This window comes from Lagenorhynchus albirostris, chromosome 8 (assembly GCF_949774975.1).
Source record: "Lagenorhynchus albirostris chromosome 8, mLagAlb1.1, whole genome shotgun sequence".
Lineage (NCBI taxonomy): Eukaryota > Metazoa > Chordata > Mammalia > Artiodactyla > Delphinidae > Lagenorhynchus > Lagenorhynchus albirostris.
This window is the reverse complement of record NC_083102.1, coordinates 92596929-92728286: the sequence shown is the minus strand read 5'-3', so window position 1 is coordinate 92728286 and position 131358 is coordinate 92596929. Positions and strand designations below refer to the sequence as shown.

General features: G+C 40.9%; 1 protein-coding gene across 3 annotated transcripts; it reads right to left on the bottom strand.

Annotated features, from left to right (window-relative positions):
• Positions 1–48290: 48290 nt before the first annotated feature.
• On the bottom strand, positions 48291–126577 carry RALA (RAS like proto-oncogene A). 3 transcript variants are annotated; one of them, XM_060157349.1, is made up of 6 exons: positions 126344–126577; positions 79998–80072; positions 68826–68978; positions 66174–66382; positions 62291–62465; positions 48291–50251 (listed from the first exon to the last, which is right to left on the bottom strand). In XM_060157349.1, exons 3-6 carry the CDS (start codon positions 68937–68939, stop codon positions 50129–50131), a joined length of 621 nt encoding a protein of 206 aa, XP_060013332.1. In that variant the 5' UTR covers positions 68940–68978; positions 79998–80072; positions 126344–126577; the 3' UTR covers positions 48291–50128. The 3 variants fall into 3 exon arrangements, with proteins under 3 accessions (XP_060013332.1, XP_060013333.1, XP_060013334.1); XM_060157350.1 differs by lacking the exon at positions 79998–80072; XM_060157351.1 differs by lacking the exons at positions 79998–80072; positions 126344–126577 and adding an exon at positions 68205–68694 and having other exon boundaries at positions 68826–68956.
• Positions 126578–131358: the final 4781 nt, after the last annotated feature.

Below are 131358 nucleotides of genomic sequence, written 5' to 3'. Positions count from 1 at the left end.
AAACAAATCGAGTGTGATAGAAATCGGAAGAGAGGTCACCTTTTAGGAAAGCAATGACTGGTAGAAGGCACAAGAGATGCTTCTGGTATGATGTTGCCCGTGACTATTCACTTTCTAAAAATTCAATATTAGAATTAAAAAAAAATACATCAATGAAAATGAGCTCCCACTATACTCATCAACATAAGTTCACAAAGATAACATTGAGTGAGAGAAATCAGACACAAATGAGTACACACTGGATGATAATGTTTATATGTTAAGAGAGAGTCAGAATCAATCTGTGATGTTAAACGTCAGAAGAGTTGTTATGTCTGGAAAGGTGAGAGCAGGAAAGGTTGGGGGGAGGCCTTAGAGGGGTGGAGGGGGATCATACTTTTCTATTTCTCGATCTGGGTGGTATTTACACAGGTGTGCTCCCTTTGTGATACTTGATCAAACTGTCCACTTATAACTTATGCACTTTCTCTATACATGACATACTTGAATCTAAAAGGTTGTTTTTGGAGCTCTTTCCTTTTGCCTCCTTGCATTCGAGAAAGCAGGATGGGTAGCCAGCAGCTCTTCTGGAGCCATTCGAGAAAATTCAGCCAGGGTTCTTGCTCTGGTTCTTGCTCTACCTCTGCTCAAACCAGCACAGTAGGATCCGTCAGTACACAAAGGATATTGGCTTCATTAAACTGGACCAAGTAAACTTCCTTGAATGGGTCATCCAGGACATCCTTACAGCAGAAACAATGCTAGCTGTTTGTACATAAAATTAAAAAAAAATTTTTCAGGGACATCCCTGGTGGCGCAGTGGTTAAGACTCCACACTCCCAATGCAGGGGGCCCAGGTTCAATCCCTGGTCAGGGAACTAGATCCCACATGCATGCTGCAACTAAGAGTTCACATGTCACAACTAAGGAGCCTGTCTGCTGCAACTAAGACCCGGCACAACAAAACAAACAAACAAACAAACAAATAAATATATATTTAAAAGCCTTTCAAAAACAAAATAAAATAAAACAAAAGTTTGTTTTTTAAGAAAGTTACGTGCATTCCCTTTGACTTGGCAATTTCACATTTAGGATTTTTTCCCCTAAAGAAACAAAAGCACCCAAAGATGTACAAAGATATGTATTGAACACTTTATAATAAATAAAAATTAGAAACAACGTAGATGTCTAACGATAGAGGAACCAGGTGAATAATTTAGGACATGTGTACACTGAGATACTACCCAGCCAACTGTACATGGTATAGATCTACATTTTTATTTATTTATTTAATTTATTTATTTTTGGCTGCGTTGGGTCTTCATTGCTGAGTGCGGGCTTTTCTCTAGTTGCAGCGAGCAGGGACTACTATTCGTTGAGGTGTGTGGGCTTCTCATTGCAGTGGCTTCTCTTGTTGCGGAGCACGGGCTCTAGGCACGCGGGCTTCAGTAGTTGTGGCTCGCGGGCTCTAGAGCGCAGGTTCAGCAGTTGTGGCGCATGGGCTTAGTTGCTCTGAGGCATGTGGGATCTTCCCAGACCAGGGCTCGAACCTGTATCCCTTGCACTGGCAGGCAGATTCTTAACCACGGTGACACCAGGGAAGCCCCTATATCTACATTTATTGACCTAGAAATAAAACCTCATTCTAAAGGCTCAGATGAAAAAAGCAGGTAAACATATTAACGTTTTCAAATATAACCCCAAAATGTTTTCTGCAGTAACTTGGATGGGAGATGATGAATGATAATTTTTCCATTTGCTTCTGTATATTTTCTGACTTTTCCATAAAAGCCGTATCTTTGAAAAGACATTTCATCATTTTATTCATGTTAAGGCAGCCCAGCTGTCTTAGGTAAACAGGTGAATTTCCTCCCCGAGGAGCCAGAGTCTATGGACAGATCTGGAATGGTGTTCTGGCCCCAACCCCGTATTAGATGTGCTACTTTGGAGGTGTTACCTCAATTTAAGAGCTTCCTTTTCCAGACCAATAAAAATGAAGATAATTATGTTAAGAGGATTTTAAATGATTCAACATATGTAAAGTATTTATCCTTGACTGAGACACAAAAGACACCAGTGAATGTCATTGCCCTGCTTTTGGTAGGTACCAGGAACTGGATTTCAGAATTTGGATTTCAGATACAACAAATCCTTTCAAAAGATGCTTACTTTTCCAGGGGATTAGAAAATAGTCTACAGTCTCTCTTGTTTTGATAAAGTATTTTTTTCCCTTGTGTTGATTGCTTTTGATCAAAATTGTTGACACTTCTTGGGCCTTTTTCCTTCAGCTGGCAAGAGAAATGGGATTGCCCTGTGAGGACAGAATATTCTAGTTTAATCCTGTCAGCAGGTGGAGTTGCTGTGCCTGTGCTCCATGTTTGATACCTGAATAGTCAACACCTCAAGGGAAATAGGAGGAGCTCTGGTGGTAACACAGACCTGACCAGCATAGGTCAGCATCCCTGGAGAATAGCAGGTGGGTGACTTCATCATTATATCTCTCTACTCAGGATAGATAACCTGGGCTTCCCTGGTGGCGCAGTAGTTGAGAATCCGCCTGCCGATGCCAGGGACACGGGTTCGTGCCCCGGTCCGGGAAGATCCCACATGCTGCGGAGCGGCTGGGCCCGTGAGCCATGGCCGCTGAGCCTGCGCGTCCGGAGCCTATGCTCCGCAACGGGAGAGGCCACAACAGTGAGAGGCCCGCGTACCGCAAAAAAAAAAAAAAAAAAAAGAGGATAGATAACCTAGTGACTTTGCACAGACAGGGCCTGCCACTCCCAACTGTCCTGGCCCCAAAGTTTCAGCCTCTTAAGTATCTTTTCTCCAATAAGCTAAACCAGGAGTTCAGGCCACAGATATAAGCACAGCATTTGGTTGGTAGAGAAACCTGGGGTCCCTTCCAAACCCACTCCGCGGCCCCAGCGGGTAAGAGCTGCCTTTGCCAACACAGCAAGTCCTAGTATAAACCCCAGTGTCTTGCTGATGCTGCAAAGGAGGAAATTGCAATGATCACAAGCTTGCCAGAACATGAAGCCTGTTAGTATCAATACATGAAAACTACATGACTTATGAAGCCAAAGTTCATTTACACTAAGACAGTATGAACATTACAGTTTTTTTCATTATGATAGGAACTAAAAACGATGTAAACTGTGAACACCTTCATATGAGGAGACCATACTGGTTGGGGAGGAGATGTATGTAAAAAAATCTTATTTTATCCACTGAAACACTGCCCAGTTTCCTCACCTCTCCAAGCCACAACAGCAGCTAAGACTTACATACCACTTAGTAACGCTTCATATATGTTAACTTGTTTATTCCCTATAACTACTTATGAAGAAGGTAGTATTTTTTTTCTTTTCCATTATGGTTTATTACAGGATATTAAGTATAGTTCCCTGTGCTATACAGCAGGACCTGTTGTTTATCCATTCTATGTATAATAGTTTGTATCTGCTAATCCTAAGCTCCCAATCCATCCCTCCCCACAATCCCTGCAACCACAGTCTGTACTCCGTGTCTGTGAGTCTGCTTCTGTTTTGTAGGTAAGTTCATTTGTGTCATATCTTAGATTCCACATATCAGTGATACCATATGGTATTTGTCTTTCTCTTTCTAACTTACTTTGCCTAGTATGATAATCTCTAGGTCCATCCATGTTGCTGCAAATGGCATTATTTCATTCTTTTTTATGGCTGAGTAGTATTCCATTGTATGTATGTACCACATCTTCTTTATCCATTCATCTGTCAGTGGACATTTCAGTTGCTTCCATGACTGGGCTATTGTAAATAGTGCTGCTATGAACATAGGGGTGTGAGTATCTTTTTGAATTATAGTTTTTTCTGGATATATGCCCAGGAGTGGAATTGCTGGATCATATGGCCCAATTTTTAGTTTTTTGAGGAACCTCCATACTGGAGGTTTTCCATAGTGGCTGCACCAATTTACATTCCCACCAACAGTGTAGGAGGGTTCCCTTTTCCCCACACCCTCTCCAGGGTTTATTATTTGTAGACTTTTTAGTGATTGCCATTCTGACCAGTGTGAGGTGGTACCTCATTGTAGTTTTGATTTGCATTTCTCTAATAATTAGCAATGTTGAACATCTTTTCATGTGCCTATTGGCCATCTGTATGTCTTCTTTGGAGAAATGTCTATTTAGATCTTCTGCCCATTTTTGGATTGGGTTGTTTGTTTTTCTGTTATTGAGTTGTGTAAGCTGTTTGCAACCCTTGTTGGTCACATCACTGGCAAATATTTTCTCCCAGTCCGTAGGTTGTCTTTTCATTTTGTTTATGGTTTCCTTTGCTGTGCAAAAGCTTATAAGTTTGATTAGGTCCCATTTGTTTGTTTTTGCTTTTAATTCTATTGCCTTGGGAGACTGACCTAAGTAAACATACGATTTATGTCAGAGACTGTTTTGCGTATGTTCTCTTCTAGGAGTTTTATGGTGTTATGTCTTACATTTAAGTCTTTAAGTCATTTTGAGTTTATTTTTGTGTATGGTGTGAGGGTGTGTTCTAACTTCATTGATTTGCTTGCGGCTGTCCAACTTTCCCAACAACACTTGCTGAAGAGACTGTCTTTTCTCCATTGTATATTCTTGCCTCCTTTGTCAAAGATTAATTGACCATAGGTGTGTGGGTTTACTTCTGGGCTCTCTGTTCTGTTCCATTGATCCATATGTCTATTTTTGTTCCAATACCATGCTGTTTTGATTACTATAGTTTTGTAGTATTGTCCGAAGTCTGAGAGGGTTATGAGGCAGGTAGTATTTTTATCACCATTTTATAGATGAGGAAACTGAGATTGACAACTGCACAGACCTGGGTAGCACAAGCCTCCCTACTCCACTTGGTCCTCATCCAGCTCCTTCGGCTGCTTTTGTTGTCTGGCTTAAGATCAGCCTCCCTGTCTGAGCCTCTTGGTGATGAGATCAGACCTGGCTTCCTGCCACCAGTCGAGATTGGTGATGCTGGGTTATCTGTAGTTGTCTAGAGCTGTCTTCACTGAGATTCCTGGCATCACTGCCAGTCAGATTGCCAGTCCCAGTGATGTGCCATCCAAGTGTGCCATCCATTGTCCCACCAAGGATGCTCCCACCAGTCTGCCAGGAGGGAACACTGATGATGCTCTGCTTCGATCTAACAGTGATTCTAAATTTTGGCTGCACACTGGAATCACTTGAGGAACTTTCAAGAATCTGTTGCCCAGGCCACACACTGGATCAACTGCATCCGAATTTCTGGGGCTGGGGCCCAGGCATCAGTATTTTTTAAGACTCCCAGGTGAGCTAAGATTGAGAACCACTGTTAGCTGTCTGTCACTGGAAAAGGGGAGGCCAGATCTCTATGGAAACAGTCTTCAAACTGAACTGTCAGCAAACCCAACACAAGGCTGTGATCTGGCTGCCCTTCTTTTCAATTTGTTTATTAAAAGTATAAAATTTCTAAAGGGGCTGGGTTCCATTTTCTTGTTACAGAGAACAGAAAGATAAGCATTCTGCAATAAACATTTGGTGTGCATTATTCCTTCAAACTAGGAGGGCCAGAATACAATATTACGCTGTCCGGTAGATAGTCATTACCAGAAAGAACAGTCACAGATTGACCATTTTTATATTAATGTAATTAATTAATTAATTTTATTTATTTTTGGCCATGCTTCATGGCTTTTGGGATCTTGGTTCCCCAAATCAAGGATCAAATCCGGGCCCACAGCAGTGAAAGTGCTGAGTCCGTCACTGGACATTGAAGGAATTCCCCATTTTTATCATGCTGGATACTGGGGAAGACAGACAAGCAGTTACAGTTCAGCATGACATGTATGATGGAGAAGAATTCTATGGAAACCATAGAAGGGACTCCTGTCAAAGACAGTGTGGACAAATAAGGAGACTGATTTTATTCAGTCCATTTCCTCAGGGAGAGCCCCACAGATACAAAGATCAGAGTGTCTAGGCAGGGTGGTTTTGATTCAGACTTTTATAGGGAGGAATAGATAGGTTACAGGTGTGAGGAATTTACAGTTGGGATTGTTCTGCATCAGGGGAAGTCTCAGTCAGCTTAACAGAAAATGTTTATCTCTGTGTCTAGCTAGTTTCAAGGGGATGAGAGTTCTCATCTTAGTTAATCACTCATGAGACAAAGAACAGGACATTGGCCAGAGACACAAAAGTCGAAGGGTCTGTGTCTGACCTTGTCACTTCTAGCCAAGATTTTGTGTATGTGTATATGTGCTTCTCCTCTTTTTTTTAAATGTTTTTATTTTATTTTATTTATTTTTATTTTTGGCTGTGCTGCACGGCATGTGAGATCTTAGTTCCCAGACCAGGGATCAAATCCATGCCCCCTGCAGTGGAAGTGTGGAGTCTCAACCACTGGACCACCAAGGAAGTCCCTCCTCTTCTTTTTTTTAACTGGTAAAATTTCAAGTATATGCAAAGGTAGAGAGAATAGTATAATGAATCCTCATATAACAGTTCTCCAACTTCAATAAATATAAAAATTTGGCCACCCTTGATAACCAACCTTCCTTCCTTCCTTTCTCTTTCTTTTTCTTTCTTTCTTTCTTCCTTTTTCTTTCTTTCTTTCTTTCTTTTTCTTTCTTTCATTCATTCTTTCTTTCTCTCTTCCCTCCTTCCTCCCCTCCTTCCTTTCTTCCTTCCTTCCCTTCTTTCTTTCTTCTTTCCTTCCTTCCCTCCTTCCTTCCTTCCTTTTTTCTCTCTTTCTTTCTTGTATTTTAAACAAATCCTACACATTTTGTCACTGCATTCCTATATCCTTTGATATGCACCTGTGAATAATATTCAACCAATTTTTGAGGTTCAGGAAGCCTTCCTAGAGGATGTGACGTCTAAGCTGAGGTCAGAAAGATGGGTAGCAGCAAATAGCCTGGTGAAAATTCAGGTGGCAGTGCTGGAACAAGGAGCAGGGCAAGTTCGAGGCAGGAGGAAGCTCTTGTGCAAAGACTTCAAGGTACATTTTGAGGAGAAAGGGATCCATGAGAGATGAGTGTGATGACATAAACTGTGGCCCTTTCATGAAAGGTTTTGTGAGCCTTGGGTTCCAGAAGGCCTAAATTAACTAGAGGAGTGAGAAAGGAGAAAACAGCATATGGAAAGATTTCTGTGTTCTACATGGACCACTCTTGGACCAAGCCTTCACTGCTCTGGGGTCTACTTTCAGTTCTTCCCTGGGGTGGGGAACAGAGTCTAGTGGGTCTCAATTCATCATCAGAACAAGCAAAATGGGGCTTCGCTGGTGGCGCAGTGGTTGAGAATCCGCCTGCCAATGCAGGGGACACGGACGGGTTCGAGCCCTGGTCCGGGAAGATCCCACATGCCACGGAGCAACCACGGAGCGAGCCACTACTACTGAAGCCTGTGCACCTAGAGCCCGTGCTCCGCAACAAGAGAAGCCACTGCAATGAGAAGCCCGTGCACTGCAACGAAGAGTAGCCCCCGCTCACTGCAACTAGAGAAAGCCTGCGTGCAGCAACGAAGACCCAATGCAGCCAAAAATAAATATATTAAAAAAAAGAACAAGCAAAATGTGTATTTCAGGGGACTTGGTTCTCTCACAGGGCATGGCCTCATTCCTGTTGGCAGAGGTAGGCTGGTTCCTGTCTGGTCCATCCCTCTGCAGGCTGTTAGATCAGAAGTGGGGACAGGTCTTTCACTGGCCTATTCCTCTGGAGACCTACCCAGAGAAGTGGAGAGATCCATGTTCTTGAATGAAAGAATGAGGACGTTATACAATACACAGCTGAGTCCATAGGTCAGGAGAATCTGAGCTGGCAACAGAGATTTGGGGACTATTTGCAGAGATGGCACTTGAGGTGAGAAGTGAGCTTGGGTCAGTACCCAGAGGGATGCTACTATTTAAGTACCTGGCAGAGGAGTCATGTTACATCTTGGTATCATTTCCCTGAGCTTCATAATTGCCCCTGGTTCCTTACTTTTCCTGTCCCCAACTGTGTTCCTATAGTAAAAACTACATAATCCCTAATTATAGCAAAGTTGTGTGGCCTTGCCTTTGGGCATAGTGAGGACAGGAAGAGATAGGGTTTTATTCGACTCTACAGCAGGTTGGAGTACAGATCTCAAGGAGGGGATTGTAAAGTGACCAGGATGAGAGAGAAGCAAGCTGAGTCCCTGGGAATTACAGAAATGGGGGCGGGGGTGGGGGAGGAGAAGAGCGGGAGAAGCCAGACTAGCCAAAGGGGAAAAGAGATTTAACAGAATAAATGTGGGAACGCAACAGTGAATACATATTTAAGGAGACTGCATTTTCGTTATTAAAAATTAATTAAATCCATTATAATGAGCTTTTATTAAGTACCTTGTGCTTGGCACTTACTCTACGTATTTTTCACATAATTATAGGGACACCCCAGGGAAGAGGGGTTCACAGTCCTCAGTCTACAAATGAGGAAACTGAGGCTCTGAAAGATCACTCAGTGTCTTGCTGTTTAGAAGAGCTGGAAATGACTCAGTCACTTCATAACTGTGGGACCTGGGCCAGGTGCCTTCATCTTGAACCCCTCCAAGACACCTGGCCATTGAGAGCGATCCCAGGCTTACAGCCACAGTCCTGAAAGGGCTCTAGTACCCCTCCACCCCCTCTCCCATGTTCCAAATCGCAACATTCATATTTTACAGATGAGAAAACTGAGGCCAGAGGTAAGGCCGGGTTAGGAATGCAGGCTCCTGGTTAAGAACCTCTCATTTTGACGCGGAGCTGCTCGCGGATCAGGGCGGACAGTGCCTTTTCTCCGATTCTACACAAGAAACACATGCCCAGAGGAGAGACTAATCCAAGGCCATGATGCGAAAAACAAATCTAGAGGCCACCAGACTCTAGTGCTGCTGGAGGCTGGGCGCTCGCCTCACTCGACGCGCCTCCTTTCAGCGCTGTGCTAGGGGTCCCGTCGGGAGGAGGGCGAATCCGGTTTCCGGTTTCCAGGCACAGCGGATGTAGCAGCCTCTGCCCTGGGGGAATCTCGTCCAGTAGAGCGGATTGGGGGAGGCCCACGTGGGCGCTTCGTATGGAGCCAGTTTGCAATCACCACGGAACCCCCCCCCCCACTTCCCTGACCCCCAGGGACCATGGCTCGCCCTCCTTCCCACGCACGGGCGGGGAGAGGAAATGTCGACCAATGAGATAGCGGAACCCCGTGACGTCAACGGTATCTGGGCAGGAGTGGAGGAGTTGGAGGTGAGCGGACCCGGACGCTGGGGTAGCTAGCCAGGGGTTGAGAAGAACGGTGCCGGGCGAGGAGTAAGATAGCGTCTGAGAGACGCAGCTTGCTCTCCGCCTGGGTGTCCCACAGGCACCTACTCTCGCGTGGTCCCCCAATTCACCTCTTCTTTACCCCCAGATGCTCCGCCTTCTGAATTCAGTTTTCAGTGCCGGTACCGCCGCCTGTTCCAGGAGTCGTGGCCGTGGGTGGGGCAGGATGGAGGAGAAGGCCTCGCTGAGGAATCCATCTCTGACTTGATTCTGCCTGGGAAGGCTGAGGGAGGTTCAGGCAGCGGTGGGAGGGATTTTCCTGAACGGGGAGGGCGGAGGCGGGAAATACCACCCTGGGAATCGAATGTCAGCTCCACAAACTGAGGTGTACATGGCGGGGGGTGGGGGTGGGGGAGTTGGCTAGAGCCAAGCTGTAGGGGGCCGGGATGCCAGCTGTGTCCCCTTGGTCCTGCTCCACGAGTTCATCAGATAGTGAAAAATGTGGGTCTGTAGCCACGGAGGCCAGGCTGGATATTCCTGGAGTGCAGGCATCTACTCGCTGGTATTTGCATGTGTGGGTGGGGTGAGGGATGGTATCTTTTGGACCCAAAAGGCCAGGGGGCTATTCCTCACATGGCCATAGAACCTGGTTCAGCCCAGCTTGGGGAGTGTCCCTGGAAGGAGGTCAGTCCTCCTCCTTTCCTTTGTTCAGTGTGTATTAAGGGCCATCTTTGAGCCAAGCCCTGTTCCAAGGACTGGGGATACAGTAATGAATAAGACAAGGTTCCAACCCTCCAGGAGTTTGGATTCTCAGATGCGTTAGAACCTCAGTTCTAGACTCTATACCTCAGCCTCTGCTCTGAAGGTGATCATTTGTGCTGAACTCAGTGAATGTCCAGATGTAGCCCTATACCTCAGTTTTATTGAGGTATAATTGACATAAAGTTGTAAGCTTTTTAAAAGTGTACATCATGGTGACTTGCTACATGTGAAATTATATGTTTGCATTGTGAAATGATTCCCCCCATTGGGTTAATTAAAACATCCATCACTTTAAACATTTGTCTTTTTTGGTGAGAACATTTCAGTTCTATTCTCTTAGCAAATTTCAGTTATACAATTGTGTTTTCAACTATAGTAACCAAGTTTTAAGTTAGATCCTCAGACTGTAATAGGGAAGAACCTTTGTATTCTATATATTACAAGTTAATCACTAAAAGGCTGTTGCCTATAAGCTTAAAGTATAGGCCCATCTCTGGGACCCCTGCCTCCCAGGTAATGAACATTAAGCCAAAATAGCCTTGATTAGATCGCAGTAAACATCCTGATCAGGCCCACCTGCGAATGGCGGCAGGCAGGAAGAAATTAACACAGCCCCTACTGAGGCTGACGGGAACCAGGAAGTGTTCGAAGTTACTCCCTCCCGTTTTAGTATAAGAGAAGCCTGCATTCTGTCTTGGAACGTGAGTTCACCGTCTTCTCAGTCTGCTGGCTTTCCAGGTAAGGTTACTGTTCTTTGTCCCAACAACTTGTCTCTCAATTTATTGGCCTGTTGTGCGGCAAGCAATATGAGCTTGAGGTAGGTAACAGATTTTGGGGATCCAGCCGAGAGCCTCGATGGTCGTGGCTAGCTAGCCCAGTTGGGGAATTTTCGGTTAAGGCCCTAACAGCTGCCGGGACCACTTGTCCTGAGGATCTTCCCTTCAAAATTCCCCGAAGTGGCACTTGCTGGCCCAGCGCTTGGCAGTTGGAACAAGAAACATTTGGAAGCTCGTGGGCTCCATGTAGTAGGGTAAGTCGCTTTGCTGTGTACAGCTAGGAACTTTATTTCCTCTCTGTTTGGGGCTTTTTCTCTGGAGTAAGCCAGTTTGTTTGGGGTACCCTGTTGGAGAGGGGAAATCGTTGTTGGTCTTTTATCCGATTTGGGAACCAGTTAGTTTGTTTCTTTGGATGCTAGCATTTGTGTGTGAAGTTTGTGTTTTGTTTTGAATTTCTTGAATTTGTCTTGAATTTCTGTCTTTAAAAGTGGGAAATGTTTCAACTATCCCTAAAGAAAGTCCTCTGAGGCTCAATTTGGATATGAGACCTGATTACAGCTATGAACCATGGGTGAGAGGAAGATGGTATTTTATTGTAACAATGTGTGGCCACAGTACCTGTTAGGATCTCCACAAGGGCTTTATGCAGGGTTATCTTGGGATCCTGTGCACCACGGACTGCTACCCTTAACTGTGTTAATTATGCAATTTATGGTCTCCTGTGTTGTTGGTATATGTAAAACCCCAAGACCAAACTTGAGCGTTTATTTAGGATTTTCTGTTTGTCCTTTGGGTTTTTCATTTCATTTTGTTTGGTACTGTTTGTCCATTTACAGCCAAAAGCAGTTTTGTGATTTAAAAACTTTTACTGATATCAAATGGAGGAAAGGAACAGGAAAACAGACAAACAAAAACAAAAAAAGTGTCTGTTCTTTTCTAAGAGTGGGACATTCTCAGGAAGAAAAGGTTGCACTTTGTTCCTAAAATCACCAAAAGCTACAAATAGAAGTGTCTTTTCCATAAATGTTAGTAAAAAGTGTTTAGTCATCCCGACAGGTGATCTTGATTTGTCCCATCTGCCAGAAACCCAATTTGAATCCAATCTCTTTTGTAACTAATGGGTTTTACCTTGTACCTGATTCATGGCTGAAATTTTGGAATGGGAACTGTGAGGTCCCTGTGTTTGTATTTGTACGTGTGTTATAGATGTGTGGCATTGCCGAAATTAATTTGTAGAAGAGCTCTATTTAACTGGCTGAAAGGAAATTAAGTGCTTATATAAATACTTAAATATAAAAACAACTGGCCAGAATGGATTTCGGGTTCAGGAAATATTCAGTATTGAATTAATATCTGGTATTAAAGTTAGATTAAGCTTGTTGGTTTGATTAATACTTTAAAGTCATCAACATTAAGTATAATACTTTTATTGTACCAAGGGTTACTAGAAATCAAATAAGACCTTATTATTCCTGTTAACAAAGTTTGTCAGCAAGAAAAATAACAATATGACAAAGCTTTTAATTAAAAGGCAAATGAGGTAAGAGTTTTAGGTGAACTTTATAGGAATAATTATGTTTTGGGAACAACTATCTAAAATAACCTCTAGATTTTCGTAACTTGAAGCTAAGTTAAAGGAAGAGAATTCATTAACTATCTGGGTCATTTCAAATAGGATAAGATATTAGAATATTAATTGCTGGGCAGGTCTAAGTTTACTTACCTTTGCCTTCTTAGGAGAGGAAGACTAAAGCATACGTTTGTCAATCAAAAAATGCTAGTATGGGGCTTCCCTGGTGGCTCAGTGGTTGAGAGTCAGCCTGCCGATGCACGGGACGCGGGTTCGTGCCCCAATGTGGGAGGATCCCGCGTTCCGCGGAGCGGCTTCGCCCGTGAGCCATGGCCGCTGGGCCTGTGTGTCCGGAGCCTGTGCTCCGCAACGGGAGAGACCACAGCAGTAAGAGGACTGCGTACCACAAAAAAAAAAAAAAAAAAATGCTAGTATGCCAGTGAATTACTTGCTTATTGGTTTTCACTAGAGATTAAGGTTTTAAGTTTAAAAATTATAAGTGAAAGATTTCAGTATGCAAAGATGTAAGATGTGTGTTTTCAGCAAAGAAAGTATGAGAAATGAAAATGCATTTTGTTAAAGGGAAAAAGGTGGTTTTGTCCTAGAGCTGATTGTTTCTGAATGGAAAAGATAGTGAGAGACTGATTAATATGGATACAAAAAGTTGTGGAAGGTTTGTGGAGGAGGAACGCTGAAAGAGTTTTGTGCATGGTCAGGATTGGCTAAGATAAGATGGAACTTATTTAAGAAAATGAATGTTAAAGGTAAAAGGGTACAAAACCTGAATTTGATTCTCTAAGAGGGCAAAGTTTTCTTCAAATATTGACCTGAGTTTGGTAATTGTGAGTTTCTTTGTTTAAATGATCTGTATTTGCTATTGAGATCTTTTATTATCACTGATTAAAACTTTTTGGTATGTTTGACAATTCCAAAGATCAAATACTAAATGAATTCATTTCACCTCTAGCTAACTTTGAGGTTGTCTAAAGGGTCCCTGGAACACCTCAAATTATTTCTCTCTCCATCTCAGAGGAATATTAACCTAATTAGGTTTATTTGGCATGTTAAATTACATGGGAAACATTGTCAAATAAGTGACAATAAAACTTCTTAGATTGTATCATATAAGTAAATATTACTAATATACATGTTCTAGAAATCATATGGAACTCCTAAAATTCTGGTATATTCTGGTAAATGATAACAGTCACAATTTTAATCTGAATTGTATGTCACACCAGTAACCAATTTCTTTTCAATTGCATTGTAATCCCGATCGGTTGACGCTAAAGCAAAAAGGCAACCTTAACGGTTAGAGATGATCAATTGCTATTTACGGTTTGACAGTGGCTTTTGAATGACTCTGTAGCTATTTTGTGAAGAAGGGGGAAAGACTGATGGAATCCTTTATGTGCAAGCATTTGTGTTATTACATCAGGGAAAATAAAAGGAAGGGAATCAGAATGAGGATATGTTGCTTCAAACCTTAACTCCTCCAGCTGAGCTAGCTGCCCCAGCCACTCTGGCTCTTATGCCAATATATCCACCCCTTCCACCACCTTCCTTTCCTTTCCAACCCTGATTCCTGACACTGGGGCTCAGGACTTCCCCTCCTTCTAGGGATCAATTAGAAAATCCTGTGTTAGTTTCTGGGGCACAGGGACTTGGTCTGGTATCACCATCTAAGGCCCAACAGGGCAGCCATTTTGAGTCAAGAGCCACTCCCAGGGCAGGGCAATTGCCACTGCTGTTATTGTATATAGGGGGCTAAATGCAAATGACCAGCCAGCTGGGTTTCTCAGACTTGTTTAAGTGCAACGATCGATCACAACCCTCCTTTATAGCGAGGATCCTCTACACCTGAAGCCCACTTGGCAGGACCCACAGCTGGACCAAATTGGGACCCCAGAGAGGGAGGAATGCCCTTGTTGGAGCACTACTTATTAGTGCATCTTGGCAGGGCTTTGAAAAGGGGAACCAAAGTAGCAAAAACAAAACAAAAACAAATGAAGACCTCTCTGAATTTTTGGGAAGGATTTATCAGGCCTACAGACATCATCTTTTTTTTTTTTTTTTTTTTTTGCGGTACGCGGGCCTCTCACTGTTGTGGCCTCTCCCGTTGCGGACCACAGGCTCCAGACGCGCAGGCTCAGCGGCCATGGCTAACGGGCCCAGCTGCTCCACGGCATGCAGGATCCTGCTGGACCGGGGCACAAACCTGTGTCCCCTGCATCAGCAGGCGGACTCTCAACCACTGCGCCACCAGGAAAGCCCTAGACATCATCTTAATGCAGATCTTGAGGCCCCTGAGAATATTAGAATGGTAAATTTGACCTTTTTGAGGGGGCAAAGTGCCTCAGATATCAGGAGAAAGTTGCAAAAATTAGATGGTACATTTGGAATAAACCCTTCTTGATTGGTAGATGTTGCTTTTAAAGTGTTCGACAGGGAACAACAACAGAAGAAAGAAGCTGCAAAAATGAAACGAAATGCCACTCGTTGGCAGTGGCATTGGATTCCCAGAAGGTGAACCCAAAGAGAGGTAAGCCACCATTGGGGAAGAACAGTGTGCTTATTGTAATGAGGAAGAATGTTGGAAAACAGGTGGCCGTAGGCGAGAACAGAAGAAAAACAAGATGAGAGCCTCTCCTATGGCAGAAAGAGAGGAACACTCTGATGAATGAGGAGGCCCAGGGGCTCCCTTGGACTTGAGGTGCTTAATTCCCCACAAGAGCCCCAGGTAAAATTGATAGTGGGGAATGAGCTGATTAACTTGCTGAGAGACCTCACCCTGAAGATTTTCACCAGGACAGCTTGACATCGGAGTCGCTCCAGAACATGCTTTAAGCCTACAGATGGCACCCCAGGGGAGGCCAAAAACACATGGCCAGTACGAATCCCATTAAAAAGGGATGATGGAGGGCTTCCCTGGTGGCGCAGTGGTTGAGAGTCTGCCTGCTGATGCAGGGGACATGGGTTCGTGCCCCGGTCTGGGAAGATCCCACATGCCGCGGAGCGGCTGGGCCCGCGAGCCATGGCCGCTGAGCCTGCGCGTTCATAGCCTGTGGTCCACAACGGGAGAGGCCACAACAGTGAGAGGCCCGCATACCGAAAAAAAAAAAAAAAGTGAAGAACCTAGGGGTAAGACAGGAATAAAGACACAGACCTACTGGAGAACGGACTTGAGGACATGGGGAGGGGGAAGGGGAAGCTGTGACAAAGCGAGAGAGAGGCATGGACATATATACACTACCAAACGTAAGGTAGATAGCTAGTGGGAAGCAGCCGCATAGCACAGGGAGATCAGCTCAGTGGTTTGTGACCGCCTGGAGGGGTGGGATAGGGAGGGTGGGAGGGAGGGAGACGTAAGAGGGAAGAGATATGGGAACATATGTATATGTATAACTGATTTACTTTGTTATAAAGCGGAAACTAACAAAAAAACAAAAAAAAGGGGATGATGGGACACCTTATCTAAAACAATATCCTCTGAGGCAAGAGCATCACTTCTCCCACAGATTGACCTGTCAGAATACCAGCCGGTGTATTCAGAAAAGGACAGAGTGGGGTTTCACTTGGATCACACCTAACCTGGCTGGAAATGCAGTGCACAGTTGTTTCGATCCCTGAGGTACTCTGGACCCTGTGCTGCAGCACATTCATGATAGTACCCATTACAGGAGATTTGCTACCTTACAAGGGATTCAAAAATAGATATAGGGGGGCCTAACCTACAAAAAGCCATCCAGCAAGTCACTCAGAATTGCATGATTTGTGCTAAAAGTAACCCAAAGACTGCTGTCAGACTTTCCCAGATGGGGACTCAACACAGGAACCTACCCCATCGAGGACCGGAAAATAGACTTTACTCAAATGCCTTGAGCTGCAAGAAATTTCAGATAATCTGCTAGTGTCTGGACACTTTTTCAGGATGGGTGGAAGCATATCCCACCTGCACAGAAAGTCTCAGAAATGGTTAAAGCCCTCCTTAGGGAAATGATCCCCTGATTTGGATTAAGCCATTGGAACTACATTCCTCCTAGAGACCACAATCAACAGGGTAAACCAAGAAAATGAGTCGTACATTAAAAAGAACATTGTTTATGTCAAGAGGTTAATTTAACTTGGGATAAGGCCTTGCCAGTTGCCCTGCTACTGATCGGTGGCTCCTAGAAGCAGGCTAAAATTTAGCCCCTTTGAAATATTGTATGGTACGCCATTCCAGGTGTCTGCTCAGGCAGGAGAATCTGTAAATGCTCTAAAAGACCTAGCAGTTGCCAATGATGTTAAAAGTTTGGGCTCTGTACTAACTTCTGTTCATGACTTTGCCTCCAGCAAGTCTGCCTGTGCAACTGAAGGAGATGGGAATTTCGTTGCAGCTGGAGAAGGGTCAGCCAATTTGTTTCCAAGTAAATAGCACAGGAATTGAGTATATGTATTGGGACCTGGAACCAAAACCCCAAGTTCAATTACAAATTGGACCACACAGTGCTAAGGGATTCCATCAGGTTCAAGTAGTTGCAGATAAAACAGGACTGACTAAAGGATTTAAGGACACTTGTCTGCAGAAGTAGCCAGAACGGTCTTCCTCCCTTTTCCCATAAGACTGTGGAATGGACCTTGACAGTGGGGAACTGTAATAGGGAAGAACCTTTGTATTCTATTACAAGTTAATCACTGAAGGGGTGTTGCCTGTAAGCTTAAATTACGCATAATGGCCTGTCTCTGGGAACCTTGCCTCCCAGGTAATGAGCATTAAGCTGAAATACCTTCATTTAGCTCACAGGAAAAATCCTAAGCAAGCCCACCTGTGAATGACCGCCGGCAGGAAGAAATGAACGATCCCCTCTGGGGGATGACGGGAACCAGGAAATGTCTGACTTTCCTCCCTCCCGTTTTAGTATAAGAGAAGCCCGAGTTCTAACTTGGGATGTGAATCCACCACCTTCTCTATCTGCTGGCTTTACAAATGAAGTAGCTACTCGTTGCCCCAACACCTCCTCTCTCGATTTATCGGCCTCGCATGCAGCGAGCAGTACAAGCCTGGACTGGGCAACAAGACTTTATTCACCTTACAGCTGGAAGTTTGTTCCCTTTTACCAACCCCGCCCTATTTCCCCCTCACCCCAGCCCCTAGCAACCACTTTTCCACACTGTTTCTATGAGTTTGACTTTTTTAAAGATTCCACATAAAAGTGATTCATTGATTCCATGTGGTATTAGTCTTTCTCTGTCTGGCTTATTTCACGAAGAAGGTATCCTTTGTTGATGCATCCTGAAAACAGCCCCTCGGGGCTGTGCAGGGGCTGCCTCTCCAGGCCCCTGGGTGGTATCCATCCCACACCCTCTCCTCAGGATGTTCTGTTCCCTCTGGTCTCAGACCAAAGGATTCATCCAGGAAGACTGGGTTCAAGGAGCCCTCCTAAGCTGCAGTCCCTGAAAGCAGTCAGTGGGGCGAGGCCCTGGGACACGATGATGAGATTCAAGGGACTTGGGGGCTGATCAAGGGAAAAAAATAGGACCACGAGGGAAGCAGTTGTGCTGGAACAAGTGTGCACATGTGGAGGAGTTCATTACAATATAGACCATGAGAGGCTTTTGGTGAGTGGGCCACCCTCCAGAAGTGGAGGAGAACAAGGGAAGTCCCAGGGATTTGGGACTGGGAGAGAGGGGTCGTACATGGCTCAGAGCATGGTGACGAGTGTCCGGGTCAGAGAACTCCAAAGGTCACTTGGGGGCTTATAACTACCAGGCTCTATCTTATCTATAGCTGGTGGTCGTGAAGGAGCCACGTCTCGCAGGGTATGCAAAGTAGGCAGCCTCTAAATGGCTAGAAATCTGCTGGTTTGGGATCTGTTTAAAATAACTGGACTTGTAAAAGTTTGCGTTTCTCCCTGGCAGGCTTTGGGCAGTTCTCGGTCTGCAGTGAAGAAATACACCTCGCAACCCAATACACAGGCTGTCTTTGGCCCATTTATGTAACACATGAACTGAAGGAGGAGAGAAAGGTTTTTCCTGATGGCCTTGCCTTCAGGCACAACCTTGACACAGACTCCTCTCAGATAGTAAATGAGGGCATCTCATTAGGTAATTTCCACCCTCGGAGGACTACTAAGCCTGCCGTTCAAGGTCCTTCATGGTCTGGCCTCTGCTGGCTCTTAAACGGGCTGCTGAGTGTTTAATGGCTCACTGGGTAGACAGTCCCCTTAAAATACAAATTTCCTCCTGCTGTTATCCCACTTGAAAACCTTAATGCCCCCTATTGCCCACTTTGTCCTACAAACTGGGTGGCTTAAAACAACAGAAATGTATCGTCTTACAGTTCTGGAGGCTAGAAGTCCAAATCAAGGTGTCACAAGACTGCTCTCTGTCTGCGGACCCTAAGGGAGGAATCCTTCCTTGCCTCTTCTGCCTTCTGGTTTTTGCCGACAGTCCTTGGGTTCCTTGGCTTGTGTAGGCATCACTTCAGTCTCTGCCTCTCTCACCACATGGCTGACCTCTCCCTGTGTGTGTCTGTGTCTCTTCCCTTCGTACAGGGCACCGGTCATATCAGATCAGGGTCCACCCTTACTGACTTCATCTTAACCTGATTACATCCGCAAAGGAAGTCACATTCACAGGTACGGCGGGGGTTAGGACTTCCACCTATAGTTTTGAGGAACTCAACTCAACCCATGATACCAAGTGGCTAACTTCTGGTTAAACATATGTGGTGGAAATATACAGGAGCTTCCATAGACCTTTCTTAGGAAAGAGCAGGTGGGTTCCTTTGCTCTTTCTCTGTCCCCTCCTCCATCCTGCTGCCCAGGACTTGGACTCGGATGTTGAGGCCACACAAGGCGAAGCAACAACACAGAGGGGCTTGGGTTCTTCATGGTGTGGAGCATGTTTCTGGCCCCGGACAGTCAACCCGGACTTTAAAGAGAAATCAGGGATTTCCCTGGAGGTTCAGTGGTTAGGACTCGAGCTTCCACTGCTAGGGGCCCGGGTTCGGTCCCTGGTTGGGGAACTAAGATCCCATGAGCCATGGGGCATGGCCAAAAAAAAAGAGAAATCAATGCCTCAGTCTATTGAGGGTTTCTATCCCTTGCGGCGAACATAGTTCTGATCAACACACTTGGTGCTGTCCTGGACTTGTGGCTTCTCCATGAGGTTTGGTTTTCCCTTGGAGTTACCAAGGGGAAGTGAGCACGGGTCCTTCTGCTTTTACATCTTCAAACTAACTTGGGGGTTCTATCACATCCCCCCTTTCTCAGGGACACTCACCTGCACCTGATCTCTCTCTCTCTCCTTTTTTTCTTCTTTCCTCAATCAGAGGGTCTTAATCTCTCCTACATCAGGAAAAAAGTATTCTCTTACATTCATCCAAATCTATGATTTCTGCCAGAAACTGCCTGCGCTGAGTCCCCTGGGGCTTTGACTTTTGAGATTCAAAACCCTTATTTCATTATGTTGTCTCAAAGATGTAGCTTAAAAGTCAGAAATCTAAAAGACACTTTTGTGTTGCTGTAGCCCTCAGTTTCTGGGGCTGTGAGCCCAGAATGCTGAAGCTGAGGCCCCATTAGGGGAAGGATCACAAGGGACCAGGGATGTCCAGGAATGAAGACACGTTTTCGAATTTATCAGCTATGACCCAGCCATGTGAGCATTTACCTAGATAAGGTGCCAATACTGGAAAAAGTCTTAAAAGAATCTCCCCCCAAAGAAGAGTTCTATGTTCAAAAAGTTTGAGAAACACTCAGAACTTTTTTTTCAATTGAAGTATAGTTAATTTACAATGTTGTGTTAGTTTCAAGTGTACAGCAAAGTGATTGAGCTGTGTGTGTGTATATATATTCTTATATTTTCCATTATAGGTTATTACAAGATACCGAGTATAGTTCCCTGTGCTATACAGTAGGTCCTTGTTGTTTATCTGTTTTACATATAGTAGTCTGTATATGTTAATCCCAAACTCCTAATTGTCCCTCCCCCTTTCCCCTTTGGTAACCATAAGTTTGTTATCTATGTCTGTGAGTCTGTTTCTGTTTTGTAAATAAGTTCATTTGTATTATTTTTTTAGATTCCACGTATAAGTGATGTCATATGGTATTTGCCTTTCTCTGTTTGACTTCGCTTAGGATGATAGTCTCTAGGTCCATCCATGTTGCTGCAAATATCATTTTTCATTCTTTTTTATGGCTGAGTAATATGCCACTGTGTGTATTTATATACCACGTCTTCCATCTGTTGATGGACATTTAGGTTGCTTCCATGTTTTGGCTAATGTAAATAGTGCTGCTATGAACATTGGGGTATATATATCTTTTCAAATTAGGGTTTTCATCTTTTCTGGATATGTGCCTAAGAGTGGGATTGCTGGATCATATGACAACTCTAGCTTTAGTTTTTTAAGGAACCTCCATACTGTTCTCCATAGTGGCTGTACCAATTTACATTCCTACCAACAGAGTAGGAGGGTTCCTTTTTCTCCACACCCTCTCCAGCATTTATTGTTTGTAGAGTTTTTGATGACGGCCATTCTGACCAGTGTGAGGTGATACCTCATTGTGGTTTTGATTTCCATTTCTCTAATGATTAGTGATGTTGAGCATCTTTTCATGTGCTTTTTGGCCATCTGTATGTCTTCTTTGGAGAAATGTCTATTTAGATCTTCTGCCCATTGTTTTGAGTGGGTTGTTTGTTTTCTTGATATTGAGCTGCATGAGCTGCTTGTATACTTTGGAGATTAATCCCTTGTCGGTTGCTCCGTTTGCAAATATTTTCTCCCATCCTGAGGGCTGTCTTTTCATTTTGTGTATGGTTTCCTTTGCTGTGCAAAAGCTTTGACGTTTCATTAGGTCCCATTTGTTTATTTTTGTTTTTATTTTCATTTCTCTAGGAGGTGGGTCAAAAAGGATCTTGCTGCGATTTATGCCAAAGAGTGTTCTGACTGTGTTTTCCTCTAAGAGTTTTATAGCGTCTGGCCTTACATTTAGGTCTTTAATCCATTTTGAGTTTATTTTTGTGTGTAGTGCTTTTACATGTAGCCGTCCAGTTTTCCCAGCACCGCTTACTGATGGCCGTTCTGACCAGTGTGAGGTGGTACCTCACTGTAGTTTGATTTGCGTTTCTGTAATAATTAGTGATGTTGAGCATCTTTTCATGTGCCTATCGGCCATCTGTACATCTTTGGAGAAATGTCTATTTAGGTCTTCTGCCCATTTTTTGATTGGGTTATTTGGTTTTTTGATGTTGAGCTGCATGAGCTGTTTGTATATTTTGGACAGGTCTTCTGCCCATTTTTTGATTGGGTTATTTGGTTTTTTGATGTTGAGCTGCATGAGCTGTTTGTATATTTTGGACATTAATCCCATGTCAGTTGCTTCATTTGCAGATATTTTCTCCCATTCTGAGGGTTGGCTTTTCATTTTGTTTATGGTTTTCTTTTCTGTGCAAAAGCTTTTAAGTTTGATTAAGTCCAATTTGTTTTTTTTTGTTTTTATTTCCATTACTCTAGGAGACAGATGCAAAAAAATATTGCTGTGTACACCCAGAACCTTTAATATGCACTGTGCAGTAGATAGGGTGCAGTATCTGCTAAACGAATCTTGTACCTTTCTCCCCAGAACCCTTTACAAACACATTGAAGCACACGAGGGTCTGTCTTCTAAAACGCATCTCTACATGAGTATATGCGTGTGTGTTGCCGCAGAGTGTTCAGGAGGAAACATCAGCTGATACAAATGGTGGCCTCTGGGGAGCCAGGGTGGGAATTAGACTTCCTTTTCACGGGACAGCTTTTGGTGTTCTAGGCTTATGTTTACTATGTGCATGTGTTAAGATAGATACAATAAATTGGTGGAAGCTGAGATGAGCCCAAAGCTGGATGTGCAGTTGACATCATATTTAACTGAATCTTTCTTAGGAATGACAGCTGCCACCCTCCCCTTGAGAGCCAGAGTAGGAAATAGCCCTCAGAAACTCATCATCCAGCCTGACATAAGAGTAACATTGAGGACGCTATAAAATAGAAAAGCAAAAGCAAAAACGAACACCCAAAACTGATTTAACTGCTCTAGTGTGGAACTGGATCTGCCACATTTTTAAAAGCTCTGATGTGCACCCAGAGTTGAGATCCACGGGGACTGAGTGATATTTTTATTTTTATATATTTATTTATTTTTTTACGCAGGCCTGTCACTGTTGTGGCCTCTCCCGTTGCGGAGCACAGGCTCCGGACGTGCAGGCTCAGCGGCCATGACTCACGGGCCCAGCCGCTCCTTGGCATGTGGGGTCTTCCCGGACCAGGGCACGAACCTGTGTCCCCTGCATCGGCAGGCGGACTCTCAACCACTGCGCCACCAGGGAAGCCCTGAGTGATATTTAAGACGTGCTCCTTTGCGAACCATTCCCCTGCGTTGGGCAAGGCACTTGACACGGGGAATCCAAAAGTGAGTGAGACTCTGTCTCTAACTTCAAGTGGCTCCTGGAGCTGGAAGTTGCTTTTGATCTTAGAGAAGAATTTTCCAGAAACAGCCTCCTCCCAATCCCCTTAGCTTCACTGCTTGTACTGGGTCTGGGTTTGCCCAGAGAGAGCTGAGCTGAGTGTATCAAGTCAGCATCGGAAGATAAAGAGCCTTGGGTCACCTGGAACCCTGAGGGCAGCCGGGCCTGTCCAGGCACTTCTGAGAGCCTCTGCATTCTAGATCCCATTCTCAGGCCTAAGAACTAAAGGGGGCGCCCTGGCTTGTATAACAGTCAGATCCAGATTTGGCTGTAGAAAAAAGTCTTTCCAACTGCCACCCCTCTACAGTTTTTAGCATCCCAGATGCAGATTCACCCAGTCCTTTTAAAATTAATTTAATGTAATTTAATTTTTTTATTGAAGTACAGTTGATTTACAATGTTGTGTTAGTTTCTGATGTACAGCAAAGAATCTATGTATTCTTTTTTGTATTCTTTTTCATTATGGTTTATTACAGGGTATTGAATATAGTTCCCTGTGCTATACAGTAGGACCTTGTTTTTATCTATTTTATATGTAGTGGTCTGTATCTGTGAATCCCAAATTCCTAATTTATCCCTCTCCCAGCCCCTTTCCCATTTGGTAACCGTAAGTTTCTTTTCTATGTCTATAAGTCTGTTTTTCTTTTGTAAATAACTTCATTTGTATCATATTTTAGATTCTGCATTATAAGTGGTATCACATGGTGTTTATTTTTCTCTAACTGACTTACTTCACTTAGTATGATAATCTCTAGGTCCATCCTTATTGCTGCAAATGGCATTATTTCATTCTTTTATTTTACACCTTTATTGGAGTATAATCGCCCCACAATGGTGTGTTAGTTTCCGCTCTACAACAAAGCGAATCAGCCATACACATACACATGTTTCCACATCTCCTCCCTCCCGCGTCCCCCTCCCTCCCACCCTCCCTATCCCACCCCTCCAGGTGGCCACAAAGCACCAAGCCGACCTCCCTGCGCCACGCGGCCGCCTCCCACCAACTATCCACTTCACTCCTGTTAGTATATATATATATGTCCATACCACCCTCCCACCCCGTCACAGCCTCCCCCTCCCCCTCCCCACATCCCCAAGTCCATCCTCTAGTAGGTCTGCGTCCCTATTCCTGTCTTACCCCTAGGTTCTTCATGACATTTTTTCCCCTTAAATTCAATATATATGTGTTAGCATACGGTATTTGTCTTTCTCTTTCTGACTTACTTCACTCTGTATGACGGACTCTAGGTCCATCCACCTCATTACAAATAGCTCAATTTCATTCTTTTTTAATGGCTGAGTAGTATTCCATTGTAGCAGTATACCACATCCTCTTTATCCATTCATCTGTCAATGGATAATTTAGGTTGTTTCCGTGTCTTGGCTATTGTTAATAGTGCTTCTGTGGACATTAGGGTGCATGTATCTTTTTGAATTACGGTTTTGTCCAGATATATGCCCAAGAGTAGGATTGCTAGATCATATGACAACTCTATTTTTTGTTTTTTAGGGAATCTCCATACTGTTCTCCATAATGGTTGTACCAATTCTCATACCCACTAACAGTGTAGGAGGGTTCCCTTTTTCCATACCCTCTCTAGCATATTTTAATTGTAAATTTTTAAATACTACCCAGTCTTTTTTTAAACTCTGGCAATGGAAAAATCATTTCATGGGTGAGATCATTCCAGTTTTGGACAACTCTAATTCTATCTTAAAATGTTTATCTTGCAATAATTGCAGGCTTGTAGGAAACTGCAAAACTAGTCCAAAGAGCCTCCTGTACCCTTCACCTATCTTCCCCCAGTAGTGACATCTTATATGGGTGTAGTATAGTATCAAAGCCAGGTTACCATTCTGGACTACAGGTCTTATTCAGTTTTTATCACTTAAAACACAAAACCAAACCAAACACTGCATTCATTTGTGTGTGTGTATTTTCTCTGCAGCTTGATCACCTGTAGAAACTCCCATCACCATCACCACAATTAAGATACAAAACTGTTCCATTGCTGAAAAAAACTCCCTCCTGCTGCCTTTTTGTATTCACGCCCATCCCTCCCCCTCCCCTTCCTGGAAACCACTAATCCATTCTCCATCTCTAGATGGAGAATGTTATATAAATGGAATCATACAGTATGCAATCTTTATTTTAAAGATAACACGTTTATTGACATATAATTCACATACCATGCAACTCATCCATTTACAGTGTTCAGTTCAATGGTTTTTTTTTTTTTTTTTTTTTTTTTTGCGGTATGTGGGCCTCTCTCACTGTTGTGGCCTCTCCCACCGCGGAGCGCAGGCTCCGGACGCGCAGGCTCAGCGGCCATGGCTCACGGGCCCAGCAGCTCCGCGGCATGTGGGATCCTCCCAGACTGGGGCACGAACCCGTGTCCCCTGCATCGGCAGGCGGACTCTCAACCACTGCGCCACCAGGGAAGCCCCAGTTCAATGGTTTTTAATACATTAAAAGAGTTGCACAGCCATCACCACAGGTCAATTTTAGAAACTTTTCATCACACCCAAAAGAAACCTTATACACATTAGCAGTCACTCCCTATTTTTCCCAACCCCCCAGCCCCCCCAACCACTAATCTACTTTCTGTCTCTATAGATTTGCTTATTTGGGACATTTCATATAAATGGAATCATATAATGTGTGGTCTTCTGCAACTGACTTCTTAGCATAATAGTTTCAAGGTTCATCCATGTTGTAGCAACTGCAGGACAAGCTTAAACTGGTCCCACTCTGTCAGTAACAAGATACTGAGTTGTCTTTCAGACAACAGAGCAAAACCATAAATCACGCAAAGCATGCACAGAAAAAATTCTGACCTCAACACCTGGAACCAAAGTCCTCCCCCCCCACCCCCCAGAACTAAACTGTGGGGACATGATTGGAACTTGAACACTGGAACCCCTTCGGAAATGAAGGGTTCATTGCCCAAGAAGATCCAGTGCCAAAGCCTCCCACCATATCTTCCCATAAGTGCCAAGTTCCAAAGCCCTCCAGTCGAAACCTGCCCTGCCAGCGTTTCTGCTTACCAGTCCATCCTCCCCTAACTTAGAAGAGTTTGACTGAATCCCAGATTGAGGAGATAAATTTGAACCATGGCTCCTGTCTCCTTGCAGGTTGATGTTGCAATAAAGCCTTTTCTTTCCTCAAAAGCCACTGCCACACTATTGGCCTCTATGCACATCCCACAGCAAGCCTTTGGCTCAGTAACATTGTAGCATGTACTTCATTCCTTTTTATTGCTGAATAATATTCCCTGTATGGATATAGCACTTCGTTTATCCATCACTTGATGGACATTGGGTTGTTCCCACTTTTTGGCTGTGATGAATAATGCTGCAGTGAACATTTATGTACAAGTTTTTGCATGGATATATGTTTCCAGAACTCTTGGGTATACACCTAAGAGTGAAATTGTTGGATCATATGATCACTGCATGTTTGACCTTTTCAAGAACTGCCAAACTGTCTTCCAAAGCAGCTATGCTATTTTACATTTTCACTAGCAGTGTCTGAAAATTCTAATTTTTCCACATCCTCACCAATACTTATTATCTGTCGTTTGGATTATAGCCATCCCAGTGGGTGTGAAGTAGAATCTCACTGTAGTTTTGATTTGAATTTCCCTAATGACTAAATATATTGAGCATTGTTCCTTGTTTTTTTTGGCTTTTATAAAGTCTTTAATTTTATTTCCATCAGAAGTATATGAGACTTGTAGATTTGATATAACCTTGCCAAGCCTGCATATTATATATGCATATATATGTATATGTATATATATATTTTAGTATAGTTGATTTACAGTGTTGTTAGTTTCTGGTGTACAGCAAAGTGATCCAGTTATATAATTTTATTACAGGATATTGAATATATTTCCCTGTGCTATACAATAGGACCCTGTTGTTCATCCATACTATATATATAATAGTTTGCATCTGCTAATCCCAAACTCCCAATCCATCCCTACCCCACCTGACCTCTTGGCAACCACAAGTCCGTTGTCTACGTCTGTGAGTCTGTTTCTGTTTCGTAGATGTTTATTTATTTATTTATTTATTTGCTTGCTTGCTCCTTGCTGCACTGGTGGCTTGTAGGATCTTAGTTCCCTGATCAGGGATCGAACCTCAGCCCATGGCAGTGGAAGCGTGGAGTCTTAACCACTGGACCACCAGGAAGTTTTGTATCATATTTTATTTTTTAATTTAATTTTATTTTCTAATGATTATTTTCTGATAAGTCATCCATTTTTTCATCGTTATTGGAGTATAATGGCTTTACAATGGTGTGTTAGTTTCTGCTTTATAACAAAGTGAATCAGTTGTACATATACATATGTTCCCATATCTCTTCTCTCTTGCGTTTCCCTCCCTCCCTCCCTCCCACCCTCCCTATCCCACCCCTCCAGGCGGTCACAAAGCACCGAGCTGATCTCCCTGTGCTATGCGGCTGCTTCCCACTAGCTGCCTACCTTACGTTTGGTAGTGTATATATGTCCATGCCTCTCTCTCGCTTTGTCACAGCTTCCCCTTCCCCCTCCCCATATCCTCAAGTCCGTTCTCTAGTAGGTCTGTGTCTTTATTCCTGTCTTACTCCTAGGTTCTTCATGACATTTTTTTTTCTTAAATTCCATATATATGTGTTGGCATAAGGTGTTTGTCTTTCTCTTTCTGACTTACTTCACTCTGTATGACAGACTCTAGGTCTATCCACCTCATTACAAATAGCTCCATTTCGTTTCTTTTTATGGCTGAGTAATATTCCATTGTATATATGAGCCACATCTTTATCCATTCATCCAATGATGGACACTTAGGTTGTTTCCATCTCTGGGCTATTGTAAATAGAGCTGCAATGAACATTTTGATACATGACCCATTTTTTTTTCTTGACATCTTTATTGGAGTATATTTGCTTTACAATATTGTGTTAGTTTCTGCTATATAACAAAGTGAATCAGCTATATGTATACATATATCCCATATCCCCTCCCTCTTGCATCTCCCTCCCACCCTCTTTAGCCCACCCCTCTAGGTGGTCACAAAGCACTGAACTGAGCACCTTGTGCTATGCGGCTCCTTCCCACTAGCTAGCTATTTTACATTTGGTAGTGTATATATGTCAATGACACTCTCTCACTTTGTCCCATCTTACCTATCACCCTCCCCATCTCCTCAAGTCCATTCTGTACGTCTACATCTTTATTCCTGTCTTGCCCCTAGGTTCGTCAGAACCCTTTTTTTTTTTTAGATTCCGTATATATGTGTTAGCATATGGTATTTGTTTTTCTCCTTCTGACTTACTTCACTCTGAATGACAGACTCTAGGTCCATCCACCTCACTGCAAATAACTCAATTTCATTTCTTTTTATGGCTAATATTCCATGGTATATATGTGCCACATCTTCTCTATCCATTCATCTGTCAATGGACACTTAGGTTGCTTCCATGTCCTAGCTATTGTAAATAGTGCTGCAATGAATATTGTGGTACATGACTCTTTTTGAATTATGGTTTTCTCAGGGTATATGCCCAATAGTGGGATTGCTGGGTCATATGGTAGTTCTATTTTTAGTTTTTAAAGGAACCTCCATACTGTTCTCCATAGTGGCTGTATCAGTTTACATTCCCACCAACAGTGCAACAGGGTTCTCTTTTCTCCACACCCTCTCAAGCATTTATTGTTTGTAGATTTTTTAATAAGGGCCTTTCTGACTGGTGTGAGGTGACACCTCATTGCAGTTTTGATTTGCATTTCCCTAATGATTTGTGATGCTGAGCATCCTTTCATGTTTGTGGGCAATCTGTATATGTTCTTTGGAGAAATGTCTATTTAGGTCTTCTGCCCATTTTTCGATTGGGTTTTTTGGTTTTTTGATATTGAGCTGCATGAGCTGCTTGTATATTTTGGAGATTAATCCTTTGTCAGTTGCTTCATTTGCAAATATTTTCTCCCATTCTGAGGGTTGTCTTTTCATCTTGTTTATGGTTTCCTTTGCTTTGCAAAAGCTTTTAAGTTTCATTAGGTCCCATTTGTTTATTTTTGTTTTTATTTCCATTTCTGTAAGAGGTGGGTCAAAAAGGATCTTGCTGTGATTTATGTCATAGTGTTCTGCCTATGTTTTCCTTGAAGAGTTTTATGGTGTCTGGCCTTACATTTAGGTCTTTAATCCATTTTGAGTTTATTTTTGTGTATGGTGCCAGGAAGTGTTCTAATTTTATTCTTTTACATGGAGCTGTCCAGTTTTCCCAGCACCACTTATTGAAGAGGCTGTCTTTTCTCCATTGTATATTCTCGCCCCCTTTATCAAAAATAAGGTGGCCATATGGTGCATGGGTTTATCTCTGGGCATTCTATCCTGTACCATTGATCTATATTTCTGTTTTTGTGCAAGTACCATACTCTTTTGATTACTGTAGATTTGTAATATAGTCTGAAGTCAGGGAGCCTGATTCCTCCAGCTCCATTTTACTTTCTCAAGATTGCTTTGGCTATTTGGGGTCCTTTGTGTTTCGATACAAATTGTGAAACTTTTTGTTCTAATTCTGTGAAAAATGCCATTGGTAGTTTGATAGGGATTACATTGAATTTGTAGATTGCTTTGAGTAGTATAGTGATTTTCACAATGTTGATTCTTCCAATCCAAGAACATGGTATATCTCTCCATCTGTTTGTATTGTCTTAATTTCTTCCATCAGTGTCTTATAGTTTTCTGCATACAAGTCTTTTATCTCCTTAGGTAGGTTTATTCCTAAGTATTTTATTCTTTTTGTTGCAGTGGTAAATGGGAGTGTTTCCTTAATTTCTCTTTCAGGTATTTCATCTTTAGTGTATAGGAATGCCAGAGATTTCTGTGCATTAATATTGTATCCTGCTACATTACCAAATTCATTGATTAGCTCTACAAATTTTCTGGCAGCATCTTTAGGACTCTCTATGTATAGTATCAGGTCATCTGCAAACAGTGACTGTTTTACGTCCTCTTTTCCAATTTGGATTCCTTGTTTTTCTTTTTCTTCTCTGATTTCAGTGGCTAAAAGTTCCAAAACTATGTTGAATAAGCGTGGTGAGAGTGGGCAACCTAGTCTTGTTCCAGATCTTAGAGAAATTGTTTCAGTTTTTCACCATTGAGAACGATGTTCGCTGTGGGTTTGTCATATATGGCCTTTATTATGTTGAGGTAGGTTCCCTCTATGCCTGCGTTCTGGAGGGTTTTTCTCATAAATAGGTGTTGAACTCTGTCAAAAGCTTTTTTTGCATCTATTGAGATTATCATATGGTTTTTATTCTTTAATTTGTTAATATGGTGTATCACATTGATTGATTTGCCTATATTGAAGAATCCTTGCATTCCTGGGATAAACCCCACTTGGTCATGGTGTATGATCCTTTTAATGTGCTGTTGGATTCTGTTTGCTAGTATTTTGTTGAGGATTTTTGCATCTATGTTCATCAGTGATACTGGCCTGTAGTTTTCTTTCTTTGTGACATCCTTGTCTGGTTTTGGTATCAGGGTGATGGTGGCCTCGTAGAATGAGTTTGTGAGTGTTCCTCCCTCTGCTATATTTTGGAAGAGTTTGAGAAGGATAGGTGATAGCTCTTCTCTAAATGTTTGATAGAATTGGCCTGTGAAGCCATCTGGTCCTGGGCTTTTGCTTGTTGGAAGATTTTTAATCACAGTTTCAATTTCAGTGCTTGTGATTGGTCTGTTCATATTTTCTGTTTCTTCCTGATTCAGTCTTGGCAGGTTGTGCCTTTCTAAGAATTTGTCCATTTCTTCCAGGTTGTCCATTTTATTGGCATAGAGTTGCTTGTAGTAATCTCTCATGGTCCTTTATATTTCTGCAGTGTCAGTTGTTACTTCTCCTTTTTCATTTCTAATTCTATTGATTTGAGTCTTCTCCCTTTTTTTCTTGATGAGTCTGGCTAATGGTTTATCAATTTTGTTTATCCTTTCAGAGAACCAGCTTTTATTTTATTGATCTTTGCTATCGTTTCCTTCATTTCTTTTTCATTTATTTCTGATCTGATTTTTATGATTTCTTTCCTTCTGCTAACTTTGGGTTTTTTTTGTTTTTCTTTCTCTAATTGCTTTAGGTGCAAGGTTAGGTTGTTTATTCGAGATGTCTCCTGTTTCTTAAGGAAGGATTGTATTGCTGTAAACTTCCCTCTTAGAACTGCTTTTGCTGCATCCCTTAGATTTTGGGTCGTCATGTCTCCATTGTCATTTGTTTCTAGGTATTTTTTGATTTCCTCTTTGATTTCGTCAGTGATCACTTCGTTATTAAGCAGTGTATTGTTTAGCCTCCATGTGTTTGTATTTTTTACAGATCTTTCCCTGTAATTGATATCTAGTCTCATAGCGTTGTGGTCCTAAAAGATACTTGATAAAATTTCAATTTCCTTAAATTTACCAAGGCTTGATTTGTGACCCAGGATATGATCTGTCCTGGAGAATGTTCCATGAGCACTTGAGAAAAATGTGTATTCTGTTGTTTTTGGATGGAATGTCCTATAAATATCAATTAAGTCCATCTTGCTTAATGTATCATTTAAAGCTTGTGTTTCCTTATTCATTTTCATTTTAGATGATCTGTCTATTGGTGAAAGTGGGGTGTTAAAGTCCCCTACTATGAATGTGTTACTTTCAATTTCCCCTTTTATGGCTGTTAGTATTTGCCTTATGTATTGAGGTGCTCCTATGTTGGGTGCATAAATATTTACAATTGTTATATCTTCTTCTTGGATCAATCCCTTGATCATTATGTAGTGTCCTTCTTTGTCTCTTCTAATAGTCTTTATTTTAAAGTCTATTTTGTCTGATATGAGAATTGCTACTCCAGCTTTCTTTTGATTTCCATTTGCATGGAATATCTTTTTCCATCCCCTTACTTTCAGTCTGTATGTGTCTGTAGGTCTGAAGTGGGTGTCTTGTAGACAGCATATATATGGGTCTTGTTTTTGTATCCATTCAGCCAATCTGTGTCTTTTGGTGGGAGCATTCAGTCCATTTACATTTAAAAAAATTTTTTTTACATCTTTTTTGGAGTATAATTGCTTTACAATGGTGTGTTAGTTTCTGCTTTATAACAAAGTGAATCCGTTATACATATGTTCCCATATCTCGTCCCTCTTGCGTCTCCCTCCCTCCCACCCTCCTTATCCCACCCTTCCAGGCGGTCACAAAGCACTGAGCTGATCTCCCTGTGCTATGCGGCTGCTTCCCACTAGCTATCTACCTTACGTTTTGTAGTGTATATATGTCCATGCCTCTGTCTCGCTTTGTCACAGCTTACCCTTCCCCCTCCCCATATCCTCAAGTCCATTCTTTAGTAGGTCTGTGTCTTTATTCCTGTCTTGCCCCTAGGTTCTTCATGACATTTTTTTCCCTTAATTCCATATATATGTGTTAGCATACGGTATTTTCTTTCTCTTTCTGACTTATTTCAGTCTGTATGACAGACTCTAGGTCTATCCACCTCATTACAAATAGCTCCATTTCGTTTCTTTTTATGGCTGAGTAATATTCCATTGTATATATGTGCCACATCTTCTTTATCCATTCATCCGATGATGGACACTTAGGTTGTTTCCATCTCCGGGCTACTGTAAATAGAGCTGCAATGAACATTTTGGTACATGACTCTTTTTGAATTATGGTTTTCTCAGGGTATATGCCCAGTAGTGGGATTGCTGGGTCATATGGTAGTTCTATTTGTAGTTTTTTAAGGAACCTCCATACTGTTCTCCACAGTGGCTGTACCAATTCACATTCCCACCAGCAGTGCAACAGTGTTCCCTTTTTTCGACACCCTCTCCAGCATTTATTGTTTCTGGATTTTTTGATGATGGCCATTCTGACTGGTGTGAGATGATACCTCATTGTAGCTTTTTTATTTTTTTTTACGTGCCAGACCCAGGTCCAAGTGCTTTTATTTTTTATTTATTTTTTATTGGAGTGTAATTGCTTTACAATTGTGTGTTAGTTTCTGCTTTATAGCAAAGTGAATCAGTTGTACATATACATATGTTCCCATATCTCTTCTCTCTTGCCTCTCCCTCCCTCCCTCCCTCCCACCCTCCCACCCTCCCTATCCCACCCCTCCAGGCGGTCACAAAGCACCGAGCTGATCTCCCTGTGCTATGCGGCTGCTTCCCACTAGCTGCCTACCTTACGTTTGGTAGTGTATATATGTCCATGCCTCTCTCTCGCTTTGTCACAGCTTCCCCTTCCCCCTCCCCATATCCTCAAGTCCGTCTCTAGTAGGTCTGTGTCTTTATTCCTGTCTTACTCCTAGGTTCTTCATGACATTTTTTTTTCTTAAATTCCATACATATGTGTTGGCATAAGGTGTTTGTCTTTCTCTTTCTGACTTACTTCACTCTGTATGACAGACTCTAGGTCTATCCACCTCATTACAAATAGCTCCATTTCGTTTCTTTTTATGGCTGAGTAATATTCCATTGTATATATGTGCCACATCTTCTTTATCCATTCATCCAATGATGGACACGTAAGTTGTTTCCATCTCCGGGCTATTGTAAATAGAGCTGCAATGAACATTTTGGTACATGACCCTTTTTGAATTATGGTTTTCTCAAGGTATATGCCCAGTAGTGGGATTGCTGGGTCATATGGTAGTTCTATTTGTAGTTTTTTAAGGAACCTCCATACTGTTCTCCATGGTGGCTGTATCAATTCACATTCCCATCAGCAGTGCAAGAGTGTTCCCTTTTCTCCACACCCTCTCCAGCATTTATTGTTTCTAGATTTTTTGATAATGGTCATTCTGACTGGTGTGAGATGATATCTCATTGTAGTTTTGATTTGCATTTCTCTAATTATTAATGATGTTCAGCATTCTATCATGTATTTGTTGGCAGTCTGTATATCTTCTCTGGAGAAATGTCTTTTTAGGTCTTCTGCCCATTTCTGGATTGGGTTGTTTGTTTTTTTGTTATTGAGCTGCATGAGTTGCTTATAAATTTTGGAGATTAATCCTTTGTCAGTTGCTTCATTTGCAAATATTTTCTCCCATTCTGAGGGTTGTCTTTTGGTCTTGTTTATGGTTTCTTTTGCTGTGCAGAAGCTTTTAAGTTTCATTAGGTTCCATTTGTTTATTTTTGTTTTTATTTCCATTTCTCTAGGGGGTGGGTCAAAATGGATCTTGCTGTGATTTATGTCATAGAGTGTTCTGCCTATGTTTTCCTCTAAGGGTTTGATAGTTTCTGGCCTTACATTTAGGTCTTTAACCCATTTTAAGTGTATTTTTGTGTTTGGTGTTAGGGAATGATCTAATGTCATACTTTTACATGTACCTGTCCAGTTTTCCCAGCACCACTTATTGAAGAGGCTGTCCTTTCTCCACTGTACATTCCTGCCTCCTTTATCAAATATAAGGTGACCATATGTGCGTGGGTTTATCTCTGGGCTTTCTATCCTGTTCCGTTGATCTATCTTTCTGTTTTTTTGCCAGTACCATACTGTCTTGATTACTGTAGCTTTGTAGTATAGTATGAAGACAGGGAGCCTGATTCCTCCAGTTCCGTTTTTCGTTCTCAAGCTTGCTTTGATTATTCGGAATCTTTTGTGTTTCCATACAAATTGTGAAATTTTTTGTTCTAGTTCTGTGAAAAATGCCAGTGGTAGTTTGATAGGGATTGCATTGAATCTGTAGATTGCTTTGGGTAGTAGAGTCATTTTCACAATGTTGATTCTTCCAATCCAAGAACATGGTATATCTCTCCATCTGTTTGTATCATCTTTAATTTCTTTCATCAGTGTCTTATAATTTTCTGCATACAGGTCTTTTGTCTCCTTAGGTAGGTTTATTCCTAGATATTTTATTTGCAGTGGTAAATGAGAGTGTTTTCATGATTTCACTTTCAGATTTTTCATCATTAGTGTATAGGAATGCCAGAGATTTCTGTGCATTAATTTTGTATCCTGCTACTTTACCAAATTCATTGATTAGCTCTAGTAGTTTTTTGGTAGCATCTTTAGGATTCTCTATGTGTAGTATCATGTCATCTGCAAACAGTGACAGCTTTACTTCTTTTCCGATTTGGATTCCTTTTATTTCCTTTTCTTCTCTGATTGCTGTGGGTACAACTTCAAAACTATGTTGAATGAGAGTGGTGAGAGTGGGCAACCTTGTCTTGTTCCTGATCTTAGTGGAAATGATTTCAGTTTTTCACCATTGAGGATGATGTTGGCTGTGGGTTTGTCGTATATGGCCTTTATTATGTTGAGGAAAGTTCCCTCTATGCTTACTCTCTGGAGGGTTTTTATCATAAATGGGTGTTGAATTTTGTCAAAAGCTTTCTCTGCATCTATTGAGATGATCATATGGTTTTTCTCCTTCAATTTGTTAATATGGTGTATCACATTGATTGATTTGCGTATATTGAAGAATCCTTGCATTCCTGGAATAAACCGCACTTGATCACGGTGTATGATCCTTTTAATGTGTTGTTGGATTCTGTTTGCTAGTATTTTGTTGAGGATTTTTGCATCTATATTCGTCAGTGATATTGGTCTGTAATTTTCTTTTTTTGTAGTGTCTTTGGTTTTGGTATCAGGGTGATGGTGGCCTCATAGAATGCGTTTGGGAGTGTTCTTTCCTCTGCAGTTTTTTGGAAGAGTTTGAGAAGGATGGGTGTAAGCTTTTCACCTGTGAAGCCATCTGGTCCTGGACTTCTGTTTGTTGTAAGATTTATAATCACAGTTTCAATTTCATTACTTGTGATTGGTCTGTTCATATTTTCTATTTCTTCCTGGTTCAGTCTTGGAAGGTTATACCTTTCTAAGAATTTGTCCATTTCTTCCAGGTTTTCCATTTTATTGGCATAGAGTTGCTTGTAGTAGTCTCTCAGGATGCTTTGTATTTCTGTGGTGTCTGTTGTAACTCCTCCTTTTTGTTTCTAATTTTATTGCTTTGAGTCCTCTCCCTCTTTCTCTTGATGAGTCTGGCTAATGGTTTATCAATTTTGTTTATCTTCTCAAAGATCCAGATTTTAGTTTTATTGATCTTTGCTGTTGTTTTCTTTGTTTCTATTTCTCCTGTGATCTTTATGATTTCTTTCCTTCTGCCTCCTTTGGGTTTTGTTTGTTCTTCTTTCTCTAGTTCCTTTAGGTGTATGTTTCGACTGTTTATTTGAGATTTTTCTTGTTTCTTGAGGTAGGCTTGTATAGCTATAAACTTCCCTCTTAGAACTGCTTTTGATGTATCCTATACATTTTAGATCGTCGTGTTTTCATTGTCATTTGTCTCTAGGTACTTTTTGATTTCCTCTTTGATTTCTTTAGTGATCTCTTGGTTATTTAGTAACGTATTGTGTAGCCACCATGTGTTTGTGTTTTTTACGTTTATTTCTCTGTAATTGATTTCCAATCTCATAGCATTGTGGTCAGAAAAGATGTTTGATATAATTTCAGTTTTCTTAAATTTACTGAGGCTTGATTTGTGACCCAAGATGTGATGTATTGTGGAGAATGTTCCGTGCGCACTTGAGAAGAAAGTGTAATCTGCTTTTTTTTGGATGGAATGTCCTATAAATATCAGTTAAATCTATCTGGTGTATTGTGTCATTTAAAGCTTGTGTTTCTTTATTAATTTTCTGTTTGGATGATCTGTACATTGGTTTAAGTAAGGTGTTAATGTCCCCCACTATTTTGTTCCTATCGATTTCCTCTTTTAGGTCTGTTAGCAGTTCCCTTATGTATTGAGGTGCTCCTATGTTGAGTGCATATGTATTTATAATTGTTATATCTTCTTCTTGGATTGATCCCTTTATCATTACTTAGTGTCCTTCCTTGTCTCTTGTAACATTCTTTATTTTAAAGTCTATTGTATCTAAGTATTGCTACTCCAGCTTTCTTTTGATTTCCGTTTGCATGGAATATCTTTTTCCATCCCCTTACTTTCAGTCTGTATGTGTCCCTAGGTCTGAAGTGGGTCTCTTGTAGACAGCGTATATATGGGTCTTGTCTTATATCCATTCAGCAAGCCTGTATTTTTTGGTTGGAGCATTTAATCCATTCACATTTAAGGTAATTGTTGATATGTATGTTCCTATTCCCATTTTCTTAATTGTCTTGGGTTTGTTTTTGTAGGTCCCTTTCTTCTCTTGTGTTTCATAGAGAAGTTGCTTTGTTGTAGAGCTGGTTTGGTGGTTCTGAATTCTCTTAGCTTTTGTTTGTCTGTAAAGCTTTTGATTTCTCCGTGGAATCTGAATGAGATCCTTGCTGGGTAGTGTAATCTTGGTTGTAGGTTCTTCCCTTTCATGACTTTAAGTATATCATGCCACTCCCTCTGGCTTTTGAATTTCTGCTGAGAAATCAGCTGTTAACCTTATGGGAGTTCCCTTGTATGTTGTCATTTTTCCCTTGCTGCTTTCAATACTTTTTCATTGTTTTTAATTTTTGCCAATTTGATTACTTTGTGTCTCAGCATGTTTCTCCTTGGGTTTATCCTGTATGGGACTCGCTGTGCTTCCTGGTCTCGGGTGGCTGTTTCCTTTCTCATGTTAGGGAAGTTTTTGACTATATTCTCTTCAAATATTTTCTCTCTCTTCTCCTTCTGGTACCCCTATAATGCAAATGTTGTTGCGTTTAATGTTTACCCAGAGGTCTCTTAGGCTGTCTTCATTTCTTTTAATTATTTTTTCTTTATTCTGTTCTGTGGCGGTGAATTCCTCCATTCTGTCTTCCAGGTCACTTATCCATTCTTCTGCCTCAGTTAATCTGCTATTGATTCCTTCTAGTGTATCTTTCATTTCAGTTATTGTATTGTTCATCTGTTTGTTTCTTCTTTAATTCTTCTAGGTCTTTGTTAAATATTTTTTGCATCTTCTCGATCTTTGCCTGCATTCTTTTTCCGAGGTCCTGGATCATCTTCACTATCATTATTCTGGATTCTTTTTCTGGAAGGTTGCCTATCTCCACTTCATTTAGTTGTTTTTCTGGGGATTTATCTTCTTCTTTCATCTGGTACGTAGTCCTCTGCCTTTTCATCTTGTCTGTCTTTCTGTGAATGTGTGGTTTGTTCCACAGGCTGCAGGATTGTAGTTCTTCTTGCTTCTGCTGTCTGCCGTCTGGTAGATGAGGCTATCTAAGAGGCTTGTGGAAGTTTCCTGATGGGAGGGACTGGTGGAGGGTAGAGCTGGCTGTTGCTCTGGTGGGCAGAGCTCAGTAAAACTTTAATCCAGTTGTCTGCTGATGGGTGGGGCTGGGTTCCCTCCCTGTTGGTTGTTTGGCCTGAGGCAACCCAACACTGGAGCCTACCTGGGCTCTTTGGTGGGGCTAATGGCGGACTCTGGGAGGGCTCACGCCCAGGAGTACTTCCCAGAACTTCTGCTGCCACAGAACTTCCTTGTCCCTTGGTGAGCCACAGCTTCCCCCTACCTCTGCAGGAGACCCTCCAACCCTAGCAGGTAGGTCTGGTTCAGTCTCCCCTGGGGTCACTGCTCCTTCCCCTGGTTCCTGATGAGCACACTACTTTGAGCATGCCCTCCAAGAGTGGAGTCTCTGTTTCCCCCAGTGCTGCCGAAGTCCTGCAATCAATTCCCACTAGGCTTCAAAATCTGATTTTCTAGGAATTCATCCTCCCGTTGCCGGACCCGCAGGTTGGGAAGCCTGACGTGGGGCTCAGAACCTTCACTTCAGTGGGTGGACTTCTGTGGTATAAGTGTTCTCCAGTTTGTGAGTCACCCACCCAGCAGTTATGGGATTTGATTTTATTGTGATAGCGCCCCTCCTACCGTCTTACTGCGGCTTCTCCTTTGTCTTTGCGTGTGGGGTATCTTTTTTTGGTGAGTTCCGGTGTCTTCCTGTCGATGATCAGCTGTTAGTTGTGATTCCGGTGTTCTTCAAAGAGGGAGTGAGAGAATGTCCTTCTACTCCGCTATCTTGAACCAATCTCTGTGTGTGTCATATTTGCGATTGCGCATATGAGTGATATCACATGTATTTGTCTTTCTCATTCTGACTTCACTTAGTATGATAATCTTCAGGTCCATCCATGTTGCTTCAAATGGCATTATTTCATTCTTTTTTCTGGCTGAGTAATACTCCATTGTATATACATATACCACATCTTCTTTACCATTCATCTGTCCAGGGACATTTAGGTTGTTTCCATGTCTTGGCTATTGTAAATAGCGCTGCTATGAACGTTGGGGGGCATGTATCTTTTTGAATTATAGTTTTGTCTGGAGATATGCTCAGGGGTGGGATTGCTGGATCATATGGCAACTCTATTTTTAGTTTTCTTGAGGACCCTCTGTCCTGTTTTCCACAGTGGCTGCACCGATTTACATTCCCACCAACAGTGTAGGAGGGTTCCCTTTTCTCCACACCCTCTCCAGCATTTGTTGTTTGTAGACTTTTTAATGATGGCCATTCTGACTGTTGTGAAGTGGTACCTCATTGTAGTTTTGATTTGCATTTCTCTGTTAATTTGTGATGTTGAGCATCTTTTCATGTGACTATTAGGCCATCTGTTGTCGTCTTCGGAGAAATGTCTGTTTAGGTCTTCTGCCTTTTGTTTTGTTTGTTTTTTTGATTGGGTTAGTTGTTTTTTTAGTATTGAGCTGCATGAGCTATTTGTATATTTTGGAGATTAATCCCCTGTTGGTTGCTTCATTTGCAAATATTTTCTCCCTGTCTGTAGGTTGTCTTTTCATTTTCTTTATGGTTTCCTTTGGTGTGCAAAAGCTTATAAGTTTAAGTCCCATTTGTTTATTTTTGCTTTTTTAAAAAATCTTTATTTTATATTGGAGTATAGTTGATTTATAATGTGTTAGTTTCAGATGCACAGCAAATTGATTCAGCCATACATATACATATGTATACATATACATATACACTTAGATTGAAAGAGAGGAGATGGAAAAAGGTATTTCATGCAGATGGAAATGACAAAGTGGGGGTAGCAATACTCATATCAGACAAAATAGACTTTAAAACATAGACCACTAAGAAAGATAAAGAAGGACAATGAAACAGAGAAGGAGTCCCTTATAGGCAGCATACTGTAGGCTCTTGTTTTTCATCCAATCTGCCACTCTGTCTTTTGACTGGAGCATGTAGTCCATTGACATTTAAGGTAATTATTGATAGATACGTATTTATTGCCATTTTAAACCTGTTTTCCAGTTGATTTTGTATTTCTTCTTCTTTTTCATTTTGTTTCTCCTGTTGCGGCTTGATAGTTTTCTTTTGTATTATGCTTGTGTTCTTTTTGATTTTTGTGAATCTATTGTATGTTTTTGAGTTGTGGTTACCGTGTTTCTCAAGTATGTTAATCCCTTCCTATGGCTACTTGCTTTAGACTGATTGTCATATAGGCTCAAACACATTCTAAAAAAACAAAATCTACATTTTCTTACTCTCCTCCCCAGTGTTTTATGATTTTGATGTCCTCTTTTACATCTTCATGTTTATCCTTTTGCTGTTCATTGTGGTTATCATTGCTTTCACAAAAATATTTTTATTTTTATTTTTTCAATTTGTGTATTGTCTTATTTGAGTGATTTAGTTTCCAATTGTGATTTTCTCTTTCCCATAGATTCTTCCTTCTTTTCTATTTAGAGAAGACCTTTCAATATTTCTTTTAGGGTAGGTTTAGTACTGCTGTATTTCTTTAGTTTTTGCTTGTCTGAGAAATTCTTTCTCTCTCCTATTCTAAATTATATTCTTGCTGTGTAGAGTATCCTAGGTTGCATATTTTTCCCTTTTAGGACTTTGAATATGTCTTACCACTCCCTTCTGGCCTGCGACGTTTCTGTAAAGAAATCAGCTCATGTCCTTATGAGGGTTCCCTTGTAATTAACTCTTCTTCTCTTGCTGCCTTTAGAATCCTCTCTTAAACTTTTGCCATTTTAATTACAGTGTGCCTTGGTGTAGGTCTGTTTGGGTTCATCTTGTTTGGAACCCTCTGTCCTTCCTGTGCTTGGACATCTGTTTCTTTCTTTAGGTTAGGGAAGTTTTCAGCCATAAGTTCTTCAAATACCTTTTTGATCCCCTTTTCTCTTCTCCTTCTGGGCCCCCTATTATACGTAGATTGACATGCTTTATATTATCCCATAGGACTCCTATTGCTTTCATTTTTATTCATCTTTCTTTCTGCTGTTCTGATTGGTTTATTTCCATTATTTTATCTTCCAGATCACTTATTTATTCTGCATTATTCAGTCTTCTGTTCATTGCCTTTAGCATAGCTTTTGTCTTGGCAAACGAGTTCTTTAATTTTTCTTCGCTGTTCTTTATATTTTCTAGTTCCTACAGTAATCTGCATTTCTACTGGGAACCTTTCTTAATTCAGTATTTTCATTATCTCCTTTTTGAACTCAGTATGTATTAGACTGAATAGTTCTGTTTCATTGTTCTTTCAGGAGAATTCTTGATCTTTTAGTTGGGAGTGGTTCCTCTGCTTCTTCATTTTACTTATATTTCTCTTACTCTATGAATTTAGGAGAAACAGTGATCTACTGTGGTCTTAAAGTGCTGCTTATATGTGGGAGTGTCCCTGTGTGGCCTCCGTGCATCTAATATTTTTGTTGTGAGGGCTGTTTTTAGTAGGGGTGTCTGCTGCATCTTTCCTCAGTGTGTGCTAGCCATTATCCCCTTGATAGGGGATTTGACTGGTGTTTTGATGACCACAGCCTGCACTGGCTGTTGAGCAAGGCCGCCTCTTTGCTCTGTGGTTGTCACAGCCCTGTCAGGGGCACGATCTGCTTCCCAGCTGTTGGAGTAGAAGCCTCCACATCTGTTTCTGAGCTTCGGTTTGAGGCAGGAAGGACTGGAGTGGTCCTGCTGGGACAGGAGCCCCAAGGATTCCTCCGCTGGAGATTTGCACACAGGAGTATTTTCTGTGCTGTCACCTGACACCTGTTGTGTGGACTTACACAGGACACTGTTGTTCACACTGCCCTTGGCCTCACCTCTACTGTGGGGATGCAGGCAGTTGGCCTGGGTGTCCCTCGGGTGCTGTGTTCCCAAAGCCACCAGCGCTGATCTGTAGGCGCAGATCCACTGAAGTCCGGTATCGGGACCACAGGAGTCACGCACCTGGATTTGCTGTGGGAGCTGTGGAAACAGCCCAGCCCCCAGCCCAGCCTCCAAGTGTGTGTACCCACAGAGCCCACAGCTGCTAAGGCCAGACCCGTCCCAGCCGAGGGAGCACTTGTAGTCCACTTGAATGCCCCACAGGCACTGAGCTTACAAAGCTGCTGGTGGTGGCATAAATCCATGGATGGCATGCTGTGGGGAGAGGGCTCAGATTTCAGCCCTGCTTCCTGAGTCATGCGGCCCCTCAGCTCTGATTTCAGCCCCACCTCCACGTGTGGGCCAGCCCCTGGTGCTTGAGTGATCCCAAAGCTCACAGAGGTGGCACCACGCCAGCTGAGAGCACGCTGAGACATAGGCTGCTGTGGAGGGCCCTGCCCCACCCTTCGTGTGCCCCTTAACAGCGGTGCTTCGCTTCTGCCGTGGGCCTGGTCGTCTTCCACCTAAGCCGCCAGTTGCAGCCTGTGCCATGCTCTAGCCCCTTCAGGCTGCTTTCATGCAGTCAACCCTGTCCTCTCCCTGTGTCTGTCCTCTGAAGCCAGAGTTTCGGCATCCTGCCCCTGTATGCACCAGCTGATGTGAGTCTCAGGCTGGGGAGTGCAGAGAGGTGGCACGGGCCTTCTGTGCAGGTCTCGCTCTCCTCTGCCTGCCTCAAACTGGCTGTTGCACTCTCCTCCCAGCCTCAGAAGCTCCCTTTCTGTCCTGGCTGATTTCCCTTCCAGTGAAGGGCCTTCCCAGGGTGCAGGAGCATTTCCTCTTTCACACTTCCCTCCCAAGGGTGCAGATCCTGTCCTGATTCCTTTTCTTTTCTTTTTCTTTCATTCCACCCCTTATTGTGGAGATTGCTTGCACTTTTGGGTGTCTGAGATATGTTGCCAGTGTTAAATAGCTGTTCTGTGGGAATTGTTCCACATGTAGATGTGTTGGTTTTTTTCTAATTTTTTTTTAACTTTTAAAAATATTTTTATTTATTTTTGGCTGCATTGGGTCTTCATTGCTGCACACGGTCTTTTCTGTAGTTGCAGTGAGCAGGGGCTACTCTTCGTAGCCCTTCTCATTGCAGTGGCTTCTCTGGTTGTGGAGGCACAGGCTCTAGGTGCACAGGCTTCAGTAGTTGTGGCTCGTGGGCTCTAGAGGGCAGGCTCAGTAGTTGTGGCTCATGGACTCTAGAGAGCAGGGTCAGTAGTTGTGGGGCACGGGCTTAGTTGCTTCATGGCATGTGGGGTCATCCCGGACCAGGGCTTGAACCCGTGTCCCCTGCACTGGCAGCTGGATTCTTAACCACTGCGCCATCTACAGGGAAGTCCCTGTAGATGTGTCTTTGATGTATTTGTGGGAGGAGGTGAGCTTCATGTCCTTCTAGTCCACCATCTTGATTGTGTCTCTGAGCATCTTTTCATGTGCTTATTAGCTATTTACGTTTTTTTTTTTTAGGAAAAAAATGTTTTTGGATCTTCTGTCCATTTTAAATTGGGTTATTTGCCTTTTATTGTTGAGTGTTTTAAAATATAGCCTAGATGCAAGTTCCTTATCAGATATATTATTTGCAAATATTTTCTTCCATTCTGTGGGTTGTATTTATGTTTTCTTGGTGGTATTCTTTGAAGCACAAAAGTTTTAAATTTTGATGGTTTAATTTTGTTTTTTTTGGTGTGTGTGTTATAGTGTAGAAGGCTTTGCCTAATCTAAGGTTATAAAGATTTACTTCTAAGAATTTTGTAGTTTAGTTCTCACATTTTAGGTCAGTGATCCATTTTGAGTTAATTTTTGTGTATGGTATGAAGAAGGAGTACAATTTCTTTCTCTTATTTGTGGCTGTCCTGTTGTCCCAGAACCATTTTGTTGAAAAACTATTCTTTCCATTGAATTGTCTTGGCACCCTTGTTCAAGAGGGATTGACTATAATGTGAGGATTTGTTTATGGACTCTCAATTCTATTGTTATCTATTTGTCTGTTCTTATGCCAGTACCACAGACTTGATTACTCTAGCTTTGTAGTAAGTTTTGAAATCAGGACTTTTTTTTTTTAAGACTGTTTTGGCTATTCTGAATCCCTTGAATTTATATATAAACTGTTAAATTTTTCTTTATTTTTTTGGCTGCGTCAGGTCTTTGTTGCTGTGCACAACCTTCTCTCTATTGGTGGTGTGTGGGCTCTCTCTCTAGTTGTGGTGCACAAGCTCCAGGGCATGTGGGCTCTGTAGTTGCAGCGCACAGGCTCCAGGGCACATGGGCTCTGTAGTTGCGGCGCACAGGCTCCAGGGCACGGGCTCCAGGGCACGTGGGCTCTGTAGTTGCGGCGCACGGGCTCCAGGGCACGTGGGCTCTGTAGTTGTGGTGCACGGGCTCCAGGGCACGTGGGCTCTGTAGTTGCGGCGCACGGGCTCCAGGGCATGTGGGCTCTGTAGTTGTGGCGTACGGGCTCCAGGGCACGTGGGCTCTGTAGTTTGCGGCACATGGGCTCTCTCATTGAGGCATGCGAGTTCAGTAGTTGTGGCGCGCCAGCTTAGTTACCCTGCGGCATGTGGGATCTTATTTCTCCGACCAGGGATCGAACCTGCGTCCCCTGCATTGGAAGGCGGATTCTTTACCACTGGACCACCAGAGAAAAGTCCCTGTCATCTGTTAATCTTCTTTCGTGAAGTGTCTGTTAGGGTCTTTGGCCCAGTTTTAAAATTGGCTTATTTTCTTATTGTTGAGATTGCAGAGTTCTTTGCATATTTTGGATAACAGTCCTCTAACAGGTGTGTCTTTTGCAAATATTTTCTCTTGGTGGGCGATTTGTCTTCTAACTCTCTTGATAGTGTATTTAACTTGCATTTCCCTAATGGCTAATGATGATGAACATCTTTTCATGTGTTTATTTGCCATTTAATGAAATATCTGTTTATGTCTTTTGTCCATTTTCTAATTAATGTTGAGTTTTGAGAGTTCTCTATATATTCTAGTTATATGGCCTTTTTTGGCTACATGTAATCATATATTTAAGAAAATTAATTTCAGTTATATGCATAATACATGATTGCACTCTTCATTTAAAAACGAAGATAAAGTTTAAACCCTCAAATCCTTTCCCTTTTCACCATCCTCTCATGGGTAACCATTATTACATATTTCAGGTATACCCATCTAGATTAAAAATAGCTTTCTCAAGATAAACTCAGAGCATGTACATGGTGTTGTTTGTATATGGGTTTTGCCAAAAACTTGTAATGTTTGTATCGTGGTGCAAGATGCATTTTTGACCCAAAAATATTGTAGAGATCTCTCTGTGCTGATAAATATCTCTAGTCTGTTCCTTTGAACTGCTGTATAGCATTGATTGTCTGACTATGTTAGGTTTATTTAGCCATTCCTCAGTTCCTAGACATTTAGGTAGTTCTCAGTGTTCCTTAGTAAATAATGCTACAGTGAACCACCTTGTGCATGACTCTGGGCACATGTGCAATTGTTTCCTTAGAGAGAGAGACAAAAAGGGAATTTTGTGAATATTGAGGTATGTGCTTTTTATATTTGAGTAGATCCTGCCATATTGCCCCCCCCCCAGAATGTGTTTTTCCCCCCACCTTGGCCAACAACCACATATCTTTTGACTATAAGACCCACCCACTACTTTGTATCCCAACTGTCTACCAACTGCAAAGAGGAGGGATATCTGAGGTGGGCCTTGAACAGGAGTGGGATTTAGACATGTTGCTGGTGAGAGTCACATTTATTGAGTGCCTTCTATGTCACAGGGTGTGTACCCAACACACTTTCGGTCCATCTCTACTTATTAGAAATTGTCACGGACTGGAGGGGACTAAGGAGGCATGGAGACTAAGTTCAAAGCGAATTCTAAGGTCCCCTCTAAGCCGACTTCTAGGGTCCAGGAAAACTATCTAAGTAGCTTTCCACCGAATTGGCGTCCTTCACAAAGATCAGTCCATAAACAAACAGATTTGGCATGTGACGGTGCAACACTCAGGGCGACAGCCTGCAATTCCTTGCGCTTCCTCCGTAGAGAAGCCCTCTCCCAGCAAAGGCCCAGAAGTTAGCTCTCATACCTGCTCCTTTCTCTTCTAATTCAACAAGGCTTGACTCTTACTTTTTGGCTGTTGTGAACATTTTGCCCTTAGGAGCATTTCCTAACTGCTAGGAGCTTGTGAGCACCTAAACGCTTCAGTTGTTGGCTTTCCTTGGGGCTTTTGACAAAAGTGATCTTGTTTTTCTATCAGATTACTTGTGCAAGTTATCACACGTCTCAGGGCCTCTCTTCAACAGATTGTTTTTGGCCGCGCGGCTGTTGGGATCTTAGTTCCCCAACCAGGGATCGAACCCATGCCCTCAGCAGTGAAGTGTGGAGTCCTAACCACTGGACTGTCATGGCTTCTCTTAAACAGACGTTAGATGCTCTCTGGGCCCCTCTCTCTCCCCATAAATGGTGCTTCTGTAAGGACTGAGAATACAGACGGCTGAATGTCCCTCCCCGCCCACCTCCTGTCTATAGGCAGTTGTCCACAACAGCTGCACTCAGGGCTGCTTGAGCAAAGGACTGGGAAATTATTTTGTAGTTAAAGAAATACAGGATGAAGGTTTCTGGCCTGCCAAAGAATGCTGCCTCTTTACTGATGTTATGGAAAAAGCACTGTAAGGCTGACTCCAGAGCTGAGCTCTGCACAAGGTTTTCCTTCCCACACTTGATCTTTCTCTTAGCAACCAGGCTGTAAGCGCAAGAGGCCTCTTCTGTTCATAGCAACCTCTGCAAACTCTCTGAAGGCAATCATTGACTAGGTGGCTGCAGCCTTGGGGGAATCCTGGATGTTTCCCACAATAGTACGGGCCACTGAATAATTAATTCTAGTCTCCACTCTACTCCTCTGTGCGGTGATTCAGAGCATGGACTCGGGAGCCAGACTTCTTTGCTTCCAATCCCAGTTAATAATTTTACCAGCCTTGTGGCCCTGGGCAAGTTATTCAACAGCTCTATGCCTCAGTTTTTCCCTCTGCAAAATAGGGGCTAAGGACAGCACCTACTCACAGGGTTAATATTATAGGTTAAAAAATACAGGGAATTCCCTGGCAGTCCAGTGGTTAGGGCTGTGTGCTTCCACTACAGGGGGCCCAGGTTTGATCCCTGGTCAGGGAACTAAGATCCTGCAGGCCGTGCACGGCGCATACAGAATACACTGTGTTAGCTATTATATGAATTTACAAACATAACAAATAGGGGGTCTAGCCCCGTGTAAGGAGACCTAGACTTAAATCTCTTATTCTTTAAAAACTTCTTTTCCTTTCCTTATGCATGGAACACATAGGTACTTTCTTCAGTGTGAATGTCTGTCCTTCCATCTGTTGTATTCCCAGCAGTGCCCACAGTAGGTGGTCCATAAAAACCTATCAGAAACTAAGGTCATGAAGGAAGACCTCCATTGACCTGCCACTCTTCACTTCCAAAGTCATTTGCTAAAGGGGACTTTGGTTCTCCATTAGCTTCAGGTGCAATTCAGACTCCTTAGCCCATGCCAACCCTTAGGACTTCATGAGCTATCTTCCCCTCCTGTGTGGGCAGCCAGCTGAATCTACTCTAACACTGGATTAAATAAAAAGGATTACTTTGAAAAGTTTAGAGGAAGTTTTGGTAAATAGTTTTACTCTTAGGGCAGTTAGATGAGGCTGCCGAATTTTTTTACATCCTTGTCACAGAATTTTGAAAATGACATTCCGATCCACTTTGAGACAATTTAATCTAAGCTTTGTTTGGAACCTAACACCTAACATCATGCCCATTATCGGTGTTAAAAATGGGTCCACACAGTGAGATTTAAAATGATGCCATTTATAACTTAAATGTGTTCGTTCTGGCACTGCTTATGAGTTAAGTAGGAAATTAAAATGAATTGGATTTTGAGGGGTTGTGTTCGGTATTGGGCCAGATCGTTTCTAACCCATAGGCTGTGTGATTAATAGGCCACAACTGCCCAGCAGACATCAAATGAGAGAGAATGGCCTGAAGTGTGATGAAATGGTAAGGGGGTGGTTTCTCCTGCCACAATTTGGAAATTCAAGCATCCCTGGCACTCATTCCGATTTAGAAAATGAAAATAAAGCTGCCACCTACCCACTCCAGCGTGGAGTAGTATTCTAAAAGCAGTTATACATTTGTGACTTTCAAGACAGCAGAAGAGTGTCTTCCGTGCAATTCTGCACATGGGGCTCCTCCATTTCTGAGCCTTGATTAAACCTAAGCAATGATGATCCTGACTGAGGAAATGTGGTGCAGAATTCTTCTCACACAGAAGTCCCTAAACTAATGGCTCAAAAGATTGAGTTGTAGTCAAGTCTCTGGTAAGGATGCCCAGGTTGATAAATCTGAATTGTAAACATCAAGTAACACCACAAACATTTAAAAAAAGAAAGTTTATTGGTCTTTAAATGGCTCAAATTGCAAATAAACCGATCGGGTAGTGGCATCAGCCTAAGACATGTGATGCATCTTTGTCGTTTGGCTTCATAGCACCTCAGTACCCAGGAGAGGAAAGGTCTCAAAGCAAAGTCACAATGTTAGTGGTTAGGACCCCTGGTTAAATGAGACTGCAACAAGTACACACGGAGATGCTGGGCCCACGGGGCCGCGCTTACATTGGTAACTTTAATTCTGCACATGGCACAGCCTATGAAAAATATGAAAGATGTACATCTCAAACCCTTTAAGGACAAATATTTAATATGACAAGCCGTACGTAATATCTAAAGAGTTCAGTTCCTAAATAGCCTGTTTTTGTTAACTTTACGTACACATCTGTCACCTGGAATGCCTGAACACATCTTTGACTTGCTGAAATTAGGACTGAGCAAAAAGAAACGAAAACTTTGTTGAATCAAACTGTCCTAGTCCCATTACAAAGAAAAGAAAAATCTGACAGTGGTAAATCTCCCACTGAAATCATGGCCCTCCAGCGGGCACGCCATACGGTGGGGAAACAGCCTACTGTTTGGTGCCAGACATGTTTTCTGCACTATCCTTGGGTTTGGTTGTTCGATGTTAACTTTAGGAAAACGTAGAGACAGTGTTATTCATTACGAACACAGCCTACAAATAATCCCAGTAACTCCCGTACAAACTGTAACCTCGGGAATACAAATATAGAAGTTACCAGATGGTGAGCACGACTCTTCTGAAGTGTTCTAGTGCAAAATGCATTAGCACTGTCCACGCTTTTCCTGTGCTCTACACTCCAAGGAGATCAAAATCTTAACACATGCTCACCACTTGCAGAAAGGGATTTCCAGGGACCAGCATCTTAAAGAAAGAGGGTTCACTGAGACATAACTGGTACTGAATGCTCATAGTCTAAAATTATCTTACAAGTAGACGCTGGGCCTTCATTTTAAACTACCTTACACTTAGTTAAAAGCAATCAAGAAGCTCTGGAACCTTACTTGCAGGAACCAGAGTATGGCACACAGTTTAAATTTGGACAGACTCCTACAAGTAATTTCTCGAGAATCTTCTACACAAACGTTGTCCTCCATCCTGACATATATTCTCTCACCAGGACACATGGGCAATGGGCCCACGGCACAGTGAGGACACACCCAGAATGATGTAAGTGGGTTACCTTTAGGTTTCTAAATTAAGGCATATTAAAAAATTTCCATGTACAAGTTTACACCACTTTTCTAAGTTAATCACCGGGTAATTAATGCAGATTCACAGATGAATTACTCTCAATTGAACTATATGCAACAATCATGCCAGTAACTTTTTCTTCTATATTTTGCATAACAATGGTTAAAAAAAGTGGTACAGTTTAACTATCATGTTCACAATTGTCATCTGTCAAGGCAGTAGAAGACCAAGACATTTTAAAATGATATAAAATTTAAGCTTTATAATAAACCAGAGGAAGTAGCCTTTCCTCCCATTGCCCACCCCCATCTCACCTCTTGAATAGTTCAAGAAAGACTGCCAGCAAAACACAGGTGCCCACGCTACATTCAGGACTGTGATACATGTAGGCAATTACGAAATAAGTTGAACTTTGCTTCTTGGTGAAGCCACATTAATTTCTTTTTTAAGTGAATTTGACTCTCAGTGCAGTTCCAATTCATGCTTTTAGAGACACATAACAATTTCCAAAATGTTAAAGTAATTTCACAGTCAATTGAGCCTTCAGTGGCAAAGCTTATAAATTATATTTCTTAGTATGGTCAAGATAAGAAAGGAGTTTGGGCTTTGATTATAAAATGCAGCATCTTTCTCTTATTCTCTTGGCTAAACTTTTCCTCTTCTTTTTCCCATTCTTTTCTTTGCTGTCTTCCATCTTTCTGGCTCGAATTTCCCTCATTAAATCAAAAAATACCTAGAAAGAAGAAAATAGGATAAATAAACCAAGTAGATCATATGTGCCTGGAATTTCTCTGATTCACAACAGTAAACCTGGGGAATATTATAGGAATATTTAGGAGCTCTTGTTTGGGGAGTACAGAGAGAGGAAAGCACCCAACTAAAGCCTGCTTCTCCAAGTATACTGAGAAAATGGGAAAAATGAATTTGGTAAAATGTGTTTACATAATATAACCTAATCTTTCTGTCTGAATTTTCAAGATAAAAATGAAAAAAGTACTACAAGTGAGGCTAGCTCCAAAGATATGAAACTCAGTAGGTTACATTTGAGAAATTTATAATTAGTAAATGTATTTTATCAATTAAATTTTAAAGTAATTTGTGTTTAATAAAATTTACATTTAATAACCTGGTTTTCTTCAGCCCTGTTTTAAAAAAACAGCTGTGGAAAATGACTGCTTCCTTTATCGTTCTGATACCAGGCACTAGAAAACAATTTTGTTTCTTGCACTATATTTGAGATGTTTGATGTCTAGAAACTGGCAAATAATGGGAGATATTAGCCTAATAATTTAAAAATTACTACTGTAACCTTAAGTTCAATGTCAATAACAAATGTCTGAGTACACACTGAAGGGCCTAGAAGGATGTGGACTCACTGTACACAAATAGTGATGAGTGGATGAATAACTTCTATGCATCACACTTTTGCATTCTGGATTAAAAAAATGATTACTTCTAGAATAAAACTTGATAAGACTAAAAACAAATTCAAGAAAACTGAAATCATATCAAGCATCTTTTCTGACCACAATGCTTAGAAATCAAGTACAAGAAAAAAACTATAATAACAGAAACACGTGGAGGCTCAACAATATGCTACTAAAACAACCAATGGATCACTGAAGAAATCAGAGGAAAGCAAAAAATACCTAAAGACAAATAAACGAAAGCATGACAATCCAAAATGGACACAGCAAAAGCAGTTCTAAGAGGGAAGTTTATCGCTATACAAAATATATCTTGTATACAAAATACAGAAAAATCTCAAAACAACCTAATCTTACACTTAAAGCAACTAGAGAAAGAAAAACAAACAAAACCCAGTTAGTAGAAGGAAAGAAATAAAGATCAGAGCAGAAATAAATGAAATAGAAACAAAACCCAGAAAAGATCAATGAAACTAAAAGCTGGTTCTTTGAAAAGATAAACAAAATTGATAAACCTTTAGCCAGACTCATCAAGAAAAAGAGTTCAAATCAATAAAATTAAAGATGAAAAAGGAGAAGTTACAACTGATACCACAGAAATACAAAGGATTGTAAGAGACTACTACAAGCAACATATGCCGGTAAAATGGACAACCTAGAAAAAATGGACAAATGCCTAGAAAGGTACAATCTCCCAAGACTGAACCAGGAAGAAGCAGAAAATATGAACACAAGTACTGAAATTGAAACTGTGATGAAAAAACTCCCAACAAAAAAGTACAGGACCAGATGGCTTCACAGGCAAATTCTATCAAACATTTAGAGAAGAGTTAACTCCTATCCTTCTGAAAGCGTTCCAAAAAATTACAGAGGAAGGAATACTCCCAAACTCATTCTATGAGGCCACCATCACCCTGATATCAAAACCAGACAAAGATATCACCAAAATCACCAAAAAAATTACAGACCAATATCGCTGATGAACACAGATGAAAAAATCCTCAACAAAATACTCTGCAAACTAAATCCAACAATACCTTAAAAAGGATCATATACTATAATCAAGTGGGATTTATCCCAGGGATGCAACGATTCACAGTATCTGCAAATCAATCAGTGTGATACACCATATTAACAAACTAAAGAATAAAAACCATATAATCATCTCAATAGATGAATCTGATCAAAAGCTTTGTCTGCAACACCAATTTGTGATAAAAACTCTCCAGAAAATGGGCCTAGAGGGAACATACCTCAACATAATAAAGGTGGTATATGACAAACCCACAGCTAACATACTCAATGGTGAAAAGCTGAAAGCATTTCCTCTAAGACCAGGAATGAGACAAGGATACCCACTCTTGCCATTTTTATTCAACATAGTTTTGGAAGTCCTAGTCACAGCAATCAGAGAATGAAAAGAAGGAATCCAAATTGGAAAAGAAGTATCACTGTTTGTTTGCAGATGACATAATACTACACATAGAAAATCCTAAAGGTGCTACCAGAAAATTACTAGAGCTCATCAGTGTTCAGTAAAGTTGCAGGATACAAAATTAATACAGAAATCTGCTGCATTTCTATACACTAACAATGAAAGATCAGAAGGAGAAATTAAAGAAACCCATTTACCATCACATCAAAATACCTAGGAATAAACCTAACTAAGGAGGCAAAAGACTACAACTGTAAGAGGCTGATGAACATAATCAAAGAGGACACAAACAGATGGAAAGATATCATTTTTCTTGGATTGGAAGCATCAATATAAACTCAAAATGGATTAAAGACCTAAATGCAAGACCAGATACTATACAACTCCTAGAGGAAAACCTAGGCAGGTTTTCTGACATAAATCGTGGCATTATCTTTTCCATCCATCTCCTAGAGTAATGGAAATAAAAACAAAAATAAAATGGGGCCTGATTAAACTTAAAAGCTTTTGCAGAGTGAAAGAAACCATAAACAAAATGAAAAGACAACCCACAGAATGGGAGAAAATAATTACAAACCATGTGACCAATGGGATTAATCTCTAAAATTTAAAAACAGCTCATGTGACTCTGTCAAAAAAACAAACAGCCCAACGAAAAAATGGGCAGAAGACCTAAATAGACATTTCTCCAAAGAAGACATATAGATGGCTAAAAAGCACATGAAAAGATGCTCAACATTGCTAATTATTAGAGAAATGGAAATCAAAACTACAATGAGGTATCACCTCACATCAGTCAGAATGGCCATCATCAAAAAATCTACAAACAACATGCTGGAGAGGGTGTGGAGATAGGGAACTCTCCTACACTGTTGGTGGGAATGTAAATTGGTGCAGCTACTATGGAGAACAGTATGGTTGTTCCTTAAGAAACTACAAATAAAGGTACTACAAATAGAGGTAACATATGATCCAGCAATCCCACTCCTGGGCATATAGCCAGAGAAAAACATGGTTCGAAATGAACCCCAGTGTTCATTGCAGCACTGTTTACAATACCCAAGACATGGAAGCAACCTAAATGTCCATCAACAGATGAATGGATAAAGATTTGGTACATATATACAATGGAGTATTACTCAGCCATTAAGAAGAATGAAACAGTGTCATTTGCGGCAACATGCATGGACCTGGAGATTATTATACTCAGTCAGACAGACAATGTCATTTGCGGCAACATGCATGGACCTGGAGATTATTATACTAAGTCAGACAGACAAAGACAAATATCACATGATATCCCTTAATGTGGAATCTAAAAAAAATGATACAAATGAACTTATTTGCAAAAGAAACAGACTTAGAGGATGAACTTATGGTGGGGAAGGGTGGGGGGAGGGATAGATAGGGAGTTAGGGATTGACATGTACACACTGCTACATTTAAAACAGGTAAACAACAAGGACCTCTGTATAGCACAGGGAACTCTGCTCAATACGATAAGCTAAATGGGAAAGGAATTGGAAAAAGAAGAGATGCATGCATATGTGTAACTAAATCACTTTGCTGTACACCTGACACACAACACAGGTAATCAACTATACTCCAATATAAAATAAAAATTAAAAAAGAAAACAAGGACTATCAGACCAATGGGTTGAGTTAAATGGACGCAGGACCAACAGAAAAGGACACGGATAATTAAAGAAGGGGAAGACTGAGCATAAAAGCTCAGAAAGAATGCAATGTACTGAAACACGTAGGTGACAGTTCAAACCCCATGAATTCTTGCCCCACTTGCTGCAGCTTGACGGTCTGGAGACTGGGGATTTTGCAACACCTCTGCTTCAAGTCCACAGCTGACCAGCCAGGGCAGGAAGCCTCCAAACTAACTACGTGTGATTAGCAGAAAACTCCCAGTACTGCTTTCTGATGTGAATATATCACTGCAGAATGGATATTAGAAGATGTGATTTCTAATTTTAGATGAGTATCTGCAATAAACTGCAAACGAATCCCTACTGGAAACCACCAAGGTCATCTTAACTAGCAAACCCAATGGAAAACTCTTAAACTTTACAAGCAAACCCAATGGAAAACTCTTAAACTTTACATTAGCTAACTTAATTAAGGTAAAGGAGGCCTTGTTTCAACTGCCAAGTGGAAGGAAATAAGTAATTTGGAGTAAGAATGAAGAACTGGTTTTGATAAACTCAGACAAATGATAATCCGAAAGTACAGAGCTTCTTCCAACTTTTTAAAAAATTTCTGCTCGCCCTCATTTCCTCCCACCCTCTTTCCTCCTGTCCCCTTCTTTCCCTTCCCCCCATTTCCCCCCCTGGCATGTACAGAATTTGACTCTTCTAATTCCAGAGTAGAGATCACAGGAAATCCCTGTTCTCACGTAAATGAAAATGAAACGAAACTAGACACAGACTCAAAATGCTTAGCTCAGAATACTTACAGTTGAAAAAACATAAAAATTATTAGAAATGACAAACATCTCTCTTAAAGCATCATAGACCGTTAGCTTTAAATGTAAACCTTTGCCTTCACCAGTTTCTTCATTTTAAGTACTTAACAGCCCCTAGTTCACAACACAGACAATACTAAATTTTCAAAAGGATTAAACATCTACTATAAAGGCCAACACAAAAAGGAAGCAAAAATTATACGTTAAGTGTTTTTCTTATTAATTTTTGGCTGCGTTGGGTCTTCGTTGCTTGCGCAGGCTTTCTCTAGTTGCAGTGAGCGGGGGCTACTCTTCGTTGCGGAGCGCAGGCTTCTCATTGCGGTGGCTTCTCATTGTGGAGCACGGGCTCTAGGTGCGTGAGCTTCAATAGTTGTGGCACGCGGGCTCAATAGTTGTGGCTCGAAGTCTCTAGAGCACAGGGTCAGTAGTTGTGGTGCACAGGCTTAGCTGCTCCATGGCATGTGGGATCTTCCCGGGCCAGGGCTTGAACCTGTGTCCCCTGCACTGGCAGGTGGATTCTTAACTACTGTGCCACCAGGGAAGCCCTAGGTAAGTGCTTTTTAAGTTTAGGATGGGAGAGCTTTTCTAATGAAGCCACAGAATCCAGAAGTCTCAAAGGAAAAACAACAAATTTGACAACGTAATCTTTAATGTTTTTTCCATGGCAAAAGGTAAAAATCAGCAAAGTTAAAAGACATGGTATGGGGACTTGCCTAGTGGCATAGTGGTTAAGAATCTGCCTGACAATGCAGGGGACACGGGTTCGAGCCCTGGTCCAGGAAGATCCCACATGCCGTGGGGCAGCTAAGCCTGTGCGCCACAACTACTGAGCCTGCGAGCCACAACTACTGAGCCCACACTCTGCAACAAGAAGCCACCGCAGTGAGAAGCCTGCGTACCACAACGAACAGTGGCCCCCACTTGCTGCAACTAGAGAAAGCCCAGGTGCAGCAACAAAGACCCAACGCAGCCTAAATAAATAAGACATGGTATGGAGCAAATCAATCAGTGTGCTATACCACATCAACAAATTGAAGAATAAAAACCATATGACCATCTCAATAGATGCAGAAAAAACTTTTGATAAAATTCAGCACCCAAACTTTTGATAAAAACTCTCCAGGAACTGGGCACAGAGGGAACATACCTCAACATAATAAAGGCTGTATATGACAAACCCACAGCAACAGTGAAAAGCTGAAAGCATTTTCTCTAAGATCAGGAAAAAGACAAGGATGTCCCCTCTCACCACTTTTATTCAACATAGTTTTGGAAGACCTAGCCATGGCAATCAGACAAGAAAGAGAAAAGGGATCCAAATAGGAAAAGAAGAATTAAAACAACTGTCATTGTTTGCAGATGACATGATACTATACATAGAAAATCCTGAAGATGTTACCAGAAAACTACAAGAGCTCATCAATGAATTCGGTAAAGTTGCAGGATACAAAATTAATACACAGAAATCTGTTGCATTTCTATACACTAACAACGAAAGATCAGACAGAGAAATTAAAGAAACAATCCCATTTACCATCGCATCAAAAAGAATAAAATACCTAGGAATACAACTACCTAAGGAGGCAAAAGACCTGTACTCCAAAAACTAAGATGCTGATAAAAGAAACTGAAGACAACACAAACAGATGTAAAGATATAACGTTTTTTTGGCTCAGAAGAATCAATATTGTCAAAATGACTACACTACCCAGGGCAATCTACAGATTCAGTGCAATCTCTATCAAATTACCAATGGCATTTTTCACGGAACTAGAACAAAAAATTTTTTAATTTGTATGGAAACACAAAAGACCCTGAAAGTCAAAGCAACCTTGAGGAAGAAAAATGGAACTGGAGGAATCAGACTTCCTGACTTCAGACTATACTACAAAACTTCAGTAATCAAAACAGAAATATAGATCAATGAAACAGGATAGAAAGCCCAGAGATAAATGGACCATAGGTGCGTGGGTTTATCTACAACAAAGGAGGCAAGACTATACAATGGAGAAAAGACAGTCTCTTCAGTAAGTGGTGCTGGGAAAACTGGGACAGCTACATGTAAAAGAATACAATTAGAACATTCTTTATCACCATACACAAAAATAAACTCAAAACTGATTAAAGATCTAAATGTAAGACTGGATACTATACAACTCCTAGAGGAAAACCTAGACAGAACACTCTTTGACATAAATTGCAGCAATATCTTTTTGGATCTATCTCCTAGAGTAATGGAAATAAAAACAAAAATAAACAAATGAGACCTAATTAAACTCAAAAACTTTTGCACAGCAAAGGAAACCATAAGCAAAATGAAAAGACAACCCACAGAATGGGAGAAAATAACTGCAAACCATGTGACCAACAGGGGATTAATCTCTAAAATTTACAAACAGCTCATGTGACTCAGTATCAAAACAAACCCAATGAAAAAATGGGCAGAAGATCTAAATACACATTTCTTCAAAGAAGACATACAGACGGCCAATGGGCACATGAAAAGATGCTCAACACCGCTAATTATTAGAGAAATGCAAATCAAAACTACAATGAGGTAGCACCTCACACCAGTCAGAATGGCCATCATCAAAAAGTCTACAAACAATAAATGCTGGAGAGGGTGTGGAGAAAAGGGAACCCTCCTACACTGTTGGTGGGAATGTAAATTGGTGCAGCTACTATGGAGAACAGTATGGAGGTTCCTTAAACTAAAAACAGAGTTACCATATGATCCAATCCTACTCCTAGGTATATACGTGGAAAAAACCATAATTCAAAAAGATACGTGCAAAAAAAAAAAAAAAAGATACGTGCACCCCAATGTTCATCGCAGCACTATTTACAATAGCCAAGTCATGGAAGCAACCTAAATGTTCATTGACAGAGGAGTGGATAAAGAAGGTGTGATATATATGTGTACACACACACAGAGGAATGTTACTCAGCCATAAGGAAGAATGAAAGAATGCCATGTGCAGCAACATGGATGGACCTAGAGATTATCATACTAAATGAAGTATAAGCCAGAGAAACATAAATATCATATAATATCGCTTATATATGGAATCTAAAAAAAAAAGATACAAATGAACTTATTTCCAAAAAAGAAAGAGACTCACAGACACAGAAAACAAACTTATGGTTACCAAAGGGGAAGGGGTGAGAGCTAAATTAGGAGATTGGGATTAACATATACACACTACTATATATAAAACAGATAACCGGGAACAGTGCTTAGAGCTTTCTGAGATGCTCTATGCAGTTATAATCCTCAAATTTGGCTTGAATAAAAATTTCTATTTCTTTTGTAGAAAAAAAAAAAAGACAACAAGGACCTACTGGATAGCATAGGGAACTATACTCAATATTTTGTAATAACCTATAAGGGAGAAGAATCTGGAAAAGAATATACATATGTATCACTGAATCATTCTGCTGTACACCTGAAACTAACATGATACTGTAAATCAACTATACATTCAAAAAAAAAAAAGATAAAAACAGATATGGTATGCATTAGGAGACACTGTCCCAAACGGATATAGTGGACAGAGGGGTAATGTCCTTAATATAAAGCAGGCTTATGAATCAAAAAGATAAACCCCCCATTAGATCAATGTAATTTCAGCGTTCACAGAAGATCTACAAACGGCCAATGAATCAACTACAAGCTGCCCAGCCTCAGTAGTAATCAGGAAACACAAAAGAAGTGATTTCCCCATCTTGTTGGTGACATTTAAAGGCTCCTTTAATTGACACTGGCAAGGAGTGGGGAAAGGGTTTCCTCACACTGTTGGTGGGAGTGTAAGGCAGCCTCTCTGGAGGGTGACTTGTCATTAAAATTTTAAATGCACCCTTGCTTTTGGTCTTGTGTGGGTGCACGTTCACACAGTTCACTGTGTTATGTTTGTAATAGCACTGCAGACAACCTAAATGTCACTGGTAGACTTTTTTCATAATTCAGCCATTTTCCTAACTATGGAACATTTTGTAGATTTTAAAAAGAATGTGGTACGTCTATATGCAACGACATGGAAAGAACTACAGATCTATTTACTGTGAAATTTAAAAAGCAAACCACAGAAATACACTATACACACACACAAATCCTATTTATACAGGTGGAAAACAAGCAAGTACAACCTTTCCCTAAGGTTCTTTTTTTTTTCCTCCCTTAGATTCTATATGCCTGTCTTTAAAGGCAGGTAAATGTCTGGAAAGATACACACGTGTTAGCAGTGGTTACCTACAGGTAAAGGAGGTGAGTGGAATCTGGGTGGAGTGACACTCACTTTTCCTCCTTATACTTTTTCCTCTGTATCATGAATTTTTCTTTATACAATGAGCATATGTTCATGTATTACTTGTATAAAGAAAAAAATTAAAAACATTTTCAAAAACAAGACACTACATTTCTAACAAAATTCTTTCCCCAACATAAAATTGGCTCTCTTGACATAATAAATCATACTTTCATTTTGACATCTACTTGCCTAATTTCTTTCCATTTCCCCCAAGATGTTCCTTAAAATTAAGAGCAACCTTGGAGTTGCGATTTAAAGAGCCAGAGCATTTAGCTAGAAGGGTACTACAAGGTCATCAGATGACCTGGCACCCAGGGAGGACCCAAGCAGGTTTCCCAGATGGTCCTCTAGCCTCTGAGTGATTCCTCTGAGACAGGCCAGGCCTCAGCTCAACAATTCTGATGGTCATGAAGCTTTTTCACAGGGTAGTTTTAAAAATCTGCTTCTTTGAAACTTCTACCCAGTGGTCTATTTGGAATCCTGGTAAGGATAAGGCATGGGCGTTTAAAGTCTGGCGGGAGCTAGTATTTGTTTTTTGTGACAAAACACCTCTCAATTTAATAGAAGGAGACACTGTTAACACTTAATCCTGCAAAATCTGATCAGACTCCTGGGAGTGGATGACACACAACATGGGAGATGCCACAGGTATTCCAACCATTGTTTTAAGTAAAATAGACAGGGAAGAACATTGGCTCCAGAGCTGGCCACACCCAGAGCCAGCAGATGCCACTACGACATGGTGACCTTGAGCCAGGTATGTAATCTCTCCGCACCTCACTTTCCTCACCTAAAAACGCGTCATGAGAGGAGTATCTGTGCTTCATAGGGTTAAAGATGAAACAGTGAGTGCTGGCCACAGCGCCTGGCTCTTCAAGCACTAAAGAGTATTATCAGCTCTTATAACTGTATTACATCATTGCCTCAGCAAACAAACCCAAAAAACAAATATAATCCCAACGTAACCAAATTTAAGAAACTGAAGAGTTGCTGCAAGTTACTTTTCCTTAGCCACTGAGGTACGTTATCTGGTAGCCACTCTTCAGGACACAGCAGTGAAACATGCACGTCTGTGACTTAGCTCTCTGGTGGCAACCACAGGTACTAGAATCTTACATATTCCCGATACATACATACATGTGCGCTTGTGTGTGTATGAGTATGTTTCAAACACAGATGGCAGCAAACTAGATGCTGTTCTGTACTTTGCTTTTTCATTTACTGATGTTGAAGATCATTCCACATCAGCACATTAAGTTCTACCTTCTTTTCACCAGCTGTACAGTATTCCATTATATGGACGCACCATCTGTTCCTGGACACTTGGATATTTCCTGTCTTTTGCTTCTACAAATAATGCTTCAAGGACTACTGCTGAACATACACTTATGCATGGATGTATAATTTTATCTGTATAATAAAGTTTTAGAACTTGAATTGTTGGGGTCATAATTTTTGATAGATAATTGCCAGACTGCCCTTCCAAGAACATATGAGAGTTCCTTTTTTTCCCATACTCCTGTCAACAGTATTATTATCAACCTTCTTGCCCTTTTCCAATTGACAGGTAAAAAAAATATGTCATTATATTTTAAAATTTCACTTCCCTTTTTATAAGTAAGACTCATAAGCCTCTTTGCAAGTTTAAACACGATTTGCATTTCTTTTCTGTGACAGGGCTATCTGTTTTTCGACCATTTTCCCATTGGGTTGTTGGTCTTTTTCTTACTGTCTGGTGAGATCTCTGATAATGCACACTACCGTATTCTCCCAGGGCCTCTGATGCCAGCAGGTGACACTACAGGACTGCTTCGAGCCTCAGAGCTTGGACAGTTATTGCTCCCCACTCCCCTTAGATCACGATGGTTTGTTCTATAACCTGCTCAAGACATCAAACAGGAGGAAACAAAGTATACATATGCTATGACAGTCTTCATTGGTGCCTTTCAAAACCCCAAACATGCTGAACCTTAAACTGTATTTCATCAGTACTTTAAATTTGCCATAACTTTAGAGGAAACTGGTCTACTCAGTAGAAATCTTACAGCAATTTGTACAGATGTCTTGGACTTAAAGGAATCTGACTGTGTGACTAAAAAAAAAAAATTAATCAGTTTAAGACAGTAATAACACTGTCTTAAAACCTACAGTAAACAGGCAGAAAGAATCTCTAAATTTTTAACATCATGATTTCTGGACCAGGGCTGCGAATCTACAGCCACAGCAGACGAGCTCACAAGCACCTGCGGCCACCTAGGGCAGTTACTCCAAGTGTGCCGCACCGCCCATTTGCACATCCAGGAGCTAGCTAGATAGGCAAATTCTCAGGTCTCACCCCAGACCAAGCGAATCAAAATCTCTGGCGAAGACCCAGGAATCTGTGTTTATCAGGCTCTATAGGCAATCCTCCTGCACGTTAGTTTTTGAGAGGCACTCAGTAGAGCCTAGATACGCGGGGGCTGAAAAGGCCCCGCCTGGAGGGCTCTCAGAACCTGTGCTGCCCCAGCGCAACCGGCAGGCTTCCTAAATACTGATGATGGCGTCCCGCAGCAGGATGAAAAGCACTGGGAAGGCTTCTAGAAACGAGGTAAGGGTGTTCTGCACCTGGTCTCCAGGAAGGGCCAATCTGAACACAGTGTGAGGATGAGGGGAGAGGACACAGGAGCTCCCCTTCCACTTGGGGGAGAACAGAGGCTGAGGGTAGGGAAGGCAGCTGTGATGACAGAGATTTCAAAATCCTCTCCCCCGGGGTCTGGGAGAACTTAAGTGAGGATGGGCAGGTGTCAGCTCAGAGGACTTACATTGTTCCTTCTAGATTCTCCAGCCAATCAGGATAAGGAAAAAAAAAAAAAAAGCAGGGATTCAGGTCAGGAATCTTTCAGTGCTTTAAAAAAAAAAAAAAAGGTACATCTAGCTGCAGTGTCTCATGTTTTAACGCCGCTCGGGAACCTATAAGGACAAAGTGAAGTAAATTCCTAACACGCTGTACTTGAGCATTCAGGGCCATAAAAAATCAACACGTATTAAACCTCTATTTGAAAGTCTCACAGAATCTCTAGACTAAACAGAGCCGAGTTAAAGCACATCAACCTATTTTTAACATGACGTAGCAGTAGAGCCACCTTTTTACCTTGTCAACATTAGCTCGCGTTTTAGCAGATGTTTCCACATAGTTAACATTCCACTGATCGGCTCTGGTTTTTGCCTCTTCTACAGAAACCTGCCTTTTATCTTCCAAATCTGATTTGTTTCCAACGAGCAGAAATGGAACATTCTCATCTTCTTTTACTCTTAAAATCTGCTCCCTGGATAAGAGAAAATGAGCAAGAAATATTAATGTTATCTCTACATGTTAAAATAACAAAACATGCAATTAGCAGTTATTTATGTTTCTAGACAATAACAAATAGCTCACTTATTACCCAGTAGGAAACAAGCAGCACTTCTTCCTTTTTCTACCATCAATGACTTGAGCTCCACATTCACTTCATTCAGAAAAATACACAGAAGAAGAGTATAAATATGGCAGCAGACGTACGAAGTGAATATCAAATGCAACTTCCTCCGAAATGCTTTTTTGAAAATAAACTTTTTATATTAGAATGATTTCAGATTCACAGAGAAGCTGTGAAGATAGGACAGAGAGTTCCCATATACCCCACATCCAGTTTCCCCTACTGTTAACATTAATGTGGTACGTTTATCACGGTTGATAAAAGTATACCTTGTTTACTGCAATCTGCTTTACTGTGCTTTGTAGATACTACTTTTTTTTTTTCTGAACAGACTGAAGGTTTGTAGTCACCCTGCATCAAGCAAGTCTATCAGCACTATTTTTCCAACAGCATTTGCTCACTTTGTGTCTCTGTGTCACATTCTGGTAATTCTCGCAACATTTCAAACTTTTCCATTATTATTATATTTGTTATGGTGATCTGTGATCAGTGGTTTCTGATGTGATGATTGTAATCGTTATTGGCATTTTTGCTTAAAGTGATGCTCCCTTTAAAGAGTTTGAGAGGCTACTACAGAATTTTAGAATAGGAAAGCACCTTTACAAACTGGTCCAACTTCATTCTTATCAGAAGGAAAGTGAGAATGAAAAAACGTAACAGCGCTTTCTAATATTTCTATCAAACACTTAATAAGCACTACAAGTTATAGGCCAGCAACTGTGCCAAACAGAGGTACTAGAGACACTGAAATGGATAAGAAGAGTTTTTACCATATCAGGAAAAACACATATAAATCAATCTCATGTAAGAGTGCGGCGAGTGAGCTGCTGCAGCTGTGGTAAGCATACCGCACACACACGAGGAAACGACGGATCCTGTCTGGGTGACGGGAGGCCCAGGAAGGCTAAAGGGAGGAGTTGACAATCGGAGAAATGCAAATCAAAACTGCAATGAGGTACCACCTCTCACTGCTCAGAATGGCCATCATTAAAAAGTCTATAACAAATGCTGGAGAAGGCGTGGAGAAAAAGGACCCCTCCTACACTGTTGGTGGGAGTGTAAGTTGGTGCAGCCACTGTGGAGAACAGTGTGGAGGCTCCTTAGAAAACTAAAAAGAGAACTACCATACGACCCAGCAATCCCACTCCTGGGCATATATCTGGACAAAATTCTAATTCAAAAAGATACATGCACCCCTACGTTCACAGCAGCACTATTCACAATAGCCAAGACACAGAAGCAACCTAAGAGTCCATCGACAGATGAATGGATGAAGATGTGGTATATATAGAGACATGTATAGATATATATCCACACAATGGAATACTACTCAGCCATAAAAAAGAATGAAATAATGCCATTTGCAGCAACATGGATGCAACCAGAGATTATCATACTAAGTGAAGTCAGAAACAGAAAGATAAATACCATATGATATCACTTATATGTGGAATCTAAAATATGACACAAATGAACTTATCTATGAAACAGACCCACAGACATAGAGAACAGACTTGTGGTTGCCAAGGAGGGGGGGGTTGGGATTGGCAGATGTAAGCTTTTATATATAGAACAGATAAACAACAAGGTCCCATTGAATAGCACAGAGATCTATACTCAATATCCTGTGATAAACCATAATGGAAAAGAATATGAAAAAATAATGTATATATATGTATAATTGAATCACTTCACTGTACAGCAGAAATTAACACAACATTGTACATCAACTATACTTCAATAAAAAGAAATTAAAAGAGAGGAGCTGACATTGTGCTATACTTTGCAGGTCAGACCGTGTGGAGTGCCTACGATAACCATTCAGACGATCTCAAAAATGGCTTTCCTATTGCTGGTCAGTTAGTAGGAACAGTTTTTATTTATGGGAGGGGCAACACACTGGAGGTACAACAGACGAGTAATGAATGATTCACTTATTTTCTGTAACAGCAACAGCCCAAGATTCTTTCTCTTGGCATAAAAATACCTCACTCCCTTGAGATACCACTTTGGCTTGGTGGCTATGGTGACAAAATGTATTCCATTACTTAGTACAGAACCTGCTACATAATAAGCACTCAAAATATTTTTTTGAATGAATGAATAATCACTGACACTTACATAACTTTCAGCATGTCTCCCAGGATTACAAAACTCCCTTTGCACTTTATCACATACAAAACTCCTTCCTTATAGAAGCCAACAAACTTAATGTTACAAATAAATTTATATTTTTAAAGTTTCTCAATGACATGCTTTTTTACAAATAAATTTATATTTTTAAAGTTTCTCAATGACATGCTTTTAGAATCTTTTTAAGTTCTGAGAGTTTCACGTATACATAAAAAGGAATGCTTTGTGTAACCCTTGCTTCACTTTCTTGCTCAACCACCAGGAATGACCTCTTTCCTCATCTGTGGAAATCCTTCTTATCCTTCAGGGTTATCTATCTCTTGAAGGCCTCCCAGCTCCTCTCCTCTCCTGGATCCTCTACCATCACTGGCCACATCTCCTACTTTGTCGCTAACTTCCACTTGGTTTCATGACTTATTCAACTCAGCTGCGTGAATCTTGAAAACAGGATATATCACATGCTGCCTTGGTGTGCCCCACGCCAAAGCAGACAATGCAGAAATAAAAATATACAACTAAAGAATGCTTGTGATTAAGCATGCCTTTTTTTTTTTTTTTTTTTTTTTTGCGGTACGCGGGCCTCTCACTGTTGTGGCCTCTCCCGTTGCGGAGCACAGGCTCTGGACGCGCAGGCTCAGCGGCCATGGCTCACGGGCCCAGCCGCTCCGCGGCATGTGGGATCTTCCCGGACCGGGGCACGAACCCGTGTCCCCTGCATCAGCAGGCGGACTCTCAACCACTGCGCCACCAGGGAAGCCCTAAGCATGCCGTCTTCACGAGACGACTCAAGAACTTATTTATGCTATATTTCTCTCAAGGATGGAGAGAACCCCTCTCCCCTTTACCAGCCCCCCGGCCCCCCTGCCCAAAACCAAATGGAGGACAGATTTTGATTACACAAACAGTAAATAAGATGTAAAAAAAATACTGTACAACAAAACCTAGTGTGCCAATCTGTGGTGGTATTATTTCTACTAAAAGTTCCGTCCGTGCTGTCAGTGAGGTGGATGGCAATGTGCCTCCTGGGCATGACACAGGTGCCGAGACACCAGTGACTAACACAGAGCGTTACAGTCTGGGCCAGAGATCCATTACGCAGTGCAAGCGTCTACTCTTACGGCAGCAGTAGTACCGTACTTCAAAGGGAAATACTTCAGAAACGCGTGAGGAGAGTCTGGGTACGGATGCCGCCACAAACTCAGGCTCCAGTGCAGCTGGCACTGGCAGAGCTGGCCGTGGGATTACGCAGGGTGCGCCGAGGCTGTGAGCACAAGCATGCAGCGCACAGAGTCACACTGATGTCACAGAGGGAAAAAACACGACTAGACGCAGAGGGAAAGGCGATCAGGTAAGAGCCTCTAGTGGTCTGCTTGTTTCTGGGGAGCAAGCTGTTCTGCGGTGTAACGGCACGACTCCCTGACATACCTGAAGTCGGCTGTGGCCGCGAAGGACTCCATTTCCGTAATGGAGAAGACACAAAGGAAGCCCTCGCCGCTCCGGAAGTAGTTGTCCCTGATGGCGGCGTAGTCCTCCTGCCCGGCTGTGTCCAAGATGTCGATCTGCACTTCCTCCCCGTCCAGCACCACCTTCTTCCGGTAGCTGTCGGCCTTGGTAGGCTCGTAGTCCTCCACAAACTGCAAGAGGTGAAAGCGCATCCCCTTAAGGATTATCCTTACTTTTCAGAGCCTCTTATTTTGAAATATAGATCCACATGAAGTTGCCAAAATAGTACTGAGAGGTCACATGTAGTCGTCATTCAGTTTTCCCCAATGGTAAACATTCATTTAAATTAAAATTCATTTAAATTTCCATTTCAGGCAATTTGGTGGTGGGGATTGAACAGCTCTAGGCTGCTGACGGCTTGAAAACCGTGCCTTTTTTCTTACTTAGAACACTACACCTGCAGAAACTACTACACAGATATTTTATCAAATGTTTAAGAACCCTTTCTGACTCTAAATATAAATTTTCATGTCAGAATTGTGGAAATAACTTGAAAGTAAGTTAATATTTAGGTAAGCATTGAAAGCACAGTTAAATCTTTTCTTTCTCCAAAATGAACCATGTCAAGAAAGTGGCTTATACTACCCTGTAAAATGCCAAATCTTGAACTTTGAAATTTCTCCCCAAACTTCCAATTTCTTAAAATAGTACAGTTAAACAACTTTACAGTTGTATTTCTATCTTTTACCCCCTAAATCTCAACTCAATATTTTTGATCAGTGTATCATTGTTGGCATATGGGTATGTATACACACATACTTCAGTGGGTTTTTTATTAGTTCCTGTAAATATTTTCATTATCTGATATTTTCTTATTTATATGCTCAATGTCTAAATCCCCCTATTAGAATTTAACCCCTGGGGGCAGGGACCTTGATTAGTCTACTCATCACTGTATCTCCAAAGCCTGGAATATGCCTGGTACATGGAAGACACTCAACAAATAATTATTAAAAAATCAAGCAGTGTATTTGTAACTGTAAAAGCTATAGAACATTCTATGACAATTACATGCTAATATTTTACAAATATTAAATATTTATAAATATTTATGAATAGAAATATTCAGATAGCATATCTGATAATATTATGAATATTAAATATTTATAAATATTAAATGAAAGTGTAACCATTCCTCAAATGTCATACATGAACATTCTTACTTTTGACCTCCTATTGTCAAGAAGGGAACTGATTTGAGGATTAGTTTAAAGAAAAGCAGCTATTAAGGTGAACAGCATGAAAAACAGAACTGAACAGATAAATTAGCAATTTCAGTGAAAGTACCATTTCAATTTCCCCCTCTCTAAATTGTTTATCATAAGCAACACAACTGATGGATTTAAGAGTTCTCTGTGTGTGAAAGAAATGCTGATGAGCAGGCAATGAAAAGAGACCTTAGGTGGTAAAAGTCCACAGGATTTTTTTCTTAGAAGACTAGGTTTAATACTTAGTTACTCATCAGAGATCACTCTTCTTGGGCAGGTTGGGAAACCTCTCTGAGGTTCTGTTTCCTCATCTGTAAGATGGGGAAACCACTGCCTACCACACAGGATTTTTTTGAGGATTAAGAAAGAGTAACCATAAATCTTTGCTTCTATTTGGGGGGAAGAAGAATTGAGGATCAATGCCTAAATTTGATTACCAACTCTTAAATCATTTAGCCTTATTAATAGTCCTCTAGGGAAAGAATGCATTGCTGTATATAGGCTGAGCCTTACCTCTGGGACAAAAAAGTCTGATACAAATACATGCACAGAAATCTGTAACCTGTCTAGTAATTTTATTTTAGGGACAAAGCCTCTTCCTGCTTAGTGTTGAGTGTGGTGCCATGCCAGTACACAATAACTGACTTTTTCACTGAAGTTATTAAAGGACAACTTATGTATATTAACGTCAAGTTTCAATTAGGTACTATATCCACCAGTTCTATTAATTCAAGGTGGGACTCACCATTAAAAACACTAAAAATAAAAAAGCCAGTTAGATTGCTCAAAAACAGGTACTGTTTCCAGGGTTTTTTAAAAAAATTAATTTTTGGCTGCATTGGGTCTTTGCTGCTGCACGCGGACTTTCTCTAGTTGCGGCGAGCGAGGGCTACTCTTAATTGTGATGCACGGGCTTCTCACTGCGGTGGCTTCTCTTGTTGCAGAGCAGGGGCTCTGGGTGTGCGGGCTTCAGTACTTGTGGCACGTGGGCTCAGCAGTTGTGGCTCGCGGGCTCTAGAGCGCAGGCTCAGCAGTTGTGGCGCGCGGGCCCAGTTGCTCCGTGGCATGTGGGATCTTCCTGGACCAGGGCTCGAACCTGCGTCCCCTGCACTGGCAGGCAGATTCTTAACCACTGCGCCACCAGGGAAGTCCCTGTTTTGTTTTTTAAAAGCATAAGAATTTTAAGGACCTTGGGTTCTTGACTTGTTAAATCAAGTTGTATACAAATGTTGACTCTGAACGGGAAAAAAATGATCAGTAGCTTTCAAGAATTCAAGGAATCCATCCAAGACAGCACCAAAACGAAGCTAGAGAAATATTCTCTGAAAGCCCCAACTTTGATATCCATGATAAAATCAGCACTTACCTCATCATACATGAACTGCAGGGTCAGAGCAGACTTGCCCACACCACCACTGCCTACCATGATGACTTTGTGTAAGGCCAAAGAATTCTGACCCTTCGGCTTATTTGCAGCCATGTTGTGTCACCGAGTTTTCACCAAAGGATTAAGAAGAATCTGAAAAGAATGAAAGAACGAGTAATGCTCAATACATTCTTCTGCAGAATTCCAGTGTAGGAAAGAGAGATGATGTCCTTAGGCGTCCAGGTATTAGTTTTCATTCTGCGGTGATTTTAAACAGATGGCAAATGAAGTATGCTTATTTGGGGGAAGAACCACTTATCAGAGAACACCGTGGCAATAAGACAAGTATATGACTCAAGGGCATTTCTCTTATAGTAGTTTTCAGTAATGAGCTTGCTGACCGAAAGTGAAAATTTCCCAGTGCAACCACATGCTGACAATAATGGAGTATTAGTTGTATTAAAATATGGTCACACAGATTACAAAGCAGGGTGAACGATCACTTTGTTTTCATATTAACCTCTATTGGCAATAATTAAAGAGATGTTTCTTCTAATTTCAGTAAGAAACAACTGATGAAAGAAAGAAAGTGGGGGGGAGAGGAAGAGGAGAAGAGAAGACGGAGGGAAGAAGGAAAGGAAGGACGGAAGGAAGGAAGGAAAAACCCATCCCAACTAATTGCTGGTCTTAGAAATATAAATAGAACCGAATACCGTATACCCCAACTCCCAAGTATCGTAGTACTGGAACATCTGTATATTTTGGGGTGGATGGCTAATCTAACTTAAACACCTGAATCTAGTGTGCCCTCACTTTCGTTTACTACATTTTTTTTTTTTTCGTTTACTACATTTATGTGCTCAGCGTGGAAAGACCAGGTTCCCCCAGAGGTTGTAGTGGTGATGCACACTAATGGCACCCGGTTACCTTTGGCCATGGTACCAGGCCTTAGAAAAAGAGGCGGGAGGTCACAGCAAACACTGCGTCTGTGTGGAGGCCCAGGAGAGGAGACTTGTTTTTAGAGGCTCAAGGGGGCTGCACCTTCCTTCTCAGCATCTCTGACCTGTCTCAGTCACAGCACACCTTTCTCAAGCTGCAACTTACAGAACACCCCCGCCCTGCCTACTTCTGTATCTCAGGCCATCTCTCCCAGCCTGGCCGCATCAGCCCACACTGGTCTCCTTCGACTTTTCATACGCTCTTCTCTGCCTCTTGGCCTTTCCCATGCAGTTTCCTCCATTTGGCATATTCTTAATTTGGCTAACTCCTCTCAGTGTTGGGGTTTCAGCCTTACCTGAAACACTCAACCTAAATTAGGCTCTCCCCTGCCCTGTGCTCACATAGTACATGATACTTTTCTTTCATAACCATTATCACAAGTCGGAATTGCCTGAGAGTGTTAGTTGTTTAATATGGGTCTTCTTCCTAATATACCAGAAGCAACTTGAGTACAGGCGCCATATCTATTGGTTTACTTCATGCTTAATGTAACTAATATGTCTTGGCAAAAATCAGCCATTCAGTACGTGTGTGTGGAATGAACAAATAAATATTCGAGTCTGACTTAACCTTGGGAGTGCTTTAGAGTGTACTGGTATAAAGCAGCTATTGCTACTAGAGGTTCCACCACAAGCTTATTAGGCAAGGACAGTCTGCTGTGGGCTTGTGCACCACACACTGGCTATGCAGGGCACCCAAGAGCTGGGCACTGCTCGGGCCGCCCCAGAAGTCATGCCCATAAGCCTATTTGCCCAATACAGAAAAGTCGTAAGAAAAAAAAAATCCCATAATCTTGCTATCCATTTAACAACACGAATACATTATACTTTGTTTGAGACAGCTTCAGTCTGCATGGAGCATAACTGAGATCACACCATATATGTGACTTCTGATCCTGTTATTCTTGCATTATGTCAAACACTGTGGTAGAGGCAGCTTAAACTGTGCAGCATATGGTAAAGAATCCACACTTGGAGGCTAGATGTTCAGTGTAATTCAATAAACAAGGATTGAGCCCCTCTTTTTCCTGGATACCAAGGAGATGACCATTGGATTCTGATGATTACCACTGCTGAGGAAAGTAATAGTGTACTTCAGATAAGTAACTAAAAGTCGAAAAGATACCTCATCTACGCGTTTATGGAGCATGCTGTTGCTGGCGTCCCTAAGTAAGGCAGGAAATGACTTCTTTCTCACCATTATGACCCTTACTTGTTGGCAGCTGTAATCACTTCACGGCTACCCAACTACTGTTATATATATACATACATACATACACATATATATATATATTTTTTTCTTTTCTTTTCTTTTCTGCGGTACGTGGGCCTCTCACTGTTGTGGCCTCTCCCATTGCGGAGCAACAGGCTCTGGACACGCAGGCTCAGCGGCCACGGCTCACGGGCCCAGCCGCTCTGCGCCATGTGGGACCTTCCCAGACCGGGGCACGAACCCGTGTTCCCTGCATCGGCAGGCGGACTCTCAACCACTGCACCACCAGGGAAGCCCTACTGTTATATTTTTAAAACAGTTAATACCACAGGAGCTCAGGGTGTTAACAGGAGCTCAGGGTGTTAATACTCTAAGAGTTCAATGTGTGCGTTTTTAAAGTAAAATATTTAGCAGTTACACCAACTGGGTTAAAACACTTTCCCTTCCAGAACAATTTACAATATAGTCTGTGACTTAGAAAAGGCAGAGATTCCCAAAGACATTTTTCCAAAGTGCAGACTTTCTTCAATAACTATTAGCTGCACATCCCATACTTTCAAGAGGCTATCCAGGAAAAGAAGCTCCCGCCAAGGAGACACTCACTCCTCTGCCCCATTGCAAAAACTTGGCTTTCCATAACTTAGGTCCCAATTCCTAGTCTAGATGTTGGAACTTAAGACAACATACATGTAAATAAGAAAATTCCATTAGTGCTAAGCGCAATGAAGAAACTAAGGGGCACCGGGATAAAGGGGGGGAGGGGCTACTTCAACCAGATGGTCAAGGGCGACTCCTTTGAAGAGGCAGCATTTGAGCTGAGACCTGAATTTTATAAAGGAACCAGCCAGCTCTGAGGGAAGAACGTTCTAGACACAGGGAAGAGCAAATGCAGAGGCCTAAGATGGGAGACGGTTTGCCACGTTCTAGGGGCCAGAGGAAGGCCAGAGGGGATGGAGGCTACGAGTATCAGGGAGCGTTCACAGGAGGTGAGACTGAGAAGCAGGAGAGGCCAAATCATAAAAAGCCTTGAAGGCCGTGGAAAGGTGTTCGAGTTTTATTATCATTGTACTGGGAAGCCTCTGGAGAGTGTGTAAGCAGGACTGTGACATAATTTCATTTATGTTTTTAAAAAGATTACCATGGCCAGTGTGTGTAGAATGAATGGTAGAGGTGCAAGAGCTGAAAGCAAAGGAGTCCATCCCATAGTCCATGACTAGGATTGGCAGATGGAGGCTGCCAGTGACCTTGGGAAGAGTCACCTCACCAACGAGGCAGGAACCATAGCCTGAATGGGGTGGGTTGAGGAGAAAACAGAAGGTGTAGAAATGGACTTGACTCTGAAGACGAATGGAGAAATGGGGCCATAGATGGACACGGGTTTTTGTTTGGGTCGCTTTTTAATGATTCTTAAGGGATGTTTATATGATAATCATCTAAAAGAGGCAGAAATTAATGATGAAGAAGAGAAGGTGCCTCTAGGAGTAGACCAGGGAAGAAGAGACCCAGGGCACAGAGGAGCAGGGACAGCTCTTTCTTTGCAATAGGAGGTGAGGTAAAGCAAAGCACAAGGTACAGGTGCAAGCTGCAGACAGATCTGGCTATTTCTTTATTTAACTGCATCTATAATTTCCTCCATGAAATATGATTCACACAGCAGTTTAGTGAGGAGTTGGAATTCAAAAGCACGCCTGTCTAGATAGATCAATGGAACAGGATATACAGAAATAGATCCAAATACATACTATAGTTTAGTGTGTAATAAACGTGGCATTTCAAATGGAGGGTCGGGGAGGGAAGCATAGAGGACAATTCAGTAAATGGTTCTGGGACAACTGGTGAGCTATCTGGGAAAAAATTAAGTTGGACCCATTCTCCTCACACCAATACAAATTGTAAATTTATAAAATAAATTTATATAAATCTTTGAAAGTGGATCAAAGATTTAAATGATAAAATGAAATCACAAAAGCACCAGAAAAAAAAAACCCACAAAATTTTTGTTTTATAATCTTAGAATGGGAAAGGCATAAAGTACTATCTAAAACTCAAGGCATAAAATAATTTTGATAAATTTTACTACTCAAAACCATTTCTACATGGCAAAATCTTCTATAAGCAAAATAAAAAGATAAAACTGAGGAAAATATTTGTGATCCATTTCCAAGAGAAGAGGTAATTTCCCTATATGAAAAGTTACTATAAATAAAATCAACAACTCTAAGAAAATGGGCAGGGCTTCCCTGGTGGCGCAGTGGTTGAGAGTCCGCCTGCCGATGGAGGGGACACGGGTTCGTGCCCCGGTCTGGGAAGATCCCACATGCCATGGAGCGGCTGGGCCCGTGAGCCATGGCTGCTGAGCCTGCGCGTCCGGAGCCTGTGCTCTGCAACGGGAGAGGCCACAACAGTGAGAGGCCTGCGTACTGCAAAAAAAAAAAGAAAGAAAATGGGCAAAAAATACAAATAGTCACAGAAAAGGAAATACAAAGGGCTCTAATATGCTCAACCTTGCTGATAAGAGCAATACAAATAATATTAGATTGGATCTCAATTGTTTTACCCAGAGGACCAGTAAACTATAGCCCCCTTGGCCTGCTTTTTGTATGGCCTGTGGCTAGGAACGGTTTTGTGTTTTTGAAGGGTTGTAAACAAAACAAAACAAAATAAAACCAAGAATAAGATGCAACAGAGAACGTACATGGCCCACAAGTCTAAATAATGTTTTCTTTCCACCCTCTACAGAAAAAGCTTGTCCCTCCCTGGTAGACAAACTAGCACATTCCTTCACTGCAGTGGCAGTGTAAATTGGAAACATGGACTAATTAGCGACCATAAAAAAAAGATGTTCTTTACCCATTGATATGGAGGGAGCTAAAACATATTGTTTTTTAAAATTAATTAATTAATTGGCTGCATTGGGTCTTCGTTGCTGCATGCGGGCTTTCTCTACTTGTGGTGAGCGGGGGCTACTCTTCGTTGAGGTGCAAGAGCTTCTCATTGTGGTGGCTTCTCTTGCTGCAGAGCACGGGCTCTAGGCACGCGGGCTTCAGTAGTTGTGGCACGCGGGCTCTAGAGCACAGGCTCAGTAGTTGTGGTGCACGGGCTTAGTTGCTCCGTGGCATGTGGGATCTTTCCAGACCAGGGCTCGAACCCGTGTCCCCTGCATTGGCAGACGGATTCCTAACCACTGCGCCACCACATATTGTTAAAGTGAAAAAAGTAAACTATAGAGCAATATAACTTGTATGTTATGAACTGCATAAAAAGATGAGAAAAAGGGGATTTAGAGGTTTATTCGTTTATATACCGGAAACGATATAAAAAATGGTAACACAGGGTTGCCTGTGAGGATGGAAACTAAGTCACTGGTGGACAGAAGCGGGATGATGGCTTTTTGCTAACTACCAGTTTGATTTTTGTATAATGTGAACATATAACTTGTTTTTAAAATTAAAATTAGTCATAAAATAAATAACATTACCCTGTTTATTTCCTGCACTCACTTGGTAAAAATACAATTTACTACTTTCCTGGCACCTTATACAAACTAGGAACTGGAGGACTGAACCTGAATTTTAATTGAAATACTTCTCTATGTATGTGTATGCATTTGTGTTTTCCTCCTTCAAGTAATGAGATAGGGATCCTTGAACTTCAAATTGTTTGGTTTGTAGGGTTCCTCAGTTATTTTCTATCTTCTGCTGTTCAAACAAATATTTTTTAATTACACAATGGCCTCCTCCCCCCTCCCCCCCCCACCTTTTGGGTAACATTACATCCCTGTGACTTACTTATTTTATAGCTGGAAGTGTGTGTGACCCCCTTCACCCATTTTGCTGCCTCACCCCCAACCTGGCAACCACCAGTCTGTCCTCTGGATCTATGAGCTTGGTTTTCTTTCCTTTTTTTTAAGACTGCAGATATAAGTGAAATCATATGGTATTTATCGTTCTCTGTCTGACTTATTTCTCTTAGGATAATGCCCTCAAGGTCCATCCATGTCACAAAGGGCAAGATTTCATTTTTTTAATGGCTGAATAATATTCCATTGTACATATATGCCACATTTTCTTCAACCATTAACATGCTGATGGACACTTAGGTTGTCTCCATATCTTGGCCACTATAAATAATGACATGGGGGTACATATATCATTTTGAGGTAGTGTGGATCATATGGGAGTTCTACTTTTAAAAAGCGATGTCCTAGAACAATACTATAAAATCTATTTGGTCATGGGTGGGCTTCAAGTTTTCAACCTTACTGTTTTTCTCTGCTTCACCCAGAAGCTAGACACCTACACCATGCTCACCATGTTGATTTAAGTTATGAGTTACCTGATATTTCCTCCCTCTCTCCCTCCCATCCTCCATTAACAAATATACTGTGCCTTATTATGTAAGGCACAGTTCTAGGCACTGGGATATGGAGTTGAATTCCATAGGCCTAGGTCCCTGCCCTCATATGTTTAGTTAACAGGTACCCATACTGTATTGTTTCCTGTTGCCGCTATAACAAACACTATAAATTTACAGGGGCTTAAAACAACACAAAATTTATCATCCTGTTGTCAGAAGTCCAAAATGAATCTCAAGAGGCTAAAGTCAAGATGTCAGCAGGGTGGGTTCCTTCTGGACACTCCAGAGGAGAATCTGCTCCCTACCTGTCCCACTTCTAGAGACTGGCTTTCCTTGGCCCCTGGCTGCAACACTATCATCTCTGCTTCCGTAGTCAGACCTCTCTCTGCCTCCCTCTTATAAGGAGACCTGTGATGAGGAAACTTGTGATTACATTTAAGGCCCACAAGGATAATCCAGAAAATCATCCCCCAATCCTTAACTTAATCACACCTGCACAGTCCCTTTTGCAATAGGAAGTAACATTCAAAGTTATGGGCATGAGGACATGGTTATCTTGTCGTCGGGGCGTTAATCGGCCTACCACACGGGAAGAAGTGGGCCAAGGAGCTTCAGACCACAAATCTCCAACCCGAACTCTAGGCTCTCTATTTTAAACTTTATGAAAATTTCTAAGAAGTGATCAATCAAGTTCTCCAGTACTTAATAAGGAATACTCTACCAAGTAAGATCTCAAACACTCCCTGTCCACTAAAAACAATAAACCCGATGATCTTTATATTTCCAGAGTTCATTATTACCTTTTTTAGACTTTCATAATAAAGACACTTACTATTAGGCTGTAGTTTAATAAAACTAATAGCTGGCAGAAGTTCCCACTGAGAGATTCCTTGTTAATAAAGAGATTAAATGGAGCGTGCCTCTCCCCTCCAATTTGAATAGCGCATTAAAGGCTATGATCACTGAAGTTCAGTTCCTATCAAAGCATTATAAACCACTACTAAGCACAAGCAGGGAGAGGCCACAGTAGTGACTCATCCTTCAAAATGAAAAACAGTTCATACGGACAACTCTCAAATGACACTCCCTATCTGCATGAAGAATACCTGCTCAATAAAGGAATTTAGTATAAAATGAACAATTTTAGAAGAGTGAGAATATACCTGACCAAGAAAGCAAGATACACAATTCTATTCTGAAAGGGATTTGAGACTATTTCAGTTTACTACTAGGCACAGATACAGATAATATCACTGGCGTATTTTTCCAACCATTTAAAGAACAGGTATTATTAATACTATTTAATGTTTTGCAACATAGAGAAAGCCTCCAAATTCTTTTTTGAGAGCTAGCTTAACATTGATGCAAAGTTCCTAACAAAGAGAGACGACAGGAAAAACAGACTGACTGACTGACCTATCATGTAAATATGGTACAAAAATTCTAAATAAAAAATGTTAGAATCCAGCACACTAAAAGAATACACCAAAGTGACCAGGTGGGATTCAACCAGATACGCAAGAATGTCTTTATATTTTAGGAAGTCAATGTAATTCTTCGTATTAATAGAAGAGAAAAGTCATAGATTACATGATCTGGAATGATATTTGATAAAATTCAAAGTCCACTGCTTATACCAATAATGATTTCATACTTAGGCCAAAGGAATCAACTGAAAAATTACTATAAACAAGAGATTTCAAAGATAATGGTTATATAATCAACATATTATATAAAAAATAAATTTCTTTTCAAATAACCAGTTAGAATATATAATGGAAGGAAAGACTCAATTTACAACAAGACTCACAAAGAATACATAATTAAGAATAAAATTAACACAAACTGTAAGATATTCATGAAGACAATTCAATAATGATATTTAGGTAACAGAAAGGGTGACTTTATGAAGATAAATGAAGGTAGATCCTGTTCTTGGGGACAAGAAGGTTGTATACTGGTAAAGGCACAAAACTCTGATAATAAGAAAGACTATTAATTTCTAACATATAAAAATCTCTTCACAATAAAAAAAATTTTTGACCACTGAGTCAAAAGACAAAGGACTTGACTTTGGACTCATCTGATCTATCGCCTAGTTTTCTTTACCCTTAAATTTGTGAAGATAATTTCTGATGTTGAAAACTGGCTTTAACACCACCACAATCAAGACACAGAATAGTTCCATCACCTCCAAAGGCTTCCCCTTACTCTTTGCAGTCAATCTCCTCCCATCACCCCATCCCATGGCAGCCACTGATCTGATTTCAGTTCCTATTGTTTTGCCTTTTCCAGAATGTTATATAAATGGATCATATTGTACATAGCCTTTGTGCCTGTTTCTTTTCACCTAGCTAAGGCTTTTGAGATATATTCATACAGTTACATGTATCAGTGGCACGTGATTTTTTTTTACTGTTCAATAGTATTCCGTTGTCTGGAAATAGCATAATTTGTTTATCCATTCACATTTATTTGGGGTGTTTCCATTTTTACAATTTTATAAATAAAGAAACTATAGAGTCGTGTACTGGGGTGTGTGTGTGTGTGTGTGTGTGTGTGTGTGTGTGTGTGTGTGTGTGTGTGTGTGTGTGTGTGTGTGTGTGTGTGTGTGTGTGTGTGTGTGTGTGTGTGTGTGTGTGTGTGTGTGTGTGTGTTTTCATTTCTCTTAGATAAGTACCTAGGGGTGAGACTGCTATACCTTTCTGTATTTCCACAATGAATGAGATTACCAGTCGCTCCACATCCTGGTACAGTCACAGCCACAGTCTTTTCATGCTAAGCGGCCTATTGGATGTGTAGTGGTATTACACTGTGGGTTTAATTTGCATTTTCCTAATGACTAATCATGTTGGGCATCTTTTAGCGTGGTTATTTACCATCTATGTGTCTTGGAGTTCAAATCTTTTACCCATTTTTAAAAATTGGGTTTTTAAAAGTGAGTTTTAAGAGTTCTTTAGGTATCCTGGAATCAAATCCTTTATCAGAGACATACCTTGAAAATATTTTCCCCCAGTCTGTGGCTTATCTGTCCATTTTCTTTTTTTTTTTTTGCGGTACGCGGGCCTCTCACTGTTGTGGCCTCTCCCGTTGCGGAGCACAGGCTCCGGACGCGCAGGCTCAGCGGCCATGGCTCACGGGCCCAGCCGCTCCACAGCATGTGGGATCCTCCCGGACCCGGGCACGAACCCGTGTCCCCTGCATCGGCAGGCGGACTCTCAACCACTGCGCCACCAGGGAAGCCCTGTCCATTTTCTTAACAAGTTTTGTGAAGAGTAGAAGCTTTTGATTTTGATGAAGTGCAATTTATCAATTTTTTTTTTTATGTTTCAATGCTTTTGGGGTCCTAATCTTTGACAAATTTTAAATGACGAAGAAGCTACTGTAATTTGAATATTTATAAACAAAACCTTACTATTTAGTTATTATTAAAAATAGAAAATGGAAGGAAGTCCAGGTGAAACATAACTTGTAACTGACATCCTGAACTCTTAGAAGGTCCTTCTTTATTTCAAGATATGCAATCAGCTCAAAAGGATCAACAGTCAAAGCCAGAAAGTCAGGCAATGTTTTACTTCTAAAATGTAATAACTTAATATTTTCCAATTACCCAGACTTCACTGAATAAGGACAACACAAAATTATAACTAAGACTGAGCTAAAGAAAATAATGTTCTGTTTTAAGGGTACAATAGTTGAAAGGTGCTTAAAGATGGCTTAACAATTTACCTGGTCTGCATAATAAAATTTATTTGTATGACTTGCCAGACATGTTGTCAGACATCAAAGCACAGACTTTTAAAATCATGGGAAGGCTCAAATTACTTTACCTCTTTGGGTCTCGGCTTGTTTGTAAAACTAAGTTTAAGATGAATAATTTAGCACATGGAAGATGTCTAAATACACATAGTAAGTACGGGTAATGTAAACATTCAGGCATCTTTTTAGAAGACCCTACCTTTATATGCAGCGTATATGCAGTCCCCAGTCAGTGCAAAATTATTGATATTACCAGCAGCACAAAAGTAAAGCCCTCACCAGTTAAAACTAGCAAAACATATCTAGAACTCAGGAGGAAGTCATGACTAAACTGAGACTTGAAAGACAAAGCATTTTAACAGACCAGGTGAACCTGGGGGTGTTGGTGAGAGATGAAGGTGTAAGAAGTAAAAAGGGCCAGAAACAGGCGTTTACATGCCAGCAATTGAGGTTTTTTTTATTCTTAGAGCAAAGAGAATTGCCAGGATTTTTTAAGTGAGAGATTATGACTCAGATGGCAGGAAGAGCAGCCGCAGGCTACAGGGCAATGGTGACTAGGGAGAAGATGGGGATGGATTTGAGACATTAAGAAAAAAGCATCAACCGAATCTGGGGACAGATTAGATATGAGGGGTTGAAGGGACAATTCAAGCCAAAGTACCCAACTTCCTGGCTTGAGTGGATACAGGTTAGGAAAGGTTGAGGAACAAGCAGCATTTTTAGGAGGGGTGGTGGTGAAAAGAGTTGGTGCAAGGAAATGATGGAAATCTCCACCGATTTTTTAATGGATCAAAATATTTTAAAGGAGGAATCTAAGTACAGCCTAAGTATACGCAGTTTTCTTACCCCAGTCGCAGAGGTTCTGCTGCCACACTATGACTTGATCTCAGCAGTGTTGAGAAATAAGCAACAGGGCGGAACCTGAAAGGTGCAAGATAAAAAGACTGATAAACTACTATTTATAGCTATTTTAACATTTTTCTTTGAACCCCTAAATGTGCTTTTAAAATAAGATTATGTAGAAAAATATTTAATAATTATTAATTATAAAGAATATACATTTTGCTTCTGTATTCCTATGCTAACTATGGCAAGACACATAACAATAATCTTTTGAATTTTGAACCATGTTGAGTCTTTTACCTATTTGAAAATTCAATACATGTTATTTACTGAACATAACCAGCTACAAAATTGGATGAAGAAGTAATATTCAAGCCTGAATTTAACAGAACTACTGAAAAAGTATGACTTACGTAATTTATACCTGCTTTAGAGTCTACTGCATCCAAGCTATAAATTAGGTGTATAAATACTGTTATTTTGAGTTTCTCTTATTGATATATTTATAAATCTGATATTGCCTGTGAAAACTTTCCTGATTTAAGAAGGAGAACCAGAAAAAAATAATTGAATTAACCATGCCTGGGGCTTCCTTGGTGGCGCAGTGGTTAAGAATCCGCCTGCCAATGCAGGGGACACGGGTTCGAGCCCTGGTCTGGGAAGATCCCACATGCCGCGGAGCAACTAAGCCCATGCACCACAACTACTGAGTCTGTGCTCTAGAGCCCATGAGCCACAACTACTGAGCCCACGTGCCTAGACCCCGTGCTCTGCAACAAGAGAAGCCGCTGCAACAAAAAGCCCGCACACCACAACGAAGACCCAACACAGCCAAAAATAAATAAATAAAATAAATAAAAATGAAAAAAAAAAACATGTCTGAATGATCCAACTTAAAAATGAACAGGGCATTTCATTAACTGCATAAGACATATCAGACTACATATTAGAAGAAATACTGACAAGAAGTTTAACAGTAAACAGTCATTAGCAAATGAAATATTTTAAAAGAATCTAAGTATGGCCTCTGGTTTACATGAAGTTAAATCCCACTTTGGGATGCACGTTTCATTTAAGTTAGCTCTCTCTTTGTATAGTGTCTTCCCTGATCTTTTGGTCTGCTTTTGGATTTCCTTTCTGTTTGTTTCTTACGCCCATATTCTGAGTCAACATATATTTATTAAGAGTCAGATACTGTGCTAGGCATTGGGGGGGGAGGGGGAGGGGGGGGTACACAGATGAGCAAGTCAAAATCCCTGACTTTGAGATCTTACAACAAAGTAACAGAGATGTGGGGGAGGACAGTATTAAGTTGTAACACGCAAGTCTGCCTCCTGCATCCCTTTCCACTTAAGTCACACTTGCTTTTTCTATGTTGTTTTGTTGACTTCATAGCTTCAATTTTTATTTTTTAATTTAATTTTAATTTAATCATCCTGTAGATGTAGAGCAGTCTATTTACCAACTCTTGTAATAGAAGACATCATAGCTGTTTGGAGTTCTTCTAAATTCTAAATGGATAACCATCTGTTTCTATATTTAAAATGCTTTTCATGAGGTAGATTTTAAGGAATTGTAATGAATGAACGGATTGTTTAAGGTTTATTAGACATACTGTCCAGTGCTTTTCAAAAGTGCTATACAACTGTTCATGACATTCCTATTAGCAATGGGCATTCTTTTAAAAAATCTATATATTGGGAAAAAGATCTCATTTTTTCTAACTACGTCTTTGATTACATGATGAGGGTGACCATTTTTTCCATGTATTTATTTATTTTGTGAATTGTTAATTCACATCCTTTACTAATCTGGCAATAGTATCTCATATTATACTTTTTATACTTTCATGTCACCATTGGCAAGGCTTTCTTTCCTCTTGCTTTCCCAGTCCACTATAGCAGGTTTCTTCTGTTGCTTCCCATGACAGACCTGGAGAGGTAACAGACTATATTCACTGGCATTTTAGTGGATGGGCTTTACTTCAGGGTTCATGGGCAAGGAACAGGTTGACAAGGTAGGATCTTTCTCCAAATATCAAAATAAGGAGCGTACTCGCCGGAACACTAACTCTTGCATTAGGACACCTAGTCCTCCTCAGGCTGAGAGTTTAAAAACAAGGTTGTTTTGAAAGTAGATTTCCAAAATTAGCATGGTAACCAATGTCATGTAATCTTTGTATGGGCTGAGTGAGTGGGCAGCATATCCAATGAGCTCTTGATATGTCCTCCTTTAATTACTACCATGTCCTATCATCTCTTCTGCTCTCTGTTCCTACTGACTCAAGCTTAGAGTCTCTTCAGGACTCTGAGGGGAAAAATAGATGCCACGTGCCGTTTCCCTCATGGGTATGCTGGGCTGGGGCTTTCTCCACCCTGGTTCAGCCATCAACGCCATCTGTTTTCTGTCTTCTGGAACCTGGAAGTGTCTGCTTTGCTGATGGTCACCCCATCTGTTCCCATTCTCAGTTATGGATTTACAAATTTCCGCCTCTAAGTTTTTTTCCTCTCTGTCATTTCACAGGGAGTCGGGGCTACAGAGGAGTAGGACACATTAATTTAGTCTATTGGCTTTCCCTGTAGACGAGTTAAAATCCAGAGCTGACTTGATTTGGAATGCCAAAATATTTCAGACTTAGAAACTATGAAAATCTCTATTAAACAGATCTGATTTTAAAATTAGCCTCAGCTTTTTTGCACAGCAAAGGAAACCATTGACAAAATTAAAAGAGAACCTACTGAATAGCAGAAAATATTTGCAAATGATATGACCGATAAGTGATTAATATCCAATATATATAAATAGCTCATACAACTCAATATAAACAGCTCATACAACTCAACATCAAAAAAAGCAAACAACCCAATTGAAAAAATGAGAAGAACTGAATAGACATTTTCCCAAAGACTAAATGCAGATGGCCAGGCACAGGCACATGAAAAGATGCTTCACATTGCTAATCATCAAGGAAATGCAAATCAAAACCATAATGACATCACCTCACACCTGTTAGAATGGCCATCATCAAAAAGACAACAAATAGAGGGACTAGAGGAAGATGGCTGAAGAGTAAGACACGGAGATCACCTTCCTCCCCACAGATACACCAGAAATACATCTACACGTGGAACAACTCCTACAGAGCAGCTATTGAAGGCTGGTAGAAAACCTCAGACCTCCCAAAAGCCAAGAAACTCCCCACGTACCTGGGTAGGGCAAAAGAAAAAAAAAAAAGAAAAAACAGAGACAAAAGGATAGGGACGGGACCCGCACTAGTGGGAGGGAGCTGCGAAGGAAAGGTTTCCACACACTAGGAAGCCCCTTCGCGGGCGGAGACAGCGGGTGGCGGAGGGGGCAGCTTCGGGGCCGCGGAGGAGAGCACAGCAACAGACAGGGGTGCGGAGGGCAAAGCGTAGAGATTCCCGCACAGAGGATCGGTGTCGACCGGCACTCATCAGCCCGAGAGGCTTGTCTGCTTACCCACCGGGGCGGGCAGGGCTGGGAGCTGAGGCTCAGGCTTCGGTCGGAGCGCTGGGAGAGGACTGGGGTTGGCGGCGTGAACACTGCCTGCAGGGGGTTAGTGCGCCACGGCTAGCCGGGAGGGAGTCCGGGGAAAAGTCTGGACCTCCGAAGAGGCAAGAGACTTTTTCTTCCCTCTTTGTTTCCTGGTGCGCGAGGAGTGGGGATGAAGAGCGCTGCTTAAAGGAGCTGCAGAGACGGGCGTGAGCCGCGGCTGACAGCGTGGACACCAGAGACGAGCATGGGACGCTAAGGCTGCTGCTGCCGCCACCAAGAAGCCTGTGTGCGAGCACAGGTCACTATCCACACCTGTCCTCCCGGGAGCCTGTGCAGCCCGCCACTGCCAGGGTCCCGGGATCCAGGGACAACTTCCCCGGAAGAATGCACGGCACGCCTCAGGCTGGTGCAACGTCACGCAGGCCTCTGCCGCCGCAGGCCCGCCCCGCACTCTGTGCCCCTCCCTCCCCGTGGCCTGAGTGAGCCAGAGCCTCCGAATCAGCGGCTCCTTTAACCCCGTCCTGTCTGAGTGAAGAACTGATGCCGTCTGGCGACCTACACGCAGAGGCGGGGCCAAATCCAAAGCTGAGCCCCTGGGAGCTGTGAGAACAAAGAAGAGAAAGGGAAATCTCTCCCAGCAGCCTCAGAAGCAGCGGATTAAAGCTCCACAATCAACTTGATGTACCCTGCATCTGTGTAATACATGAATAGACAACCAATCATCCCAAATTGAGGAGGTGGACTTTGAGAGCAAGATTTATGATTTTTTCCCCTTTTCCTCTTTTTGTGAGTGTATGCTTCTGTGTGAGATTTTGTCTGTATAGCTTTGCTTCCACCATTTGTCCTAGGGTTCTATCCGTCCATTTTTGTTTTTTTTTAAATTATTTTTTCTTAATAATTAATTTTATTTTATTACTTTATCTTCTTTCTTTCTTTTTTTCCTTCCTTCCTTCCTTCCTTCTTCTAATTCATTCTACTTTTTCTTCCTTTCATTCTGACCCGTGTGGATGAAAGGCTCTTGGTGCTGCAGCCAGGAGTCAGTGCTGTGCCTCTGAGGTGGGAGAGCCAACTTCAGGACGCTGGTCCACAAGAGACCTCCCAGCTCCACATAATATCAAACGGCGAAAATCTCCCAGAGATCTCCATCTCAACACCAGCACCCAGCTTCACTCAACGACCAGCAAGCTACAGTGCTGGACACCCTATGCCAAACAACTAGCAAGACAGGAACACAACCCCAGCCATTAGCAGAGAGGCTGCCTAAAATCATAATAAGTCCACAGACACCTCAAAACACACCACCAGACATGGACCTGCCCACCAGAAAGACAAGATCCAGCCTCATCCACCAGAACACAGGCACTAGTCCCCTCCACCAGGAAGCCTACACAACCCACTGAACAAACCTTAGCCACTTGGGACAGACACCAAAAACAACGGGAACTACGAACCTGCAGCCTACAAAGAGGAGACCCCAAACACAGTAAGATAAGCAAAATGAGAAGACAGAAAAACACACAGCAGATGAAGGAGCAAGATAAAAACCCACCAGACCTAACAAATGAAGAGGAAATAGGCAGTCTACCTGAAAAAGAATTCAGAATAATGATAGTAAAGATGATCCAAAATCGTGGAAACAGAATAGACAAATTGCAAGAAACATTTAACAAGGACCTAGAAGAACTAAAGATGAAACAAACAATGATGAACACCACAATAAATGAAATGAAAAATACTCTAGATGGGATCAATAGTAGAATAACTGAGGCAGAAGAACGGATAAGTGACCTGGAAGATAAAATAGTGGAAATAACTACTGCAGAGCAGAATAAAGAAAAAAGAATGCAAAGAACTGAGGACAGTCTCAGAGACCTCTGGGACAACATTAAACGCACCAATGTTCAAATTACAGGGGTTCCAGAAAAAGAAGAGAAAAAGAAAGGGACTGAGAAAATATTTGAAGAGATTATAGTTGAAAACTTCCCTAATATGAGAAAGGAAATAATTAAGTCCAGGAAGAACCGAGAGTCCCATACAGGATAAATCCAAGGAGAAATACGCCAAGATACATATTAATCAAACTGTCAAAAATTAAATACAAAGAAAACATATTAAAAGCAGCAACGGAAAAATAACACACAAGGGAATCCCCATAAGGGTAACAGCTGATCTTTCAGCAGAAACCCTGCAAGCCAGAAGGGACTGGCAGGACATATTTAAAGTGATGAAGGAGAAAAACCTGCAACCAAGATTACTCTACCCAGCAAGGATCTAATTCAGATTTGATAGAGAAATTAAAACCTTTACAGACAAGCAAAAGCTGAGAGAGTTCAGCACCACCAAACCAGCTTTACAACAAACGCTAAAGGAACTTCTCTAGGCAAGAAACACAAGAGTAGGAAAAGACCTACAATAACGAACCCAAAACAATTAAGAAAATGGGAATAGGAACATACATATCGATAATTACCTTAAATGTGAATGGACTAAATGCTCCCACCAAAAGACACAGATTGGCTGAATGGATACAACACAAGACCCATATACATGCTGTCTACAAGAGACGCACTTCAGACCTAGAGACACATACAGACTGAAAGTAAGGGGATGGAAAAAGATATTCCATGCAAATGGAAATCAAAAGAAAGCTGGAGTAGCAATTCTCATATCAGACAAAATAGACTTTAAAATAAAGACTATTAGAAGAGACAAAGAAGGACACTACATAATGATCAAGGGATCAATCCAAGAAGAAGATATAACAATTGTAAATATTTATGCACCCAACACAGGAGCACCTCAATACATAAGTCAAATACTAACAGCCATAAAAGGGGAAATCGACAGTAACACATTCATAGTAGGGGACTTTAAAACCCCACTTTCACCAATGGACAGATCATCTAAAATGAAAATAAATAAGGAAACACAAGCTTTAAATGATACATTAAGCAAGATGGACTTAATTGATATTTATAGGACATTCCATCCAAAAACAACAGAATACACATTTTTCTCAAGTGCTCATGGAATATTCTCCAGGATAGATCATATCTTGGGTCACAAATCAAGCCTTGGTAAATTTAAGGAAATTGAAATTTTATCAAGTATCTTTTCGGACCACAATGCTATGAGACTAGATATCAATTACAGGAAAAGATCTGTAAGAAATATAAACACATGGAGGCTAAACAATACATTACTTAATAATGAAGTGATCACTGAAGAAATCAAAGAATACCTAGAAACAAATGACAATGGAGCCATGATGGCCCAAAACCTATGGGATGCAGCAAAAGCAGTTCTAAGAGGGAAGTTTATAGCAATACAATCCTACCTTAAGAAACAGGAAACATCTCGAATAAACAACCTAACCTTGCACCTAAAGCAATTAGAGAAAGAACAAAAAACCCCCAAAGTTAGCAGAAGGAAAGAAATCATAAACATGAGATCAGAAATAAATGAAAAAGAAATGAAGGAAACGATAGCAAAGATCAATAAAACTAAAAGCTGGTTCTTTGAGAAGATAAACAAAATTGATAAACCACTAGCCAGACTCATCAAGAAAAAGAGGGAGAAGACTCAAATCAATAGAATTAGAAATGAAAAAGAAGAAGTAACAACTGACACTGCAGAACTACAAAAGATCATGAGAGATTACTACAAGCAACCCTATGCCAATAAAATGGACAACCTAAAGAAATGGACAAATTCTTAGAAATGCACAACCTGCCAAGACTGAATCAGGAAGAAATAGAAAATATGAACAGACCAATCACAAGCACTGAAATTGAAACTGTGATTAAAAATCTTCCAACAAACAAAAGCCCAGGACTAGATGGCTTCACAGGCCAATTCTATCAAACATTTAGAGAAGAGCTAACACCATCCTTCTCAAACTCTTCCAAAATATAGCAGAGGAAGGAACACTCCCAAACTCATTCTACAAGGCCACCATCACCCTGATACCAAAAGCAGACAAAGATGTCACAAAGAAAGAAAACTACAGGCCAGTATCACTGATGAACATAGATGCAAAAATCCTCAACAAAATACTAGCAAACAGAATCTAACAGCACATTAAAAGGATCATACACCACGATCAAGTGGGGTTTAATCCGGGAATGCAAGAATTCTTCAATATATGCAAATCAATCAATGTGAAACACCATATTAACAAGTTGAAGGAGAAAAACGATATGATCATCTCAATAGATGCAGAGAAAGCTTTCGACAAAATTCAACACCCATTTATAATAAAACCCTGCAGAAAGTAGGCATAGAGGGAACTTTCCTCAACATAATAAAGGCCATATATGACAAACCCACAGCCAACATCGTCCTCAATGGTGAAAAACTGAAAGCATTTCCACTAAGATCAGGAACAAGACAAAGTTGCCCACTTTCATCACTCTTATTCAACATAGTTTTGGAAGTTTTAGCCACAGCAATCAGAGAAGAAAAGGAAATAAAAGGAATCCAAATCGCAAACGAAGAAGTAAAGCTGTCACTGTTTGCAGATGACATGATACTACACATAGAGAATCCTAAAGATGCTACTAGAAAACTACTAAAGCTAATCAATGAATTTGGTAAAACAGCAGGATACAAAATTAATGCACAGAAATCTCTGGCATTCCTATACACTAATGATGAAAAATCTGAAAGTGAAATCAAGAATACACTCCCATACCATTGCAACAAAAAGAATAAAATATCTAGGAATAAACCTACCTAAGGAGACAAAAGACCTGTATGCAGAAAATTATAAGACACTGATGAAAGAAATTAAAGATGATACAAACAGATGGAGAGATATACCATGTTCTTGGATTGGAAGAATCAACATTGTGAAAATGACTCTACTACCCAAAGCAATCTACAGATTCAATGCAATCCCTATCAAACTACCACTGGCATTTTTCACAGAACTAGAACAAAAAATTTCACAATTTGTATGGAAACACAAAAGACCCTGAACAGCCAAAGCAATCTTGAGAACGAAAAACGGAGCTGGAGGAATCAGGTTCCCTGACTTCAGACTATACTACAAAGCTACAGTAATCAAGACAGTATGGTACTGGCACCAAAACAGAAATATAGATCAATGGAACAGGAGAGAAAGCCCAGAGATAAACCCACGCACATATGGTCACCTTATCTTTGATAAAGGAGGCAGGAATGTACAGTGGAGAAAGGACAGCCTTGTCAATAAGTGGTGCTGGGAAACCTGCACAGGTACATGTAAAAGTATGAGATTAGATCACTCCCTAACACCAAACACAAAAATAAGCTCAAAATGGATTAAAGACCTAAATGTAAGGCCAGACACTATCAAACTCTTAGAGGAAAACATAGGCAGAACACTCTATGACATAAATCACAGCAAGATCCTTTTTGACCCACCTCCTAGAGAAATGGAAATAAAAACAAAAATAAACAAATGGGACCTAATGAAACTTCAAAGCTTTTGCACAGCAAATGAAACCATAAACAAGACCAAAAGATAACCCTCAGAATGGGAGAAAATATTTGCAAATGAAGCAACTGACAAAGGATTAATCTCCAAAATCTATAAGCAGCTCATACAGCTCAAAAACAAAAAAACAAACAACCCAATCCAAAAATGGGCAGAAGACCTAAATAGACATTTCTCCAAAGAAGATATACAGAGTGCCAACAAACACATGAAAGAATGCTCAACATCACTAATCATCAGAGAAATGCAAATCAAAACTACAGTGAGATATCACCTCACACCAGTCAGAATGGGCATCATCAAAAAATCTAGAAACAATAAATGCTGGAGAGGGTGTGGAGAAAAGGGAACACTCTTGCACTGCTGGTGGGAATGTGAATAGGTACAGCCACTATGGAGAACAGTATGGAGGTTCCTTACAAAAGTACAAATATAACTACCATATGACCCAGCAATCCCACTACTGGGCATATACCCTGAGAAAACCATAATTCAAAAAGAGTCATGTACCAAAATGTTCATTGCAGCTCTATTTACAGTAGCCCGGAGATGGAAACAACCTAAGTGTCCATCATTGGATGAATGGATAAAGAAGATGTGGCACATATATACAATGGAATATTACTCAGCCATAAAAAGAAATGAAATGGAGCTATTTGTAATGAGGTGGATGGACCTAGAGTGAAGTAAGTCAGAAAGAGAAAGAGAAATACTGTATGCTAACACATATATATGGAATTTAAGGAAAAAAATGTGTCATGAAGAACCTAGGGGTAAGACAAGAATAAAGACACAGACCTACTAGAGAATGGACTTGAGGATATAGGGAGGGGGAAGGGTAAGCTGTGACAAAGCGAGACAGAGGCATGGACATATATACACTACGAAACGTAAGGTAGATAGCTAGTGGGAAGCAGCCGCATAGCACAGGGAGATCAGCTCAGTGCTTTGTGACAACCTGTAGGGGTGGGATAGGGAGGGTGGGAGAGAGGGAGATGCAAGAGGGAAGAGATATGGAAACACATGTGTATGTATAACTGATTCACTTTGTTATAAAGCAGAAACTAACACACCATTGTAAAGCAATTATTCTCCAATAAAGGTGTAAAAAAAAAAAGACAACATATAAATGTTAGTGAGGATGTGGAGAAAAGGAAACCCTTGTACCTTGTTGGTGAGTATGTAAACTGGTGTAGCTACTATGGAAAACAGTACAAAGATTTCTCAAAAAAACTAAAAATAGAACTACCATATGACTAAACAATTCCACTCCTGGGTATATATCCAAATAAAAACAAAACACTAATTTGAAAAGATACATGCACCCCAATATTCATAGCAACATTATATACAATCACCAAGATACAGAAGCAACCTACACACACATTGGAATATTACTCAACCATTAAAAAGAATGAAATCTTGCCATTGCAGCAACATGGATGGACGTGGGGAGCATTATGCTAAGTGAAGTCAGACAGAGAAAGATAAATACAGTAAAACAACAACAACAACAACAAACTAGTGAATATAACAAAAAGAAGCAGACTCACAGATACAGAGAACAAACTAGTGGTTACCAGTGGGGAGAAGGGAAGGGGGAGGGGTAATATAGGGGTAGGGGAATAAGAGATAAAACTACTAGGTATAAAGTAAGCTATAAGGACATATTGTACAACACAGGGACGATAGTCAGTATTTTAGAATAACTATAAATGGAGTATGACCTTTAAAAACTGTGAATCACTACATTGTATACTTGTAACGTATTTAATACTGTACAGCAACTATACTTCAATTTAAAAAAACAGCCTGAGTTTTAAAGAATACAATTTATTCAATACCAGTTATGAGAATAAATCCGTTTCCTGATGTCAACCGAAGGAAAATGCACAACCTTAAAGTTGCATGTTATGTTTTATTTGGGGACCTTCCTGAGGATGACAGCCCAGGAGACAGCCTCTTAGATAGCTCTGAGGAACTGTTCCAAAGAGGCAAGGGAGGATATACAGGAGTTTTTGCTGTGGGGAAAAAAACAACAACTGCTAATCACAAAAACCAGACATCTCAAGTTAATGATTTTGGTGCTTTTCTATGTATGGGAAGATGCAAGAGTCTGGGCTCACTGAAATTATTCCTTAGACATGCACCTTAGCTATCTAGGGCCAGGATCGTGTTTTTCTCCACCCTGAATTCCTCTCAGGGCACACCGTGGGGGTGGCCACAGCGGCTGACAGCTTGAGGGCGGGCAACAGTCACTGTCTACCAGGATGGCAACCTTTTTTACTGAAATGACAGGCAACTTTTTTCTGTCCCCACCGATACGGGTGACCAAAGAATCACAAAGAAGGAAGCAGCTAGGACTAGGCAATATCTGGCATAAAAAGGAGTTAAGAGTGAGGCACAATTGGGAGAGAAGAGAGAGGAGAGCCAGTAGTGCTCGTTGCTATAGAGAAGGGTTGAAATGATTTATCTTTAATGTTTTCTTTACAGCATTGGGACTGGTTAGCTAAAACTCAATTTATAAGGGAACATATTGATCAGTCATGGCCCTGCAAATTAAGCACTGAAACCATTTTAACAAACCAGGAATTTAAGGCTAAAGTTTAACTCCACAGCAACAAAGAAAAATTCCCTTTGTACCAATTAAGCTTTACTACAGCTCTTTCATAGACGACCTGCTGAGTTTCTACTTTGTGGAATTGTGGCTGAACAGCCACTTTTTTTTTTTTAACAACTTTATTGGGGTATAATTGCTTTACAATGGTGTGTTAGTTTCTGCTTTATAACAAAGTGAATCAGTTATACATATACATATGTTCCCATATCTCTTCCCTCTTGCATCTCCCTCCCTCCCACCCTCCCTATCCCACCCCTCCAGGCGGTCACAAAGCACCGAGCTGATCTCCCTGTGCTACGCGGCTGCTTCCCACTAGCTATCTACCTTACGTTTGGTAGCCAATTCTTTTTAAAGGAATAACAAGGAGCTCCTAAAAAACCAGAAAGAAAATATAAACTAGTAACCTTTGAAATTGTGACTTGCTATGCATGGCACCCCGTACCACTCCAGTCAGGTTAACCTGTTATGTACTGTAAGATGCTCACTGTTAAGTATGGCATAGCAAATATACAGAAAATATCATTTTAAATTAAAAACCTCCTCTGACAATGAATATATTATCTGAACTTACATTTAATGACAACTTGAATATTATCAATTAAATTCTCCATTGCAAACTTGTTTACCAAGGGTTCACTTCCAAGGGCTATGCTGAATGCTGCTGAATAGTCCTAATCTTACAGTTAGTGTTGATCACCACGCCATGCACACACGCAGCATACATGCACGCATGCATGGGACTTGAGCTCCCTCCCCCCTCAACAATTTTTCATGATCCTAAAAGTAACATGTGCTCATCGTATATAATGTGGAGAGTAAGGAGAAAAGGGGAAAAGTCACCTGTGTCGTCCTATCATCCACTGTTAATATTTTTGAATTTTTATCTTCTTCTAGGACTAACTTATACAAAGCATTCAACCAGTCATATGGTTCAAGAAACTGGAGAAAAATTCTGAGGAGAGCAGAAAAGAAGAGAAAAAAGGAGATTTAAAAAATCATAATACCTGGAGATGGGACAACAACATTGGAGGAAAATAAATAATATTTTCATTTATTGAGATACTTTTTCAACTACTGATTATCTCATGAAACTCTCAAGGCTTCTTTATAACTATTATCCACATTTTACAGGTGAAAAAATTGAGCCACACAGAGCTTTTTAAAAGGTGCCCCAAATCACACTGCTGACGTGGAGCCAGGATTTAAAAAAATCCAGATCCTAAGTGTTTACCACCTAAACTTTACTACCACTACGGAAGAAAATGGTTAAGAATGGGCTTGTTTACAAGGCTTAGGGCACAGATGGCTTTAGACGCAATTTCTTTTAAACATAAAAAGATAATTTTCAAGGGTGGCACAGAAAGGCTACACAAATCATTTTATTTAAGTAATAACACCCTAAATGGGAAAAGAATTTGAAAAAAGAATAAGAAAAAAGAATTTGAAAAAAGAATAGATACATGTATATGTATAACTGAATCACCTGAAACTAACACCCTAAATGGGAAAAGAATTTGAAAAAATAAGAAAAAAGAATTTGAAAAAAGAATAGATACATGTATGTGTATAACTGAATCACCTGAAACTAACACAACATTGTTAATCAACAATACTCCAATATAAAATAAAAAGTTAAAAAAACAGTCAGTGGTACTGAAAGAGCAATAATCATACCAAAAGAAGCCATATTATAATTGCATTTATGAACACAGAAATTTCATAAAATACAAACACCTGAATCTTACTTCTTAATAAAAGAATAATTCATTAGAGTTAAATGTGTTTTATCTTTATCCCAGGAATACAGTAATAACTTAATATTAAGAATGCTATAAAATAGGGCTTCCCTGGTGGCGCAGTGGTTGAGAGTCCGCCTGCCGATGCAGGGGACGCGGGTTCATGCCCCGGTCCGGGAAGATCCCACATGCCGCGGAGCGGCTGGGCCCGTGAGCCATGGCCGCTGAGCCTGCGCGTCCGGAGCCTGTGTTCCGCAACGGGAGAGGCCACAGCAGTGAGAGGCCCGCATACCGCAAAAAAAAAAAAAGAATGCTATAAAATAATACAATCACATGATTAGGCCCAATGAGAAAAGCCATATAATCAACAAAAGAGAAAAGAAAAAGGCATCAGAAAAATCCAATACTCCCTCCTGATAAAAATCTAAGTTAGACACCGGAGGCTGCCTGCTGTCCGTGTATATACGTACTTCTAATGAAATGCTTCACACAGATTTGAGAGCCATTCTTGTACAGGAGCCACACTAAACGTCTCTGTGTTTTAAAAAAGTATATATGCCACTAAAGCAAGCACATTTCATGTGTAGGGAATGCAAATTAGAGAGACGGTGATAGCGGGAGGAAGAAAAATAGCTCTGAATTCTCTTTTCTGGGTTTTAATATTCTTGTCTATGGCTGCCAATGAATGAAGCAAAAAATTCTGCTCATAATTTTGGGCTTACCTAGCACCTACTTACCCAGAGATTTCAAAACACTGGTTAATAATAAAAGCACAACACACAAGTTAACATCAGCAAAGGGAGATAGCTACTGTTCAAAGAAACTGCTCCCATTTTCTCTCGGCTACACTGAAATTATGAATCATGTAGGTAAGCTGCATTGTGAGTCATGTGAGTCAGGGTAAGTTAATACTGAACTGTAGCCAGCTTACTACTGTTCATTCTCTTCTTCATGAAAAGGCAAAAGTGTATTTAAAAAGTACAAAATTCTGGGCTTCCCTAGTGGCGCAGTGGTTGAGAGTCCGCCTGCCGATGCAGGGGACACGGGTTCGTGTCCCGGTCTGGGAAGATCCCAGATGCCGCAGAGCGGCTGGGCCCGTGAGCCATGGCCACTGAACCTGCGAGTCCGGAGCCTGTGCTCTGCAACGGGAGAGGCCACAACAGTGAGAGGCCCGCGTAACGCCAAAAAAAAAAAAAAAGGTACAAAATTCTAAGTTTAAGTTATGTGAAAGATAATGTGAAGTTACAAACTGGGAGAGGAAAAAGACTTTGGAATTCCGTAAAAATCATGAAAACATCTTGTAGCACCTAGATTTTTCTTCCCAAGATTGAGTACTGATAAATCTTAATTTGAGATTTGATATCTTAAAGTTAAAAATGACAGTAATCTGCAGAGTCATAAAACTAAAGTTTCAGTTCATGACCAGACAACGGACTATACAGAAAACATACAAGTCTGTATTAAAAACAAAACAAAACAAAACTTCTACGGTAAAAGAAAAATGACCTGAAGGGAAGATCCTCTCCACAGGTGGTTTTAAGCAGGAATTCCAATTCACTGGTCTAAGACGGGGACAGTGTCTATGTATTTTGTAAAAAGCTGCCTAGATAATCCTAATTGCATCCTGGTTAGGAATCATCACTCTGTATGTATATCTATAAGGTTGAACCATATCAAACTGCCAACATGAGATTTTCTTTTTTACATACAAAAAAAGCAATTTCATATGATTCACCTAATAGAAAGTGGCCAAGGATTAAAAACAGCGAACACTTACTTAATGCTGTATGACTTTGTACCAGGCACTAAGTTCTTCATACCTGTTGTTGAAAGTCTGATAACACCAGGCAACAGGTGGGCAGAAATAAGCCTAGACTCTGTATGGGGAGCTGAGGGGGACAGAGAGGCAGCTGAGAAAGAGGAGGAGCTGAATCAGGGGTGATGCCATAGGGCAAATTATTGTTATGCTTGGGATAAAGACCACTGGGGGTCACAGATGGATTGATGGTGGCAGGAGAAGAGTTTGGAGAACGTTAATTTAAAACAAGTTCCGCATTTAGCAATTATGCGGTCAAGGAAGGGACCACCCTTCTGAGTAATTTCCAACAAGTCTTTAACTGCAGGAAAACGGATTAGAACGCAAGTCCTATTCCTCTGAGGGGGGGAGGTGTTGGGGGTGGGGGTGTAGAGAAAGGGAGTGCGCTCTCTCTTTAAGGAATTTTTTGAGTACAGTCATGGCTCATCAGGAATGGTCAGGAATCGCAGGCTGGGCAGCAGCCCCATGCACGAGGAAACCTCCAATCTTCTCAAACTGTATCACTAAACACCCAATCATACATCTAAAATTAAAACATTAAACATGCGCACCTAAATTCAAACCAGTGGTTAGAAGCACAGTTGTAATATCTCAATATCGTTTAAGGTTACAGGCTTCAGCTAATATAGAGGACAACTTCATGATCGAAGAGAGAACATTTGGAAGGTCCAGGCCCCAGAGAAAGTGAGATTTTCCTGGAGACTTCATCCAATACAATATCCTTTGGTATACTAGTCTATTTCTTCCAATTTTACATGTGATATGATTTTAACAAGTTACTTTCATTTTTACCTAAAAGTTTTACCGCAAGATACTTTTTAAAGTCAGGTAAATATAATGCAACTGAAGAACCACAGAAGAAGTCTTAATAATAACCGAGCCCTCTAATTTTTCAGATGAGGAAACAAGGGCTTGAGAAGAGTTAAGTCATTTGCCAGAAATTCAACAGAAACCTGTGGTAGAGTTAAAACTGGAACTGACCCAGGATGGTATGATCCAGCAGATCCTACGCATCCGTGCCAGTGCAGTTAGACCAGATGTGAAATCAGTGTCCTAGCAAATGACTTCTGAAGCAAATACCCCTTACCCACTCTGCTTTGCTCTAGCCCCAAATCCGGGGTTCAGTTCAAGGGATGGGCTGAGCATGTTTGCTCTCCTTAGTAACTGGTACCCACTTGTCGGTCTCCACACCCACCAACCCACCATACTGGAGGGCCGTTCAACTAATGGAGTCAGTTTAACTTCAATGTGATCAAGTAGTTTTATGTTACGCCAGGTGTTCAAAAATGTGGTCTTGGTTACGCAGTGACAGGTGCTGAATGAAGACAAAGAGACCTGTTACAACAGACTCTCTGTAACAACAAAGCATTCATAAATCACCTTCTTTCCTTTTTGGGTTCTTGCTGTCATCAAGAATCAGTAGTGGCCTCACAGACGTTATATATACAGTTATGGTTATAACTAACCAAATTAGTGAACCTTAACTCTAAAGGTTTGAAAGGAAAAAAAAAAATTAAAGCTCTTACATGCTATTTTATAAGATTTCTTATTGAGAAACAGCCAGCATGAACAGATGAGGCCTGTATTTGTTTAATTCCAGCAGACTAAATTCTTAGGCCTAAATATAGTTGTCATTCTCATAAAGCCAAGAAATACAGGCAAGAAAATTCAAGTAGTTCTGAACTATGAATTGCTAGTTATATTTTGGTTGACAGGATGCAGCTATAATGTACAAAGCATGAGAACAAATTTAAGATATCAGAATAGAGGTTTTGATCTTGCCATGCCCCCCCAAAGCTATATACATACGAACTAAAATACCAAAGGGACTGACATGAATCCCCTTATTATTAACACTGCCTGCCTTTTATATAAGCACCACCTATCACAATAAAAAGTAAAATCAGTTTGACATGGCTTACTTAAAATTCTTCAGACTCCATATTGCTCTTGGGTTAAAATTTAAATTCCTTAATACTGTCTACCTGTGTTATCTGCCCCTTTACTACGCTTGTCCCTTAAAAATTATATACCTCATTCCTGATGCATTTTTCAAATTCTACTAACGAAATATGTATAGACAATTTGGGGAAGTTTGGATTAAATGATAACACGTAAAGTGGATTTGTAGGTAGTTGAACAACGTGGTACCAAGGAAGGTTAATAGACTCTATAGGAACTGGCATGACATATTAATGACTTGAATATAGAAATAAAAGGTATGGTTGAAATGAGTTTAGTCATCACAGCATTTTCTGGATGCTACGTTCAGACCCACACATCTTTTTTCAAATAGGAATAATAAACTGCAATTACAGCATGAAGAAAAGATTAAGGAATGGGAAAAGAAAAACTCTGGCTATCAAAAGTTTATCTAGGGCTTCCCTGGTGCCGCAGTGATTGGGAGTCCGCCTGCCGATGCAGGGGACACGGGTTCGTGCCCCGGTCTGGGAAGATCCCACATGCCGCAGAGCGGCTGGGCCCGTGAGCCGTGGCCGCTGAGCCTGCGCGTCCGGAGCCTGTGCTCCGCAACGGGAGAGGCCACAACAGTGAGAGGCCCACGTACCGCAAAAAAACAACAACAACAACAACAAAAAAAAGGTTTATCTAACTACTGTGTTAGTCTATATACTTTTTAGAATTTTATTTGTAACAGCTTTGAGGTATAACATAATAAACCGCACGTATTCAAAAGTTTGCCCCATTATAATCCCCTCTCTTCCACTCCCTCGCCAATACATCAATTTGCTTTCTGTAACTATAAATAAGTTAGCATTTTCTAGAGTTTCTAGAATTATGTAATATGTACTCTATCTGGCTTCTTTCTCAGCATAATTTCGAGATGCATCCCTGTTGCTGCTGTATCAAGAGCTCATTTCTTGCACTGTTGCACAGTATTCCATTGTATGGATACACTACACTCTGTTTATCCATTCACCTGCTGATGGACATGTGAATTTAGTTTTTGACATCTGTTGACAAAGGTGCAAAAGGCAATGCAGAAAAGAAAGAAGTGTCTATCAACAGTGATACTGGGACAACTAGATATCCATATGCCAAAAAAACGAACTTAGATCCATATCTTCCACCATATACGAAAATTAAGTCAAAATGGACCATTCCTATAAATAAAACCTAAAACTACAAAACTTCAAGAAGAAAGCATAGAGTTAGGCATATGATCTTGAGTTAGCAATTTTCTTAGATATAATACCAGAAGTAAAATCCAGAAGAACTGGTACTAAATTGAACTACATCAAGTACTAGTTTTTTTGTTTTTTTTCTGTCTGGGTAATTTGGATCAGTACCAGTTTAGTTCTGTTGTTTAAATTTGTTTTCTTGTATGTTTAAAAGCAAGGCATGCTTGTGATGACTGTAACAGACTAATTTGGATTGCTGAAGCTGGTTCTGCTCTGGAGAGGAGTGGGGTTTTTCTTCCTTTTCTTTATTTTGTGGGGAGGGAGGAGTATGGGGTTTGTTTTTAGTCTTTTTTTTTTTTAAACCGATTGGACAGCCTTTAAGAGGAGGACAGATAGATTCCACATTCCACATCCTAGATCTAGTTTAGAAAACGTGTTCTCCACCTGGTGCTCTTAGGAAGAAGTATAGGAAACGTTGTATGTAACACTGTCCTTTTTTTTTTTTTTTTTTTTTTGCGGTACGCGGGCCTCTCACTGTTGTGGCCTCTCCCGTTGCGGAGCACAGGCTCCGGAAGCGCAGGTTCAGCGGCCATGGCTCACGGGCCCAGCCGCTCCACGGCATGTGGGATCTTCCCAAACCGGGGCATGAACCCGTGTCCCCTGTGTTGGCAGGCGGACTCTCAACCACTGCGCCACCAGGGAAGCCCACACTGTCCTTTTTGAAAGTTGCCTCTTCTCCCCACCCTCGAGTAGGTCCAATATTTGATGAAACTCATGAAAATTGGTGAAACTTGACTAGCCTCTTTTCTAGGATGCATTCTCTATGTGACTTTCAAAAAAAATCTGTCTGCCATTTGATGATTTTTTTAAGTTAATTTCTAACTTCTTCCACCAATAAATGAAGAAAAGTACTGCGCCTTCTGAAATACATCAAACGGATTAAGTTAATTTTTAAAATTTTCCCTGTCAAAAAGAAAATGGAAGGTAAGCCACAGACTGGGAGAAAATTTTTAGAATTTAAGACTAAAATCACTGAGGAAAAGAGAAAGACGATTTTGGCTCACTGGCAGGATCTCAAAAATGAAATGAACTGTCTGCAAGTTCCCATCAAACAACTGAAACAGAGAAAGAAAGGGAGGTGGTGGAGACTGAGCTGATTAAATTTAAATTCCTTCTTAATCTATAAATACACATTTTAGCTATTTCTAGGATGACCGATTTAATCATATTTGATATCATATTAAATCAATGGTGAAAGAAGTTCTTGATCCATACAACTCAATAAAAACGTCTTCAGTTAAAACATTTTGGCTTACTAGGGTGATGTAAACATGTAAGGAAAGAATGCTACCTAAACAGAACCTTTCTTTTTTTTGGGGGGGGCCACACCACTCTGCATGTTCCACTGACCAGGGATCAAACCTGCGTCCCCTGCATTGGAAGCACAGTCTTAACCACTGGACCGCCAGGGAAGTCCCTAAACAGAACCTCTTCTGTGTAGCATTCCCAGCCTTTCGACTGCTATCCAGGCCTGGGTAGGTAACTCCTCGTTGGTTCCAGAGCATTTTGGACAAAACTTCTTCCAGTGCTTCTCATCACATTAATTATTGGGAGCTTTTCAGTAGCGAAGAGCTTCCCCCCTCCCCCAATTCTATAATCCCACCATTTAGCACAGGATCTAGCAGATAACTAGTATATATATATACACATTTGAAAAAGAAATTAAACTCTTCAAAATGACTTTGGAGAACAGGTAATCAGTATTGATAAAATTCTGAGGCATTCCTGAGGCATTCCTGGAGGAAGAATAGGAACCCCAGTTAAGAACTGTTGATTGGGCTTCCCTGGTGGCGCAGTGGTTGAGAGTCCGCCTGCCGATGCAGGGCACACGGGTTCGTGCCCCGGTCCGGGAAGATCCCACATGCCGCGGAGCGGCTGGGCCCGTGAGCCATGGCCGCTGAGCCTGCGCGTCCGGAGGCTGAGGCCACAACGGTGAGAGGCCCGCATACCACAAAAAAAAAAAAAAAGAATTGTTGATTGAGGGGATGGGCAGGGAAAGGAGAGACAGCAAAGGAGACAGGCAGACTGCTCCCATATCTGATAACGCTTTGTTGTATTACCTGGAATTACAATGTATTATGCATTATGGACAAATTGAACACTGGTCTCAGAGGCTAAGTTAACTTTTACGAGACTAATGTTGAAAAAGAAACCCTGAAAAAAATAAAATGGAGTTGTCAGAGATAATTCTGCTGAGTTGAGCTGATACTTCATGCAATTTTCTTAACAAATTAATATGACCATGTCAATGTTATATAACATCTGACTACAAAGAAATTTAATCTTCTGATAATAAGGTCATTTACTAAAATCACTAGAGCAAGTTGCAAATCTCTACAAAACTTTTTGCTTCTTACCGTATGTATGTATTAAAAGGTTATATATATATTAGACGTGCTCTGTTCTTATACCCAGCCCAGTAGGTTTATTTATGTAAGCTATGTTTATAGTGACTGAACTATTCTCACAAATTAACCAAGGACATAAATATCCCAGTCCACTTCGAGAACCCGATAAAGTCCATGGACCCTCAGTACAGAAGCCCCACCATGGTTCTAGTTAAAAACTAATATAAATGCTATAAAGCTATACCTACAGTTATTGCTTTTGCTGGGTTTTTTTTTTGTGAATTATTAGTAAAAACCGATATTTGTTTTAAAAAATGGTTAACATAACCATGGTTGTCATAGAGAATTAATGACAAGGATATTTACTGTCACATCCATAATAATAAAAAATGAAGGATTAAATTATGAATAACCATATAATGGAATTACAAAGCAACCATTAAAAAGTGACACTGAGTACTGAATGACACTGAAAAATGTTCACAAAATATGCGAAGTAGCTTACACACAGTATTTAGGTATGAACTTTTTAAACAGATATGTATTAGTACAAACAGGAAAAACATTAGATAGCAATATAATTGAATAAGCGTAATCTAAACAGGGGAACATGAAAAATTAATTTCCAGGGCTTTTCATTTATCTCTATTCGTAGTATTTTATTATGAAGATTACTCTTGTAATCAGAAATGAAAAGCTTAGTAAAAAATAAAAACTATTTAAAACAGTGTGGATGGGCTTTAATAGAATCAAACTGTTGAAAACTGCTGTGGGCAATCGGGAAGACACTGGTCACACACAGCCAAGTTGGAAGTACACAGCATAACGCGCAGGATTCTGCAGACACTCAAGTGGGTCTGTGGTAGTCAGCCTCCAGGCTGAGTCCCAACAGCCCCCTCCCCCCATATTCACACCCCCGTGTTGTCTTCCTGTATTGTACCAGCCTTGATCTGTGTGATCAATGTAATCAGCAGAAATGAAGGCCTGTTCCTTCCTAGAAAAGGTAATGAAAGACGGAGAACTGCACCCTGGACAGACGCTCTCATTACTGTCTAAATGGAAAACCATGCCGTGAGCAGTCCTATGTGAGAAGCCCACGTGGCAAGGAACTGAAGCCACCTACCAACAACCACGTAAGCAGGATAAGGAAGCTGACCCTCTAGCCCTAGACAAGCCTCAGGTGCCCGCAGTCCTGGCTGACACCTTGATTTCAGCCTCATGACAGACTGAGTCAGAACCACCCAGCTAAGCTACTTCTGATTCCTGTCCCACAGAAACTGTGAGATAATAAATGTTTGTTGTTTTAAGGTTGCAGTGATTTGTCACGCAGCAATAGCTGACTATGTACAGCTTACAGCTTTGGAGACTAGAGCCCTTTTAAGAACCTACCTTAGGGAAAAAGCACCTAGGCTATAACTCATTTTGCTCAAATTCAAGATTCTGATTTCCTTCTTGGTCTGACCCAAATGAGAAAAGATACTTGAATACCTTTGCAAAATGTTCAGTTCCTTAGATGTGCCTTCTACTTCTTCCCCCTTCCCTCATATTTCATCCCATCTTCTCTTTCAGTCATTGTAAAGCTAGGGTCAGCAAACTCCTGTAAAGAGCCAGATAGTAAATATTCTAGGCTTCTCTGGAGCAACTACTCAACCCTGCTGCTGTAGTTTGAAAGCAGCCACAGACAATATCTAAATAATTGGGCATGGCTGTGTTCCAATAAAACTTTATTTCAAAAACAGGCAGTAGACTGAATTTGGCTCCAGAACTGTGGCTTGCCAACCCCTGCTATAAATGAAACTGATCAAGACCCTAGAAAGCTCGTGCAGTATATCCCATTCCCTCTAGCTGACTCAACAGATACTGTTCCAGAAATCCCCCACCCTTCCATGCATCAATTTGTCCCTCTCTACTGGATGCAAACATGTTATTCTCCTATCTTAAAAAGCAAAACAAAAATTCTCAACCCTGCCTCCATTTCAAATGCTCTCTGTATCGAGCTCTGCTTCTTTCCTCTCCTAAGCCTGCTCTTATCAGGCTTTTGTTAAGGTCACCAATCATCTTCAAATCACTAAATTTAACCATCAATTCTCAATCTTCATTATACTTCACTTAGCAGCAGCAGTTGACCCAGATGATCACTCCCTCTTTCTTAAAATAATTTTTTTTTTTTTGACTTCCAAGATACCTTGATCACTTTTGGGTTATTTTTTTTTTTCTCTTTATCAGTAAATGGCAACCCATTCTTCGAGTTGCTCAGGCCAAAACCAATATTGGAATCATTCGACTCCTCTTTCACAGGCCACATCTTATCTGCTGGCCAAGTTTGTAGGCTCTACCCTCAAAATATATCCACTCCTGAGAATACTCCCCATGTTACTCGGAATAAAATTCTTACAATGGTCGATAAGGTCCTAAATTATCTTGCTATTCCTTCTACTAGAAGATAAACACATGGCTCACTCCCTCATATCCATTAGGACTCCCCTCTGTAGAATATAAGATCCATGAGGACAGGGAATTTTTCTTTGTTTACTGTTACATCTCCATTAACTTAGTACCTGACACATAGTAAGTCCTTAAGAAATATTTGTTGAATGAATGAGTTAACTGTGAAAAGAGACCAAAAACAAAAACAAACCCCCCCCAAAACAAACAAACAAAAACCCCCAAACCAAGAAACAAACCATTTTCAAAGTTGACGGGAAACTTACTAGCAAAACAAATTGTGTATATTAACTTTTCCCTCAATTTCCATTTTCATAGTGTTTGTAAAACATAATCAAAGCCCCTGATAACTTACAGCAGAAAGACTGGAATACGAGTCAATGCACCTGGATTTTGCCACATACTAGCCTCTAGAGACTTTAGTTTTGTTGTTTTTTTTTTTAGACTTTAGTTTTTCTGACACTTACTAACCTCTGACGACCATGGTTTTCAGATCTGTAAAATGACGACTGAACCAGGAGTCTTGTATCCCTTTAAAATCTACAAACTTCCAAAATTTTACATATAATTTCAGAGGCTTATGAGATGACAGATGCTCCCTAAACCCACAGGGATCTGACCACAGCTTCCATAAAGGTGTGTTGATAGGGAAGTACAAGTTTGACTTCCTGGAAAAAAATCACGCTTTATAGAAGTGTCATACCAGCTGATAAGCTGGTGACACAGAAGTGAAACAAACACTTATTTAAGGGCTTAAAATGTCCAAGGTGTTATGTTAGATATGGAAAAAGTTATCTTCTGGTCTCCGACAATGGAAAGTAAGTAGGAATTTTCAGATTTTTGTAGACCATGTAAATGAGTCCCTAAAAGTTATGTAACATGTATAAGGTCACACAGCTAATAAATGGCTGAGCAAGAATTCAAATATACGTCTATGAAACCCCTAACCTACACTATTTCCAATGTACCATATACCACAAGTTTTAGTTCAAGGACACAACATCTGAGATTGCCACAGAAACTGAAGGAATCTTGATTAGACAGACAACTAGCTGTACTCTACCTCTAGTACAGTTATAAAAAATCATCTTAATAGCTGAGTCATAGGTCATTATGAAGGATATTTCCAGAATTCACAGGTAAGTCCCATAAGGGCAGAGGCTATGTAGATTTCCTACTAGAAAGAATCTGCTCATAAGCTAATAGGAATACTCAGTTATATTTCTGAATATAAACTAATAGCTATTCCTGCATATTTTTTAAAGGAAAAGATGCTAAAATTTGTGGATGAATGCCTACTGTATTCTAATATTTTATGGTATTTGTCAAAGTGATTCTATAAGGCAGGCATCAGATAGATTAAAAAAAACAAGACTCGGGCTTCCCTGGTGGCGCAGTCGTTGGGAGTCCGCCTGCCGATGCAGGAGACACGGGTTCGTGCCCAGGTCCAGGAAGATCCCACATGCCACGGAGCGGCTGGGCCCATGAGCCATGGCCGCTGAGCCTGCGTGTCCGGAGCCTGTGCTCCGCAACGGGAGAGGCCACAACAGTGAGAGGCCCGCGTACCGCAAAAAAAAAAAAAAAAAACAAGACTCAAGACTGAGCAAGGCATTATGCATCTTGAATATTAACCAGCTGAGTAGAGATGTGAATAGAGCCCATCTGCTTCCAACTGCTGCTGCTCATATCCACTTGGATATTCAAAGAGAACCCAAACTCAAAATGATTAAAATAACCTGTTCTTTCTCCTATGTTCCTCATTTCAGTGAATGGCATCATCATCCACTTGGGCTCAAGAATAACTGATTAACTTCATACCTATTAGGATGGCTGCTACTACAATCCCCCTCCCCCAGAACGAAAAAACAAAAACAGAAAATAACAAGTGTTGGTGAGGATGTGGAGAGACTGGAACCCTGTGCACTCTTCTTGGGAATGTAAAATGGCACAGCTACTATGGAAAACAGTATGGTGGTTCCTAAAAGAATTAAAGATAGAATTAGCATATGATCCAGCAATGCTACTTGTGGGTATATATACCCCAAAGAATTGAAAGCAAGGTCTTACTCCCTGCCACCTCTGCCAAAAAAAAAAGAAAAAAAAATAAGAAAAAAAGAAAGCAGGGTCTCAAAGAGGTATCTGTACACCCATGTTCATAGCAGCATTGTTCATAATACCTAAAGCATGGAAGGAACCCAAGTGTTTATCAACGGATGAACGGATAAGCAAAATGTGGTATATACATACAATGGAATAATATTCAACATGAAAAGCAAGGAAATTCTGCAGTCTGTTACAACATGGATGAACCTTGAGGACACTGGGCTAAGTGAAATAAGCTAGTCACAAAAAGACAAATACTGTACGATTCCACTTGTATGAGATACTTAGAATAGTCAAAATCATAAAGACAGAAGGTAGAATGGTTGTTACCAGGGGCTAGGGGGAGGGGAGAATGGAGAGTTATTGTTTAAGGAACACACACTTTCAGTTTTACAAGATGAAAAGAGTTATAAGGATGGATAGTTCGTGGTGATGGTTGCACAACAATGTGAATCTATTTAATACCACTAAACTGTACACTTAAAGATGGTCAAGATGGTAAATGTTATGTTAGTGTATTTTACCTCAAAAACAGTGGAAACAAACAAAACGATAATTACATAGAATTTAAAAATTAAAAAACAGGGCTTCCCTGGTGGCGCAGTGGTTGAGAGTCCACCTGCCGATGCAGGGGACATGGGTTTGTGCCCCGGTCCGGGAAAATCCCACATGCCGCAGAGCGGCTAGGCCCATGAGCCATGGCCACTGAGCCTGTGCATCTGGAGCCTGTGCTCCACAACAGGAGAGGCCACAACAGTGAGAGGCCTGCGTACTGCAAAAAAAAAAAAAAAAAAAATTAAAGAACAATGTACATATCTATACTAGTTATCTATTGCTCCATAAAAATTACTCTAAAACTTAGTGGCTTAAAATAACAAACCTTCATTATCTTAGAGTTTGAGCAGCTTAGCTTAGCTAGGTGGTGCTAGCTCAGGGACTCTCATGAGGTTGCAGTCAGGATGCTGGCAGACTGCAGTTATCTGAAGGCTTAAACAGAGCTGGAGGCTCTGCTCCCAAGAGGGCTCACTCACGAGGCTGTTGGCGGGAGGCCTCGGAGCTCCTCACCAGCTGGGCCTCTTCACTGGGCTGCTTGAATGTCCTCATAATATGATAGCTGGCTTCCTCCAGATGGATGACCCCAAGACAGCAAGGCTGAAGCTGCAGTGTCTTTTATGATCTAGTCTTGGAAGTCACACACTGTCATTTGGTCAGCCCTATTCAATGTGAAAGAGAACCATATACAAAGGGTGTGTGTGAATACCAAGAGGCAAAAATCTCTGCTGGGCATTTTAGAGGATGACAACCACAAAGAACTCTACATAGAAAACTACAAAACATTGCTAAGAAAATTTAAAGAAGACCTAAATACTGCTTTAGGTCATGTTTATGCACTGGAACTCTCATTACTGCAAGAATGTCAATCCTCGCCAAATTTATCTATAGAGTCAATGCAATTCCAATAAAAATCCAAGCAGGGTTTTTTGTGGAAATTGATAAACTTATTTTAAAATTTGTATGGAAACAGGCACACCAAGAACATACAAAACAGCATCAAAGTATGCAGGAGCTTGTCAAACTAGATTGCCTGTTTTTTTTTTTTCCTTCTGGAACAAATCTATTTTATTTACTTTTAATGATATATATATATATTTTAAAATGTCGAAACAGTCTCAAATTTATAGAAAAGTTGCAAGTTCAATACAAAAACATTTTTTCCCTGAGCCATTTGAGAGTAAGCTGCTGATAGTGATACTCAGTCTCACCTGAACACCTTTGCATTTATTTCCAACAAACAAGGACAATCTCCTACAAACCATAATATAGCCATCAACATTGGGAAATAAGCATTAACACATTTCTACCATAGAATCCTCAGACCCTATCCAAGATTCTGCATTGGATTAAAATCACGTGTTGCATTTAGTTGTCACATCTCTTTGGTCACCTTCAGTTTAGAACAATTCCTCAGACTTTCTTTGACTTTCATGAACTTGACAGTTTTGAAGATTACTGGCCAATTATTTCGTACGTCCCTTAATTGAGTTGCCTGATGATTAGATTCAGGTTACACATCTTCAGCAGGAAGAACAAAAAAGTGATGCTGTTTCTTCTGCCTTTGTTTCTTTTTAATAGACTTTTATTTTTTTAGAGCAGTTTAGGTTCACAGCAAAATGCCTCTTCTTGTAAATAAAGTTTTACTGGGACATAGCCACTCCAAATTATTTATGTATTGTCTATAGCTGCTTTCTATTTACAATAGCTGAGGTGCGTAGTTGTAACAGACCATTTGGCCTGCAAAGCCTGTAACATTTAATGTTTGGCCCTTTAAGAAAATGTTTGTTGACTACTACTCAACTGACTAGGAAGACTTATTAGAGAGCTACAGTAATTAAGACAGTGTGGTATTAGTGAATGGATACACAAGGAGTTGGCAAGCTTTTACTGTTATAAATGTAAATGTGCCCACTTTAAAAAGATAATCTCACCTGAACACCAATTTGAAAATTAATTCCTAACCTGTTTAAAACTGCAGTTTCACTGGATTTTGAAAACATTTATTAAAAATACACACACAAGGGTTTCCCTGGTGGCGCAGTGGTTGAGAATCTGCCTGCTAATGCAGGGGACACGGGTTCGAGCTCTGGTCTGGGAGGATCCCACATGCCGCGGAACAGCTAGGCCCGTGAGCCACAACTACTGAGCCTGCGCGTCTGGAGCCTGTGCTCCGCAACAAGAGAGGCCGGGATAGTGAGAGGCCTGCGCACCGCGATGAACAGTGGCCCCCGCTTGCCGCAACTAGAGAGAGCCCTCGCACAGAAACGAAGACCCAACACAGCAAAAAAAGATTAATTAATTAATAAAACTCCTACCCCCAACATCTTCTAAAAAAAACACACACACAAAAAAAGGGAAGACATTTTGATGAGTTTCAAGAACTGACATCAGGGAAAAAGAAAATTAGCAAGACGTATTTCATAAAAAATCTGTTTTAATTAACTGTTGGATAAAATTGAAAACTGAGGACAATTATTAAGAAAACACAACCAACAACTTAATTCTCCCATTTTGATCTATATACTTTATAAGGCATTTATTTCAACTATGACAGCCATTAAAACAAATATAAAACAAACTCAACCCTAAAACCAGGCCTTTGAATCCCCATATCACAGAGTGTTAACCTACGCTAGAAAGAAGACTCCATGCGTGCAGGGATTTTTGTATATATTATGGTCTGGCAGCATCTGGAAGAAGGCCTAGATAATTTATTCTTTATTTAATTTTTCCAGCTTTACTGAAGTATAATTGACAAATAGAAATTGTATGTAGTTAAAATATTATATATATGATGATTTAATATACTAATTATTTGTTTTACTGAAAAGCTGTAACGAAGCATATTCAACTACACTGCTCTCACTAAACAATATTTTGGTACAAAGTATATTTTTACTAGTAAAAATAAAAATTTTAATTTAAAATAGCTTATACAATCTCTTTGTATCTTTGTATTTATTTACAGTGTACAGTGCATATCATATAATTGCACAGTAGTACATTATATGATTTAAAAGTAAATACACACACAGGAGTTTCTAGAATTCTGTACTGATGGGGTACATAATCAAACATAGATTACTTCTCTGCAGGAGAGGCGCTCAAAGCATAATTAGTTCATGAATAGGGAAGAAAAAATTTGAGAGTATACATTTAGAAACTTATAGAGGAACTTGACAGTAATTTTATGCTTGTTCAATTTAGTTTTTAAAATGGGCTTCTCTTTTTAAATTTTCATTTTTCTAGTAATTTATTTTATTTTATTTTTTGGCGGTACACAGGCCTCCCACTGTTGTGGCCTCTCCCGTTGCGGAGCACAGGCTCAGCGGCCATAGCTCATGGGCCCAGCCGCTCCGCGGCATGTGGGACCTTCCCGGACCAGGGCACGAACCCGTGTCCCCTACATCGGCAGGCGGACTCTCAACCACTGCGCCACCAGGGAAGCTCGGACGTGTTAAGTTTTATCACAACTTGACTAGCACATTCTGGTTCACTTCCCCTGCCATCAGTTGTTAAGTATTTAAAGAATGTTGTTATTAGGCTAAGTGAAACATAGTTTAAATTTTCATATAAAAATGTATGTGAAGGCTTTACTTCCTTATTCTTAATGGGTAGCCATAAGTTTCCTCATCTTCTACCTCATAGGGTTGTGTTTGGATGATTAAATGGAAATAATGAATCAAATTGCTTGGGTCAGGGCCTGGCCACGGAAGGAAATCTACAGATTCTAGTCGTTTCCTCCTCCCTCTTTAAGTGCATTTCATATTTCAAGCTGTAAAATTTGACCTCCAAATAAGTGAATGTTACTGTATTATTTTTAGAAGCTTGTGACCAAGATGGTTAGGGAACTAACTAAAGACATGAAGGATGTGTCTGAACAGGCAGACACTGGGAAAGCTGGCAAGGGAGTTGTCTGACTGCCATCTTCAAGTATTTGAAGAAAGGTGTATGTAAAAATGACTATTCTTAATTCTGTCAACAGATGCACTGTTTAACAAGGGCTCAAAAACATATTTGTGCTTGCATAAGTGCTTCTCCAGAGGAAACAGGAATAAAGAGAAGTCACAGGATAATAGACTTCAGTTCAAAAGAAGGATGGAATTTTAATTTAAAACATCCAAAAATAACACAGATTTCCACACTATCACTACAAGTTTTTAAGCAACGGCTAGTGGCCAGGTAGTTTTGAGGGGATTTTTGTGAAAGGTGGAAGAATATATTAGCTGCCCTTTGAAGGCCCATTCTAACTCTATACGAGACAATACATTTTATACAAATAGTCCAAAACCAGAAGTTCTTGTTTCTGCATTTAATTTTCACACTAAAAAATAAATCCTGAAGAATACTGGAAAAGTATGGAAGCAACCCAAGAGCCACGCAGTATCCAAAGTTCTTTGTTCAACTTAATTATACTATAGTACTTACATATCGGTTGTATCTGTCTACAGAGAGTTTAGATTAGAAACACTCCAGGTGATTAAAAGTATTTTCTTTTTTGTGCAGGAAAATCACAACTACATCAATAGCATCGTCACCATCACCATACACACTTGATGTCATGAAAAGGAACTGGGAACTAGCCTTACTTTTTAAAAAAATCACTTCAAAGATGAATCATATAACATATGGACACTGACAGAGCTTGAGAATCCAAGTAAATGAAAGAAGAGAGGAAGGAAACTAGTTATAAAAATGGGTTTCAGCAATCTGCAGGGATGTAGGAACTCGAAGACAGTTGGCTATGACCCCCCACTCACAGAGTTAAAGAAAACTACATAAAAGAAAGCTCAAGAGGAGTACAGAAAAATCGGCCAAAGTACCAAGTTGTTACCATTGTTAATGTAGGTCCTCCCCTCACTTGCATGGGAGGTAGGAAGAGGTACGTGGAACGTTTTAGCTTAAACCAAATATCACCTGAGTTTGTTTAGGTAAGAAAAGTGCTACTAGTAAAGGCTAATTTAGAGTTAAAATTAATCATAAAACAAATGTGATCTCCCCCCAAAACTCCAGATATTAATCTCCTATTACTTTTGGTTTAATTTCATAAAAGTGGGCAAAAAATGACCCAGTGCCCCTAAAGAGGCATACATATGATTTGTCTGCCAAACTTCTTCTTCTAGTGGGAACCACCCTCTCCTACTGCATTACAAAAGGACTATAAATCAGGGCCCGACTAAAAAGCAGGACAAGAGACCCAGGCTGGCCAGAGTACTCTATTCCTTAAACTAGTGGGGAAGATTGGCTCTGATGAATCTGGAGATGAAAGTGGCCACCACACAAACAGTCTGCCAGTTTAAAAAAAGCAGCAGAGCTGGGGAAGGAGAGAAAGCCAGCACGTTTCTGTTTCACTTAAGGTAGCCTCGACTGGATTTCTGACTCCTATAATTGAAAGAACCCTAATACCTATAGGTTCTCTATTTGCTTGTTGTGGTTCAGAAAGGAAGAGCTTCTCACTGCTTAACTGCAGAATGAAGATGAAGGTGACTACATGGTCTTTAATTAATTAGTCTTTAATTAATCTAGTACTTCAGTACTAGACATGTGAAAGAATTACGAACAGAAGATTTAGCTTTTATTCCAACCCTCCAAGAAAGCCCCATATGGCAAATTAGAGAAATTAAGCAAAGCTCATGGTTAACATCACTACCAAAAAAATAGCACTCTGAGAGAAAATCTCTGCAAATCACACATCTCATTGACTTGTATCCAGAACACACAAAGAACTCTTATGACTCAATGAGAAGAAAAATAACCCAATTTTTAAAAGATGGGCAAAAGATTTCAGTAGACATTTCACCAGAGAAAACAAGTCAAAGACTTATTAATAAGCACATGAAAAGGTGCTCAACACTATTATTCATTAGAGAAATACAAATTAAAACCACGAGATACTTATTTATATCCACCAGAATGGATATAAATTTTTTTTTAAAAGACTCTAACAACTGCTGGTAAAGATGCAGAGAAATGAGAATCCCCAAACACTGCCATTGGGAATGCAAAATAACATACAGCCACTTAGGAAAACAGTTTGACAGTTTCTTAAAAGACTACACATAAATCTCCATAAAACCTGGAGATTTCACTCCATGATACTCATGAGAAATGAAAACATGCGTCCATGCAAAGACTTGCACATGAATGTTCATAACAGGATTATTCATAATAACCAAAAAAGGGAAGCAATCCAGATGTCCATCAATTGTAAAAGGAGAAGTAAAATGTGGTATACCCATAGAATGGAATACGGGGCTACTGTCCATCCATAAAAAGGGAAGAACTACTGACACATGCCACAACATGATAACCAAAAAATATTATGCTAAGTAAAAGAAACTCAAAAGGAATACATATTGTATATTTCTATTTATACACAATGTCCAGAAAAGGGAAATCTATAGAGACAGAATATAAACTAACGGCTGCCTGGGGATGGGAATGGGAATTAACTAAGGGGAATAAGAGATTTTATACTGAAGTGATGAAAATGTTTTAAAACTGGATTATGGTAATGATTTACACAAGTCAGTAAAGTTGCTAAAAATCACTGTAAACCTAAAATGGGTGAATCTTATGATATGTAAATTATGCCTCAAAAAAGCTAATTAGAAAAAGTGAAATAAAAGAGACTAGAGAAGACATAATAAGCAAGCAGAAATTATGAACCTTGATTGGATCCTGGATTGGGGGAAAAAACAGCTATTAAAGACAACAGGCGACAACTAATGAAATCTGAATTTGGACTAGATATTAAATGATATTATGAAACTATTGCTGATTTTCTTAGGTGTTACAATAGTATTATGGTTATACAGGAGAATGTCTTCATTCTCAGAAGATGTCAGCTCAGGTACACAGAGGTGAAGTTTCATGTCTCCAACCTTCTTTCAAATAACTCAGAGAAATAAAAGCATCTGTACTTAGAAAGTTAAAGCAGGGACTTCCCTGGTGGTCCATGGTTAAGAATCCACCTTCCAATGCAGGGGAGGTGGGTTTCATCCCTGGTCTGGGAACTAAGATCCCACATGCTGCGGGGAGCCCCGCGCGCGCGCTGCAACTAGAGAGCCTGCACGCCGCAACGAAGGCCTGACGCAGCCAAAAATAAGTAATAAACAATAAAAAAAAAAAGAAAGATAAAGCAAACATGGCAAACAATAATTGGTAATTGGTTAATTTAGGGTGATTAGTAACTACCGGCATTCGATATAATACTCTTTTTAAGTTTTTTGTAGGTTTGAAACATTTCAAGGCAACAAGGACATACTGTATAGCAGAGGAAACTATAGTCAATGTCCTGGGATAAACCATAATGGAAAAATATATATATAAAAGAATATATATATGTATAACTGAGTCACTTTGCTGTACAGCAGAAATTAAAACAACATTGTAAATCAACTATACTTCAATTTTTAAAAAACATTTCAAAACACTAAGTTACGGGGAAAAGAGCACTCCTTTTATTGTCTCAAAAATGTTTTAATTGAGGTAAATATTGGTTTACAACATAAGTTTCATGTGTACAACTTTATATTCCTACTTCTGTACCTACAATATGCTCACCAAAAATTTACTTTTTATCTGTCACCATACAGTTGATCCCCTTTATCCATTTTGCCCTCCCCTCTGCCCCTTCCCCTCTGATAACTACTACTCTGTTCTCTGTATCTATGTATTGTTTGGTTTCTTCATTTTTTCTTTCTATATTCCACATATGAGTAAAATCTTTCTCTGACTTAATTTCACTTAGCATTAATACCCTCAAGGTCCATGTTGTCACAAATGGCAAGATTTCATCTTTTTTATGGCTGAGTAGTATTCTGTTGTGTGTGTGTGTGTGTGTGTGCGCGCGCGTGTCTGTGTGTGTGTGTGTGTGTGTGTGTGTGTGTGTGTGTGTGTGTGTGTGTGTGTGTGTGTGTGTGTGTGTGTGTGTGTGTGTGTGTGTGTGTGTGTGTGTGTGTGTACCACATCTTCTTTACCCATTCATCTGCTGATGGGCACTAAGGCTGTTTCCAAATCTTGACTCCCATAAATAAGGCTGTGATGAACACAGGGGTGCGTTATGTGTTTTCAAATCAGTGTTTTCACTTTCTTTGGATAAATACCCTGAAGTGCGATGGCTAGATCATAGGGTAGTTCTATTCTAGACTTTTTAAGAAGCCTCCATACCGTTTCTCCACAGCGGCTGCACCAACTTACATTCCCACCCACAGTGCAGGAGGGCCCCTTTCTCCACACCTCGACAACACTTGTTGTTTCTTTGCCTTTTTGATAACAGCCATTCTAACGGGTGTGTGAGGTGATACCTAATTGCAGTTTTGATTTGCATTTCCCTAAAAATTGGTGACGTTCAACATCTTTACATGGCGCACACTCATTTTAAAGTGTAACCAAATGTAAAAGGACTCACCAATGTAGTTCTCAGGACATTTCAGAAAGAGGCACACAATTGGGGTTTAAAGACTGTCATGTCTTTGGTCTATGACTGTTAATACACAGCAAATAATGGAGGGAAGAAACGAAAACTCAAAGTATGAAATAATTATGCACAGACTCAGCAAACTAGAGCTTTTTAGAAATGCTACTGCCAACTAATACTTTTTGAAGTAGTCATTTAAGACAAAGCAACACAGTTATTAGTTGGTGCAGAAATCTTTAGTTATATAGCAGTGCCTGAGAAAGCATTTTTGAATGAAGGTCAATAAATTTTCCCACCTGAAAGAGCACCCATTCCCACCTGTATCTCTTTGCTGATATAAAGATCTAATGAAACCATATACACAAAAGTGCTAAATTTTGATTTAAAAAAAATTATTCATTTATGGGCTTCCCTGGTGGCGCAGTGGTTGAGAGTCCGCCTGCCGACACAGGGGACATGGGTTTGTGCCCCGGTCTGGGAAGATTCCACATGCCGCGGAGTGGCTGGGCCCGTGAGCCATGGCCTCTGAGCCTGTGCATCCGGAGCCTGTGCTCCACAACGGGAGAGGCCACAACAGTGAGAGGCCCGCGTACCACAAAAAAAAAAAAAAAAAAAATTATTCATTTATATTTTGTAACTTCCTAGTAAGAATAGGAATAAAACAAAGATTAAACCTAGCATCATATTTGGTTACTCTTGTCTATAATTGGATTTCCTCAATTTTGTAGTCAACACTGCACTAACAATTCTTCAAAGCATTGTCAGTGTTCATTATGAATAATTCTCTTTCACTACTCTAACTTGGGCACTTTGTCTTACTACTAAACTATGCCATAATTTGTTAACAGTGTACTTCTGCTGCTGGTGGTGGGTTTTTTTGTTTTTGTTTTTACATATACATGTATCTATTCTTTTTCAAATTCTTTTCCCATTTAGGTTGTTACATAACATTGAGCAGAGTTCCCTGTGCTATACAGTAGGTTCTCATTGGTTATCCATTTTAAATATAGCAGTGTGCACATGTCAATCCCAAACTGCCCAACTATCCCTTTCCCCCAGCTAACTCTAACAGTGTACTTTTGTAGTTGTTGTTTTTGGCCGTGATCCTAGTTCCCCAATCAGGGATCGAACCCGTGCCCCCTGCAGTGGGAGTGTGGAGTCAACCACTGGACTACCAGGGAAATCCCTTTAATAGTGTACTTTAAAAAAAAATAAATTTATTTATTTTATTTTTGGCTGCGTTGGGTCTTCACTGCTGTGTGCGGGCCTTCTCTAGTTGCGTCGAACGGGGGCTACTCTTCATTGCAGTGCGCAGTCTTCTCATTGCGGTGGCTTCTCTTGTTGCAGAGCGTGGGCTCTAGGTACGCGGGCTTCAGTTGTGGCGTGTGGGCTCAGTAGTTGTGGCTCGCAGGTTCTAGAGCGCAGGCTCAGTAGTTGTGGCACACGGGCTTAAGTTGCTCCACTGTATGTGGGATCTTCCCGGACCAGGGCTCGAACCCATGTCCCCTTCATTGGCAAGTGGATTCTTAACGACTGTGCCACCAGTGAAGCCCAACAAGTGTACTTTGAGCAATTTATAGTTTTAACAGCTTAAACTCATCAGACACACTAATGTAAAACAGGAATCTTGTTATGAATCAAAAAGAATGTTCACCTGGAAGTTCAAACAAAACGTCACATTTATAGTTTTTACAATAAAGAAAACATTCTTGGAATTGGACCTTGAAATAAAATATCTAAGAAGAAAAAAAGATATGCTAAGATGTACACAGGACAGCTTAGACAAAGTACTCTAGCAGATGGCAGAAGACAGAAATTGTACCCACTATGACAGCTATAATCAAAAAGAGGGACAATAACATACACTGGTGAGGGTGTGGAGAAACTGTAAACTGACCGTGGGGATGTAAAATGGCACAAGTACCTCAGAAAACAGTTTGGCAGTTAATCAAAATGTTAAACATGGAGTTATCATGTGACCTAGTAATTTCACTCCTAGATATATACCCAAGAGGAATGAAAACACATGTCCATGCAAAAACATGTACATCAACGTTTATGGCAGCATTATCCAATATAAGCCAAAAAGTAGAAACATCCAAATGTCCATCAACTGACGAAAGGATAAACAAAATGTGATATATCCACTGAATGGAACATTATTCAGCCATGAGAAGGAATGAAGAACTGATACATGCTAGAACATGGATGAACCTTGAAGCATTACGTTAAATGAAAGAAGCCAGAAACAGAAGACCACATATTGTATGATCTGTTTGTGGTATCCAGGAATGACCAGAATGGGCAAATCTCCACAGATGGGAAGTAGATTTATAGCTGTCTGGGGCTGGGGGGTGGAAGGAATCAGGAGTGATGGTTAATGAGCATGGGGTTTCTTTTGGGGGTAATGAAAACGTTCTCAAACTAGATAGAGGTGATGGTTGCACAACTCTGCGACTATACTAAGAACCACTGAATTAATACACTTTAAAAGTAAATTTTATGGTATGTGAATTATATCTCAACAAATCTGTCATTTAAAAAAAAAACCCAGAGGGGCTTCCCTGGTGGTGCAGTGGTTGAGAGTCCGCCTGCCAATGCAGGGGACATGGGTTCGTGCCCCGGTCCGGGAAGATCCCACATGCCGCGGAGCGGCTGGGCCCATGAGCCATGGCCGCTGAGCCTGCACGTCCGGAGCCTGTGCTCCTCAACGGGAGAGGCCACAACAGTGAGAGGCCCGCGTAAGGCAAAAAAAAAAAGAAAATCCAGCCTCCTCACCACCCCACAAATAAGCAAAGGACATAAAAAGACAACTCACAGAATAAAAAATATAAATGACTAATGAATCTACAAAAAGTTCAAATAGTTGCAACCAAAAAAACATAAACTTTAACAAAACAAAACACAAAAACGAGAATGGGTTAATGATCTGGGCCAAAGCAAGGACAAGAAGAGATAGGCAGAGCAAATGATCAAGTTTTATTTTATTCTGAGGGATCAAGAAAGCTACTAAAAGCCACAATCAGCAAATAAGAATCAATGAAGTAACAGACATAGAGAATTAGGTTAGGTGTAGTGTACAGCCATATGAAATAGGGAGATCTTAGAGATTAAAAGGGTAGTGGGAAAGTTACCGATAATCCAAGCACTAAGAGACTATGGTTGGTGTCTAGAAACTTAAGACCTCGGGGGATAGGGATTTTCTGTCACAGACAAAATGTCTTAGGGATAAAGATGAAGGAAGACAAAATGTCCTCAGACTAAAAAGGGGTAGGAGAAGTAAGGCAAAAAAGAGGCAACAGAAAAGATCAGCCTCCTGCAAGCCCAGACATCAGGGGGGCAGCATGTAGCAGAGGGTGAGACCTGAGGATCTTCAAGGCAGGAGAGTCCCCAACTACCACCCGCCAAAGACTGAACTGTGGGCCAAGACCCAGTTAGAAAGAGGCAACATGGGGTCTTCCCTGGTGGCGCAGTGGTTGAAAGTCCGCCTGCCGATACAGGGGACACGGGTTCGTGCCCCGGTCTGGGAGGATCTCACATGCTGCGGAGCGGCTGGGCCCGTGAGCCATGGCCGCTGAGCCTGTGCATCCGGAGCCTGTGCTCCGCAACGGGAGAGGCCGCGGCGGTGAGAGGCCCACGTACCGCCAAAAAAAAAAGGCAACATGGGTCCCAGGAAAAGTGGAGATGAACAACTGGCCACAGACCAAGAGTACTACCTGGTGAGTGAGAGTTCCTCAACCGAGAGACCTACCAGCATTTATGGGACAATGAAGAGGGACTATAGTTATAGACTGGGAGTTGCAGGACTTCTAGGGAGGAGCTCCTTGGCATAAGGGACAAGAAATTAATACATATCATACCACCCAGCACTCCTGGGAAAGGAAATATTTAGAATGAATGAGACAGAAAACGGGATGTGGACTGGGAACTTACAAAATGGACCTAGATAACCTTGAAATTATAAGAATCTACAGAAAATATGCTACTTGAACTTTCTGGGTGAATTAGATGGCAGTGAAATGAAAATACTCTGCAGAACATGGGAGACTGAGCACAGGTGAGTGTGTGTAATTGCCGTGTGGAGGGAATGTGTGCAGGATGCTGGGCTACAGGTGATTCCACACCAACATATTCCACCAGCCAGAGGACTAAATCTCTATAAATGAATTCTGGAGAAAGAACTGCCTCAAGGCCAGATGGACCGAGGCCCTACAAACTTGTCTAGAACTATCCCATAACTGTGTACCACGGGCCACCCCATCGATAAACTCATCTAATTACAAGCCTGACTTGCTATGTGACCTACAGACGCAAGGACTCAAGCCATGATCGCATCAATACAAGGTGAGCCTAGTTCATCTGCAAAGCACAGAAACCACTTAAAGACTATGAAAGCCTAGAAGGAAATAGATTTTCATAGACCTATGGCTGCTTTAGCCTAGAGAAGAAATGGAGGTCACCCCGTGGCACCCACGTCTGGCTGAGTAAAGATTACAGTGAAGTTTGGGAGAGGCAGGAACAAAATTCAGGAATGGTTGTATGAACTGGGAAACTACGGATCAATACCCTATCTTGATTATCATTATATCAATACTTTGCTGCTGCCCACTAGGAAATTCAACCTTCCTGCCTCTTACCATATCTATCTCTTACAGAAATAGTGAAGGACTTCAGTCTTTGAAAGGTATTTCCCCAGTTAAATTAATATCTAGTACAATGTATATCCACAGAGAAGATAATACAATAAAACAATCAGCATCTCTATTAAAGATACTGTTATATTACTATTTAACATTGTTCTGGAGATAGTAATCCATGCAATTAGATAAGACAAACAGATGCAAAAACACTGGAAAAGAAGACTATAAAATCTCTATTTACAGGTGACATAACTGTATATCTGGGCCACAGAGAAGCAATGATAAAAGTACTGAAATAATAAAAGTACTTAAACAATAACAATAATTCAGCAAGGGGGACATCCCTGGTGGCGTAGTGGTTAAGAGTCCGCCTACCAATGCAGGGGACATGGGTTCGAGCCCTGGTCCGGGAAGATCTCACATGCCACAGGGCAACTAAGCCCATGCACCACAACTACTGAGCCTGCTCTCTAGAGCCCGCGAGCCACAACTACTGAGCTCACGCACCACAACTACTGAAGCCCACATGCCTAGAGCTCTGCAACAAGAGAAGCCACCTCAGTGAGAAACCCGCACACCGCAATGAAGAGTAGCCCCTGCTCAACACCACCACTAGAGAAAGCCCATGCGCAGCAAAGAAGACTCAACGCAGCCAAAAATAAATAAATAAGTATTTTTTAAAAAACATGCAGAAATTAGCAGTATTCATATACATGAATAATAATAAGTTGGTAAATAGAATAAGAAAATTCTATTTATAATAGTAACAACAAAAGATAAAACACAAAATACATAGGAATAAACAAGAAATGTTCAAAACTTATATGAAGTAAATATAAACCATTCTGCAGAGACACAAAAGTAGATTTAAGAAAATGAAAAGACATTGCTTGTTCTAGATTAAGATGTTCTAACACCATCAAGAGATCAGTTCTAAGTTATACAGTAAGTTTAACGCGACCTCAATAAAAATAATAGTGAGCTTTCTAATGGACTTGGACAAACTGATGCTAGAGTTCATACGGAAAAATGAAACACGCAAGACTAGTACGGAAAACACTGAAGAAGAGGAGCAATAATGGGGAACTAGCTCTACCAGATATTAAATCATATACAAAGCCTCTATGATTAGAACAGTGTAGTACTGGTACATGAATAGTCAGACCATCCAAAAGTATAAAACATACCCAACTACATATAGAAATCTAGTATATGATAAAGGGGGCCAAGATTTTTTTTTAATTGAATGGTATCAGGACAACTGGACAGCCATGTGGAAAACATAAAATTAGCCCCATTCACACCATATATAGAAATGTACTCCAAATGGATCAGAGGACTGAATGTGCTCTATATTATAAATGAAACTGTATTAGTACTAGAAGAAAGCATGGCTGAATTCCTCTATAACCTCTGGGAAGTGAAAGGCTCTCTATGACTAAAAATCCAGATGCAATAAACTTAAGATTAATATACTTGACTACACAGAAACAAACTTTCGCAAGTCAAAAAAACACACACCACAAGCAATGCCAAAAGATAACTGGGCAAAGGATCTGCAATATATATCAAAGTTAAATGACTAATATTCTTAAATATAAAGAACTTTTAAACTCTGAGAGGAAAAGACCAAAATTTATTTAGAAAGTGAGCAAATAACATGAACACTTTAAAAAATGTAAAAAATGGCCCTGAAACATGAAAAAAATGTTCAATTCACTTGTGATAAGAGAAATACAAATTAAAACTAGGCTGAGATACAATTTCTCACCTATTAGATTAGCAGAAATTCAGCAGCTTGGCAACATGCTCTGCTGCTGAAGCTGCAGCACTCATACACCACTGGTGGGAATTCAAAATAGTACAACCCCACAGGAAGAGAAATTTGGCAAATCTAACAAATCTTATATATACGTTTATCCTGAAGGTATACTTCCAACAATACAAAGAAACAAAGATTTGCATTACAACACCACTTGTAATTGAAAAATATTGGGTATTACTTAAGTGTCCAAATACAGGAGAAATGGTTGAATAAACCGTGGAGTACTATGTAGTTAAAAATTAAAGTTACTCAATTTGTGTATTACTTTTTTCAAATAGTTACCAAATTGTCAGTACATAAATACTTATTAAGTTGTTTGGACCTAAACTAATAAATTAAACCATCAGGTGTTTCTCCTAACCTAGGGATGCTGTGAAAAAATTACTGATATAATAAGGATGTAATGAACTGAGAAAGTTTGGGAACTTCTGATAAAGTCCTGTGAAGACTTTTAAGAGGGCATGTATACCTGGAGATACACGGTTACTACAGACTGTGGTCAACAAAATTTACAATAGGCTAATGAAGTAACTGTCCATAGTAGTAAGTGCTATCACAGATTTTATGGCAGCTCGCAAGGGGAGCAACTAGCTCAGTCTTTTTTAAAAAATTTATTTTATTTATTTATTTTTGGCTGTGTTGGGTCTTCGTTGCTGCACGCGGGCTTTCTCTAGCTGCAGCGAGCGGGGACTACTCTTCATTGGGGTGCATGGGCTTCTCATTGTAGTGGCTTCTCTTGTTGCAGAGCACGGGCTCTAGGCGCACAGGCTCAGTAGTTGTGGCACGCGGGCTCAGCAGTTGTGGCACACGGGCTCAGCAGTTGTGGCACACGGGCTCAGCAGTTGTGGCTCGGGGGCTCTAGACCGCAGGCTCAGTAGTTGTGGCACACAGGCTTAGCTGCTCCGCAGCATGTGGGATCTTCCTGGACCAGGGCTCAAACCCGTGTCCCCTGCACTGGCAGGCGGATTCTTAACCACTACGCCACCAGGGAAACCCTAGCCCAGTCTTGAAAGTTGTTTTTTGTTGTTGTTGTTTTGTTTTGTTATTTTGAAAGGATGGAGTTGAGAGAAAAAATCAAATCAAGATACAATTTTTGGAGAGTTATAAGCTAAAGTGAGTTCTGAAGGGCAAGTAGGGGTATATTAGGCTGGGGGAAGAAGGAGTGGTTAAAAATCACAGGAAGAGGAAATGAGGGACTGAAAAAACGCTACCATTCCAGAAGCCTGGATTGCTGGAACTGAAGACCCTGGAAAAAAAGAAATGAGGCTACAGAGTTAGGTAAGGAGCAGACCTTAAAAGTTTTTTTTATATATGAAATTAAGAATAAAAGGAATTTGGGGCTTCCCTGGTGGCGCAGTGGTTGAGAGTCCACCTGCCGATACAGGGGACACGGGTTCGTGCCCCGGTCCGGGAAGATCCCACATGCCGCGGAGCGGCTGGGCCCGTTAGCCATGGCCACTGAGCCTGCGCGTCCGGAGCCTGTGCTCCGCAACAGGAGAGACCACAACAGTGAGAGGCCCGCGTACCACAAAAAAAAAAAAAAAAAGGAATTTGGATTGTATTAATTAGCAAGAAGGAGCTGTGAAAGGGTTTTAAGCAGGGGAGTATCGTGAATACTCTAACCAAGTGTGGAAAAAAGATTGGGTGGGGGGGACCCAACCAGAGGCTAAAAAGCTGCTACAATAATCCAGAATAGATCTAGACAGGGCAGCTGAACTAAAGCGTCTGCAATCACTCAGTAGTGGGGCAACCTCATTTTCAATGGATTACTATGCTAGCTTCTCAACCGCAAAAGGAAGCAACAGACCCCGTGGCTTCGAAGACTACAGTCATGATCTTTGTGGAAACTGGGGATCTTTGCCCCACCTTCACAATGTGTCTGGGAGTAGAAGTCGTTTCATAATCTTGCTGTGTTTTATTCTCCAAGATGACATTGACAAACTCTGATATTTAGTTTCAATAAGTGAATTCTGCGATGAAATTAGATCCCAGACTTCAAGGAGATTATGTGTGTCAAGCGTTATGTCTGTCTACTGAACCTAATACAGGCCTCTAGCTGTGAGGGCTTCTAAGAATACTAACATGTTTTCTGGAAGCTTGCTTCTTGGCTTGTACAGAATGCCCTCTTGATGTCGAGGAATAAGTTTTCACCTTCAGGTATAATTAAATCAAAGATGCAAATTCTCTTCTAAAATTTACTCAAACATCTTTTAAGAACTCACAGAGCTTTAACTGAATTTTTTCTATATTGTAACCAAATCCTTATGAGTGCAATAGGGTAGTAAGAAAGGTGTTTTAGAGCTAAAAAACAAACAAACAGAAAAACACAAAGAATAACTGTTACTAATAGGGGCTGGAGAATAAGGTATTTTTAACTTGAGCTCTACACTTCTTTTTTAAACCAAGAGATGAACACATCCTTAGAATTAGGCCCATTGAAAGGGCATTTTTTTTAAAAAAAGTGCACAGCCTTGGGAAGAGTGAAGAGAATTCTACTGGCACCGAAGAGCAGTTAGATCCTTACAAGAATTCTGCCACCTTTAAGCCTCCATACTAAACCCAAAGAGAAAATAATATATGGTCTGAAATGGTAAAAACAGACCCATGTCTACACCTCTGCTTTTTTTCCACTCTCCCACAACCTCTCCCCCATGTCCTTCAGTCCAAGAAGAACTAAAAAAAAAGATTGCAGGAAAGGTCACTACAAACAGGTCTCCAACAGTCCTCTCAAATAGGGACTATTCAGGTACCTGAAAGGTAAAAAGTAATAATCAAACACCAAAGTTGAGTTCCTTATACTCTACTCTCCCAGGACACTTATATGAACAGTGCCCATCCATTTTTCCATCGTGGCACACGCAGAAGGTAATAACATGTGGAAGGAAGGTCATAAACAGAAGACTGGCTGCTATCTGAGGCCACCTGGCCAGGGTCACTGGTTACCCCAGGCCCCATGTGATGGCCAAGAGTACTGACGAGATCAGTATCTTTGCTTTCTTAAAGCTCAGCTCAATCAGAATCGAATTCTTTTCTCAGTCTTTTAGGATTAATTGCAATAGCCAATGTTCTCAGAAATTGTTACTTTAAAATCCAGACCCTATTACATACTAGTGGCCCAGCTTCCAGCAAATAACTTCCCTTAGCCTTAGTAAAGTATGGAAAAACTACCTATTTTGCAGCAGTAGTGTGGAGATTAAAAATTATAAGCTCTTATCACAGTGCTTGGCAGGAAATCAATGTAGGAGGACTTATTACAAAGAGAGTTGTTGAAATAAGGGAAATCTGACCTCTGTATAGTGGTTAGGTCACTGAGATAAGAAATTACAGGCTTTACTCTCCCTAGTGTCTAAAATTAAAACATTTTATAAAACAGTGAAAACCATGAACTGTCTCCCTACTTCCTCAAAATCATAATCTTTTTCCCCATTAATATTCACAGCCTCTTATTCCAGTATTTTAAAAGTGATTGTCTTTGCAACCCATGTACAAATGCATATTACACTGACACATACATACACAAGAAGTGATACTGGTACATTTATCTATGTTCTGTAGAAGCTGAGCTTGGAAAACCAGTGTAGGACCAGACATTCGGAGACGAAAGAAGATATCAGCACTTTTTTATTTGAACCTCACTACAGTGAAAATAACCCAACCATCTATAGACAAAAATTATCTCCCCACACAAATGGTAGACAAGTTTCTTTCCTGTAATTAGCCCCTTTTCCCTGAAAAAGAGTTGTATGAAGAATTAACTGCAAAGAAAGTGTTGTATGAAGAATTACTTCAAAATAATTGATACAGATGACTGCACACTCAGCAGACACACTGGAGAACAGCACCTGGATCTCTGGAAAAAAGTGTTAAAGTGGCTACTGGTAAATCGCGTCAAGGTCATAAGAGGATGTCAAAGGACTTCATGTGCCCGTGGAAAAAAATGAGCCACTATAAGCAATTCTGCAATGTACCACGTTATCTCAACAGTGGTAACTCCCAATTTCCTCTATTTGATTAAGATAGGGTATGGTTATCAACTCCAAACACAAACTTCCTATCACCAGGAAATCTCTTCTTGATAACCCTGGGCAAAAAAGCTCAAGTAGTAAACATTTAACACTGGAATATAAGTTATTATAATGCCCAATCACAATACCCCAAATATAATTTTAATCTTTCAGGCAAGGATAGTTTTGGAAGGATGGCAAAGGATTCTTCTTGATTTGTCCTTTGACCATGCTAAAGAACAGAAAGACAAAGCAAAATCTGCATCCAAACTGAAACAAAAACACAAACAAAAAAAACCTTAGCCCTCCCACCCACCCCCAAATAAATGACTACTGGAAGGCAACTGTGAGATCACCTACACATTCATTCATTCACTGAAGAGCTGTGTGAATAACTTCTATGTTCTGGCCACATCGCATGGAAACACAGGGATGAGTAAGACATGGCTCCTGCCCTGAAGAAATTTGTAATCTAAAAATAATGTTTTCAGAGTCACAGGAGTCATTTTATAATAATATTGCATTAATAGAGACAGAAACATAAGCGAATAAGACATATTTAAATACATTAGTAAACATAAGCTAAAAGGAATACCTTTGGTGAAAACTGAGTTCACTAACGACATTTAGTATATACTTTTTGAAGCATGATTAAACTTGTAATTTACTTCCAGGACAAGAATTAACTCATGACACATATTTTATAATGATCTCCCGCCCCGTCCCCCTCCCCGCGGCCCCCAAACACAATTCGTAAATTAGGTGCTTTTCAGCTTGACAGGCAGGGCGTGGCCCTGTAGTTCTCATACAACCTCAATGACACTTGGATGAGCTCTCGCAAGTCTGGACATTCAGGTTTCCGAGAAAAGGCCAGTCAACTCCCTAATTCTCCCTAAACCTTGAAACAACACTGCCACCTCTCTGCGCCGCCACCCCCGCCCACTTACACACATATCCCTTGCCTAAAGCACACAAATCACATCTTCCACTTCTGGAAAACCTTCAGGAACGAACCACGGAAGAAACACCTCCCTCACTCAAAATATCCATATTCTCGTCCGCGTTTCAGAGGCTTGATTCCCGATTATTGGCTAAACCTGTGCAAGCGCCCAGGGCCGGCTATTCAGTTCAGTGCGGACCATCTAATGACTTCCACCTGAAACAGCTATTCCTTTAACTGGCACAAAACCCTACCGGAGACGCTTAAAAACCAACTGCTCGCACACAGACAAGGAGTGAAAGAAAGGAAAGGAGGGGAGAGGGGCGGAGTAAGGCGCGGGGACTGCGGCGACCGGTCCCCCCAGGTTGCGGGCACCGCCCAGGCGGGGACCTCGGCGCGGCGGGACAGAGATGCGGGGTGACCTTCCGACGAGGCCAGCTCGACGGGGTGCCGGGGTCGGGAGACCTCGCCGCAACTGTCCGCTCTCGGGAGTGCACTCGCTCGCACAGCGGCGAACCCGGCGCCCCGGATTCCAGCCCGGGCTCGTCCCGCAGCTGGTTCCCGGGGAGCACGCAGGAGGTGCAATTTCGGCGTCCGGGCCCGGCGCCTGGGCCTCGGCCCGCCGCCGCCCAGACACACCCCCGCCGCCGCCCCGGCGGCCCCAGCCCCTCCCCGGGCAGCCCGGGCGGGCAAAGCTCACCTGCACCGCAAGCCGGTTCACCGCCCCGCGGGCTCCGGAAGCCGCGGCTGAGCTGGCTCCAGCTGGAGAGTGCTCGGCCCTTGTCGTCCAGGAGGCTCCGCGCCGGGAGCGGCAGAAGGAGGAGTCCGACAGAAGGCGGTGGAGTCTGGGCGGCAGGAGGAGGCGGAGGAGGGCTCGGGGCGCCCCGCTCTCTGGAGATCCACCCTCCTGCTGGCCGCTCTGCAGCAGCAACCGCAGATCACTTCCGGGGCGCTGGGAGCGGGGCGGAGTCTGAGGGGAAGCAACTTCCTGTCCGCGGGCTGAGAGGAGGATGTGGGGGCCGGGGCTGGAGAACAATGGCCGGAGGGAGCGGGCCTGCTGGTGTCCACCCTCCGCGCGCTGAGGGCGGGCTGCACTGCCTCTCGGGCGACCCCACCCCCGGTCTCTGCGCCCGGCGAGGTGAAGTCACCTCCCCGGGGCCCGGGAGGGGCCGCGGGCCTCGCAGAGTTTCCCGGATCTCGGCGCCGGCGCCGCGACGTCCTTGTCTCTCTTCTGGGGACCAGGAGGGGGTTCTTGGGGAAGGAGGGGGAGAGCGGAAGCCGCCATCTTGCTTCCAGGGGGCGGCCTCTCCTCCCGGGGCGTCCTAGGCCACTCCGTCCTGTGGCCGGGATTTTCCCGAGTGGAACCGGCGACGTGGCTCGTCGCGGGCTGAATCCCTGGAGACGGGTCAGTCGCCTGCCCTGGCTGGAGGGTCTCGGTGGCCGCCCTGGGCCTCCTGTCTAACAGCTGATCCCGGGAGGACTCGCATCCGCGGATAGTCGGGGATCCTTTTCTGAGGATTCTCGAACCCACTACGGCACAGTGGGTCTGATGTCTGGTGTGGCACTGAGATCATCCCGCAGCCCCATCCTGTGATTTGGGAGCCTAAATTGGAAGTAGTTCCACTAAATCTTTTGCTTTATTTAATCCTTCCATAGGTTCGAAATCGATCGTTAGACTAACATGCGTTAACAGCTCCCCTCTTAACTCTAGACATTTATTCCCTTATCCTCCTCCCTCCCCACCTCGCACCTGAGTAGCAGCACTCATTGCTTGACACAGTCCATTCAAGGGATGCCCAGAGTAATGGAAGCAAATAATTACGGTTGGAAGTATGGCATATCAAGGTATACAGAGAAAGGAATGGATGAGTTTACTAAAACTGTCAGATTTTCAAGATAAACAGGGGTTTTACAGCACCAAAAAGGGATTTTACAGCACATCCAGATCCTGACAAAAAGGACATGAAACAAAGGAACAAATAGAGTATTGAGAAGTCTGAGTAGTAATTACAGGACTTAAAAGTTAAAGGCTGCGCTGCTGAAAAAGATGAAGCTGAAGAAGCAGTCAGGAGTCAAACATGAACTGTCTTTCATGCCGTGGTGAGGCCATGAATAGAGGAATGACCCTGGACAGACTGACAATTTAAGCTGTTGGTGGAGGACAGGTTAGTTGAGGGAAGGAGCAGGGTAAGCAGAGAGCTTGCAGACAAGGAGCCATTACAGAAATCAAGAGAAAGGATAACCGTAATGTGAGTGGCAGTGAGTATCCGAAGAAGATGGATTCCTAAAATGTTCAGGATGCCAAGTCAACTAGTTATGATGATGGATTCTTGGGAAGCAGGTGCTTGCTGGATAAAAGAATGGAAGTGACAATACTGATGTTCTGCTTTTGGGGGAGGATAAAGGTGTATTTTACCAAATGAAATAAGGAAGGATTGGGATGGGGTTGGGGCAGAAAATGAGTGCCATTTTGGACCTGACGTGTTTTAAGTACCGATGGTGGTGTCTAATGGCAGTTGCTGTGTGGGTCTACAGCTCTGGGTAGGATGGGATATGAAGTTACAAACACCACAGGCTTGTATTACCACACCCGAGCCAACTGCAGTCTCACTTTATTGAGCACAGATTCAAAGCCACTTCTCCTTTCTCCCTAATTTTTCTTGGGAAAAATGCTGAAATATTACATTGAAAAAAATCCCCATGTGGTGATATATGCATAATGGTCTTCTAAGGACTATATTTCTTCTAAGGGCTGTAAAGTTTAGGCTTACAAGAAACTGAATATGACAAAAGTATAACTAGTATAGCATCATAAAATAATATCATTGTTACCTTAATTAAAATTTTTAAAATTTAACCATTGACAAGACAGGTTAGTTAAACTAGCCACAGATGGAGGATTGAGGATGGTAGGTTACACAAATACCTGTTGAATGGAGAGCTAGGAGGAGGATAGCTTTAAGAGTGAGCAAGGGGAACGCAATGAAAGACAACCTCAAGCTCGTTAGCCAGCCTGTCTCAGCTGATTCTTGTTTGTTCACAGCCATGCTAACCTAGCTTAAAGCAGTCAGAAATAGAATGGATCATTTTCGAGCAGAAGCTTCAGAAAGCCACATATAGCAAAAGCCCTATAAATAATAGGTACAGTGGCAAACCAAAGACTATTAGTTGTTATTCTATATTCCTGTATAGCAGGATTTTTTGAACACAAAAAATGAGGAACTCTCACCTTTAGTTCTTAGATTATTCAAATACATTTATTCTCAATTTTCCTAGAATAAAATTACATTTAGGTGTATTGACCAACCATGTAATGGATAATATACTGAACTAGAAATGAGAGCAATGATCTTGAGTCCCAAAGTTCTTTTCACCATATGACCCAAGCAAAGTCATTTAACCTCTCTATGCCCTAGTTTCTAATAACTTTCTACCAGCCTGCCTCTCAGAGATAAGAAATAACAAATTAATGCTTTAAAAGCTCTTTGAGGTACTTGGATGAAAGGGCATAATTTTAAGTATATATTATTAATAATTAGCACTAGTATCCAGTAGAACTCATGAGCATTTCAAAATTTCCTGCCTGGGCACCTCAAAGAACATGAAAGGTTCTGGTTTAAAATATACTTAGATTTGGGAATTCACCGACAGTCCAGTGGTTAAAACGCACTTTCACTGCTATGGACCCAGGTTAGATCGCTTGTTGGGGCACTAAGATCCCACAAGCTGTGTGTTGTTGCCAAAAAAATTTTTTTAATGATAATAAATACACACACACACACACACACTTAGGTTTCTTATTGACCTTATTGTTAATTATTATTTATAAACCAACCTTATGTACTAACATGGTATGAGTAAAAAGTAAGAGGAGAAGAGTTTTAGTAACTACAATTCTTATGTTTTCTGCTACTTATAGCTAATATATACATTGGGGAGACGTATGAGATAGGTATGCTTTTGTCAGAATCATGTTTTAGAATTAATGATTAGTCTACTACAGTCATTTAACTGGAATTTTGCATTAAAGCATTACTCACGTCCCCATAGAATAATAAGACTTAGCATGCAGTTACATGTTTGTAGCATGAAGGTGTGCATTCCTATAACTCTTCTGTCATTCTCATCATTGTTTAATCAGAAATACAAAATAAAATACATAGTCCTCTGAGGTTTTGTCCAGTGTCTATCCCTAAAGTAGATGAAATTTTGCCTCTTAGATTGGTTTCTTCAGTATTTCTCTTTTGAAAGGTGTATGCATATATAAACACATTTAAATATATTCATGGCTATATAATGTACATATTTATTTTTATATATGTGCTTATCGTATACCAATTTATAAACATATCAGTGTACAAAAGCTACACATATAGTAGTAACTGGTAACAACAAAAGCCTCCTAGATGTATTGGGGGCCAGATGAGAAAGTAGTTGGTTATTAGCAATTTATCTCTAAACTACTTGAAATACATGTTTTATTACTAGTAGAGTTATAAGCATTGTCCGTAATACCCATGGTACATTAACATTTGTATTATTTGATTTTATTTTCACAACAACTTTATAAGACATGCATTGTTCAAAAAAATAGGTTCAGAGGGCTTAAAGACTTGCCTAAGGGCTGAAACGTCTTGCTACAAATTGTCAAGTAGCAGAGTCAAACTCACATCTCTTATCCTGAGGCTCTCAAATTACTGTTCCTTCTAGTTCTTTATATGATGGTTACCAGCTTGATATGACAGTTATGCCAGAACATATTTATAATATGAGCATTTCTGGCTTATGATTGATTGCCTGTAGAATCAGCCAAACTTAAGTTTTTAAAATTCAGCCAAACTTAAGTTTTTAAAACTTAAACTGCTGTTCTTATGTTTATGGCTGTGTCTATCGCCTTGAAGACAGGCACTTACTTTTATTCATGTTCATAGTGTCAGGCATTAGTACTCAAAATATTTTAGGGATGAAAATAAAAAGTATATTGTGATGATTAGTTGGATACTTTAAGGGGGAAAAAATCACCTTGGAAACTTTTAGGTGTGTGAATATGTGTGTGTGTGTGACCATTTTCTGCACATCCAGGTAAAGATAATTTGTTTTGTTTTGTTTTATAATTTAAATCAGTGAGACCATTGCCTCCATTTCCTGCTTCATTTTATTGCCATCAGGCTTAAAGCGGTAAGTTTACATAGGTGCTGTAAGTGACAGTCACTTGTATGGTACTATTCCTAATGTTTCTGTTTGGACTTAAATATTCTAGATGGCCCTTTTGTTGTGGCCACTGTAGTGAGAACATGTAAAGAATGGAGGTCTGACATTTAGGCTTTACAATCCTGCCCTTCATGTCCACTCTTGTGAACCACATATTTCCATACTTTTTCTGTTGGGATTAAAGGATAAGACTACTAGATCAATGGTTCCCAAGTATTGCTGCTCACCAGAATTTGTACAGACAGTCCCTGACTTTACGATGGTATGAAAGCCATACTCGTTCAGTGGAAACCATGCTTTGAGTTTTGAATTTTGAACTTTTCCTGGGCTAGCCATATGGGCACGATTCTCCCTCTTTCTTTCTCTCTCTCTTTTTTTTTTTTTGAGTTTAAATGCATTTTATTTTTAGACAACCTACATGACACTTTTTTTTTTTCCTCAAAAACAATGCCTCCGCTCCAAACAAATCAACATCAAAACGAAGAACTCCAGATGACATCAGTC

Coding starts and splice junctions, on each gene's coding strand:
- RALA (XM_060157349.1), bottom strand. CDS start 68,939: ATGGCTGCAAATAAGCCGAAGGGTCAGAATTCTTTGGCCTTACACAAA. Junction 66,383..68,825: donor TGCAGTTCATGTATGATGAG/GTAAGTGCTGAT, acceptor CACCTCTTGCAG/TTTGTGGAGGACTACGAGCC. Junction 50,252..62,290: donor CGCGAGCTAATGTTGACAAG/GTAAAAAGGTGG, acceptor TCTTCTTTCTAG/GTATTTTTTGATTTAATGAG.